At 46.8% G+C, this 144179-nt stretch overlaps 3 protein-coding genes and 1 long non-coding RNA gene across 11 annotated transcripts; 1 reads left to right on the forward strand and 3 right to left on the reverse strand.

Annotated features, from left to right (window-relative positions):
* Window positions 1–2728: 2728 nt before the first annotated feature.
* Window positions 2729–73966, reverse strand: nvl (nuclear VCP like). 4 transcript variants are annotated; one of them, XM_087984533.1, is made up of 24 exons: window positions 73930–73966; window positions 56621–56709; window positions 56217–56287; window positions 51679–51731; window positions 49773–49857; window positions 49485–49536; window positions 48776–49036; window positions 48343–48472; window positions 46668–46741; window positions 45672–45806; window positions 42903–43004; window positions 41400–41517; window positions 40357–40501; window positions 38107–38308; window positions 33759–33977; window positions 31993–32097; window positions 25689–25751; window positions 24368–24487; window positions 22987–23086; window positions 14570–14676; window positions 10636–10712; window positions 6962–7050; window positions 6660–6739; window positions 2729–3192 (listed from the first exon to the last, which is right to left on the reverse strand). In XM_087984533.1, exons 2-24 carry the CDS (start codon window positions 56675–56677, stop codon window positions 3142–3144), a joined length of 2496 nt encoding a protein of 831 aa, XP_087840659.1. In that variant the 5' UTR covers window positions 56678–56709; window positions 73930–73966; the 3' UTR covers window positions 2729–3141. The 4 variants fall into 4 exon arrangements, 3 of the variants coding, with proteins under 3 accessions (XP_087840659.1, XP_087840663.1, XP_087840656.1); XM_087984537.1 differs by lacking the exon at window positions 73930–73966 and adding an exon at window positions 73798–73834; XM_087984530.1 differs by lacking the exon at window positions 73930–73966 and adding an exon at window positions 56976–57106.
* Window positions 73967–80658: 6692 nt separating this feature from the next.
* Window positions 80659–112616, reverse strand: LOC122548566 (epoxide hydrolase 1-like). 3 transcript variants are annotated; one of them, XM_043687395.2, is made up of 9 exons: window positions 112557–112616; window positions 92791–92978; window positions 91695–91875; window positions 91286–91513; window positions 87022–87151; window positions 86191–86405; window positions 85766–85874; window positions 81941–82066; window positions 80659–80995 (listed from the first exon to the last, which is right to left on the reverse strand). In XM_043687395.2, the coding sequence occupies exons 2-9, from the start codon at window positions 92968–92970 to the stop codon at window positions 80791–80793; spliced, it is 1374 nt and encodes a 457-aa protein (XP_043543330.1). In that variant the 5' UTR covers window positions 92971–92978; window positions 112557–112616; the 3' UTR covers window positions 80659–80790. The 3 variants fall into 3 exon arrangements, with proteins under 3 accessions (XP_043543330.1, XP_043543331.1, XP_043543328.2); XM_043687396.2 differs by having other exon boundaries at window positions 112464–112597; XM_043687393.2 differs by lacking the exon at window positions 112557–112616 and adding an exon at window positions 106113–106132.
* Window positions 112617–121730: 9114 nt separating this feature from the next.
* On the reverse strand, window positions 121731–128835 carry LOC148151792 (uncharacterized). 3 transcript variants are annotated; one of them, XR_015755066.1, is made up of 3 exons: window positions 128341–128835; window positions 126334–127097; window positions 121731–124031 (listed from the first exon to the last, which is right to left on the reverse strand). It is a non-coding gene; the product is annotated as an uncharacterized LOC148151792 (long non-coding RNA). The 3 variants fall into 3 exon arrangements; XR_015755067.1 differs by having other exon boundaries at window positions 126862–127097; window positions 128279–128833; XR_015755065.1 differs by having other exon boundaries at window positions 126862–127097; window positions 128341–128831.
* Window positions 128836–136467: 7632 nt separating this feature from the next.
* srp9 (signal recognition particle 9) lies at window positions 136468–141642 on the forward strand. Its single transcript, XM_043687392.2, has 3 exons — window positions 136468–136585; window positions 140446–140514; window positions 141130–141642. The coding sequence occupies exons 1-3, from the start codon at window positions 136514–136516 to the stop codon at window positions 141247–141249; spliced, it is 261 nt and encodes an 86-aa protein (XP_043543327.1). The 5' UTR covers window positions 136468–136513; the 3' UTR covers window positions 141250–141642.
* Window positions 141643–144179: the final 2537 nt, after the last annotated feature.

The raw sequence follows: 144179 nt of genomic DNA on the forward strand, positions 1-144179 counted from the left end.
AATGTGGGTTTTTCCTTAAATTCCTTTGCCTTTATGCCTCAGGCACTAACTCATACACAGCCAATACAGGTTTTTTTTTAGAGAAGAGTCATAATCCTCAGAAACCTTCTTTGACAGTAAAGTATAAATTTCCTGCCAACTTACTCTGCACAAGCAGTGTCCAGTCTTATTTTTGTCCAATTACGTGAAGATTGCATTTATATGCTTTCCCTCAAATGTTGAGAATGTCTGTGCAATTTTAAACCTTTCATTACTGGACTGTAAATTGATTCCAATTCGCCACATAGAGCCTGCATTAGCATCAGACATTTCCTGGTTCACTGCAGCATTATAAACTTAAACTTTATATTCTCATATCTCTCTTTCAATTCTCTTTCTAGTCTTCTCATTTCCATTCTTTCCATTTCCATTTTCTGTCCTCTTAATTCCACTGCCCTTTCCTTATCATTTTCTTCCTTTGACATTTCACCTCCCTTTCCTGCTTCCCCATCTCCAGCATTTTCATTTTCGACTCGTGATCAAGTTGCTTTAACTGTAATCCAATACTGATTGACTCCAAAGTACACCACCAGTACATCTCCGTCATTTCCGCCACCCCCAAACAGACCCACCACCAGGGATATATTCCCCTCCCCAACCCTATCAGTGTTCCGGAGAGACCACTCCGCGACTCCCTTGTCAGGTCCACACCCCCCACCAACCCAACCTCCACTCCTGGCACCTTCCCCTGCAACCGCGAGAAGTGCAAAACTTGCGCCCACACCTCCCCCCTCACTTCCCTCCAAGGCCCCAAGGGATCCTTCCATATCCGTCGCAAATTCACCTGCACCTCCACACACATCATTTACTGTATCCGTTGCACCCGATGTGGTCTCCTCTACATTGGGGAGACAGGCCGCCTACTTGCGGAACATTTCAGGGAACACCCCCACCAACCAACCCAACCGCCCCGTGGTTGAACACTTTAACTCCCCCTCCCACTCCGCCAAGGACATGCAGGTCCTTGGCCTCCTCCATCACCAGACCCTGACCACACGACACCTGGAGGAAGAGCGCCTCATCTTCCGCCTAGGAACCCTCCAACCACACGGGATGAATGCAGATTTCTCCAGCTTCCTCATTTCCCCTCCCCCAACCTTATCTCAGTCCCAACCCTCGGACTCAGCACTGCCTTCTTGACCTGCAATCTTCTTCCCGACCTCTCCGCCACCACCCCTCTCTGGCCTATCACCCTCACCTCCTTCCACCTATCGTATTCCCAGCGCCCCTTCCCCCTAGCTTTTATCTCAGCCCGCCTGGCACACCAGCCTCATTCCTGAAGAAGGGCTTATGCCTGAAACGTCGATTCTCCTGCTCCTCGGATGCTGCCTGACCTGCTGTGTTTTTCCAGCATCACAGTTTTCAACTAAACCACCAGAATACCAGGTTTCTCTTGTTTTTTCACTAAACCCAAGTGCCATGCTAATATCCCCATTATTTCCACCTTTCTAGCTCTTTCAGGCAATACTTTCCCTATATTAGCTTCCAATTAAATCAACCTGAGTTTTTGTAAGTTCCTTAAGACTGTCTGCAACTCGACCACATCCAGGACGTCTGTTGCTGTTTCCAATGATGTGTTAATTGCAGTATGGAACGTAGTGTTTTCCTTCACCTTTTCCTAATACTATACTCAATCAGAGAGAACCAAACGTGGTGACTCACTGCAGTGGTGTACTGGAAATCAAGCCCCACTATTCCTGGAGTCATCATGACACTTTAAGATTTAATTATTCAGAAGTTTTCAATTTTCTTGTCCAATGAAACCTTGTTAACAGAAAACACTGACCAGGTTTCTCTACTTAAAAAAGTATTATTAATTACAAAGAAATACATTCTAACCACAAACAAAACTAGGAATTATCAACCCCCATAAATAACAAGACAGACACAAAGATAGATGGATGCGTTTTGCTCGAGAGAAAAAAATACCTGGGAAACAGTAACACCAGTCCAACTGGATTCAATGAGGGCCCCTTTTGCTTTTCCAGGGAGGCCTCACTCTCTCTCATAAACTGGGGGTTATTAAAGGTTCATTTGCTATCGTATAACAGGGCACCCACTCGGTAGGTGGGTTCTGCTGAAGCCACAGCTAAATAATAAGAGACTGGATGGTTAATAAAGGGAACTGTAAATAGGATAACTGTAAATTCGATTAATTCAATCTGTTCTTTGCAATGTTAAGACATGCAATGTATATATCTATGAACGACATGACAAATTATACAAATACCAAAGATTTATTTCTATGAATAAAGTATATTTTGAAATAAAAAAAAGCAAATGCAGATCATGTCTCCTGTTGCTCTGCCTGCTCAAGAACTCCTGTGTGTTCTGGGTCCGTTTTACAGGTTAGTTGATGGAAATCTGGTACAATGGCTCATGCAAAGGCCTTCCCAGTGACACTGGGAAATTGTTACAGTTTCCTCGAATGTTCCTGTACAATGTGATATCTTGTGTCCAGCAGAGGAGGAGCTGGTGCTTTCCAGACATGAGGAGCTTGTCACAGTGTCCTTTCCTGTTGCTGTAGAGTCAATGACCATTTCCAGCTAAAGTGGTGGGAAATGTGTGGCAAGGTTAAGAGGTGACAGGTAGCTGCAGATCACCATCTCACACATTTCACTTCAAAGATGTCAGTGTTCCAGCATTCTCAACAAACCACTTCCTTTCCAAATGTAAGACAAACAGACTGCCCTTTTTAATACACCAGCTGCTTTATTTTTTCAGAAGCCTGTGTCTTAGAATAAAATACAAAGCAGCCATCAGTCAGCAAGAGGGAATATTACCAAGACAGACTGTAACCTAAGAGGAAATCCCACAAAAGGGTTCATTACCCCAGGGAAGAAGTTTCTTGGAGGCATTACAATTTGAAACACTATCATAGCCATGTTCGCCTCCTCAAAGTGACTGCCCAAGACTGATCCTGGTGACAGGAATTAAGTCAGGAAAGCTAAGTACTTCTAATAATACCCATGTACTCAGGAAGTGCAGCCCACTCAGTGAGATGTGCATGAAGTCATTCAAGTTCCTGTAAATGTTACAGCAAAATCCTGTGCAGAAAGACTCCAAACAGAAGCCAAGGGAAAGCAACAAGAACCACGTCCATCACAAAGACTGGCTGAGAGACTGTCGCAGCATTTCATACATCAACTGGTCCTGGAAAGGAGATCAGAAGAGAATGAGACAGTGGGTGAGGAAAGGCCAGAGAAGCCGGAAAAGAATGTGACATGAAAGGAGGCAAGGAAGCAACAACAGGAGGAGGTGGAGGCAGGTTGGAGACAGAGGTGGAGAGGAATTGACAAAACGAACATAAGTGTATTAACATCCAGCATTGACTGACTTAACTGAGAATCTATGATTAATAAACACACATGACTGCAAGAACTTGCTTTTCCAATAATGACCCAGTTCCCTTTGAAAGACAGGGCAAAAGTGAGGACTGCAGATGCTGGAAACCAGAGTCTAGATTAGAATGGTGCTGGAAAAGCACAGCAGGTCAGGCAGCATCCAAGGAGCAGGAAAATCAACGTTTTGGGCAAAAGCCCTTCATCAGGAATACAGCTCTATTCCTGATGAAGGGCTTTTGCCCGAAACGTTGATTTTCCGGCTCCTCGGATGCTGCCTGACCTGCTGTGCTTTTCCAGCCCCACTCTGATCTAAACTCCCTTTGAAAGACATCCTGGAGCATACCTCCAGCATACTGTTACACAATGCATTCCAGATCCAAACTCCTCACTGTCTTAATGTTGAAAACACATTGTGCTGAAGCTTTTTATCTCAAACTCAAAGACAAACTGAACAGATATCTCCGTTCACTAGAACAAGGGCAGTAAGAATAGGGAGGCCATTCAGGTCCATTTCATCATTCAATCCGATCCTGGCTGATCTTCTACTTCAGAGCCATTTTTCTGCAGCACTGACTCAGAACCCCGGTTCCTCTTAATCTATAGAAACCTATCGGTCTCAAACTTGAATGTACATAATGGCTGAGCCTCCAAATCCTCTGGAACAGAGAATTTCAAAGATTCAGCAACTTCGGAGTGAAGCAATTCCACCACATCGTAGACTGACATGGCCTACCCTGATCCAGAGATTCTTCCTCCTGGCTCTAGTTTTAGGGGATCTGTGCACAAACACAGGTACCGCAGGTAATCAGGAACGTTCATGGAATGTTGGCCCTTACCTCAATGGGTTGGAGTATAAGAGTAGGGATGTCTTACTGCAACTGTAGAAGGTGCTGGGGAGACCACATCTGGAGCACTGCCTTATTTAAGCAAAGATACCATCTCATTGGAAGAAGCTCAGAGAAGGTTCACTCAGATAAAATAGGAGATTAATTTAACAGCAAAGGTGAAAAATGTTGGGACTCTACTCCCTGGAGTTTAGAAGAACGAGAGATGATCTCATTGAAACATAATCAGATTCTAAGGAGTCTGACCGGGTCAATACTGAGAGGATGTTTCCCCTCATGAGGGGGTCTAGGACCAAGGGGCACAGTCTCAGAATAAAGGGACACCAATTTAAGACTGAAATTAGGAGGGATTTCTTCTCTCAGAGGATTGAGAGTCTTTGCTCCCACAGTTCTCTATGACAAGGAGTTCCTTGGGTATAATTAAGGCTGAGGCAGATAGATAGATTCTTGATTATGAAGAGAATCAAGGCTTATGGAGAAAATGCAGAAAAGTGGATGCGAAGAACATCAGATCAGCCATGAGCCTATTGCATGGCAGAGCAAGCTCAAGTGGCCAAATGGCCTCCTCCTGTTCCTACTACTTATAGTCTTACAGTCGGGCAGGAAGGAGGAAGAGCGAGGGGGTGACTGGAGGATTGGGGGTTGGAGGGGGAAACGGAGGGGTACAGTGTATTTTGGGGATGGGGGAATGGGTTAAGGCAACTGTGGAGTGGGATTGATTAGCTGTACGCACTATTGTTGGGAATACACGTCCACATTTAAAGGCAATGAAAGAAGCTGGAAGAAACTGAATTACTTGGACATTTTCTGGTTGGTAAAAGAATCATAGAACTGCTTGGAGTGATGTTAAACAGTACATAGCTGTAACCCATTTGACAATAACTAAAGCCGTCTGCTTTGGACTTTGGAGAAACAGATTGGGTAAATTTTCAAGGACATAAATAAGAAAGAGGGTTTGTTGCTGTAATTAGTAGAGAAAATTAAATCTGGCTTTGAGAAGACAAGAGAGTGTATGCTAATGGTTGCCTAGCAACCCTCTGCAGTCTTAAAATGCTGTTTTGCAGAGCCAGAAGGCAGAGTTAGAGAAATATCCCAGAGGGTCTCTGAAATTGTCCCTGGAAATCTGGCAGAGGGTCTATGTTATAGTATTTAGACCAGAGGAGGAGAAGCAAGCCAGTTAGCACACTGAGTCCACTTCACCATTCAATGCAAGTTTGGCTGCTCTGATCATCTTCAGCTCTACTTTCTTACCTTTCCTCCATAACCTTTGATTCCCTGTACTGATCGAAAACCAGTCTATCTCAGCCTCGAGTGTAGTCAACAGCTCTACAGCTTTCTGAGGTAGAAAAATTCCACAAATTCACTACCTTCCGAGAGAAGAAATTCTTTCTAACTAAACAACCCTTTATACTGAGATGATGCCCTCTAGTGCGAGACTCTCTCTTTGGGCGAAGCAACCTCTCCATATCTGTCCCGTAAAATTCTTCAAGAACTTTCCATTCCTGATTAAGGAGAATGTTGCACTGAGAGGGAACATCTTGGAGAGCTCTTCCAGCGAGGCCTTATGGGTACAGCTCAGGATTAAGTAAAGTGCAATCTCTATGATGGGGTTATACCATAGGTCTCCCAACAGCTAGCAGGAGATTGAGGGACAGATACACAGGCAGATCATGCAAAGGTGTAAAACTAACTCCGTTGTTGTAGTAGGTGATTTTAACTTCTCCATTATTGCCCTGTATAGTTTTAGCAAAACCTCCCTATTTTTATAATCAATTCCCTTTGAAATAAAAGGTCAACAATCCGTTTGGCTGCCTTATCCTTTGCTGAAATTATCCATCAGCTTTTAGTGATGTCTCTCCACCTGCTGAAGCCTGACGTAGAAGACTGTGAACAATTCTCAACAACTTGGAACCAAGTTGATTGGAGTCAGAACTGGACGGAGACCATCAATCTGTGTAACTCGGCCAGGTGAAAGGAAATTTCAGCCAATATGAGAAATGAACGTATTTCACCCTTTAGTTCCAGACAACTGATCCATATCAGTTTTCCTCCTGTTTAAAAAAAAATCCCACAATCTCTGCAGAGAACTTGTTTTTGTCGTGAGAGTCTATGTTTGGGATAAAGGGAATATAGTTTCAATTCGAGATTATGGTGGAGGTATAGACTAGAGTTTGCCATTTTCTTTAAGAATAAATCTTGACCCTAATAAACAGAATCCTTTAAGTTCTTATCGGAGCTTGGTGAGTGTTTCTTTTATTCTGGTTAGCAGGCGAAGTGTGGGATTGGTCATTTGGTGTTTGAATCAACCAATTTGCCTGGATGGGCTGGACTGTGCAGTATTGAGACTTAATTATCATGTAATCCTGCAGTCACAGTCAGAACAGTAGTGTGTACACTCTGAATACCGCTGCTTATTATTCTATGATCTCACCTTTTTACTCACGGAAGGCTTCACTTTCTCAAAGGCTGCTTCGAAATGATGTCGTGCCACCCGTATTCCTGAGCTGGGAGCTGAAAGGTTATAATAAATATAAAGATAAATAGGAAGAAATGGACCAGAAACTCTGGGCAGCAGGAGCTGGGATTCAAAGACTTGGGTAGAGGTGGGAACTCTGTAAAGTGTGGGGGGGAGGAAAGCGGCGACAGAGGCTCATGGACTTGGGGTGGGAGATCCAATCACTGAAGGGGAAGACTGCAGAGACAGGCTACCTCACATTGGGTTAATACTCTTACCTGGGGCTTGTTCGGAGGGCTGGCCAGACAGATGCTGTCTCAGGGCATTAATGGAAGCTTCACGTACCAGTGCGGACAGGTCTGCACCCCTACAGAGAACAAAATTGCAAATCAGCACCTTCACTCTCAACTGTGGGGAACAGCAAACTGCACAGAACAGTTCTCAAAACGCTATGATGAGATTTGCAGGAATTAAGGAAGAGTGTGTCCCAGGAATGACAGTACAAACAGTATATTGTGTACGGAGCATTACACAGAAACATAGAAAACAGGAGGAAAGGCCATTCGGCCCTTCAAGCCTGCTCCACCATTCAATATGATCATCGTGGCTGATCATCCACCTCAGTACCATGTTCCTGCTTTTCAACCCCCACACTCTGATCCCTTTAGTGCCAAGTGCTGTTCTCCTCCTGCTGAACTAGTCTAAACTCCCTACAATATCATCAGCAAATCTTCCCACAAAGATACTGGTCCCATTCTGATTCAGGTGCAGACCATCCTGCTTGTAGAGATCCCACCTTCCCCAGACACAGTCCCAGAGATCCAGGAATCTAAACCCCTCCCTCCTGCACCAACTCCAAGTCACCAATTCATCTGTCCTACTCTCCTATTTCTCTACTCACTAGCATGAGGCACAAGGAGTAATCCAGAGATTATAACTTTGAGGACCAGCTATAGCATAGATCCATGATCTCTTGATGCAAGACCTCATTCCATCTATGAGGAGAAAGTGAGGACTGCAGATGCTGGAGATCAGAGCTGAAAATGTGTTGCTGGAAAAGCGCAGCAGGTCAGGCAGCATCCAGGGAACAGGAGAATCGATGTTTCGGGCATAAGCCCTCATTCCTCATTCCTGAAGAAGGGCTTATGCCCGAAACGTCGATTCTCCTGTTCCCTGGATGCTGCCTGACCTGCTGCGCTTTTCCAGCAACATATTTTCAGCTCATTCTATCTATATTGTGGCACCCTTCTGTACCATGCGTCTGACTAGTTACCCTCTCCTTTCAGGGTGCCCTGCAGCTGCTCAGTGATATCCCTGACTTTGGAACTGCGGAGGCTTCACAACATCTTGGAGTTGCAGAAACATCTCTCTGTTCCCCATTTAACAAATCCCCTAAGAGTACTGCTCTTGCTTTCTTCTTCCCCACCTCCTGTACACTCAGACTGCTTGTGATGCCAGAAGCTTGGCTCTGTCTGCATTCCCTTGAGGAACTAGTACCCTCATCAGCTTCCAAAGGGAAAAGCAATTTGTGAACAGGACCCAGGTGTCCCCTACACCACCTGCTGGTTTCTTCTTGACCGCCTGGTGGTCACCCATTCCCTTTGTTCCTGCAGTGCCTTGCTACCCATGTAACTCTCAGCCTCATGGATGTGCTATGGTTATCTCCAGCCACCACTCAAACTCTGAATCCCAGAGCTCAGGCTTCTGCAGCTGGGAGCACGTGCTGCACATGTGGCAGTTTTGGATGGCGGTAAGGTGTGTGATTTCCCAAATATGACAGGACACACAAGTTCCACTGGCTAACTTCACCTGCCATGATTTAAAATGTAAAATTTACATAGTCCCTTTACCTTTTGTCCATTATCACCTGTTTCTTATTCTGACTGTTAATTATCTCTAGTGCATCTCCTTTTCAGTTAATTTTCAGTAAATAATTTTTTTTTTAAAGTAAATACTATTTAGGTAATTAACCTCTAAAGATAGGCCCTTACAAGTTCAGTCAGTCAACTCACTGCTTTCTTACGACATCACTGATTTTTCATGTCTCCTATTTATCTTTAATCTGAAAGCATTTTACTACAGATAATCAAAATAGCAACGATGCTAACTAAATAACTTACTGTTTTTCCATAATGTCACTCCTGTTTTGTGCTGGCCTTCTCTTTAGCTGTTTAAAAAGACCTTACATACGATCAACCAAAAAAAAAGGAAAAAGCACCTCATCCCCTCTGCACCAAACTCCCAGAATTACACACTTGCTTTGGCTGTGCTCCTCTCTCCAACCGCTCATTTGAGGTTTATCTCGATGAAGAATTCTACGTTATTACAGTCGTTCATCCAAAAGGGATTTCACACAACAAGACTGCCAGTTTATTGCTTACAGATTTCTTTGTTCGACATGACTTTGGAGAAACAGCTAAGCAAAACTTTCAAGCAGATAAAAGATAGCCTCTACTGTCTTAATCATAGAAGAAAAAGTGAACTCTGTTGGTTGGATAGCTGCTCTGTGTTGCAGCTCGATGTCAATGGTGTAAGTTTAACTCTCATATCAGTTGAGGTCAATTTGGAAGTCCAACCTCGTCCCTTGCCTGGGACACGGTGAGCCCCAGGTTAGACCATCACCGTTCCCCTCCCTCCTCCCTCCCTCCCTCCCCCTGCTCACCCTGACAAGGCAGCCCTCTGGTCCTCACACGACAGGAATTACTTTTACAACTGTCAGCAATTCAACAACATCGACAGGAAAGAGTGGACGTTAGGTCACATTCTATCATTTGCTTCCAGACCTTTGGACACAGGAATTGTTTCATCCCTTTACAAAGAAACACACTACCACCTCAGCACAAATTGTATTTGTGCACACGTGTGCCTGTGGGTTGGAATGGAAAGTTTTAATATTCCATCATTATTTAGATCATAATTACAGTTTATTATTTATTTTAAGAATAAGTTTTTTTCTCCCTTTAAACAACTGATTTTGTTTTTAATTAAAGAAGTCTGGCAGACATTTCTTGTCCAACAAGGTGAGGAATTAAACACTAACAACACTCAGTAGCAGCAGTGAATGCTATCTAAAACATGCATGACAGAAATTCAGCAATCTGCTCAGACTGCATCATCCTAACCCGCAAAGGAGAAAGTGAGGACTGCAGATGCTGGAGATCAGAGCTAAAAATGTGTTGCTGGAAAAGCGCAGCAGGTCAGGCAGCATCCAAGGAACATGAGAGACGTCCTATCGCATTTCCAACACCCCTCCCCCAAGTCCCTCCTCCCTACCTTTTATCTTAGCCTGCTGGACACACTTTCCTCATTCCTGAAAAAGGGCTTATGCCCGAAACGTCGATTCTCCTGTTCCCTGGATGCTGCCTGACCTGCTGCGCTTTTCCAGAAACACATTTTCAGCAGCATCCTAACCCGCAACCCTTACACGGAGAAGGAAAAGAACAACAGATAATGAGAACACCCCTAAAGTGAGCTCCCCTGCACTGTTGACATTGCAAGAACCCCACCAAGCCACTCACCATCTTGACTTGGAAATATATCACTCTCTTTCACTGTCACTATGTCAAAAACCTGGCACTCCCTCCCATATGCCACCGACACCTAATGGACTGCACCACCACCTTTGAGACAATTAGGGACTAGCATTAAATGCCGGCCCAGCAAGCGAGACACACACTCACGAGTGAACTAAAATAGAGTTTGGGTTTTCTGTGATAACCGCTGCAGGCTCCCTTTATCCACAGATCACATCAATCCTTCATAAAGTAGTTGTACATGACCTCCCTTATACAAAAACACTCCTCCCAAAGCCATGAGAATTTCAAAAACTCAGACAAGGAATGGAGAGAGGTACCATTGATTTAAATGCACAATTCTAAACGGGCAGGGACAGAGGGACCTGGGGCTGCTTGAGAATTGATCAGTGAATTGTGGTGAAACACAATAAACTCACGAGAAGCTGTCACAGCGCTGGTCACTGGCAATCACAGACAGATCAACATCAGAGTTCAATAGGGGATGGGTCCCAAACTGGAACAGAAAACAAATCAACAATAAATACCTCAAAAGCCCTCCTACACTATGTATACCTCCTCAATAGCACCACACACCCCTCACCGTCACCATGTATACCTCAATAGCACCACACATCCCTCACCGTCACCATGTATACCTCAATAGCACCACACATCCCTCACCGTCACCATGTATACCTCAATAGCACTGCACACCCCCTACCACCATGTATACATCCTTAATAGCACCGCACACACCCCCACCACCATGTATACCTCCTCAATAACACCGCGCACACCCCCACCATGTATACCTCCTCAAAGCACCGCACACACCCCCACCACCATGTATACCTCCTCAATAGCACCGCGCACACCCCCACCATGTATACCTCCTCAAAGCACCGCACACACCCCCACCACCATGGATACCTCCTCAATAGCACTGCACCCCCACCACCACCATGGATACCTCCTCAATAATACCGCACCCCCACCACCACCATGGATACCTCCTCAATAACACCACACCCCCACCATCACCATGTACACCTCCTCAATATCACCGCACCCCCCCATCACCATGTATACCGCCTCAATATCACCACACCCCCCCACTACCATGTATACCTCCTCAATAGCACCGCATACCCACCACCACCATGGATACCTCCTCAATAGCACTGCACCCCCACCACCATGGATACCTCCTCAATAACACCGCACCCCCCCACCACGTATACCTCCTCAATAGCACCACACCCCACCATCACCATGTACACCTCCTCAATATCACCGCACCCCCCCATCACCATGTATACCGCCTCAATAGCACCGCACCCCCCCACTACCATGTATACCGCCTCAATAGCACCGCATACCCACCACCACCATGGATACCTCCTCAATAGCACCGCATACCCACCACCACCATGGATACCTCCTCAATAGTACCGCACCCCCCCACCACGTATACCTCCTCAATAGCACCGCACCCCTCCATCATGTATACCTCCTCAATAGCACCGCACACTCCCATGTATACCTCCTCAATAGCTTTGCACACTACCACCACCACGGTGTATACATCCTCAACAGCATCGCACACTCCCACCACCACCACCATGTATACCTCCCTCAATATCACCACACACCCCCACCACCATGAATACCTTCTCGATATCACCGCACACCCTTCACCATCACCATGTATATCTCAATAGCACCGCACACCCCCCCATCACCATGTATACCTCCTCAATATCACCGCACACCCCCCACCATGTATACCTCCTCAATATCACCGCACACCCTTCACCATCACCATGTATACCTCAATAGCACCGCACCCTCCCACCACCATGTATACCTCCTCCATATCACCGCACACCCCCACCACCATGTATACCTCCTCAATAGCAACGCACCCCCCCACCACCATGTATACCTCCTCCATATCACCACACACCTCCCCAACATGTCTACCTCAATAGCACTGCACCCCCCCACCACCATGTATACCTCCTCAACAGCACTGCACACCCCCTACCACCACCATGTATACCTCCTCAATAGCACCACACCTCCACTATGTATACCTCAATAGCACCGTGCACCTCCCCCACCATGTGTACCTCCTCAATAGCACCACGCACCCCCCACCACCACCATGTGTCCCTCCTCAATAGCACCACACCCCCCACCATGTGTCCCTCCTCAATAGCACCACACCCCCCACCATGTGTACCTCCTCAATAGCACCACGCACCCCCCACCACCACCATGTGTCCCTTCTCAATAGCACCACACCCCCCACCATGTATATCTCCTCAATAGCACCGCACAACCCCCCATGTATACCTCAATATCACCGTACCTCCCCACCATGTATACCTCCTCAATATCACCGCACCCCCCCACAATCATGTATACCTCAACAGCACCACACAACCCCCCCATCACCATGTATACCTCCTCAATAGCACTACGCCCACCCCAATCCCCCAGCATGTACATCTCCCACCCACTACCAAATAGTGATAGAGAGAGCCAGTTAAAGGTGAATAGGAAGGAACCTAGATTAATATGGGCCAAGGGCTGGCAAATGGGACTAGGTTGATTTAGGATATCTAGTCGGCGTGGACAAGTGGATCAAAGGGTCTGTTCCCATGCTGTACATCTCTACAACTCCAAGCACCAAATGGAGAGATGGGGACAGTAAGACAGACCAAAGGGGAAGGCAGAGAGGCAGAACAAGAGACACTGAGAAAGAGATACAGTGAGTATTAGAGAGAAAGCTGTAGAGATAGAGATAGGGGTGGTATAGGGGGAGAGGGGGATGGGAGAAAGTTGGGGGGGGGGGATGATCCGTTGGGGTGGGAAGCAAGCTGAGATGTGAGAGGATGACAGAAGGAGAGGAAACAATGGGAAGGGGGTGGGGAGACTGACAGAAGCAGGAGGCAGCTCTAGCCTCATGATCTGATGCTGCTTCACGTGATGAACTCAATCAGGAGCCAGTCCAGCTCAGTGGGATTTGTTTTTATTCACTTACAGGATGTGGGTGTCGCTGGCTGATCAATGTTTATTGCCTATCCCTAGTTGCCCTCACGGTGGTGGGTTGACCCACAATGTCCTAAGGGAGGGAATTACAGGAGTTTTACCCAGTGACAGTGAAGGAACAGGGATATATTTCCAAGTCAGGATAGTGAGTGGCTTGGAGGGGAACTTGCAGAGGGTGGTGTTCTCAAGTATCTGCTGCCTTTGGCCTACTAGACCCTAGAAGTGTTTGTGGGTTTGTCAAGACAAGAGTCAAAACAGAACAAAGAGGCTGACTCTGAATTGCCCCCTGCAGATATCGAGCAAGCCAATCAGTTGTATGACCCCGAAGGTGAATAGTGACAAGGCCTAGCACAGCAGGATGCATCAGGAAACAAGAACAGCTCCCATGTGATGGAAAAATTACACTTAATGGTAAAGTCCTAGGGAGTGTTGCTGAACAACGAGACCTTGGAGTGCAGGTTCATAGTTCCTACAAAGTGGAATCGCAGGTAGATAGGATAGTGAAGGAGGCATTTGGTATGCTTTCCTTTATTGGACAGAGCATCGAGTACAGGAGTTGGGAGGTCATGTTGCACCTGTACATGACATTGGTTAGGCCACTTTTGGAATATTGTGTGCAGTTCTGTTCTCCCACCTATTGGAAGGATGTTATGAAATGTGAAAGGATTCAGAAAAGATTTACAAGGATGTTGCCAGGGTTGGAAGATTTGAGCAATAGGGAGAAGCTGAATAGGTTGGGGCTGTTTTCTCTGGAGCGTAGGAGGCTGAGGGGTGACCTTATAGAGGTTTATAACATCATGAGGGGCATGGATAGGGTAAATAGACATGGTCTTTTCCCTGGGGTCGAGGAGTCCAGAACTAGCGGGCATAGATTTAGGGTGAAATGGGGAAAGATATGAGAGAGACCTAAGGGGTAACTTTTTCACGCAGAGGATGGTGCGTGTATGGAATGAGTTGCCAGAGGGAGTGGTGGAGGCTGGTATAATTACAACATTTAAAAGGCATCTGGATGGGTGTCTGAATAGGAAGGGTTTGGAGGGATATTGTCCAAGTGCTGAGAAATGGGACTAGGTAAGGTTAGGATATCTGATCGACATGGACGGGTTGGACTGAAACGTTTGTTTCCGTGCTGTACGTCTCTATGACTACGAAATAGTGGCAGACGAGTGAGCATGTGCTGACATGGGGGCCACAACTGTGGAGGGGGAGGGAGATCATACTGAGCAGCTGAATCCTGTGGACTGGGCAGAAAAAGCAATTGTGACAAACGGAAGAGGAAACGACCCTGGGAGTATCAGAATTCCCCTCTTTTACCTTTGTCAAAGTTTGCAAGATAGCAAATCGGTCTGAGGCCTTCGGTAATCCAATATATAACGTCTTATCCAGTCGGCCAGGTCGCAGCACAGCAGGATCAATAATATCTGATCAGAAATTACAGCAAACTGTCAACATGGACTGCTTGCACCAAACAGTCTGTTTCCTGCTGGATGACTCTGTCACAACATAACCGCCATTAATCAGACACCCGTCACCATAACCGCTGTTCACCCAAGCCTCATTACTGTAACTGCCATTACCCCAGACCAGTCATTATAAACACCATTAACCCAAGCCCCTGGAACCCCATCACTATAACCACCATTAACCAGGCATGTGTCATCACAAGTAACATGAAATCATTCCATCACCAATCAAACCTCAGACGTGACCTTCCTTGACAAAGCCCTGCTGCTTAACCTTGATTAATCCTTGCCTCTTTAAGTGGAGATTAATTCTGTCCCTCAAATGTCTCCAGTAGATTTTTGGCAACAGATGTTAGACTCACCAGCTTGAAGTTCCCTAGTTTATTCCTAGCACTCTTCTTGAATAGTGGTACATTTGCTGTCTACAAGTCCTCTAGCACCCTCCCTGTGGCCAGAGAGGATTTGAAAATTAATGTCAGGACTCCTACAATCTCCTACGTTGTTTCCCTGATGTGCCTGAGGCACATCTCAAACGGTTCTGGGGATTTACTTGTTTTAAGATAGTAAAACCACTGATACCTCCACCCTCTCATCTGTAATTTGTTCAATAATATTACAGTTCTCTTCCCTGACTTCTATACCGACTGCATCTTTATCCATTATAGAAAAGGACGCTAAGTACTCATTTAAAACCTCACCTGCACCTTCGAGCTGCCACCTTGGGGCCCATAAGGGACTTCTCTTTCCCTGGTTATTCTCTTGTCCCTAATATCCTTTGAAATTGCCTTTGGATTATCCTTTATTTTACCCACCAGGGTTTCCCCTTCACTTTGATAATTTCATTTTAAGCAATCCTCTGCCCTTTTTTCTGCCTTTAAAGTTTCTGAGGTTTTAAGCACTCATTAGCCACCCTTTATCCTTCCTGAATTGGCAACATTTCTCGATATCTAGGGTTCAGCCACGCTTCACCTTTACAGAAACACATCAATCCTGCATGTTTTGAAAGATTCCCACTGCTCCGATGAAGATTTTCCAGCAAGTAGCTGAACCCAGTCCATTTTGGCCAGCCCCTGTTTTATTACATTAGAATCCATTCATCTCCCCTTTATTCTCAGCTTACTCGTGTTCCTTTCCAAATTTACCTTCACCATTACTGAGTTACCTTCATTATTACTGAGTTACCTTCACCATTACTGAGTTACGGCCACAATCACCAGGGGCTCTCCCATTGATACTCCTCCCACTTGCTTGGCTTCTTTCCCTAAAATTAAGTCCCGCACAGTCCCTCTGTTGTAGGACTTTCTATATGTTGGCTTAAAACGATCTCCTGTGTGGACGAAGAATTCTGCCCACTCTAAGTCTTTAATATTTTTTGCCTAATATTTAAAACCACTATTAGGAGATATATAAATTTCTGAGACTTGCTGATACATCTTTGTTTCTGGATTGTTTGAGGGTCTATAGTGCACTCCCAGCAATGTGATTGACCTCTTTTTTTATTATTATGAAGTTCAACCCAAATGGCCTCAACAGAGCAGCCACCATTCCACCATTCCTCCTAAGACAGTACAAACTGAGTGCAGATGCTGGAAACCAGATTCTGGATTAGAGTGGTGCTGGAAAAGCACAGCAGTTCAGGCAGCATCCGAGAAGCAGGAACATTGACATTTCGGGCAAAAGCCCTTCATCAGCAATACAGGCAGAGTGCCTGAAGGGTGGAGAGATAAATGAGAGGAGGGTGGGGGGGGTGGGGAGAAAGTAGCATAGAGTACAATAGGTGAATGGGGTGGGGGTGAAGGTGATAGGTCAGGGAGGAGGGTGGAGTGGATAGGTGGAAAAGAAGATAGGCAGGTAGGACAGGTCATGGAGACAGTGCTGAGCTGGAAGTTTGGAACTGGGGGGAGGTGGGGGAAGGGGAAGTGAGGAAACTGGTGAAGTCCACATTGATGCCCTGGGGTTGAAGTGTTCCGAGGCGGAAGATGAGGCGTTCTTCCTCTAGGCTTTGGGTGGTGAGGGAGTAGCGGTAAAGGAAGCCCAGGACCTTCATGTCCTCAGCTGAGTGGGAGGGGGGAGTTGAAATGTTGGGCCACGGGGCAGTGCGGTTGATTGGTCCGGGTGTCCCAGAGATGTTCCCTAAAGCGCTCTGCTAGGAGGCGCCCAGTCTCCCCAATGTAGAGGAAACCACATCGGGAGCAACAGATACAATAAATGATATTGCTGGATGTGCAGGTAAAACTTTGATGGATGCGGAAGGCTCCTTTAGGGCCTTGGATGGAGGCGAGGGAGGAGGTGTGGGCGCAGGTTTTGCAATTCCTGCGGTGACAGGAGAAGGTGCCACGATGGGAGGGTGGGTTGTTGGGGGGGGCGTGGACCTGACCAGGTAGTCACGGAGGGAACGGTCTTTGCGGAAAGCGGAAAGTGGTGGGGAGGGAAATATATCCCTGGTGGTGGGGTCTGTTTGGAGGTGGCGGAAATGTCGGCAGATGATTGGGTTTATGCGAAGATTAGTAGGGTGGAAGGTGAGTACCAGGGGGTTCTGTCCTTGTTATGGTTGGAGGAGTGGGGCCTGAGGGCGGAGGTGCGGGATGTAGACGAGATGTGTTGGAGGGCATCGTTAACCATGTGGGAGGGGAAATTGCGGTGTCTAAAGAAGGAGGCCATCTGGTGTGTTCTGTGGTGGAACTGCTCCTCCTGGGAGCAGGCGGAGGAATTGGGAATACGGGATGGCATTTTTGCACGAGGTAGGGTGGGAAGAGGTGTAATCTAGGTAGCTGTGGGAGTCGGTGGGTTTGTAAAAAATGTCAGTGTCAAGTCGGTCGTCATTAATGGAGATGGAGAGGTCCAGGAAGGGGAGGGAGGTGTCAGAGATGGTCCAGGTAAATTTAAGGTCAGGGTGGAATGTGTTGGTGAAGTTGATGAATTGCTCAACCTCCTCGCAGGAGCACGAGGTGGCGCCAATGCAGTCATCACTGTAGCGGAGGAAGAGGTGGGGAGTGGTGCCGGTGTATGGACTGTTCTACGTAGCCAACAAAGAGACAGGCGTAGCTGGGGCCCATACGGGTGACCATGGCTACCCCTTTGGTCTGGGTGAAGTGGGAGGATTCGAAGGAGAAATTGTTAAGGGCGAGGACCAGTTCGGCCAAACGAATGAGTGTGGGTGGAAAGGTACTGTTGGAAATGTCGGGAGAGGAAGAAACGGAGGGCTTGGAGACCCTGGGTCATGGCGGATGGAGGTGTAGAGGGATTGGATGTCCATGGTGAAGATGAGGCATTGGAAGCCGGGGAAACAGAAGTCTTGGAGGAGGTGAAGGGTGTGGGTGGTGTCTCGAACATACGTGGGGAGTTCCTGGACTAGGAGGGATAGGACAGTGTCGAGGTAGGTAGAGATGAGTTCAGTGGGGCAGGAGCATGCTGAGTCAATGGGTCAGCCAGGGTGGTCAGGCTTGTGGATCTCGGGAAGGAGGTAGAACCGGACAGTGCGGGGTTCCTGGACTATGAGGTTGGAAGCTGTGGGTGGGAGATCTCCTGAGGTGATGAGGCCCCACCCCCACCCTACCCTCATTTATCTCTCCACTCTTCAGGCGCACTGCCTGTACTCCTGATGAAGGGCCTTTGCCCAAAACGTCGATTTTCCTGCTCATCGGATGCTGCCTGAACTGCTGTGCTTTTCCAGCACCACTCTACTCCTAAGACAATAATTAGCTCCTTGATTAATACTACGACACTATCGCTTGTACACCCCCTCCCTGTCTCGCCTGTTGATTTTATACACCAGAATATTGAGCTGCCAGTTGTGTTCCCACCTCACCCATGCTTCTGTAATAACAATAGCATATCCCCATTAATACCATACCAAACCTGTCTGCCTTAATAACAAGGCTCTCTGAATTAAAATAAATGCCACCTTGCACTGCCATGCTCCCTTGACTGTTTGGTCCCACATTACAGACTTGCTTGTTTTTATCTTCTGTATTTGTCTGTGCATAATTCCCTAATGGATGCAAGGATGTAATTATATTGGAGACAGTTCAGAGGAGACACACGAGATTAACACCAGAGATGAAAGGCTTGTCTGAGCAGAGACGGTGCAATTTAGGAACTCTCCAGAGTTTTGCAGCATGAAAGGAGATCTAATTGAGGGATACAGGATGCTAAGAGAGTCTTACAATGGAGATGGAGACAAGATATTTCCTCTTGTGAGTGAACTTGAATAAGTGGTCACAGCTTTAAGGTAAAGGGGGGGGGGGGGGAGATTTCAATCAGAGACGAAAGATTACTTCTCTCAAATGAGTGTGACTCTGTGGAATTCACTCCCCCAGAGTGCCATGTATACCAGGACAGTGAATCAATTTCAGGAGGAGATTGGCACAGATTTAATTAGTAATCGGCTTAAAGGGTTGTGGAGAGCAGGCAGGAAAGTGGCGCGAGGCTGAGACAAGATCATCCACTATAGTATCAAATAAAAGAGCAGACTGAAAGGGCTGATAGGGGAGAAAGTGAAGACTGCAGATGCTGGAGATCAGAGTAGACCTGAAAAAGCACAGGTCAGGAGCAGGAGAATCGACGGTTCGGGCAAGAGCCCTTCATCAGGAGTGAGGCTTGTGAACCGATGGGGTGGAGAAATAAATGGGATGGGGGAAGTAGCTGAGAATGCGATAGGTTGACAGAGTTGAGGGCAATGGTGACAGGTCAGAGAGGAGGGTGGAGCAGATAGGTGGAAGGAAAATGGATAGATCAGACAGGTCATGAGGACGGTGCCGAGTTGGAAGATTGGATCTGGGATAAGGTGGGGGGAAGAAATGAGGAAACTGGTGAAATCCACATTGATGCTGTGTGGTTGGAGGGTCCCAAGGTGGAAGATGAGGCGTTCTTCCTCCAGGCATCGGTGGTTAGGGCGTGGCAATGGAAGAGGCCCAGGACCTGTGTGTCCTTGGCAGAGTGGGAGGGGGAGTTGAAATGTTCAGCCACGGGGCAGTGGGGTTGATTGGTACAGGTGTCCCAGAGATGTTCTCCGAAGCGGTCTGCAAGTAGGCATTCTGTTTCCCTAATGTCGAGGAGACCGCATCGGGAGCAACAGATACAGTAAATGACATATGTGGAAGTGCAGGTGAAACTTTGATGGATGTGGAAGGCTCCTTTGGGGCCTTGGACGAAGGTAAGGGAAGAGGTGTGGGCACAGGTTTTGAAAATTCCTGTGGTGGCAAGGGAAGGTGCCAGGAGGGGAGAGTGGGTTTGTGAGGGGGCATGGACCCGATAAGAGAGTTATGGAGGGAATGGTAATTACGGAAAACAGATAGGGGAGGGGAGGAAAATATATCTCTGGTGGTGGGGTCCGTTGGTAGGTGGCGGAAATTGCAGAAGATGATGCAATGAAAATGGAGGTTGGGGTAGAAGGCGAGGACCAGGGGGGTTCTGTCCTTGTTGCAGTTGGAGGGGTGAAGTTCAAGGACGGAGGTGCAGGAAGTGGATGAGACGCTGGAGGGCATCATTGACCACAAGGGAGGGGAAAGTATGGTCTTTGAATGAGGCTGCCATCTGGTGTGTTCTGTGGTGGAATTGGTCCTCCTGGGAGCAGATGCGGTGGAGGCAGAGGAATTGGGAATAAGAGGTAGAGGTTTTACAGGAGGCAGGGTGGGAGGTGGTGCAGTTCAGATAGCTGTGGGAGCCGGTGGATTTGTTGAAGATGTCAGTGTTGAGTTGGTCACCACTGATGGAGATGGAGAGGCCCAGCAAGGGGAGGGAGGTGTCTGAGATGGTCCGGGTGAACTTAAGTTCGGGGTGAAACATATTGATGAAGCTGATGAACTGCTCAACCTCCTCGCGGGAGCACAAGGTGGCGCTGATACAGTCATCAATATGAAAAGGTGAGGAATGGTGTCAGTGTAACTGCGGAAGGTGGACTGTTCCATGTAACCAACACAGACAGGCATAGCTGGGGCTCATGCAGGTGCCCATGGCTACCCCTTTGGTCTGAAGGAAGTGGGAGGATTCAAAGAAGACATTATTGAGGATGAGGACCAGTTTAGCCAAACGAATGAGTGTGTCAGTGGAGGGGTACTGGTGGGGACATCAGGAGAGGAAGAAGAGGAGGACTTGGAGGCCCTGGTCTTGACGGATAGAGGTGTTTAGGGACTGAATGTCTGTGGTGAAGATGAGGCATTGGGGGCCAGAGAAATGAAAATCTTGGAGGAGGTGGAGGGCATGGGTGGCGTCCCGAATGTATGTGATGAGTCCCTGGACCGGGGGGATAGGACAGTATCAAGCTATGTGGAGAGGAGTTCGGTGGGGCAGGAGCAGGCCGAGACGATGGGTCGGCTGGGGTGGTCAGGCTTGTGAATCTTGGGTAGGAGATAGAACCTGACGGTGTGAGGAACCCAAACTAGGAGGTTGGAAGCTGTGGGTGGGAGATCCCCCGAGGTGATGAGGTCATGTATGATCTGGAAGATGATGGATTGGTGAGGGGGGTGAGGTTATGGTCAAGCAGTAGAGGAGTTGTCTTTGAGTTGGCACCTGGCTTCAGCAGTGTAGAGGTCAGTGCGCCAAACTACTACTGTGCCCCCCCCCTTTGTCTGCTGGTTTGATGGTGAGGTTGGGGTTGGAGTCAAGGGAGTGGAGGGCTGCACGTTGAGAGGGCGAGAGGTTGGAGTGCGGGAGGGGGTTGGACAGTTGAGACGGTCGATGTCCCGGCAGCAGTTGGAAATAAAGAGATAGAGGTTGAGTAACAGACCAGCATGGGACATCTAGTTGGATGGGGTGTGTTGGAGGTGGGAAAAAGGGGTCCTCAGAAGGTGGGCGGGAGTTTTGGTGGAAAAAGACTGGAGACGGAGGAGGAAGTGTTCGATGTCACAACATGTTGAATTCATTGATCCGGGAGCAGAGGGTGATGAAGGTAAGGCCTTTGCTGAGGACTGATCATTCGTGCTCAGTGAGGGGGAGGTCTGGGGGGGTAGTGAAAACTTGGCAGGGCTGGGAGCTGGGATCTGGTCTACAGCTGGAGCTGGGAGTGGGGTTGGAGACTGTAACTGGAGTGGGTGTGGTAGTAGAGAGACCAAGGGTGAAGTCATTTATGGAAGTGACACTCACCCGGGCCTCAGGGGGTCAGAGATGGTGACTGTGGGATCCACAGGGGCGGACGTGGCACAACGCATTCCATAGGTGATTCTGTCAGCAGTGTTCAGGTGGATGGCGTCAGTGGGGGTTGAAGTGGTTGTGGCGTAGGTGATGTCAGTCGGGGCAGAAGTGATTGCGGCAGCGGCAACACCCGGGGCGGAAGCGATGTTCTGGTTAAGCCTTGCGTTGGTTTTGGTGGCGGTGGATCTTACAGCGGTCACGGCAGATCTTGTCATGGCCTCAGCAGCAGTTGTCTGGCGATCATGGAGTGGCATGGTCAGCTGTGGCTGCGCGCTGTCGAGTGGCGGGGACGGAAGTGACGTCATCGTTCGCCACCATGGTGATGGCTGGAGGAATCCCGAATATCGAGGTAGGTACATGAAAGTTTGCTACACTTCCAATTTTAGATGTCAGATATTGTGTTGAAAAGGTGTTTGTTAAGTGTGTGAATTCTGCTGAGGATGTAAAACAGCAGAGGTGCTTTGCAATTCTGGGAGAGTGTGGCCCTCAGCTGAAGTAGGACTGACTGTGGTGGCGGCGCATGGCTGCGAGTGTGGAGCAGAGGATCCGGAAGGAGAACAGTTTCTGGGGGCTTTGAATTTGAAGTAGTCAAGGGGCTGAATGGCCTACTCCTAGTTCTCATGTTCTTCTTTTCTACTGCACCTCCACTCTCTACCACAACCCCCTGCCAAATGAGTTTAGACTAATCAAACTAAATTCAATATTTAACTAAATTCAGCCAGATTCCCCAACCTTTCATTCGAGCCTGGCTGGTGATGTCCTTGTGATTGAATGACCTTCAACACTAACCTGAGGGGGAGCTTCCACACACTGTTTCCCAACACAATCACCCCACAGCGACACACCACCCTGAGAGAGGGCTTCCACACACCCTCTCCCAACACAACCACACACCACCCTGAGAGAGAGCTTCCACACACCCTCTCCCAACACAACCACCCTGAGGGAGAGCTTCCACACACCGTCCCCCCAACACAACCACCCCCTAAGTCCCACACCACCCTGAGGGAGGATTTCCACACACCGTCTCCCAACACGATCACCCAACAGCTACATTCCACCCTGAGGGGGAGCTTCTGCAAACACAACCACCATACAGCTGCACTCCAACCCACTCTGCCTCAGCCTGACATTTACCTGGTCTGTTTGTGGCTGCCATGATAAAAACCTGCTTCCGAGTCTCCAGGCCATCCATCTCTGTCAGCAACTGGTTCACCACACGCACACTGGCACCTGACTGGGGAAGGTGAGCCAAGCGAGAAGGGAGGGAGAGGGGTATGTGTGTGAAAGTGCAAGAGTGAGAAAGGAGGACAGTGAACAAGGAGAAAGAGAAAGGAGAGAGAAAGAAAGGACAAGGAAGGAACAAGTGATTGGACGGGGGGAAACACGTGGGAACAAAATATTGAGGACTGTGAGAAACATGAGAAATAAAAACCACACCAAACTAAATAAGGTTAATACTAGTCTACAGGACACAAACAGCAAACAAACAACCCAGTAATTTATGATACTAAACCACAGAATCATTGACATTGGATAATAAACAACCCGCCAGGTTCACTGGCCTTGCCTTGCCTTAAGATAACGTAGGACATTCCACATTGACCCAGAACTCGCCATGGCTACCTTCTGTTCCAATCCCACAAGCAGCATCGAGTGATGGAGTTAAAACTCACCTTATGCTCTCATCCCTAAGGACAGAGTCTAATGATAGAGTTAAATCTCACCTTGTGCTCCTATTCCCAAGGAAGAGTCAATGTTGGAGTTACAGCAAGCACTGTTTTAACTGATACCCTCGATAAACTGGCAAAAACGGTGTACAAGGCGACCTCCGTATCAGCAGGTCCAGGTTCCTTGGTTTCAGTTTCCTGTGGCCTAAACATATTAGAGGGGACTTTCCAGAACCAGGGACTGGGGGCTGCCAAGAAGGTAAATTACCATTTAAATGGATGGGGTCACTCCTATCCATGGTTTTGGGCTTCTGCGGTGAGTCTTGGAACGTAACCAGTGTGGGTACGGGGGAAACTACTGTATCTGAAATACTGTAAACTTACTGTATTATCGCAGTGTTCGAGTAGTCAGTCAGTGACTGAGAAAGTTCTCTGTTGGTAAGTTTTATTTAAGGCAAAGTTGCATTATTATTTAAGTGATTTATGCTGTAAATAAAGTGTAACACTCTGCATACTCCCTGTATAGCATTTCTACTACTGCGTGTTTTTACGTGGATCTCTTGATCAACTTGAATATTCCTGCTCCGATAGGTGCCAGTTAATAAAACGTTTGCTGTCTAACTGACTTCTTGCTCTTATCCCTGAGGGGAGAGTGTAACAATGGAGTTCAAACTCATGAGATCTGACCCTCTAAGACATAAAAATAAAAGATACAGGAACAGTATTAGGCCGTTCAGCCCATCCAGTGTGCTCTGCTATTTGACTGTGGCTGATATATTTCTCAACCCCACGTTCCTGGCATCTCCTCATACCCTGGATAGAGTCTAAAAGATGGAGTGAAAACTCACCTCATGTTCTGATCTCCGAGGGCAGAGTGAGTCCAATTCATCAAAAAAAATGACACAAGGTGCTGAATTCCTAGCTCGCTGGAACACTTGTCGTACTGCCCGTTCACTCTCACCAACGTACTGCAGTTAAACAAACATCAGGACACCGTAACACGGTTAGAAAAAACAGACATAACCTTGGTAATACTCTGGGTCTCAGGGCCCCATTACTTCCCATAACACAGAGACAACGATGGGAAAATGAAGACTATGGGTCCCACCTCACATTTACCACTGGTAGCTCAGTCCCAAAATACATCCTGCTTCATGGTGCTCTTACACTTGAGATCAAGGGTTCATTTCGTCATCCTTTAGCATAGAGCACAGGATGACAGTGAACTGCAGGACTGAGAGAGCCTGACACAGTCCAAGGTGGCTCTCTGGGTCACAGGAAGATGTGATCTGATGAATGTGCCGTGTGGAACTGAGGGAGCCAGGCCCTGTCAGCAAGGGAGAGGGTGTGTTCCAATCAAGGACACCTTGCACTGTGGGGGCATGGTCAGGATATTCTGCAAAGTCACTAGCGCAGCTGTATGCTGTTATAAAGGTGTAGCTGATACTGTAACTTCGAGAGAGAGTGAAAGCTGGCAAGGACTGACTGAAAACACAGTATGCTGAACAATTTAAAAATGTAACATTTGGCCGCGGAACAAATAGTTGGAGTTGCATTGCCATGGTACTCAACAAATTCAAATTCGGCCAATCAGTTTAAATTATGCCCCAAGATACCAACATCCAATCGAATTTGAATTTTAATGTTTTCATGACATCAAACCAAAGAGACATATTAAAATCTGGTATTTTTAACATTTGTGGAGAACAGTGGAGATTGACAAAAAGCAGCCAACCACCAAACGACTGCGAACTGAATAGCTCTCTGAAAGGTACCTGTATGGAAGAAATTTGTGCACAAGACCAAAGACAACGCAGGAAAATCTACAAAGGAGAATTGACACAGCTGGCTGGTTTTGAAAAGTGATTTTCTTTTTGCAAAACAATTTTTAAAAAAAATCAGACCACTATTGTGGAGTGGGAGATAAAAGATAGGTTTAAGAGGAAGGAATTGTAAATAGATATTGTGTAATGTTCTCATTTGGACTTAAATAATAAAATTTGGGGTCAAGAGTATAGTACTGAAAAAGCACAGCAGGTCAGGCAGCATCCGAGGAACAGGAAAATCGACATTTTGGGTATAAACCCTTCATCGGATGAGCTTTTCTATATGCCTGGTTTAAATTAGCAGAGGGGTTTACCCTGTGTCGTAACAATCCTCATGACTCACCATGTTTAACAGCTCAGGTCCTTTCACAGAGATGAAATTCAGTCCAGACTCATTCGCAACAGCCTAGAGACAGAAGTAAATTATTGATCAACCTGAAATTAAAGTACATTTTTAATCACAATCAAACTTACTTCTCAGTGAGATTGCCCAGTGTCACTGTTCCCAAAAAGAGTATGAGATACTCACCACCCAGTGACGACAGTCTTCTGACCCCACACACATCAGCCACTGACTACAGCCTCCCACCAATGACTGCACTCACTGCCGAGTGAGTGCAGTCTCCCACTATTGACAGCACTCACATCACCCACTGACTACAGTCTCCCACTACTGACAGCACACACACCACCTGACTACAGTCTCCCACTACTGACAGCACACACACCACCTACTGACTACAGTCTCCCACTACTGACAGCACTCACACCACCCACTGACTACAGTCTCCCACTACTGACAGCACACACACCACCTACTGACTACAGTCTCCCACTACTGACAGCACACACACCACCTACTGACTACAGTCTCCCACTACTGACAGCACTCACACCACCCACTGACTACAGTCTCCCACTACTGACAGCACTCACACCACCCACTGACTACAGTCTCCCACTACTGACAGCACACACACCACCTACTGACTACAGTCTCCCACTACTGACAGCACACACACCACCCACTGACTACAGTCTCCCACTACTGACAGCACACACACCACCTACTGACTACAGCCTCCCACACTGACAGCACTCACTCTCTAGTGACTACAGTCTCCCACTACTGACAGCGCACACACACCACCCAGTGACTACAATCTGCCACCACTGAAAGCACACAAACTGCCCAGTGACTACAGTCTCCTGACAGTGACCCCACACACACACACCACCTAGTGACTACACTCTTGGACCACAGAGCACACAAACCACCGAGTCACTACAATCTCCCACCACTGACAGCACACACACTGCCCAGTGACTAGCCTCCCAACATTGACAGAACCCCCCCAGTGGCTAGTCTCCCAATGACAGCGCACACACACCAACCAGTGACTACAGTCTCCCACCACTGACAGCACACACACACCAACCAGTGACTACAGTCTCCCACCACTGACCCCACACACACCTAGTGATTGGTCTCGCACCACAGCACACACACCACCTAGTGACTATAGTTTCCCACCAGTGACCCCACACACGCCACCTATTGACTACAGTCTCCCACCACTGACAGCATACACACCACCAGTGACTACAGTCTCCCAGTGACAGCACCCATACCTCCCAGTGAATACAGTCTCCTATCAATGACAGCACCCATACCACCCAGTGACTACAGTCTCCCACCACTGACATCACACACTACCCAGTGACTAGCCTCCCAATGACAACACACACATTGCCCAATGAGTAGTCTCCCATCACTGATAGTATGCACACCACCCAGTGACTACAGTCTCCCAGTGACAGCACCCATACCACCCAGTGACTACAGTCTCCCACCACTGACAGCGCACACACCATCCAGTGACTACAGTTTCCCACTACTGACAGTACACACACCACCAGTGACTACAGTCTCCCACCACTGACCCCACACACATCACCCCAGTAACTAGTGTTCCACCACTGACCCCACACACACTACCCAGTGACTACAGTCTCCCACCACTGACAGCGCACACACCATCCAGTGACTACAGTTTCCCACTACTGACAGTACACACACCACCAGTGACTACAGTCTCCCACCACTGACCCCACACACATCACCCCAGTAACTAGTGTTCCACCACTGACCCCACACACACTACCCAGTGACTACAGTCTCCCACCACTGACAGCGCACACACCATCCAGTGACTACAGTTTCCCACCACTGACAGCACACACACCATCCAGTGACTACAGTTTCCCACTACTGACAGCACACACACCACCAGTGACTACAGTCTCCCACCACTGACCCCACACACATCACCCCATAACTACAGTGTTCCACCACTGACCCCACACACACCACCCAGTGACTACAGTCTCTCACCACTGACAGCACGCATACTACCCAGTGACTAGTCTCACACAGACTGCACACACCACCAGTGACTACAGTCTCCCACCACAAAGCACGCCCACCTAGTGACTACAGTCTCGCACCACTGACCCCACACACACCACCTAGTGACTAATCTCCCGCCACTGACAGCACACACACCACCTAGTGACTAGTCTCCCAAAGACAGCACATACACCATCCAGTGACTACAGTCTCCCACCATTGACCCCACACACACCACCCAGTGACTACAATCGCCCAGTAACCCCACACAAACCAATGAGTACAGTCTCTTGGCACTGACACTTGCCAGTGACTACAGTCTCCCAACACTGACCACACTCATTGGACCCTCCTTGCGCACTGTCCCATCATACAGCAGAAACCAGATGTCTTGCTGATGATTTTACTTGGATCATTTTCTTCCTGTTGACTTTCTCACATCCCTCATTAAGTTTTTTAGATTAACTAACAATGATTGGAGGTGTGAAGAAGGGTTAGAAACAGGAAGTTCCAGGTTGGAGTTCCACCAGGAAAGCAACCAAGTGACTGGCTCAAAGTCAGAGCAAATTACTGAAAATGCTGGAATCTGTACTGAAAACAACCAATGCTGGAGATCACAGTGGCTCAGACAGCATCCATGGTGAGACAGCAAGTTAACACAAGACTCCAAACATTAGCTTGTTCTTTCCCCCGGATGCTGTCTAAGCCACTGTGATCTCCAGCATTTATTGTTTCCAAATGACTAGCCTACTCCAGTGTCATTTGTTGCTTGTGGTGAGGGTGGACAGCAGGAGCAGAGGAACTGGAGAAGCCCTTGGAATCAATGAGAATGCTGACAATCTGCAACACAGTTCCACAAACCCACTCTTGTCCCATGCATCTTCATACTTGAATAGACATGAATACATTAATCTCAGGTTTATAGTCCCAATTAACCCCACATCAAACATCATCTGTGGCAGAGAGCTCCAAATGTTTGCTGTTCTTTATGCAGAAGTTATGAGAGATGTAGTAAAGCAGTGGGTAAGCCACTGTATCCAGTTCTGGACACCACATTTTAGGAAGAACGTGAAAGCTTTTGAGAGAGTGAAGCAAAGATTGACAAGAATGGTTCCAGTGAAGACAGTCTTCAATGCCCCAGACAAACTGGAGAAGCTGGAATTGTTCTCCTTGTTGGGATCTGAGAGAAGATTTGATCAAAGTGTTTAAAATCAGGAGGAATTGGGAGTTCCCATTGGTGGGAGGGAGCTAGAACCTGAGACCACGGAGGAGTAAGAATTTCTGCCAGTGAGTGGAATGTACTGCCCGAGAGTGGAGGAAGAGAATGTTCAAAACAGGAATGGATAAGCAGCTGAACAGCAAAGGATTGTCGGATTACAGGGAAGAGGCAGAGGTTTGCGGAAATAACCTCCCTTTCCACCCGATCAATTTCCCTTAATATTTCAAAGCTTCATTCAAATCCTGTGTGTAATCAATCCTTCGAATGTAATCCATCAGGTTCAGGTATCACTGTAGTAAATTAAGCAGTTCCAAGCCAGCTGCAGTATTCAGTTACTCCAGCCTTCAAACAGCCCGAGGACAGATCACAAACTGTGCAGGCCCATGACAGACACAGAACAAAGGGACGTGTTCCAGACCCACATGCCTGGAATCCTGCCAGACTGAACATCCAGTCCCTTGAACAATTGCTAAATAAACAATCTGCTCATGTAAACAGTTGGAACTCACCTCCAGCCATAGGATTGTACTCTGTCCATCAAAATACTCCCTGTACCTCGGAGTACTTTACAGAAAAACACTGAAGTCTATAAATGATTCTGCCTGTGCTGGAAAACCCATTTTCATCGCTGGTACCTAAAATCACTGACCATTAAACTATAAGCTATAGGAGCAGAATTTGGCCACTCTGCCCATCAAGTCCCTTCTGCCATTAAGTCATGGCTGATATCTTTCTCAACCCCATTAGACTTGATCGCCTTCTCAATCAAGAACCTAGCTATAATCTGTCTGAAAGAAACTCAATGACTTGGCCTCCACAGCCCTCTGCGACAATGCATTCAACAGATTCACCACCCTCTAGCTGAAGAAACTCCACCTTATCTCTATTCAACAGGGTCCTCCCCTCACTCTGTGGCAATGGCTATCCTGGTATTAGGAGCAGTCCCTCATGGTCCCTGGCCAATCAAACTCAAGACTTGTAACTGACACGGTATAGGTTGCCAGTCTCCACTTATCAACAGGGGGGGTGGTGGGAGGGAGAGAGAGTACATACACGAGAGAGGGGAGACAGGACGGCAGGAGAGGATAGGCAAGGAGAGGAGACAGACAGACGGGGGGGGGGAAGAGACAGACAGGTGGGGAGGGGGGGTTGGGGAGGCGGGGGGGAAGTAGGGGTAAGGGAGATCGAAGGAAATGACTCACCATGTACTTGGGATAAGACCAGGAGTTTGCGACATCAGCTCAAGGAAAGAAAGAAAACCGTTCCCACCAAAGACTGTGAAACATCAACTCTATCACTGCTGTCCCTGCTCTGCCATTCTATACAACAGCCCCAGGATCAGTAAACCATCTGTCACAGGTCATATATTGGATCGGGTATCTAACTAAACAGCTACTGTTTAACAAACTGAATAAACATGCTGAAAATTGTTTACAAATGGTCGACTATCTATACACAGTAACTGTCATCATGATTCCACCAAAATCAATGACATCTTCTTATCCACTCTTCTACAGGCCCCTGCACCTCACCCTCTCCCAGGATAGCACTGGCACCTTTACTTTCTCCCACCTCATTCTCCTAGGCTCCTAACACTTGGCCCATCTGTAGTAACTGTTTTGTACCTCTTTCAATTTAGCCTGCTCTGCTCGCTCCACACAACCTCCTGTACATTGGGAAGGGCAGGCTCAGTGATCACATTGTGCGTAAGTATGGCCTCTGGTGGACTGTCATGTTAATCATGACCTTGCTCTCCTACTCACGTCTGTCCATGTTCTGCTGCCACATCCCAGCAAAGCCACAGTAAGCTGCAGGAGCAGCATCCCGTCTCCAAGAACAAGGTTTATATCCTGCACACAACATCACGTTCCACAACTTCAGAGCAATTTCAAGGCTAGAGTTGAACCAGAGCCCAAGGTACGAGGGAACCAGGGGAGAATAAGGGTCTGGGGTCAGAGAGACAGGGTAAGGGTTAACTCTAATCCAGAGGAGAATGAGGGACGAAAAATATCACTTCATTCAGGCAGCTCAGTGAAGGTTCACCAGACTGACCCCTGGTATGGAGAGACTGTGTTATGATTTGGACTCATTGGAGTTTAGAAGAATGAGATGACCTCATTAAATGTAAAGGACTGGATCGAAGTTTGCTCACGGAGCTGGAAGGTTTGTTTTCAGATGTTTCATCACCATACTAGGTATCATCAGTGAGTCTCTGGTGAAGCACTGGTGGTACAGCCCACTTTTTATTGGTGTGTTTAGGTTTCCTTGGGTTGGTGATGCCATTTCCTGTGGTGATGCCACTTACTGTCCTTTTCTTCAGGAGTGTACGAAACAGAATCCAAGTCAATGTGTTTGTTGATAGAGTTCTGGTTGGAGTGCCATGATTCTAGGTAGAGGACTCTTAAAGGGGCTTGACAGAGTAAATGCTGAGAGAATGCCTCCCCTCATGGGAGAGTTGAGGACTACAGACAATTTCAGAATAAAAGGAGCGCCAATTTAAAACTGAGATGAGGAGGAATTTCTTCTGAGGGTTTAGAATTCCTTGTCACAGAGAGCTGTGGGGTCAGAGAGTCCTTGTCTATATTTAAGACTGAGATTGATATCTTGACCTAGTCACGGGGAATTTGCCGTGGGGAAAAGGCAGAAAAGTCAGCGCAAGCAGCGTCAGATCAGCCGTGATCCTAATGAACAGGCTCAAGGGGCTAAATGGCCTACTCCTATTTCCAATGATCTGATGCATCAGAGAGGCCTGGTATAGAATGAGGGACAAGGATCAGAGAGACCTGGTATAGAATGAGGGACAAGGATCAGAGAGACCTGGAGATGAACAACAGTCACACATCTGAGAGAAACTGAAAGGATTTGCCCCCACATGAGCAGATGGTTCTGAATTTATTTCACAAGTTTCCATTGAAAGAATGTGAATTCCTGACCTACAGGTCACTGTGTCACTGCACAACAGTGGTAGGGGAACACAGCTAACTGGGGTGAGGGATGGGGGGTTTACAGGGCACTCACCTTGGCCAACAGTGTCTTCCCACAGCCTGGAGGTCCAGCCAATAGCAGACCAGCTGGGCTGGACAGTCCCAGAAGCTGGAAATGCTCTGGGTATCGGATCGGAGCCTAAAGAAACAGAGAAAAGGAGGGAGGGTCAGCAACAAGAGACACTCATGGTGATCCCAGCCGTGCCAGGTCCTGACCCACAAAAAAAAGGAGGCAGTCAGAGGAATATCCACATTAGTGACATTTTCTCATTTTGTTGCTGGGATGTGGTCACCACTGCGGGCCCATAGTCAATTACATCAGTGTGAGGCTGGAGTCACCTGTGGGTCAGACCAGGTAAGGACAGCAGGATTCCTTCCCGAAATGACATCAGTGAGCCAGATGGGCTTTATGCCAACCGGCAGTGGTTCCAATGGTCTCCATTAGAGGAGGCTTTTAATTCCAAATGAATTCAAATTTCATCAGCTGCCACAGTAGGATTCAAACCCATGACCCAGAATGTTACCTGGGGTTCAAGATTACAACTTAAAGTGAGATTATCACCATATCAGCAGAATGGAATGACACACCAGCTCCAATCAGAGGTGCACACCTGTTTTGTGTAATGTTAAATATATAAATGAGAAGATAAAGGTTCATAATATACTGCACACGGAGGGACTAACAGAGATCTCACATCGGGTTCAAAAATTGCTGGAAAATCTCAGCAGGTCTGGCAGCATTTGTGGGAAGAAATCAGATGCTGAAACGTTTCAGAGCTGAAGAAGGGTCACCTGACCCAAAACATTAATTCTCTCTCCTCGGATGCTGCCAGACCTGCTGAGCTTTTCCAGCAATTTGTTTTTGTTTTCAATGTCCAGCAGCCGCAATTATTTCTGTGTTTTTGCACACTGAGATGTAAGGAATGCAAAAGAGACAGAGAAAGCTGACAACATCAGCAGAACACACAGTACCTGTCAGGTTTTGACCTCATTGTTATGGACTCCAAAATTTACCTGCGCTTGAGAGGTAGGACAGGTAATCTCCTGAGTCAGTGTTTCGAGGGGACGGGTTAGGACAGTTGGTGATCTCCTGAGTCTGTCTCTTTAGGTGACTGTCTAGATCAGAGTGGTGCTGGAAAAGCAAAGCAGGTTAGGCAGCATCGGAGAAGCAGGAAAATTTACTTTTGGGGCAAAAGCCCTAAATCAGGAACACATTCCTGACGAAGGGCTTATGCCCGAAACGTCAATTTTTCTGCTCCTTGGATGCTGCCTGATCTGCTGTGCTTTTCCAGCACCACTCTAATCTAGACTCTGATCTCCAGCATCTGCAGTCCTCACTTTCCCCTCTTTAGGGGACAGATTAGGACAGGTGGTGATCTCCTGAGTCGGTGTATTTAGGGGAATGGGTTAGGACAGGTGGTGATCTCCTGAGTCGGTGTATTTAGGGGAATGGGTTAGGGCGGGTGGTGATCTCCTGAGTCGGTGTGTTTAGGGGAACGAGTTAGGGCGGGTGGGTGATCTCCTGAGTCGGTGTGTTTAGGGGAATGGGTTAGGGCGGGCGGGTGATCTCCTGAGTCAGTGTATTTAGGGGAACGGGTTAAGGCGGGTGGTGATCTCCTGAGTCAGTGTATTTAGGGGAACGGGTTAGGGACTGTGGTGATCTCCTGAGTTATTGTTTGGGGCAGTGTATGGAATGTATTCTCTGAGGTGATGGCTATAAACAGCACTATGTACTAGTAAAGGATAAATCAGAATGAACATTGCCAAGGTTCTAGCCAGATTCAAGCTGGGTCTGCATACCAGAATAGCCATGGAGAGCTCCTCACGGATTTCTTGTAGAGCTCCTATATCAGCCCAAGTCACATCAGGCACAGTGGCAAATCCTTCCCGCTTGGCTGAGGGCTGGACCACCGACAGTGAATCAGTGAAATCAGTCATCTCTATGTGGAGTTTCTGCAGCTCCTTCTCAGAGAGAGGCGATGGATCTTTCAGCAATGTACACAGCCTCTCAAACTCAGCCTGAAAGAGATGGACTTTTGTTATTTTTTATAGAACATAGAAGAATACAGCGCACTACATGCCGTTTGGCCCTCGATGTTGTGCCGATGCAAGCCCACCTAACCTACACTAGCCCACTATCCTCCATATGCCTATCCAATGCCCACTTAAATGCCCATAAAGAGGGAGTGTCCACCACTGCTACTGGCAGGGCATTCCATGAACTCACGACTCGCTGAGTAAAGAACCTACCCCTAACATCTGTCCTATACCTACCCCTCCTTAATTTAAAGCTATGCCCCCTTGTAATAGCTGACTCCATACGTGGAAAAAGGTTCTCACGGTCAACCCTATCTAAACCCCTAATCATCTTGTACACCTCTATCAAGTCACCCCTAAACCTTCTTTTCTCCAATGAAAACAACCCCAAGTGCCTCAGCCTTTCCTCATACATCTTCCGACCATACCAGGCAACATCCTGGTAAATCTCCTCTGCACCCGTTCCAGTGCCTCCACATCCTTCCTATAGTATGGCGATCAAAACTGCACACAATACTCCAGATGCGGCCGCACCAGAGTCTTATACAACTGCAATATGATCTCAGGACTCCGGAACTCAATTCCTCTACCAATAAAAGCCAGTACGCCATATGCCTTCTTCACCGCACTATTTACCTGGGTGGCAACTTTCAGAGATCTGTGTACATGGACACCAAGATCCCTCTGCTCATCCACACTACCAAGTATCTGACCATTAGCCCAGTACCCCGTCTTTTTGTTACTCTTACCAAAGTGAATCACCTCACACTTAGCTACATTGAACTCCATTTGCCACCTTTCTGCCCAGTCCTGCAGCTTATCTATATCCCGCTGTAACCTGCTACATCCTTCCTCACTGTCAACAGCTCCTCCGACTTTCGTATCATCCGCAAACTTGCTCACCCAACCTTCTAGCCCCTCCTCCAGGTCATTTATAAAAATGACAAACAGCAATGGTCCCAAAACAGATCCTTGCGGAACACCGCTAGTAACGGCACTCCAAGATGAACCTTTACCATCAACTACTACCCTCTGTCTTCTTCCAGCCAGCCAATTCCTAATCCAAACCTCCAACTCACCCTCAATGCCATACCTCCGTATGTTTTGAAGTAGCCTACCATGGGGAACCTTATCAAACGCCTTACTAAAATCCATATACACCACATCTACCGCTTTCCCCTCGTGCACCTCCTTAGTCACCTTCTCAAAGAATTCAATAAGCTTTGTGAGGCACGACCTGCCCTTCACAAAACCATGCTGACTATCCTTGATCACATTATTCCTATCCAGATGTTCATAAATCCTATCCCTTACAATTCTCTCTAAGACTTTGCCCACAACAGAAGTGAGACTCACCGGCCTATAGTTACTAGGGTTATCCCTACTCCCCTTCTTGAACAAGGGAACCACATTTGCTAGCCTCCAGTCTTCTGGCACTACTCCTGTAGACAACGAGGACATAAAAATCAAGGCCAATGGCTCTGCAATCTCCTCCCTTGCTTCCCAGAGAATCCTAGGATAAATGCCATCAGGCCCAGGGGACTTATCTATTTTCACCCTTTCCAGAATTTCAACACCTCTTCCCTACATAACTCAAAGCCATTCATTCTACTTAATTGTGACTCAGTATTTTCCTTTTCTCATTTATCCCTTAATTGTCTGTGTGAATGCGGCAGAAAACAAAAGTCATTTGGTTTAAATAAACATTAATTATTTTTTGTTAAAGTTACTTCATTGTTAATAAATGTCTTTACTTAAGACATAAGCAGGACGTCTGATATCGATTATTCACAAAGTTTTTTTAAAATAACCAGTTCCAAAAAGTGTTAAAAACCACACAACACCAGGTTATAGTCCAACAGGTTTAATTGGAAAGATGGTTGAAGGAGCAGCGCTCCAAAAGCTTGTGCTTCCAATTAAACCTGTTGGACTATAACCTGAGGTTGTGATTTTTAACATTGTACAGCCCAGTCCAACTCCAGCATCTCCAAATCATGACTATCATCAACACCACTAACTGCCGGTTTAAGAAGTGTGGTTAGGAACCACTGGTGTTTGTGAGGACTTTAATTTTACTGTGTTGCCATGACATACACAGGGAGAGTGATTTCATTTGGCAGATAGGAATACAATTACTCACTTCCTTCAATTCTGCACTCTCATTAGACCCTTGGTTCACTTATTTCTGGGAGGTTACTGGTGCCTTCTTTTGTGAGAACTGAACCAAAGTAAATGTTCAATTCCTCTGCCATTTCTTCGGTTCCAATATAATTACAGGGGGCTGTCACAGAAACCAGTAAAATTGTAACAAGACAGGGTAAACACGGGAAGGTACTTGATGAATGGGGAGTCCAGAACCAGGAGTCACAGTTTAAGGTTGGCCATTTAGAACGGAGACGAGATGAAAGGTCTTCACTCAGAGTTGGTGGGGGGTGCCTGTGGAATTCTCTGCCACAGAAAGCAGTTGAGACCATAACATTTCAAAAGGGAGTTAGATATAGTTCTTATGGCTAAAGGAATCAAAGGGTTGGGGACAAAGTGGTAACAGCGCACAGAGATGTATGATCAGCCATGATCACATCGAATGGTGTCGCAGACTCAAAAAGGGCCAAATGGTCCAACCCCGCTCTTATTTTCAATGTTTCGATAATCTCCCCCATTTCTGACACAAAGGAACCTGCACTTGTTCTTACTCTTTTTCTCTTCACACATTTATAGAAATGTTGAGGGGGGTGTTAATTTTACTCCCATACTTTATTACCCCCCTGTTGATTAACCATTTGGTTCTCTAATGCTGAACTCTGAAATGCTCCCAATTCTCAGGCTTGTTGCTTTTTCTGGCAATTTTATGTCTCTTGTTTGGAATGAATTCTAAACGCAATTTCACTTTTTATCATTGTATTCCATTTGTGAGACCTTTGTCCAGTCACTTCACCTATCAATACCCTTCTAAAGCAACCTTAAGTCCTGCTCAATTTCCGTTCCTACCTACATTTCTGTCAGTAGAATATTTGGCAATAATACCTCCCATTCTTTAACGCTTCGATACATTTAAGCAGCGGTCCCAGCACCAAACACTGCAGCTTACTGTTCATTACATCTCCCATCCCTTCATCTATCTAGTCACCTGCCACCCCTTCACTCCCTCCCTCTACCCACTCTCCTTCCACCTTGCTCTTAATTCCATACCTGACTCTGTGTTATACTTGGTCTGGGAATATTTGATGGAGAAGGGGAGAGAGAACTTTCTCTGTATCTAATCCCACGCTATACTAGTCCGGAGAGTGTTTGATTGGGACAGATTAGAGATAGCTATACTCTGTATCTAACCTTTCTTGGACTCACCTGGTAGTATTTGATGGGCAAAGTTGGGAGGGAGCTTTATTTTCAGTTTAAGAGTACAAGGAGCTTTACTCTCTATCTAACCCCATGTTGACACTGTCCTGAGAACATTTGAAGGGGACAGTGCAAAGGAATCTTTACTTTGTAACTCACCCTCTGCTGTACTTTGAAATGTTTGAAGTGGACAGTGTCGAAGGAGCTTTATTTTCAGGTTAAAAGAGTAGAATGAGCTTTACTCTGTATCTAACCCTGTGCTGTTCCTATCCTGGTGGTGTACAATGGGGATAGTGTAGAATGAGCTTTACTCTGTATCTAACCCCGTGCTGTTCCTTTCCTGGTGGTGTAAGATGGGGATAATGTAGAATGAGCTTTACTCTGTATCTAACCCCGTGCTGTTCCTATCCTGGTGGTGTATGATGGGGATAGTGTAGAGAGAGCTTTACTCTGTATTTAACCCCGTGCTGTTCCTATCCTGGGAGTGTTTGATGGGGATAGCGTAGAGGGAGCTTTAACCCCGCGCTGTTCCTATCCTGGTGGTGTACAATGGGGATAGTGTAGAGGGGGTTTACTCTGTATCCAACCCCGTGCTGTTCCTATCCTGGGAGTGTTTGATGGGGATAGTGTAGAGGGAGCTTTAACCCCATGCTATTCCTATCCTGGTGGTGTACAATGGGGAGAGTGTAGAGGGAGTTTTACACTGTTATCTAACCCCATGCTGCCCCTGTCCTGGCAGTGTTGGACAGGCTAGGGGAGAATCAAGGTTCCTCACCAGTTCTGTTTGTTGCTGTGAAGTATCTGCTTGTCTGCTGTCTTCGCGTTGCTGGATCAGAACACGGTTAACCGTGTGCATGGCTGCTTCCCGACACAGAGCCATCAAGTCAGCACCCACATAGCCAGGGGTCAGGCGGGCAAGCTGGCGAAAATCAAACAATTCCGGAAGTTTCAGTCTTCGACACAAAGTCCTCAAAATCCTGACAGGAATCAGGGAAATGATCAGATAATTACAGGGAGAATGTACATACCAGCCACAGAATGTCAGCAAAAGGGATATACAAATTATCTGTCTTAATCTGCAGACACCAGCATTTATGGAGAGATGGTGCTTTCGTGGTAATGTTGATGGACTAGTAATCCGTAACCACAAGTTAGAGAAATAGGCTCAAATACTGCCATGGTCAAACTTAAAGGAGGTGTCTGTTACGTAGGTATTTAGGTATGTGCTGTCCCTTTAAGAGAACAGGTCAGGTGACCCAGAGGCAGGAGCTGGAGCAGGCAGTCTAAAACCCAACTGTGGAGCTGAGAGGACACACAATAAAAGTATTCCCTGTTCAAGTTTACCCTCTCTCTACCTCATTTTCTACTTCTGGCTCTCGTGAACCCACAACCATAATGTTGAAGCAGTCACGGGGGGGGGGGGTGGGAACGGTCTGCAATTGATGCCAGTTAAGAACGGTACACACCAGGGAGGGGGCCATGAGTGGTAGCTACAAGGGGACTCCGGCCACAGCCACTGGCTGAAGAGGGGAGTACTCACCCTTCCAGAGTTTACCGGAACTGTTGTGAGGGCACATGGACTGCGGTCAATACCAGGGAAGAACAGTACACTAGCTCAGTTAGTGAGGGAGTAGAGGACATCTGCAGCTTTCACTGAGTGCACATGGGCTGCGAACGCCGACGAGACTAGAGTGTGGGAAAAATTCCCACCGTCAGTTTGTGGCTTCCGACACAAAGCCATCCAGTGGAAGCAACAAGCAATAAAGACACACCTGGATTTCCAGACAGCTTCTGAAATTGCAATGATGGGGTTGGCCACCAGCGAAGCAACACAGCCAAGTGAAGACGCCCAGGTGCACCAAGTAGCAGAACCTCAGCAGACTGTGTTGAATGCCACTGATATATGATTAGTGACCACAAAGGAGGCAACGTGCTGGACTCGAGAAGCCCAGGGCTACAGGTGTAAGCATGTGGGCCATACTACCTGAAATCGCCAGGTCCAACTCAAGCAAGAGAAGGGATTAATTCAGAGAACAAGGCACAAGGTACACACCACCAGCCAGGAAATAGACCAGGAGCCAGCCTGGTTTACAGGAAAAGCAAAAGCCCAGAGTCAGCAGAGCTTCGGTTAAACATACTGTCGGTATAGGTGGAAGCTGAACATTTCTGGGTTCTTCCCAAATTCAAGGGGAAGCCAGTAAAGATGGAAGTGGATACAGGTGCAGCAGTGTCTCTGATTCAATAGATGGGAAAGGTTAAAGGCCCTGCCACTGGAGCCTGCCAAGATTACACCACTGATATACACTGAACAAGTGGCACATACACACACAGCCAACACTCAAGAAGCTTGACACCACCATCCAGGACAAAGCAGACTGCTTGATTGGCACCACATTCACTTACATCCTCTCCACTCAGTGTGTACTGACTAAAAGATGTACTGAAAAAGTTTACCAAAGATCCTTAGACAGCATTTTCCAAACTTATGACCACTTCCATCTAGAAGGACAAGGGCAGCAGATACATGGGACCACCAGCCCCTGCAGGTTCACCTCCAAACCAATCACCATCCTGCCTTGCTGTTCCTTCACTGTTACTGGGTCAAAATCCTGGAATTCCCTCCCTAAGGGCATTTACCAACAGCACACAGACTGCAGCAGCTCAAGAAGGCAGCTCACCACCACTTTCTCAAGACCAGCTAATGACGGACAATAAATGCTAGTCAACCAGCGACGCCCATGTCCCATGCATGAAGCTTTTTAAATCTTCTTCAATGGTGGACCATGCACAAGTGGCCTACCCTGGTCCTAATTGGTACATTCTATCAAAGATGAATAAGATGGAAATAATCAATCAAGATCCTCCCCTTGGGTGGGGAGGCAAAAGGAAAATCCTCTGTCACACGAAGAGTCCATTGACTGAAAAGGGAGGCAGGGACTTGTCACAGGAAGAGTCCATTCACTGCAGAAGGCTGAATGGTCATTAACATGTCTTCACTGCACAGCAACAGACTGATCAGACTCACTGTTCACGGGCACCCTCACTTGGAATTCCCAGACAAATCTCCCGGTCAAAGCGTCCAGCTCTTCGCAGTGCAGGGTCCAATGAGTCTGGCCGGTTGGTCGCACCGATAACCAGGACTTGTGTGGTGCTGGCCAGATTATTCAGATCTGTAACAACAAAGTATGGGACACTCATCAAATCTCACCCACAATTCAACAGTGCTCATTGCAACCACACCCACAGCTTTACAGAGTCCCAGCTAAACACCGGTCCAGTTTCACAATCCCGACTGAGACAGCGAGCAGCACACAGAATAAACAGCAGAGTAGAAAGGACAAGAGAGATTAACAAAAGGTGCTGCATGATGAGGTGCTTTTTAAAATCAAATTCTAATTATTGCCCAGTCTTCAATAATCTGTCAGAACTACTACATAAAACAAGAGTCTTTAAAATTCCAACTGCTGCTTTGTAAAGCCCATATTACACCTGACACTAATGGCCAAAAAATGACAGTTCAGCATAAGAAACACTGGGAGTAGGACAGGGTGAGTCACAGTTACTCAGACAGTGGGCAGAATAAAACCAATTAAATAAACGGAAGCCGCTTGAAGCTTATGGAGGAATTAGGAATGTAAGGGCAGTCTGTCTACGTGTGCCATAATGTATCTGCTGTATAACATTGTATATTGTAATTGGGTGCTTACTGAGGAAACATGGATGTATTGAACTAACTCTAAACACCGTTAGCATTGTTTGTTAAAGCAAAGAACTTTTTTTTAAAAATCATAAACTGGACCAGGATTTGGGGCTGGGGGGTAGAGGACAGTAACAGAGAGAAGGTAACAACGCCAAACAAAGAAACAACTCAGTGACAATTGCTGAGCTGAGATTGCTGTGCAGGTGAGTAGAGATGTTGGGCAGCTCGGAGATGCTGAAGGGACCTTCCCCAGTGTCGAGCTCTGAGACCCTGTTCCCCAGTTCCGGGCTCCGAGACCCCGCTCCCCAAACCCACAATGAGTCTCCATGTCCCAGCAGCACCCCTTCTCTGCACACAGCGGGACTCACCGTCCATGCAGGTCAGCAGCTGAGCCACAATCCGACGTTCCATATCTTTTGAAGCCACTTCCCGTTTGGGAGAAATGGCATCAATCTCATCAATGAAAACGATGCAGGGAGCCTGCAGCTGGTGTAAAAGGAACAGGATCACATCTGTGCGTACTGACATCGAAATCAATAACTACATCAGGAAGCAGCAGCTAACGTTCCTGACAACGGCTTCAGGCACAGGCAACAAGACAATCCCACGGTGATTGGTTACACCTTTCAGGGAACAGAAGATCACCCCCATCCTCAGGGTACCAGGAGAACACCCCCTCACCCACCCTGCCCCACCAAGCACGGGGAACTAATGAGGCGAGAGGTGGAGGCAATAGACAATAGGTGCAGGAGTAGGCCATTCTGTCCTTAGAGCCTGCACCACTATTTATTATGATCATGGCTGATCATCCTTAATCAGTATCCTGTTCCTGCTTTATCTCCATAACCCTTGATTCCACTATCCTTGAGAGATCTATCCAACTCTTTCTTAAATGAATCCAGAGACTGGGCCTCCACTGCCCTCTGGGGCAGAGCATTCCACACAGCCACCACTCTCTGGGTGAAGAAGTTTCTCCTCATCTCTGTCCTAAATGGTCTACCCCGTATTTTTAAGCTGGGTCCTCTGGTTCGGCACTCACCCATCAGCGGAAACATTTTTCCTGCCTCCAGAGTGTCCAATTCTTTAATAATCTTATATGTCTCAATCAGATCCCCTCTCAGTCTTCGTAACTCAAGGGTTACAAGCCCAGTCGCTCCAGTCTTTCAGTGTAAGATAGTCCCGCCATTCCAGGAATTGACCTCGTGAACCTACGCTGCACTCCCTCAATAGCCAGAATGTCTTTCCTCAAATTTGGAGACCAGAACTGCACACAGTACTCCAGGGTGTGGTCTCACCAGGGCCCTGTACAGCTGCAGAAGCACCTCTTTGCTTCTATACTCAATTCCTCTTGTTAGGAAGGCCAGCATGCTATTAGCCTTCTTCACTACCTGCTGTACCTGCATGCTTGCCTTCATTGACTGGTGTACAAGAACACCCAGATCTCTCTGTACTGCCCCTTTACCTAAATTGATTCCATTTAGGTAGTAATCTGCCTTCCTGTTCTTGCCACCAAAGTGGATAACCATACATTTATCCACATTAAACTGCATCTGCCATGCATCTGACCACTCCCCTAACTTGTCCAGGTCACCCTGTAATCTCCTAACGTCCTCATCACATTTCACCCTGCCACCCAGCTTAGTATCATCAGCAAATTTGCTAATATTATTACTAATACCATCTTCTATATCATTAACATATATTGTAAAAAGCTGCGGTCCCAGTACTGATCCCTGCGGTACTCCACTGGTCACTGCCTGCCATTCCGAAATGGAGCCATGGGGAGGTGAGAAGAGGAGCTGATAAGCTAAGTTCCTGGAATCAGAGTGATTACCAAGTCAGATTGATCTCCTTTCCCACTGGCTACTCACCACAGCTTCTTCAAAAAGTTCTCGTAGTTTCTGCTCAGAGTCTCCAGAAACCCCAGATACAATCTCAGTCGCAGCAACTTTCAACATCGGCAGCTCCAGCTCCTGTACGACAGGAAAACCATAGGCAACAGCGTACAGCAAGTATTAACCTGAAACTCATTCCCAGTCAGACCAGTCTCCGTCTACCCTCAAAACCAGAGCAGTCCCCTACACCAGAGACCGGACCCCAACCCCAGAGCAGTCCCTTACACCCGAGACCAGACATTCCCCGCCCCCACCAACCCCAGAGCAGTCCCTTCCACCCGAGACCAGACCCCAACACTCCAACCCCACAGCAGTCCCTTACACCCGAGACCAGACACCCCCCCACCCCCAGAGCAGTCCCCTACACCCGAGACCAGACACCCCCCTACACCCGAGACCAGACACACCCCCAACATCCCCAGAGCAGCCCCCTACACCCGAGACCAGACATCCCCCCCCACCCCCAGTGCAGCCCCTTACACCCGAGACCAGACATCCCCCCCACCCCCACAGCAGTCCCTTACACCCGAGACCAGACATCCCCCCCCCCACCCCCAGTGCAGCCCCTTACACCCGAGACCAGACATCCCCCCCAACCCCCAGAGCTGCCCCCTACACCAGAGACCAGTCCCCAACGCCCCACCCCCAGAGCAGTCCCCTACACCCGAGACCAGACACCCACCCACCCCCAGAGCAGCCCCCTACACCCGAGACCAGACACCCACCCACCCCCAGAGCAGTCCCCTACACCCGAGACCAGACACCCACCCACCCCCAGAGCAGCCCCCTACACCCGAGACCAGACATCCCCCTCCCCCCCCACCCCCAGAGCAGCCCCCTACACCCGAGACCAGACATCCCCCCCCTACCCCCAGTGCAGCCCCCTACACCCGAGACCAGACATGCCCCCCCACCCCCAGTGCAGTCCCCTACACCCGAGACCAGACAGACATCGCCCCCCCCGCCCCCAGTGCAGTCCCCAACACCCGAGACCAGACATCCCCCCCAACCCCCAGAGCAGCCCCCTACACCAGAGACCAGTCCCCAACGCCCAACCCCCAGAGCAGTCCCTTACACCCGAGACCAGACATTCCCCCCCCCACCAACCCTATTGCAGTCCCTTACACCCGAGACCAGACATCCCCCCCCCCACCAACCCTAGTGCAGTCCCTTACACCCAAGACCAGACATTCACCCACCCCACCAACCCCAGAGCAGTCCCTTACACCCGAGACCAGACCCCAACACCCCAACCCCAGAGCAGCCCCTTACACCCGAGACCAGACCCCAACACCCCAACCCCACAGCAGTCCCTTACACCCGAGACCAGACACACCCCCCTAACCCCAGAGCAGCCCCTTACACCCGAGACCAGACACCCCCCACTAACCCCAGTGCAGTCCCCTACACCCGAGACCAGACATCCCCCCCCACCCCCAGTGCAGTCCCCTACACCAGAGACCAGACACCCCCCCCACCCCCAGTGCAGTCCCCTACACCCGAGACCAGACATCCCCCCCACCCCCAATGCAGTCCCCTACACCCGAGACCAGACATCCCCCCCCCACCCCCAGTGCAGTCCCCTACACCCGAGACCAGATAGACATCGCCCCCCCCACCCCCAGTGCAGTCCCCTACACCCGAGACCAGACATCCCCCCAACCCCCAGAGCAGCCCCCTACACCAGAGACCAGTCCCCAACGCCCCACCCCCAGAGCAGTCCCTTACACCCGAGACCAGACATTCCCCCCCATCAACCCTATTGCAGTCCCTTACACCCGAGACCAGACATTCCCCCCCATCAACCCTAGTGCAGTCCCTTACACCCAAGACCAGACATTCAACCCCCCCACCAACCCCAGAGCAGTCCCTTACACCCGAGACCAGACCCCAACACCCCAACCCCACAGCAGTCCCCTACACCCGAGACCAGACATCCCCCCCCCCCACCCCCAGTGCAGCCCCCTACACCAGAGACCAGTCCCCAACGCCCCACCCCCAGAGCAGTCCCCTACACCCGAGACCAGACACCCCCCCACCCCCAGAGCAGCCCCCTACACCCGAGACCAGACATCCCCCCCCACCCCCAGTGCAGCCCCTTACACCAGAGACCAGACATCCCCCTCCCCCCCCACCCCCAGAGCAGCCCCCTACACCCAAGACCAGACATCCCCCTCCCCACCAACACCAGTGCAGTCCCCTATACCCGAGACCAGACACCCCCCTCACCCCAGAGCAGTCCCCTATACCCGAGACCAGACATTCCCCCCCCCCCACCAACACCAGTGCAGTCCCCTATACCCGAGACCAGACACCCCCCCCACCCCAGAGCAGTCCCCTATACCCGAGACCAGACATTCCCCCCCCCACCCCCAGAGCAGTCCCCTATACCCGAGACCAGACATACCCCCCACCCCCAGAGCAGTCCCCTACACCCGAGACCAGACCTTCCCCTGCGGCAGCCCCCTATAGTAGAGACCAGACTTTCTCCCAGATCAGTCCCTTATATTCTAGATCGGAACTTTGGAGTTGGTCCCACATCAAGACTGGACTGTCCAATAGGGATGGTATTCCAGAAGTGGACGTTCTCAGGCCACATCCCAAACTTGGTAATTCGGACTGGGATATTCCCAGACCTTTCTCTCAGACCGGAACCCTGCCACTGAGACCGGAACCTGGAATGGGACAATCCCAGGCGAGGTCACATCCCTGTGATGAGAGTTTCTGACTGCAGATGGGTCTTACCCCAGCAATAGCTTGTGCCAACAGTGTCTTCCCACAGCCTGGGGGTCCATGTAACAGGAATCCTCGGGGTGGTACCACACCCAGCTGCTGGTATACCTCAGGATGTCTCATGTGAATCAGTAGCTGGCACACAGCCTGCAACAGCAAGGCAGAAAACCATTTGTGGATCACGTTAGCTTCTCCTCTTTATGAGCAGCACCCCCTAAAGCCCACAAGGCGAATCCCCTGCCTGCTGCTCTCTCCTGCCCCATCCTCCCTATCTCTAACTCCTTGCTCTCTGTCCTCCCTCTCTCAACCCCTCCTTACCTGTACTCCCTCTCACCTTCCCCACCCCACCACATCCTCTCTCCCCTGGTCTTTTCTCCCCACCTCTCTCACCCACAACTCCCTTTTCTCTCTCTCCCTCCCATTCCTCCCTCCTCTCTCCCTAAGGGAGGGAGTGGATGCTTGTCAATGTGTTCTGTTCTGGATAGTGTCAAGCTTCTTGCCTGACTTGTGCCTTAAGGATGGTAGACAGGCTTTGGAGTGTCTGGAGGGGAGTTCTTTGCTGCAGTATTCCCAGCCTGTTATTCCCTCACCACCTGCTGCAGACCCAGTTTACCAGCGATGTTCGTTACCATCTCAATCGGGAATGCTGCTGCAGAGCCACTGTTGGTGATGGACACTGAAATCCCTCACCCAGGGCACCTTCTGCACCACTGCCACCCTCAGTGCTTCCTCCAAGTGTTCTCTATCATGGAGGATTACTGACTCATCAGCTGAGGGAGGTTGGTACGTGGTAATCAAGACGTTTCCTTGCCCATGTTTCACCCGAAGACATGAGACCTCATTATATCTGCAGTCAATGTTGGGGGCTCCCAGTGCACTCCCTCCTGACTGTCTCCCACCGTGCCTGAAAGGGCCCTCTTATGGCACAGTGGTAATGTCCTTACCCCTGGATTGGGTGGCACAGACTGCTATAGACCATCATGACCAGTCTAGCCAGCTGCCCTTTACCTTTAAGGTTCCTTCACAGCCACCGACATCCTCAAACGTCACTGTCGAATGATGCAGTTCAAATCCTTTCTTTGCTGTTAAAGAGAAAGAGAAAGATACAACGTGAGTGCAATGGCTCAATGCAGAGGGTAAGGGTAAGGGTCACAGCTGGTACAAACTCCTGCAGACCATGCCAATCTGTCTAGGTCAGGGTATGGAGTCAGGCCAGGGCTGGGAAGGGAGGTGGCGCAGAGAAGTAAAATCAGTCCGGGAGTGATGTGTAGGAATAGAGTCAATACTGGCAAGTGGGAGGGGCGAGGTCAGGGGTGTTTGGCCTGAGAAGGCATAGAGTGGTCTTTTCTGGTTGGTTTGGGGACTAGTTATTGAGTGGCCAGTGAGGGATATTTCTGGGGGTCGGGGAAGAGATGGAAAACAGTCTTGCCCTGACACACAGAAGTGGGGAGGAGGGTGCCATTTGAGTTTAAAGGAAAATGTGGGGGGGAGAAGCGTGCACGAGAGCCACGCAGAGAGAGAGAGAGCGCGCGCAAGAGACAGAGACACAGAGAGAGAGAGAAAAAATGAGAGGGGGTGACAGAGAGAGGACGACAGACAAGAGAAAGAGAGCGTGTGAGCGCGACATACAGAGAGAGAGAGACACACAAGGGAAGAGGCGCGGACAGAGACACGGAGAGAGAGACACACGGAGAGAGAGAGAGAGAGCCAGAGAGAGAGAGCCAGAGAGAGAGAGCCAGAGAGAGAGAGAAAGAGCCAGAGACAGAGAGAGAAAGAGCCAGAGACAGAGAGAGAGAGAGCCAGAGACAGAGAGAGAGAGAGCCAGAGACAGAGAGAGAGAGAGCCAGAGACAGAGAGAGAGAGCCAGAGACAGAGAGAGAGAGAGCCAGAGACAGAGAGAGAGAGAGCCAGAGACAGAGAGAGAGAGAGCCAGAGAGAGAGAGAGCCAGACACAGAGAGAGAGAGAGAGAGCCAGACACAGAGAGAGAGAGAGAGCGCCAGACACAGAGAGAGAGAGAGAGACACACACAGAGAGAGAGAGAGACACACACAGAGAGAGAGAGAGACACACACAGAGAGAGAGAGAGACACACACAGAGAGAGAGAGAGACACAGAGAGAGAGAGAGAGAGACACAGAGAGAGAGCGCCGGAGAGAGAGCGCCGGAGAGAGAGCGCCGGAGAGAGAGCGCCGGAGAGAGAGCGCCGGAGAGAGAGCGCCGGAGAGAGAGCGCCGGAGAGAAACAGAGAGACGGAGAGAAACAGAGAGAGAGAGAGAGAAAGAGAAACAGAGAGAGAGAGAGAGAAAGAGAAACAGAGAGAGAGAGAGAGAGAAAGAGAAACAGAGAGAGAGAGAGAAACAGAAACAGAGAGAGAGAGAAACAGAAACAGAGAGAGAGAGAAACAGAAAGAGAGAGAGAAACAGAAACAGAGAGAGAGAGAAACAGAAACAGAGAGAGAGACAGAGAGAGAGACAGAGAGAGAGACAGAGAGAGAGACAGAGAGAGAGAGAGAGAGAGAGAGAGAGAGAGACAGAGAGAGAGACAGAGAGAGAGACAGAGAGAGAGAGACAGAGACAGAGACAGAGACAGAGACAGAGACAGAGACAGAGACAGAGACAGAGACAGAGACAGAGAATCCCTTCACCCAGTCCCAGGAAGGATTTAAAGTTCCTCTGTAACATACCTTTTCTGTTCAGTACAGATGACTCTATCTGAGCATCCACATCCTTTGACTCCTCTCTATCTTGCCGTTTCCTTTTACTCAGTCTCCTTTGCTTCCTCGTGCCTTGATCCACTGGCAACGCTTCCAATCTCTGGAACAGAGTGAAACTAGACCTCAATAACATGCAGCTAGGAGCAAATCAACAAGCCCTGGGTGGCCCAGGACTTTGGGGAGGGGGGCTAGTGGGTGGTTTCCAGGGTTGAAGGGGGACTGGGGCCTGGTGCCATGAGGGGCGGGGCACTAGGAGGATAAAGGTGCCCAGGACAAAGAGGGACTGTGGGCAAAGACATGTCTGGGGTGGGGGTGTTTTCATTTCCCGATTGTTACATTTTGTAAAAAGAAAAACGAAGCCACAGGTTTGGGAAGTTGGGAAAGGTGTGGTGTTGGTTGTTACCTCAGGATTTTGTTTTGATTCTTTCTCATCAAGCAGATGAGCTTCTGAACGGGGAGCTCCTGGTATCTTGTCAATGAACCAATTGTCCTCAGATAGCTCTGTACCTTGCAGGGATCCTTGTGACTGACCCAGTGTTTGAGAAGCTTCATGCCCATGATTGCTGCCATCCTCTGACACCTTCTTGGCAGCTGGAGTGGCGGGAGGGTCCGGGTTGGTTTTCCGATATAGGCTCAGCAGCGAAGTGTTCATGTGATTGGTCAGCTATGCAGGAAATAAAAATAATGAAGATGATCACTCAGAGCTAACAAACACGTGGTCACAGGGAGCCCGGGGGTGGGGGGCCATCACAGGAATCCTGCTTCAGATTCCAACACAGCCCATTGGCCATCCCCTCAACCTCCTCACCCTAAACCCCAAGCCACTGCTGTCAGCTGTGCATAGCAAGCTCCCACAACATTGATTGCTGCTGTGTGAATACGGAGAGAAAATCTCCAACAAGCCCTGGAGCAAACAGATGAGACTTCAATTTTGAGTCTCACTGATGTTCACAATCTCCATTCCGCACTGGTGCATCAGCCTACTGCCTCAGCCTACTGCAACACCCTATACCATAGCTTCTCCTTCAGACAGGAAGGTCTCACTGAGCAAAGTCCGAGACAGACACTGATCTGGAACTCGGGTCAAACAAGTCTGCACAAAACCAACCTACCGGGTATTCGGGGTAATCCTCACTGTCAGACGAATCAGAGGTCAGGCCCCTCCTGCAAAACACAAGTTGCCATAGATTCAATAGCAATAAGTGTGCAAGTATAGCACATGGGTAAGTTCCCTTATTCTATTAAACTGAAACTAAAGCTCCTTGATGCTCACCCTATCAAACACTGCCAGGTCAGGGCAGCACAGGGTTAGACATGGAGTCAAGCTCCTCTACCCTGTCCCTCACCTGTGCTTTTCCAGTATTAATCCACAAGCACCTCGACATTCCCAGATACCTTACCCATCCTGTGTCCGGCTCTGTCGAGCCCGTTTGACCAGATGCTCCTCCTCCAAATATGCCATTTCATTTCTGATGGATTGAAACACTGTAGAAACAAGTGATGACATGTCAGAAAAACACACAGCCGTTGGCTGGGATCGCAAGGTTACGCACCAAACTACCAGTTAAAGTTAATTTGACAATGATAGATTTCAGACAAGACAGTTTCTGATGGAACACAGCACATTTGTATATCCATGTTTTAATAGTTGCCTGGGATGTTTTCAAATGCTTCATGTGTCTCTTGACAAGTATGGACACATAACTCTATAATTAGGTTTCGTCCTCCTGTCTTAAAAATTTCCTTAATCCAGTTTCATGGCCATAGATGACGTCAAATGAACTAAATCCAGTAGATTTGTTTGGAGATTCTCTTATAACAGGAAATCCAAACCTTTATCCTAAAGCCAAGGATATCCATGACAATATACTTTCATTTTACTTTCATTAAAATGGGCAGTGACTGGGAGGTCTGGTTGGTCCCTGCGACCTGGTGCCCACCTCATCACCACCCAGGGTCCTTGAACAATCCTTCCAGGTGAGACAGAGGTTTACCTGCCTCTCCTCCAACTTAGTTTACTGTATCAGGTGCTCCCAATGTTGTCTTCTCTACATCGGGAAGACCAAACGTAAACTTAAAAGAACAGTTCAGCATAACATCTCAGCCAGGTCCACAGGGGCTGACCTGACCTCCCAGTCACAACCCATTTTAATTTCCCTTCCCACTCCCTTTCTGCTATGACCATCCTTGGTCTCCTCTATTGCCACACAGGATCAAACCGTAAATTGGAGGAACAACACCTCATCTTCCGCCTGGGCAGCCCACAGCCCAGAAGGCTCAGCATTGAGTTGAGTTCTCCACTTTCAAATAATCTCCCTTTACATTCTCCAACTCCCTTCCCAGTCCTTCTCCCTCCCTCCCAGCCACCTGTCCGATTCATTCTTCCCATTGGCCAACCAGTTTGTACCCTCCACCCGTCTTCATCTATTCTCATCTCACCACCCTGTCCCCGCCGCCCCCTTTATCTGCAGCTCCCCTTACACCCACCCCCCAGTCCTGAAGGGTTACACCTGTAACGTCAACTTCTCCACCTCCTGATGCTGGCTGGCTTGCTGTGTTCTTCCAGCTTGTCTACCTTGGATTCCAGCATCTGCAGTTTAGTTGTTTCTAACCAAATAAATGTGAGCAGTATAGAGACAGGTTTTTAGTAAGTAACAGGTTAAATGGTTGTGGGGAGCAAGAGGAGTGGAGGCCAAGATGACATCAGCCATGATGGTATTTAGTGACAGAGCAGGCTCAACTCCTTTTCCTTTCATTATGTTCTTATATCTCTTCAGATTTGTTTGTCAAGCCATTAAGGTGATTAAAATAATCTTATCCTCTTAAAAAGGTTGCTTTATTCTCTTCTCCAAAGCGTATTTGCTTTTCTCATAAAACAACAAATAAATCAGTGCTCCTTTGCACATGACATTTTCCAAAAACATCTCATGATACGTCCCTCTCTAACCCAGCAATATCCAAACAATTTTCCAATTCTCATACTTTATAAATATTTGTGTTTGTAACAGACTGAGCCAATTGCCCCTCCGTTCTCCAATCACTCCTCAAGTAAACCACCGGAGCAATTTCACAACATGGATCCACATTCGTGTTCTCCATCCAGACACACTATTGGAGAAGGGCATGAGGGATGGCATCAGCACCATTGGGGAACTGGCCAATTCAAATCAACCCAGAGGGAACCAGAGGGAATCAGGAGGATTCCCCCCCCCCCCGGCCAAAGATCTCGCTGTTACCAAGAAGTTCCAATGTGCCCTGTCCAACAGCAAAGTCCCTCCTGATCCTTCATCAAGGCAACTCACTCACCTTTATCCACCTGGATCCTGAAGGCATTCCTCTTCCTGCGGCCATAATCAGAGCTATTGGGGGGTAGGAAGAAATGGGGAGGGGTGGGGCCGGGTAGAGAGAAAGGGGTGAAGACAAGTGTTTAGACTGTCCAAATTCTCACTTCAGAAGTAAAGGTCAAATAATATACAAATAACAATGCACATTGTATGTCAGCAATATACAGATATCTGAAAGCAAACAGCAGAAGCAGTCAGCTGTGCAGATTCACAGCTGGGTCAGACAGCAGTGCATGTTTATTTCTCAGTTTGATTCACTTGCCACATGGTCACTACCTTTGTCTCTCTTCCTCCTTTTCAAAGTGCCATCGTTTTGATCTTTTTTTCCAAAAAGTTCCAAAACAATGCACCAGCTTATAAAACAGTAACAGGAACAAAGCAGAGAACGAGGTAGGACCTGATGAATTAAAATACATTTATTTCAAAGCAGAGCAAGAGGTCTAACCGAGAAGGCAGATGAACTCAGGGCATGGTTAGGAACATGGGACTGGGATATCATAGCACTTACAGAAACGTGGTTCAGGGATGGACAGGACTGGCAGCATATTGTTACCGTAGGAAAGATAGAAAGGGAGATTCAAGAGAGTAGGGGAATGGTGTTTATGATTAGAGATAACATTACGTCTGTACTTAGGGAGGATATTCCTGTGAATACATCCAGGGAAATGATTTGGGTAGAACTGAAAATAAGAAAGGGATGATCACTTTATTAGGATTGTATTGTAGACCTCCTAATTATCAGAGGGAAATTGAGAAACAAATTTGTAATGAGATCTGTTATCTGCAAGAACAATAGGGTGGTTATGGTAGGGAATTTTAACTTTCCAAAAATAGATTGTCTTCAAAAATAAGATAACGAGAATCCAGGGAGTTGCCATAATATTAAGGGCTTGGATGGACAGGAATTTGTTAAGTGTGCACAAGAAAATTTTCTGATTCAGAATGCAGATGTACCTACTAGAGCTGATGCAAAATTTCACCTACTCTTGGGAAATAAAACAGGGCAGGTAACATAGAAAAGTACAGCACAGAAGAGACCCTTTGGCCCACGATGTTGTGCCGAGATTTAATCCTAATGTAAAATATAGTAACAACCTATGCATTCCTCAACTCACTGCTATCCATGTGCAAGGCCAGCATTCGCTTAAATGTCCCAATGACTCTGCTTCCACCACCACCGCTAGCAACCCATTCCATACATTCACAACTCTCTGTGCAAAAAAAACCTACCTCTGACATCTCCTTTGTACCTTCCTCCTAATATTTTCAAACTAAGACTTCTCGTACCAGTCAATCCTGCCCTGGGGAAAAGTCTCTGGCTATTGACTCTATCTATTCCTCTCATTATTTTGTACACCTTTATCAGGTCTCCTCTCATTCTCCTTCTCTCCAGAGAGAAAAGTCCGAGCCTATTCAACCTTTCTTCATAAGGCAAGCCCTCCAGTCCAGGCAGCATCCTGGTAAACCTTCTTTGCACCCTTTCCAAAGCCTCTGTATCTTTCCTATAGTAGGGCGACCAGAACTGGACACAATATTCCAAGTGTGGTCTCACCAGGGACTTGTCGAGCTGCAGCAAAACCTCGTGGCTCTTAAACTCTATTCCCCTGTTGATGAAAGCCAAAACACTATATGCTTTCTTAACAATCCTATCCACTTGGGTGGCAACTTTGAGGGATCTATGTACTTGCACTCCCAGATCCTTCTGTTCCTCCACACTGCAACTGAGGTGTCAGTAGGGAAGCATTTTGGGACCACTGACAGTAATTCTATTAGTTTCAAAGTAGTGATGGAAAAGAATAGACTGAATCTAAAAATTAAATTTCTAAATTGGAGGAAGGCCAATTTTGAAGGTATTAGGCAAGAACTTTCAAGTTAACTGGGGGCAGATGTTTGCAGGTAAAAGGATATCTGGAAACTAGGAAGTCTTCAAAAATAAGATAACGAGAATCCAGGGACACTATGTTCTTGTTAGGGTGAAGGACAAGACTGGTAGGTGTAGGGAATGCTGGATGACTAGGGAAATTGAGATTTTGGTCAAAAAAAAAGGAAGCATATGTCAGGTATAGACAACAGAGATAGAGTGAATCCCTAGAAGAGTTTAAAGGCAGTAGGAGTATACAAGAGGGAAATTGGGAGGACAAAAAGAGACATGAGATAGCTTTGATTAATAAGGGATAAGGAGAATCCATAGGGATTCTACAAATATATTTAAGGATAAAAGGGCAACTAAGGCAAGAATAGGGCCCCTTAAGGATCAGCACAGCCACCTCTGTGTGAAACCACATGAAATGGGGGAGATATTAAATGAGTATTTTGCATCAGTGTTTATTGTGGAGAAGGATATGGGAGACATAGAAATGGGGAAAAATTATAGCAATATCTTATGAAATGCTCATATAAATGCTGGATGGCTTAAAATGCGTAAAGGTGGATAAATCCCCGGGACCTGATCAGGTGTACCTTAGAACTCTGTGGGAAACTAGGGAAGTGATTGTTGGGCCCTTTGCGGAGATATTTGGATCACAGGCGAGGTGCCAGAAGACTGGAGATTGGCTAATATGGTGCCATTTAAGGGAGGTGGTCAAGAAAAGCCAGGAGACTACAGGCCAGTGAGCCTGACATCAGTGATGGGCGAGTTGTTGGGGGGACTCCTAAGGGACACAATTTATATTTATTTGGAAAGGCTAATTAGGGATAGTCAACATGGCTTTGTGAATGGGAAACTGTGTCTCACTAACTTAATTGAGTTTTTTTTGTAAGTAACAAAGAGGATTATTGAGCACAGAATGGTGGACATGATCTATATAGACTTCAGTAAGGCGTTCAACAGGGTTTCTCAAGGTAGACTGGTTAGCAAGGTTAGATCAGGGAGAACTAGCCATTTGGAAACAGACCTGGCTCAAAGGTAGAAGGCAGTGGGTGGTGGTGGTGAAGGTTTGTTTTTCAGACTGGGGCCCTGTGAGCAGTGATGTGCCACAAGGATTGGTGCTGGGTTCACTATTTTTCGTCATTTATTTAAGTGATTTGGAATGTGAACATAGAAGGTATAGTTAGTAAGTTTGCAGATGACACCAAAATTGGGAGGCGCAGTGGACAGCAAAGATGATTACCTCAGAGTACAGCAGGATCTTGATCAGATGGGCCAATAGCCCAAGCACTGGTAAGTGGAGTTTAATTTAGAGAAATGCGAGGTGCTGCATTTTGGGAAAGCAAACCTTAGCAGGACTTCTACAGTTAATGGTAAGGTCCTAGGGAGTGTTGCTGAACAAAGGGACCTTGGAGTGCAGGTTCATAGCTCCTTGAAAGTGGAGTCGCAGGTAGATAGGATAGTGAAGGCGGCGTTTGGTATGCTTTCCTTTATTGCTCAGAGCACAGAGTATAGAAGTTGGGAGGTTATGTTGCTGCTATTCAGAACAGCAGCAACATAGTACTGGTTAGACCACTTTGGAATACTGCGTTCAATTTCTGCTCTCCCTCCTATCAAAGGATGTTGTCAAACTTGGAAGGGTTCAGGAAAGATTTACAAGGGTGTTGCTAGGGTTGGAAGGCTTGAGCTATAGGGGGAGGCTGAATAGACTGGGGCTATTTTCCCTGGAGCATCAGAGGCTGAGGGGTGATCGTATAGAGGTTTATTAAATCATGATGGGCATTGATAGGGTAAATAAACAAGGTCTTTTCCCTGGACTGGGGGAGTCCAGAACTAGAGGGCATAGGTTTAATGTGAGGGGAAAAACAACTTTTTCACACAGAGGGTGGTGAGTGTGTGGAACGAGTTGCCAGAGGAAGTGGTGGAGGCTGGTACAGTTGCGACATTTAAAAGGCATCTGGGTGGGTATTGGAATAGCAAGTGTTTCAAGGGATATGGGCCAACTGCTCGCAAACGGGACTAGATATCAGGTCAGCGTGGACCAAAGAGTCTGTTTCTGTGCTATACAACTCTGTGTGTATGAATCTAATATCTTACTGGTGGAGGAAAATCACAAGGAATAAGATCCAGGAATGACATTCAGTGCCTTCAGCCTATTCTGTCATTCACCATGATCAGGGCTGATCTTCAGCTGTCATTTCACTTTACTCCACTATCCAGAGATCACTTAATTGCATAAGATATACAGAATTAATTTTGAAAAGCTCAATAATTGAGTGTCTCTGGTAAAGGCAATGTAAAAGATTCAGAGCCACGAGTGAAGTTCCTCAGCTCAGTCCCAAAAGGCAAAAGGGTAACACAGAGAGAGAATAAAAAGAACCAAGGTATGGGGGGAAGATTGATCCTGAATGACACAAAAATCAACCAAGAACTGCAGAGTATCTTCATCACTTGCCCACCAACATGTCTGAGAATCACTGGGAAAGGCAGGATGCAGGAAGAACTAGCACTGACAGCCAGACCAGGTTTCCTCTTCCCAGAGAAAGAGACTCGCGTATTCAGAATCTCCACAGCCACACAGAGAAAATAGCCTCCAGTAAACTTCAGGGGAATCGGATGGGGACAGGCCTCACCTATACAACCGCTGGAGATCTGCAGCCAGAATTCCAATATCCACATACCGATCCCTGCTATTTCGGAGATACTGAGAGAGAGAGAGTCCCAAAAGAGGGATAGTGGGGTGGGGAAGAGAGAATGGGGGAATATTAAATTACTAACACAGAAAATAGTCATCACCCTCAATCCAGGCCCGCAGCATCTTCCCAGCCTTCCCTTGGTCCTGCCGCCCGACTTCCCCTCCGCCAGCCGCCCCCAATGACCCAGCTTTCCCCCATCCCCCAGCAATGCAGCTCCCTCAGCCCAGCCTCCCCATACGCCCCTGACCCAACCTGTGTCATTGACCTTTGACCCCAGTTGCCTCTCAGGCTCAATCTCCTCCTCCTCCCGGGCTGTCAGTCTCCCTATCCTCTCCATGTACCTGTTTAACTCTGTGCTTCAGTCGAGGATCTCCCAGATGTTCACCTCTGTTCCTCATCCCTCCACACTCTCACCACATCTGACGCTTCCCTGAAATTGAGGACTTTCATCAATTTTTTTTGCATTGATACTGTCAATCCTGGAATTAGTTGCATATCTCTGCCATTGAATTGAGTCGTTTGCTCGGCTAATTCAGACAGTGACTAAGAGCGGACATGGGAATTGCCAGTGGTCTGTATTACCTGGACATTACAGACTTGTGGTAAGGACAACAAATTTTGTTCCTTGTCAGACATTAGTGAACCAGAGGTGTTTTCATAAAAACACCAAAAATTCCAAAATTTTCATCAACTTACTTGTTATTCCACCAGCTGCTATGAAGTGCTGCAAATCCAGGAGCCCACAGTGTTGGGATGTCTTGCCCAGCGACCAGCACCTCTTCAACATAATGACCACATTCCCTGCAGACTGACATTGTCGCAGACACACAAGTACATCCCAGTAAACATTCGCATCTTCATCAAACATTACATTTTGGAATATAAATCTATACAAATATTCATCCTGGGGAAGGCATTGGTACAATGGTAATATCATTAATCCACAGGCCCAGGCTATGAAGAAATGGGTTTGAATCTCACTGTGGCAGATGGCAAAATTTGAATTGTGCTCTACTGCAGTCTGGCCTGGTTGACTCTTAACTACCCACTGAAACATCCTGGCAAGCTGCTCAATTTAAGGGCAATTAGGGTTGGGAAAAAAACAAAAAATAAAAAAAACTGCACATGTTGGAAATCAAAAACCAAAACAGAAACCACCGGAAAAGCTCAGCAGATCTGGCAGAAAGACAAAGGAAGAAACACTAGCCCGACCACATTCCACGAAAATGAAAAACAAGTCAGAATCAATCTGCAAAGCGTAAGGCCACCTTGGCAGAGAAACCTTTTTTTCTGTCCCTGGAAATATCAGTCTCCTCTCAGTTCAGATATCCCAAAGTTGGTCTGGTTACGTCCTGTGTGTGCTTCCTCAGGTGGGTTTAGAAAGAGTCAAGTGAGGAATGCGACTTCAACTGCAGGGCTGACCAACCGGATATCTGAACTCAAACAGATGACTGACAATATAAAAGTACCAACTCTGTGAATTTTACTGTTTACAAGCCCTTATCAAGCAGCAGGGCTCTCATATCAGAAAGTAGTGCACATTAGCAGACAGATCAGAGCAGATAGAGAAGGCCCAGGAGGATGTAGGATGCTGCCTTCACAAGCTTCCAAAAGGGACACAAACTGTCCATTGATTTGATCATCTTCTGGCGTCCATGACCAGACCTCAACTATCACTGGCTGTATACTTCCCTGTCTGTTTATGATTAAATCCAATCTAAACTGCTGCGTCTTTGAAATACTTATCTATCGTTGACTGTCTATTTTAAGCCATTCCCAACCCTAAATATTACACTTTCAGTTTTTGCAATTACAAATGCTGGGGCCACATTTCAAATTCAAATTTTCCAAACTGTCAGGGAACATTCTGTCGCACATGTAACAGGGACACCCAACTCATCTGGAATCAGTTACCAGGGTATTGTTTTGGATGTCTATACACATTCAGACGGTTTCCTCCGGGTGCTCCGGTTTCCTCCCACAATCCAAAGGTGTGCAGGTCTGGTGAATTGGCCATGCTAAATTGCCCAGTGTTAGTTGCGTTAGTCAGGGGTAAACATAGGGTAGGGGAATGGGTTTGGGTGGGTTTCTCTTCGGAGGGGCAGTGTGGACTTGTTGAGCCGAAGGGTCTGTTTCCACACTGTAGAGAATCTAATAATCTTGCCCTGCATGTGCCGTGATACCCTCTGTGCTGACCAGAAGAGGTTACTCCTTATAAAGCAATTCAATCACATTGACTACAATTTTCTATTGCCCGGCAAATACCAGTTCAGTCCTATCCCAGACCTCTGACAGGGCAGAAAGACACCATTCAGCACTGGCTCTCAAAATTAACAAAGGTAAAAGTGAGGACTACAGATACTGGAGATCAGAGTCTAGATTGGAGTGGTGCTGGAAAAGCACAGCAGGTCAGGCAGCATCCAAGGAGCAGGCTGACTCTCAAAATTAACAGCTCATTTCCTGCCAGTCCCCCAGTCTTCTCTTGGTAACCTTACACATTGTCCTCTGGAAAGGAACAAATCAAATTCACTCTTGAAGGTTCAAATGAGACACCATCCACCTGACCTGCCCCCTCCAACCACTCACTGAACATAAACTTTGCTCTCACGTCGCCATTGCTTAAATTGCCAATTACTTTAAATTGGTGCTCTCTCGTTCTCAATTCTTCTATGAGTGGGAGCAGTTTGTCCTCATTTGCTATGTCATAGAACATAGAACAATATAGCACAAAACAGGCCCTTCGGCCCTTGATGTTGCGCCGACCTGTGAACTATTCTCAGCTCATCTCTCTACACTATCCCAAAATCATCCATGTGCTTATCCAAGGATTGTTTAAATCTCCCTGATGTGGCTGAGTTAACTACATTGGCAGGCAAGGCATTCCATGCCCTTACCACTCAGTGAAGAACCTGCCTCTGACATCTGCCTTAAATCTATCACCCCTCAGTTTGTAGTTATGCCCCCTCGTACAAGCTGACGTCATCATCCTAGGAAAAAGACTTTCACTGTCGACCCTATCTAATCCTCTGATCATTTTGTATGTCTCTATCAAATCCCCTCTTCGCCTTCTTCTTTGCAATGAGAACAGACCCAAGTCTCTCAGCCTTTCCTCATAAGACCTTCTCTCCAGACCAGGCAACATCCTGGTAAATCTCCTCTGCACATCCTTCCCAAAATATGGCGACCAGAATGTACACAATATTCCAAGTGTGGCCACACTAGCGTTTTGTATAGTTGCAGCATAATATTGCAGCTCCAATTCTGGTCTCCTTGAAAAGGTTCAGAAAAGATTTACAAGGATGTTGCCAGGGTTGGAGGATTTGAACTACAGGGAGAGGCTGAACAGGCTGGGGCTGTTTTCCCTGGAGCGTCAGAGGTTGAGGGGTGATCTTAAAGAGGTTTACAAAATCAGGAGAGGCATGTATAGGATAAATAGACAAAGTCTTTTCTCTGGGGTCGGGGTGTCCAGAACTCGAGGGCATAAGTTTAGGGTGAGGGGGGAAAGATTTAGATTAGATTCCCTACAGATTGGATTCCCTACAGTGTGGAAACAGGCCCTTCAGCCCAACCAGTCCACACCGACCCTCCGAAGAGTAACCCACCCAGGCCCATTTCCCTCTGACTAATTGACCTAACACTATGGGCAATTTAGCATGGCCAATTCACCTAACCTGCACATCTTTGGACTGTGGGAGGAAACCCACACAGACACGGGGAGAATGTGCAAACTCCACACAGAGAGTCACCAGAGGCTGGAATTGAACCTGGGACCCTGGTGCTGCGAGGCAGCAGTGCTAACCACCTATGGGGCAACGTTTTCACACAGAGGGTGGCACGTGTATGGAATGAGCTGCCAGTGGTGGAGTCTGGTACAACTGCAATATTTAAAAGGCATTCGGATGAGTATATAAATAGGAAGGGTTTGGAAGGATATGGGCCAGTTGCTGGCAGGTAGGACTAGATTGGGTTGGGATATCTGGTCGGCATGGACAGGTTGGACCAAAGGGTCTGTTTCCATGCTGTACATCTCTATGACTCTACCAATGAAACCTAACACACTGTATGCCTTCTTAACAGCACTATCAACCTGGGTGGTTTATAAGATGTGAAGGTCCTTTTATAATCATTTCGCAACCTCCTGCTCAGAAACGCGTCCCAATTTCAGCAATCTACGTCCAAGATCCTCACATTTGGAACCATTCTCATGAATGAATTCTGCATCCAGATGTGTTTGAATTAGTAGCTTCAGAATTAGGCATAATCCTTAGAAATGACAGCAAATCCAAAATATGAAATATACTACACATGCCAAACGCCATCCAGAAAAGGTGTGCCCTCTACAGGTTAAATATAAACTATACATTAAGTGCATTACCACTACTTCATCCCATGCAGCATATATATTACCAGTTCAATATCTCCAAAGTCATACATAACCCGTAGAAATCTGCTTTCAGTCTAAAGTTTTATATATTTAACCAGACCATCTTTGCTTTGTGGCCCAGTCCATATATCCTATAAAAACACATGTGCCCTATGTACATATATCCTGTAAATTCATAATACATCACAAGTCTACATATCCAATAGACACATCACACGGTCTACAGCTCAGCCCTATGTTAATGATCACTACAGATCACACAGCATGTGATCTTTGCACCAATCCTACATCTCCTTTAGATACATAGTTTAAGACCCAGTCCTATACATCCTATAGGAATGTATCACTTGTGCTCTATGGACAATTCCTATATATTCATCAAGATACAGTATGTGCACTATATAGCCCCATCCTAAATATTCTGGAGATATATCCACTGAGGTTTAACTCCCAGACTTACATGAGACATTACCCATACGATACAGCCTTTTTGTGTATATGTGAGGATCTGAAATCTGAATATAGGCTGAAATAACTAATTGTTGTCAGAAACAGCCATTTAATATATGCTTTTACTAACATAGCAATAAAATGGCTTCTTAATGCAAACATCGTAACAAAATAGCTTCGAGGCTACAAATTGACAACCCTGTTAAAGCTGAACTAACCACAGACGGTCTCAGAGATTAGCAGACAATACTTCCTTTACAACGTAGAAATTACTAGGTAAGATATTACTGGCCATCCTAACTGACCTTCAAGTGCAGGTGCAGAGATTAGGTTCATGTAATAGGAGTACTTGGATGTTGGAAAACAAATTTGTTTCCCAGGAAATATCACTGGGCTAAGTTGCTTTCAGTAAAACCATTTCATTAAAATTGATTAGTAATTGTTTGAATGTGCTATATGATTATGGCCTGTACCTCTCTGAGGAGAAAGTGAGGTCTGCAGATGCTGGAGATCAAAGTTGAAACTTTATTGCTGGAACAGCACAGCAGGTCAGGCAGCATCCAGGGAACAGGAGATTCGACGTTTCGGGCACAGGCCCTTCTTCAGGAATGACTCACCTGCCTGACCTGCTGTGCTGTTCCAGCAATAAAGTTTCAACCCTGTACCTCTCTGAGAAAAGTATAAAAATGTCTTTGTTTTAAGCCACGTGTGCAGTTTCTCCAAGGAACATAGAAATGTTTAACCTCTGTGTTACTGGACAATCTGTGCCTAGCCAAGATGGAATGAAGTGTGAAATCTTACAGAACCAGACCAAATTGCTAGTGTTTATTGACCAATCGCGGAACCAAGAGACCCTTCCTGTGGGTCGAGATCTTCATCTGGTGCCGTGGCTTGGATTCGGTACGGAGAGATTGTGGACAGGGGTATAAGAGCTTGGAGTCCTCCACTATTGAGTGTTGAGGAATTGGCCAGACAGACGTGAGTATTTTAGAACAGTTTGGTTTTCTCTCATTCAAGTAGTGGTTGACTCAGCCCCATGGTGTCTATCATCTAAGACCAGCCCGACAAGGATCGGTCCTGGTAAGAATTCACAAAAGAAAGGGGTTGGGGACCCGAAGGAGTTAGGGATTCCTGGGAGCCAGAGTCTCCCATTAACAGGTCAGGAACCTGTAATTAGAGTCGGGGACTCTGACTCAGTCAAATTGGCACTGTCTAAATTGATTCCTAAATTGTTCTGTGAAAGATGAAATAAGGAAGTATCGCGATACATTATAACGAGACTATCAAGGGTTTTGGAAAGTTGAGAAGGGTTTGCGGAATTCAGTAGATTGTTGTGTGTTGACGGGCTATTAGACAGTGAAGGTTTTGAGTCAGGATCATAAAAGAAAAGTTGTTTAAGATGGACAGTAATATAGACAAGACGGAAGATCTGTCTTCATTATTGGTGAAATGATGTGAGAAGTATCCGGTGAAGTCGGAAAGCCTGCGGAAACTTTCTGGCGCCTTAAATAAGACATTGGGTGATGAGCAGGGGCCACTAGGTGGCCCTAAAAGTATTCAATGGGTTACATTAGCCCAGCAATTGATTTGGCAACAAAACTTGGCCTCTAAAACAAAAGAATTGATTGGACTGTGGCGGCAATTCTGTGATTAAAGCCACAAAGAATCAGTTTTGCTGTCAGAGCAGGATAGTGCCACCAAATTGCGAACTGCATTAACTATTGATGGTACCATGAACTCTATTGAGGTCCTCAAAAATGAATGTGCTTGAGTCAAACATCAACAGAAACAAAAGGAATAATCAACGGTGACTGGTAAACAAACCAAACTGTGCAATTCAATGGTTGGCTTTGGTTTGGGCGCAGGAGACAGCAAAAATTCAGACTTAGATGATTGGTGTTCCTACCTGCAACTTGCATCGTCACCACCTCCCCCACCCCATTCCACAAGTGAATCTTAATGTGCCATTATTCCAGCCCCTGCCGGATCGGCAAGTCTAGAGCCCCTGCCCTAACCCTTTCCCCATGGACTGTCCATCTCCTCCTTAACAAACTGTTGTTCCACCTAATCCTCAAATCCCCCTTGTTTCCCTGCCGCTGACCCCTATATTTTTCCCATCTGGACTTACCCCTGCTAATGCCACTCTTGCCCCCATTCCTCAGGTTCCTGTTAGGTTGGCAACTGCAGCTCACCCTCAGACATATGCTGCTGCTGTAGCCACGCCTGCTCCCCCACCCCCTCCTCAGTTTACTAACCCTATTGCTTGGAACACTCGCAGTTGACAGAAATCAAAATCTCGCCAATCTACTGAAAAAAATTTGTTCAATGATCAGAAATACCACTGAGTTCCTCTTCAGAGGACTCGGGAGACAAAATACCTGCATCTGGCAAGTTCCCTATGTCAGAACTGTCAAACCCATGGGCTGGTGCTCCAGGTCAAAATGCCACTATCAGTGTCTACTGTCCCTAGAAGCCCCATGAAATTCTGTCTATTCTCAGTAATGCGCCAGACTGCCACCAAACTCCTCAACAGTTCATTGATTTCCTAAACATCACAATTAAAGTTTATGACGGCATTGCCCAGGAACCTTTGGGCCTTTATTCAACAAATCCTTACCCTTACAAATCCTCATCCATACTGGTAAAACCTATTGATCTTACTCGTATTCTTGAACTTCGCTCTAAAAGTAAGGAGTCTGTTAAAGATTTCCTTGAACGCTTCTGAGAGTGCTAGGAGTCTTCCTCTGGAGATTGAGCTTTGAATTTCCATGCTGTCAATGCTCAATATAACTCCATGTTATTAAACTGTCTGCCACCCTCTGTCGCCACAGTGGTCAAGACAAACACCCTGGACTGGGTCGACACTAATCTGAATCAACTCCAGCGTCCTGTTAAGGCTTTGTGGAAAATCAGAGCGAAGACAAAGCTCTAAACCGCATAAAATCAGAATTTGTTGTCCAGGAAGAGACCTGTATGTTAAGAGTAGCGGCCCGCACCCTTTGAAGGCCACAGTCATGGGCATGGCAGAGGTGTCCCTCTCAGGCAGCCCCTCAGAGGTGTTTTAATTGTGGCAGCCCATATCACTGGGCTTGTGACTGCCCAACCCAAGGCTGCTTTATTCGTGGCCACCCTCTTCATTGGGCCTCGAATTGCCCTAAGGAGCAACGGGGAGGGACCAAGGAAGCACTTATGGAAATTACCCTCAGGACCCCTATGACAACTGGGGGAATCTCTCCAATAATAATCATCCTCTGCCACAAGCAAGAGGCAGAGGACAACTCACTTATATTTTGCAAAACAGCCCCTTTTCTCAATGACGAGGTAACTTTCCTTTACAGGTAAAAACAATGACTGCAGATGCTGGAAACCAGATTCTGGATTAGTGGTGCTGGAAGAGCACAGCAATTCAGGCAGCATCCAAGGAGCTTTGAAATCGACGTTTCGGGCAAAAGCTTTTCATCAGGAATAAAGGCAGAGAGCCTGAAGCGTGGAGAGATAAGCTAGAGGAGGGTGGGGGTGGGGAGAAAGTAGCATGGAGCACAATGGGTGTGTGGGGGAGAGGATGAAGGTGATAGGTCAGGGAGGAGAGGGTGGAGTGGATAGGTGGAAAAGGAGATAGGCAGGTAGGACAAGTCCGGACAGGTCATGGGGACAGTGCTGAGCTGGAAGTTTAGAACTAGGGTGAGGTGGGGGAAGGGGAAATGAGGAAACTCTTGAAGTCCACATTAATGCCCTGGGGTTGAAGTGTTCCGAGGCGGAAGATGAGGCGTTCTTCCTCCAAGCGTATGGTGGTGAGGGAGCGGCGGTGAAGGAGGCCCAGGACCTCCATGTCCTCGGCAGAGTGGGAGGGGGAGTTGAAATGTTGGGCCACGGGGCGGTGTGGTTGATTAGTGCGGGTGTGTCGGAGATGTTCCCTAAAGCGCTCTGCTAGGAGGCGCCCAGTCTCCCCAATGTAGAGGAGACCACATCGGGAGCAACGGATACAATAGATGATATTAGTGGATGTGCAAGTAAAACTTTGATGGATGTGGAAGGCTCCTTTAGGGCCTTGGATAGAGGTGAGGGAGGAGGTGTGGGCGAAGGTTTTACAGTTCACTGCCCGGTTCTACCTCCATCCCAAGATCCACAAGCCTGACCACCCCGGCCGACCCATTGACTCAGCATGCTCCTGCCCCACTGAACTCATCTCTACCTACCTCGACACTGTCCTATCCCCCTAGTCCAGGAACTCCCCACATACGTTCGAGACACCACCCACACCCTCCACCTCCTCCAAGACTTCCATTTCCCCGGCCCCCAACGCCTCATCTTCATCATGAATATCCAATCCCTCTACACCTCCATCCGCCATGACCAGGGCCTCCAAGCCCTCCGTTTTTTCCTCTCCAGACGTCCCCAACAGTACCCCTCCACCGACACACTCATTCGTTTGGCCGAACTGGTCCTCACCTTTAACAATTTCTCCTTTGAATCCTCCCACTTCCTCCAGACCAAAGGGGTAGCCATGGGCACACGCATGGGCCCCAGCTATGCCTGTCTCTTTGTTGGCTACATAGAGCAGTTGATCTTCCGTAATTACACTGGCATCACTCCCCACCTCTTCCTCCGCTACATTGAGGACTGCATTGGCGCCACCTCGTGCTCCCGCGAGGAGGTTGAGCAATTCATCAACTTCACCAACACATTCCACCCTGACCTTAAATTTACACATTCCATCTCTGACACTTCCCTCCCCTTCCTGGACCTCTCCATCTCCATTAATGACGACCAACTTGACACTGACATTTTTTACAAACCCACCGACTCCCACAGCTACCTGGATTACACCTCTTCCCACCCTACCTCTTGCAAAAATGGCATCCCGTATTCCCAATTCCTCCGCCTCATCTGCTCTGAGGAGGACCAGTTCCACCACAGAACACACCAGATAGCCTCCTTCTTTAGAGACCGCAATTTCCCTTCCTACGTGGTTAAAGATGCCCTCCAACGCATCTCGTCCACATCCCACACCTCCACCCTCAGACCCCACCCCTTCAACCGTAACAAGGACAGAACGCCCCTGGTGCTCACCTTCCACCCTACCAACCTTCGCATAAACCAAATCATCCGCCGACATTTCTGCCACCTCCAAACAGACCCCACCACCAGGGATATATTTCCCTCCCCACCCCTCTCCGCCTTCCGCAAAGACCGTTCCCTCCGTGACTACCTGGTCAGGTCCACGCCCCCCTACAACCCACCCTCCCATCCTGGCACTTTCCCCTGCCACCGCAGGAACTGTAAAACCTGTGCCCACACCTCCTCCCTCACCTCCATCCAAGGCCCTAAAGGAGCCTTCCACAGCCAAAGTTTTACTTGCACATCCACTGATATCATTTATTGTATCCGTTGCTCCCGATGTGGTCTCCTCTATATTGGGGAGACTGGGCGCCTCCTAGCAGAGCGCTTTAGGGAACATCTCCGACACACCCGCACCAATCAACCACACCGCCCCGTGGCCCAACATTTCAACTCCCCCTCCCACTCTGCCAAGGACATGGAGGTCCTGGGCCTCCTTCACCGCCGCTCCCTCACCATCATACGCTTGGAGGAAGAACGCCTCATCTTCCGCCTCGGAACACTTCAACCCCAGGGCATCAATGTGGACTTCAACAGTTTCCTCATTTCCCCTTCCCCCACCTCACCTTAGTTCTAAACTTCCAGCTCAGCACTGTCCCCATGACTTGTCCGGACTTGTCCGACCTGCCTAGCTCCTTTTCCAACTATCCACTCCACCCTCTCCTCCCTGACCTATCACCTTCATCCCCTCCCCCACTCACCTATTGTACTCTATGCTACTCTCTCCCCACCCCCACCCTCCTCTAGCTTATCTCTCCATGCTTCAAGCTCACTGCCTTTATTCCTGATGAAGGGCTTTTGCCCAAAACGTCGATTTCGATGCTCCTTGGATGCTGCCTGAACTGCTGTGCTCTTCCAGCACCACTAATCCAGAACTTTCCCTTACAGTCTGTGTCTTCCAAGCAGAAACCCACAGTCTTTCTTAAAGTTGACAACAGTTGGTATCCCTTTCTGACTGACACAGGGGCCTCAATGTCCTCGGTAAAATCCGACATGAACCTCTAGTCACTAAAGAGACAAAGAAATTATCTAGCTTTCAAGGAGAAACTCACAAATATTCACTTTCTGATCTAGTTCCTGTCCATTTCCAAGACTATTCCCTGGAGCACCACTTTGTGATCACTACCACATTATCCTGCAATTTAATGGGACAAGATCTTAAGTGTGTCTTCCAAGTTAAACTCGCTTGTTCCCCTGATGGCGTCCAACTTGATTCTGACTCAGTTGAATGCCAATTGTACATGTCCACTAAACCCCAATGGTGGTAACTTGACCTTGACCCCCAAGGATCTGAAAGTCACATCACCCTTGCTAATGATCAGACATCCAAGACAAATCCCTTGAAGACTTCTTTAGAGACTTGATGGGTACTGAATGGTCTTTACAGATCTTGACTCGGGTCACCAGCCCAGAAGACAATGCAGATTTTGTTCAAATACCCTTTCACCTGTGGAAACAAGCAGACACCTCAGCCGCTCACATCACCTGGAAGGTTAATCCACCTCATCATGTTAAGGACCTTGGCCCCTTGGTCCACCATGTCGTCACCAGGGCTGACCCACTGCTACCTACTGCAAACCTTCCAAGGAGGGATGATTATCCTCTACTATCTAACTCCTACCTCTCACAATGCTACACTCTGGCAACAGGAAAGTTGAGACATCCTTGATTTAGTCTGCCCTGATGTATGGGCCAAAACATTCTCCCATGTTGGAGTCACGGATTGCGAACCCATTCAGATTGCTCTAAAACCAAATGTGACTCTACCATCCATCCGGCAATACTGCCTGAAACAACAAGCGATACGAAGCCTTACTGTTTTAATTGATAACTTTCTTCATCAAGACATTTTGGTCCCTTGCTAATAACCCAATAACATTTCAATTATGGCTGTCCGAAAATCTGGCAAGCCAGACCAGTATAGACTGGTTCAAGATTTAAGAGCTATCAACTTCATGCCCTGGTCCCAAATCCAGCTCATATTCTAGCCTCGGTACCATCAGATGCTAAATTTTTCGCTGTTGTTGACCTGCAACATGCTTTTTTCTCTCTGCCTCTTCATGAAGACAGTCAGTACCTACTCGCCTTTACCGTTCATGGAGACCAGCTGATGTCAACTTGACTACCTCAAGGCTTCATACACTCTCCAACTCTTTTCTCTCCGGTCTTGCAGAGACAATTGTGGACTCTAAACCTCGCAGGTGGGTCTGCACGGATTCAATATGTATACGACCTCCTTATTGCTAGTGCGGATGAAGAATCCAACTGCTCTGATGTTGTCCTTCTCCTCCTCAACTATCTGAAACACCTTGGGCTATGTAACCTCCCCAAAAACGGTTTCCATTGCACAACGTCAAGTAAAGTTTCTAGGTTTCATCCTGTCTGCTGACTCGCGCTCTCTTGAACAGAGCCGCATCACTCCCATTGTCAATTTCCCAGTCCTAACAAATGTGAAACAGGTACACGAGTGGCTGAGCATGGTCAACTTCTGCTGACAATGGATCCGCAACGCTGCCCTCCTCGATAAAGTGTTGATCCCATGTACCTCCTATGAAGGTACCTATGACCTCTCCTCAGAGGCAAAGCAAATCTTGTCACAAGCTCCAGCTTTGGGACGACCACTCTATGGCAGACCCTTCCAACTGTACTGCACTATTCTGGATGACTGGGCTTCCTCAATTCTCACTCAACTGGAGATTGACACTGCCCAGTTGTTTATTTCTCTATTAAACTTGAAGACATCCCGGTTGCACCCAAATCCTAACCTCTATTTATCTTAGTTTGCATGTTCACAGAAAATCTCATACTTCAGCAGGACATCATCTTCTACAGTTCTCAAGCAGTAATCGCCCTGTTGGGACAATTGCAAACTCAACATTTGGCTGCTGCTCGCCAAAACCGTTGAGGTTTATCTCCTCAATAAACTCCAACTGACCTTTAAGTACCGTACCACCATTTATCCTGCCGATTTCCTTGCACACCCCCATCACCCTTATCTGCTCCTGATCATGATTATTTTCTCTTCATCAATGAGAATATCCAAATTTGTCCGGATCTTTCTGATGTCCCTGTCTCAGACCCCAATATCAATATGTTCACTGATGTTCCACTCCTCTTCACTACCCTGACTGGTGTTAAGGTCACCAGGCGCTCCGCGTAGGTTCATCTCCATCATTGCAAGGTCATCATACAAGCCCCTTCCAAGAGGGGAGATGATGGAGATGGAGACAACAGGGAACAGAGGGGAACCGGAATCAAACCAGACTAAGATATGGCTGCATGTTTTGAATCATGATTCTTCCTCTGTTTTAGCTATTCAGAGAACACCTCTGGGACATCCGGACCAACCAACCCAACCACCCTGTGGCTCAACACTTCAACTCCCCCCTCCCACTCCACCAAGGATATGCAGGTCTTTGGACTCCTCCATCACCAGACCACAACAAAACGACGGTTGGAGGAAGAGCGCCTCATCTTCCGCCTAGGAACCCTCCAACCACAAGGGATGAACTCTGATTTCACCAGTTTCCTCATTTCCCCTCCCCCCACCTTGTCTCGGTCAAATCCATCAAACTCAGCACCGCCTTCCTAACCTGCAATCTTCTTCCTGACCTCTCCACCCTCACCCCAGTCTGACCTATCACCCTCACCTTGACCTCTTCCCACTTATCGCATTTCCGACGCCCCTCCACCAAGTCCCTCCTCCCTACCTTTTATCTTAGCCTGCTGGACACACTTTCCTCATTCCTGAAGAAGGGCTTATGCCCGAAACGTCGATTCTCCTGTTCCCTGGATGCTGCCTGACCTGCTGCGCTTTTCCAGCATTTTCAGCTTTAGCTATTCTAACCCTTGCTCCAGAAATGACCATTATGAAGGTGGTCAAACTTACCCTGTAACCATGGACTCGCCATCACCAGCATTGGTTCTCAAGAAGGCACTGTTTACCGTGTGATCCTGAGCAACCAGAGACTGTGTACCATTTTTGCCAGAAAAGTGGCCTTGTGTGCCAAGGGACTGATTCCTTCGATGCATGGAATGTTACCAAGAATGACTGTCGCAATGGTCAACTGCATCAAGAGGATTGGACAGTTCAGTTACAGAACAAGTCCAGCTGGTCTTTACCCTCTCAGAGTGTTGTGCGCCAGTTTGATTCCAGTTGTGCTATGGGCAGCCCTGGTAAGCCTTGCCCCTATTCAAATAGGACTAAATCTGCATGCCGCAAAAGATGAAAGGGTGAATGTTATCTTTCACTAACAACCCGTTTCTTCAGAGTCTTAATAAAATATTCGGCCAGGATGAAGTGGTCTGTTATGCTCTTACATCAGCAAAAGACTCTTTGACCCCTTTCTCCCTCCCGAATCCCAACGAAGGAGTATGGAATACTTCTAAGGCATTTACTGGACATAATATTTCTTTTGACTATTACTCATCCACATCTGCTAGTTGCTTGTGGACTTCCTTTAATAAGTCCAGGGTAGCCTATCCCAATTGTTACAATGCTAAGGGATGGGGGTGCACTTACATTAATGCAACTAAGACTATTCCCTGCACTATGATTACATGTACCAATTGCCACTGCTCCTCTGTAGGGCCTTGCATATCATGCACATGCCTAGTGGAGGAGTGTCTCTCTGTTATCACTGGTATTCAGGCCCTTTGTGGAATGGGCAATGGCACCGACCTCCACGAGACCCCTAACGGCACATCCATCTTCCCAATTGTGGGATGGAAGGAACCATTCTGGGACAATAACCACATCTCTTACCGAAAATTGCACCTCTTTTTATTGAGCAGCTTTCACCCTAAGCACTCAGGACAACCATACTTTATAGGAGAAAGTGAGGACTGCAGATGCTGGAGATCAGAGCTGAAACTGTGTTGCTGGAAAAGCGCAGCAGGTCTGGCAGCATCCAAGGAACAGGAGAATCGACATTTCGGGCATAAGCCCTTCTTCAGGAATGAAGAAAGTGTGTCCAGCAGGCTAAGATAAAAGGTAGGGAGGAGGGACTTGGGGGAGGGGTGTTGGAATTGCGATAGGTGGAGGGAGGTCAAGGTGAGGGTGATAGGCCGGAGTGGGGTGGGGGCGGAGAGGTCAGGAAGAAGATTGCAGGTTAGGAAGGCGGTGCTGAGTTCGAGGGATTTGACTGAGACAAGGTGGGGGGAGGGGAAATGAGGTAACTGGAGAAATCGGAGTTCATCCCTTGTGGTTGGAGGGTTCCCAGGCAGAAGATGAGGCGCACTTCCTCCAACCGTCGTGTTGCCATGGTCTGGCGATGGAGGAGTCCAAGGACCTGCATGTCCTTGGTGGAATGGGAGGGGGAGTTGAAGTGTTGGGCTACGGGGTGGTTGGGTTGGTTGGTCCGGGTGTCCCAGAGGTGGTCTCTGAAACGTTCTGCAAGTAGGCGGCCTGTCTCCCCAATATAGAGGAGGCCACATCGGGTGCAGCGGATGCAATAGATGATGTGTGTGGAGGTGCAGGTGAATTTGTGGCGGATATGGAAGTGTCCCTTGGGGCCTTGGAGGGAAGTAAGGGGGGAGGTGTGGGCGCAAGTTTTGCATTTCTTGCGGTTACAACGTATCATCCGCCGTCATTTCCACCACCTCCAAACGGACCCCACCACCAGGGATCTATTTCCCTCCCCACCCCTATCAGCGTTCCGAAAAGACCACTACCTCCGTGACTCCCTCGTCAGGTCCACACCCCCCACCAACCCAACCTCCACTCCCAGCACCTTCCCCTGCAACCGCAAGAAATGCAAAACCGGCCTATCACCCTCACCTTGACCTCCCTCCACCTATTGCAATTCCAACACCCCTCCCCCAAGTCCCTCCTCCCTACCTTTTATCTTAGCCTGCTGGACACACTTTCCTCATTCCTGAAGAAGGGCTTATGCCCGAAACGTTGATTCTCCTGTTCCTTGGATGCTGCCTGACCTGCTGCGCTTTTCCAGCAACACATTTTCAAGCATACTTTATAGCCATGGACTACCCATGTGTTCAAGGAAGTCACAAAGACAGGTCTGCTTCTTATTGGGAAGCTCCCTCCATCATCTATACTAAACATGGTTACTATTCTTCCAGCCAAGGCAAAGCAACCAACATCCTTGTCCTTGATGAAATAGGTACTCCCCATGCTGTAGCTGTAGGAACACTTTTCACTACTACTGTTTCCTGTCCAATTACCAGGGAATGTGATTGGGGTTCTCTGTCAAATGTTCAATCTCACCTGAATTCTGTGTACATTGGAGAAATGCTAAGGCTTTGGAACCACTAAAGCTCAGTCTGAGGGCTACGCATTTCTTAGTACCCTTTCCTCAGAAGGATCTCCAGGAATTATTAGCTATCAAAACTGAAATTACCTTATTTGCAGTCTCACCCTCTTGGGCAATGAGACAGCCATGGCCTTAGCAGAAGTCAAGGCCATGCTCTCAGAATTATGCCTATTTTCCCAACAAAACCCGTACGCCCTCAACTACCTACTCGACAAAGAGGGTTGGGTTTGCACCATAATTAAAGGCAAATGCACGATGGGGGTTATTGACAGCATCAGGAATATTACCAGGCATGTAGATAACATCCACACCTTCGTCAGTCAAATGACAGAAGGCACGAGATGGGGGGATTGGGGGTTTTGGCTCATGATACAACTGGATGATAAATCTGGCCACATATATTGATATTGTTTTATTTTGTCTCTTTGCTGGCATTGCTATTGCAAAATGTATTATTGTTAAGCTAATAACTTCTGTTGACAACATCAGTTCCCCCCAGAAAATGCTTCTTCTCCATCTGAATGAAGACAAGGAGGTGCGATTGCCTACCCCAACTTCTTCCTCGGAGGAGAAGGAAGCATGGCAGTCTCTAGCATCCATTCAATTGGTCTGATCTAATCTATGCCCTCCCATCCTATGGTGTGGTCATGGAATGACTAAGGTGGGGGATGAGGATCTGAAATCTAAATACAGGCTGAAGTAACAAGCTGTTGTCAGGAACAGCCATTTAATACATGCTCTTACTAACATAGGTAGCAATAAAATGACTCCTTAATGCAAATAACATGACAAAATGACTTCTAGGCTGCAAACTGACAATTCTGCTAAAAGCTGCATAAATTGGCTTTTCACCCTGCTAAAGCTGCATAATTGAAAGCTGTGAAATCCTTCCGAACCAGACCAAATTGCAAGTGTTTACTGACCGATCGCAGAACCAAGAGACCCCTGCTGAGGGTTGAGGTCTTCATATGTATTTCACCCATGTTATATCTGCCAGTTGTATATATTCTATGGTTTAAAATAAAATCACAACACCAGGTTATAGTCCAATAGTTTTAATGCTAAGTACTAGCTTTCAGAGCACTGCTCCTTCAATAGGTGGTTGGCAACCTGAAGGAGCATCACTCCGAAAGCTTGTGCTTCCAATTAAACCTGTCGGACTATAACCTGGTGTTGTGTGACTTTTAACTTTGTACACCCCAGTCCAACGCCAGCATCTCCAAATTATATTCTATGGTTATTCAGAATTTCGGCTCAATGCCACAGTCCTATACACTCTACAGAGATATAATACCTGAGCGAAACGGTGAGCTCTTAGATAAATCTATAAGGGTGCACAAAATGTGCTATTCGGCACCGTCCAACATATTGACATAAATAGTAGTGTCCCTGAGGCTCCCTCCCCAGTGTCTCTCTGAGAACGTACCTGAGACGTTCGCTTTTCTTCACGTGAAAGGGGTCCTTCTTGGGGTCCTCACTTGAAGTGACCGCGGCAGCTGCTACGGACAATGCCCGCATGATTTAAGCATTTTTTTTAAATTATCTCCGATTAACGAAGGCGGATGACTGGAGTCAACCAACAGCAAAGTCGTTTCAGGCTTGGGTTTGAATGTTGGATATGTTAACAGGCACATTCCTAGACACATTTTCGGACAATCTGATGAGACTTTTGTCACTGCCGGAAGTGCGTATCAGCGCTCAGAACAGTTTCCGTTGCCTGGCCGTCATTTTGTAAAGGCTTTCCCCATCTTTGTAAAGGTGAGATTTTCCGGTGTGTCGCTTTTGTCTCCCCATTTTAGTAAAGGTGAAGGTTTCCGGATTATCTTTGCTGTGTCGCCATTTTAGTAAAGGTGAGATTTTTCTGGAGTGGCTCTCAGCCTCATCCTGTTTCAATTTCTCCACCTGATCAATTTAACCTTAGTTTAGTCACAGAAAGTAGTCAGAGTTCTGTAATTCACTGAGGTTATGACTGTTTCTCTATGTGGGATGTGGGAAAAATAGTGTTACTTCTGCAATTCCATTTACAAAGTAAATGAATTCACACCAGTGTGTAATTGTTTTAGCCAAGAGCTGAGTCAACAAGAATGGAAACTATGTGGAGGAAATCCATAATTGTTTTTGTATTAGCTAAAATTGTATGCCAGAATGTTTTGTTGTCACGTTCCAATGGTAGATATTACGGGCGAATGGATAAGATGCTGTGCGGGGAGGAAGTTAAGCTAAATATGCCTGTACAAACAGTAGGTATAAACATCTGTTTCCCACTTTTACAGAGACACAGGAACAAACCCCAATTACAAGGGTCATAAGGATCAGTATGGTAGGAGAAGGCACAGATGGAGGGGGTAGATAAAGATGAAGAAAGAATATGTTTAACAATGATCTACAGCGGGATGAGGTCAAATGGCCTTGTGAGGCCAGAAATAAGCATTTTGTCATAGACAAGGCCAGATAAGGCAAGAGATAAACAGGAGTAATGGGTGCCGGTCTTAGGGAAGTGGAAGATGTAAACAGGGGAGGAGCAATGTAAAACAAAAGAAACCAAATTATATAAATGTTGTGTATTAATTGAATTTGGGGTGTGTATGTCTCTGGACATCACACCCTCTTGCAAGTGTAAAATACAGGACACTACTGATTCAGATTTTGTCTCGGACTGCAATTATTGAAGTGTGTGAGCTTTGTTTCTCACACTCTACCCTGACTATCCCTATATTCCTGATGTCTTTAATATCTCCTCTGTGATGTAGTGGTAATGTCATTTATTGGAGCAGTAATCCTGAGCATCACGTTAATGTTCTGGGAACTTGTGTTTGAATAACCTGTGGTAAATGGTGAAATTTGAATTCAGTTAAATCTGGAATTAAAAACAAGATTAATGATGCCATGTAATGACTGCTGTTTAAAAACCTATCTGCTTCACTAATGTGCTTTAGAGAAGGAAATCTGTTGTCCTGACTTGATCTGGCCAGCGATATGGTTAGGATCTGACACCAAACCCACAGCAGTATGATTGACTTAACCATGCAATTTTGGACAAAAGTACTAAACAGGAACAGCAGTTGGCTTTTTGAACATAAGCCCTTCATGTGACAATAGACAATAGGTGCAGGAGTAGGCCATTCAGCCCTTCGAGCCTGCACCGCAATTCAATATGATCATGGCTGATCATTCCTAATCAGTATCCTCTTCCTGCTTTATCTCCATAACCCTTGATTCCACTATCTTTGAGAGCTCTATCCAACTCTTTCTTAAATGAATCCAGAGAATGGGCCTCCACTGCCCTCTGGGGCAGAGCATTCCACACAGCCACCACTCTCTGGGTGAAGAAGTTTCTCCTCATCTCTGTCCAAAATGGTCTACCCCGTATTTTTAAGCTGTGTCCTCTGGTTCGGCACTCACCCATCAGTGGAAACATGTTTCCTGCTGCCAGAGTGTCCAATCCTTTCATAATTTTATATTTCTCAATCAGATCCCCTCTCAGTCTTCTAAACTCAAGGGTATACAAGCCCAGTCGCTTCAGTCTTTCAGTGTAAGGTAATCCCGCCATTCCAGGAATTGACCTCGTGAACCTACGCTGCACTCCCTCAATAGCCAGAATGTCTTTCCTCAAATTTGGAGACCAGAACTGCACACAGTACTCCAGGTGTGGTCTCACCAGGGCCCTGTACAGCTGCAGAAGCATCTCTTTGCTTCTATACTCAATTCCTCTTGTTATGAAGGCCAGCATGCTATTAGCCTTCTTCACTACCTGCTGTACCTGCATGCTTGCCTTCATTGACTGGTGTACAAGAACACCCAGATCTCTTTGTACTGCCCCTTTACCTAAATTGATTCCATTGAGATAGTAATCTGCCTTCCTGTTCTTGCCACCAAAGTGGATAACCATACATTTATCCACATTAAACTGCATCTGCCGTGCATCTGCCCACTCACCTAACTTGTCCAGGTCACCCTGTAATCTCCTAACGTCCTCATCACATTTCACCCTGCCACCCAGCTTTGTATCATCAGCAAATTTGCTAATGTTATTGCTGATACCATCTTCTATATCATTAACATATATTGTAAAAAGCTGCGGTCCCAGCATGGATCCCTGCGGTACCCCACTGGTCACTGCCTGCCATTCTGAAATGGAGCCGTTTATCACTACCTTTTGTTTCCTATCAGCCAACCAATTTTAAATCCAATCTAGTACTTTGCCCCCAATACCATGCGCCCTAATTTTACTCACTAACCTCCCGTGTGGGATTTTATCAAAAGCTTTCTGAAAGTCCAGGTACACTACATGTACTGGATCTCCCTCGTCCATCTTCACAGTGACATCCTCAAAAAATTCAAGAAGATTAGTCAAGCATGATTCCCCCTTCATAAATCCATGCTGACTCTGTCCTATCCTGTTACTTCTATCCAGATGTGCCGTAATTTCATCCTTTATAATAGACTCCAGCATCTTTCCCACCACTGAGGTCAGACTAACTGGTCTATAATTTCCTGCTTTCTCTCTCTCACCTTTCTTAAAAAGTGGTATAACATTAGCCACCCTCCAATCCTCAGGAAACCGACCCCGAATCTATCGAACTCTGGAAAATAATGACCAACGCATCCACGATTTCCCAAGCCACCTCCTTCAGTACCCTGGGATGTAGACCATCAGGCCCCGGAGACTTATCAACCTTCAGACCTAACAGTCTCTCCAACACCAAATCCTGGCAAATATAAATTCCCTTAAGTTCAGGTCCTTCAGCCACTGTTACCTCAGGGAGATTGCTTGTGTCTTCCCCAGTGAACACAGATCTGAAGTACCCATTTAATTCTTCTGCCATTTCTTTGTTCCCCATAATATATTCCCCTGTTTCTGTCTTCAAGGGCCCAATTTTAGTCCTAACCATTTTTTTGCCTTGCACATACTTAAAAAAGCTTTTACTATCCTCCTTTATATTATTGGCCAGTTTACCTTTGTACCTCATTTTTGCTCTGCGTATTTCCTTCTTAGTAATCCTCTGTTGCTCTTTAAAAGCTTCCCAGTCCTCAGTTTTCCCACTTATCTTTGCTATGTTATACATTTTCTCTTTTAACTTTATATGTTTCTTAACTTCCCTCATCAGGCACAGTCGCCCATGCCTCCTCCTGGGATCTTTCTTCTTTTTAGGAATGAACTGATCCTGCAACCTCTGCATTATACACAGAAATATCCGCCATTGTTCCTCCACAGTCATCCCTGCTAAGGTATTGCACCATTGAATTTTGGCCAGCTCCTCCCTCATAGCTCCATAGTTCCCTTTATTCAACAGAAGTGCTGTCACTTCCGACTGTACCCTCTCCCTCTCGAATTGCAGATTGAAGCTTAATGTATTATGGTCACTACTTCCCAATGGCTCCTTCACTTCGAGGTCTCTGACCAATTCTGGTTCGTTACGCAATACCAGATCCAGAATTGCCTTCTCCTTGGTCGGCTCAAGCACCAGCTACTCTAAGAATCCATCTCTGAGGCACTCCACAAAGTCTCTTTCTTGAGGTCCAATACCATCCTGATTCTCCCAGTCTACCTGCATGTTAAAATCCCCCGTAAGAACTGTAGTAACATCTTTGCGACAGGCCAATTTCAGCTCCTGATTCAACTTGCATCCGACATCCAGACTACTGTATGGGGACCTGTAGATGACTCCCATGAGGGTCTTTTTACCCATAGTATTTCGCAGCTCTATCCACACTGACACTACATCCCCTGACTCTAGGTCGCCCCGCGCAAGGGACTGAATATCCTCCCTTACCAACAAGGCCATCCCACCCCCTCTGCCCATCAGTCTGTCCTTACGATAGCACGTGTAGCCTTGAATATTCATTTCCCAGGCCCTGTCCACTTGAAGCCATGTCTCAGTTATCCCCACAATATCGTATCTGCCAATTTCCAAAACAGCCTCAAGCTCATCCATCTTATGTCTAATGCTTTGTGCATTCATGTATAGTATTTTTAATTTGTTACTGCTCTCACCCTTCCCATCAACCCCTATTTCACTCAACTGTACAGCATGATCCCTTTTTGTATTTCTCATTTTCTCCTAGGAGTACAAAAGAACAGTATAGTATTTAAAACTGGAAAAAAACTGCAACACAAAGGGACTTGGGGATACTTGTGCAAGAAACACAAAAAGCTAGCACACATGCATAGTAGGTAATTAAAAAGGCTAATGGAATGTAGTTCCTTATTTGAAGAGGGTTAAAGTATAACAGTAAGCAAAACTCATTGCAACCGTATAAGATTGTAGAAAGGCCACATCTGGAATACTGTGAGCAATTTTGGTCCCCTTAATTAAGATATTGTTTCATTCGAGGCTGTTCAGAGAAGGTTCTCTACAATTACCCTGGTGTGGAGGGATTGTCTTTTAAGCAAAAGTTAATACTGTGCTTTCTGGAGTTTGGAAGAATGAGAGGTGATCTTATTGAAACAAATAGGATTTTTAAGGGGTTTAGAAGGGTAATTGCAGAGAGGTCATGCAGAAAGAATATAAAGAATTAGGTCAGAGATTAAAGACGAAGACCACTAACGTTGTAATCTCTGGATTACTTCCAGTGCCCACATACTACTGAGTATATGAATAAGAAAATAGATGAATGTGTGGCTTAAGGGATGATGCAGAAGGGAGGACTTTAGATTTTTGGATCACTGGGGAAAGTGAGACTTGTACAAGCTAGATGGGTTGTCCTGAACCAGAATGTGTTCAATATCTTCGCTGGGAGGTTTGTTCATGTTATTGGGGAGACTTTGGCAGGGGGTTGGAGCACAGAATGGATGTGAAGTCTGGACAATCCAGCAAGTGGCAGGATAGGAGGATTGGAAAGCTAAATTTTATATATTTAAATGCAAGGAGCCTGCCTGAGAAGGCAGATGAACTTACAGAGCCATGATCAGCATATGAGAATATGATCTTACAATCATTGAGACATGGTTGAAGAAAGGGCAGACTGACAGCTCAACATTCAGTCATGACAGGAGGCTGTAAGAGAGGTGGGAGCATTACGAGCTACCTGACAAAGGAGCAGCACTCCAAAAGCTGGTCCTTCCAAATACACCTGTTGGACTATAACCAAGTGTTGTGTGATTTTTAACTGTGTCCACCCCAGTCCAACACTGGCACCTCCTCATCACAACATTAACTGGGATTATCTTCGTAGATGGCATGGAATTTTTAAAGTGTTTCCGGAAGAGGTTTTGTTGCCAGTTCATAGATAGTCCCAGTAGAGATGGGAACGAGTGCTAGACCTAATCGAAGGGAATGAAACTGGTCAAGTGGGACAGTGACCATAACTCTATAACAATGTTATTATGAAAAGGGATAAAGATATTCCACAAATTAAATGTCTAAATTGGGGGAAGAATAATGTCAATGTAATGAGACCGGACTGGTAAAGATGGACTGGGAGCACCTACTTGCAGGTATATTTACATTTGGAAAGTGGGTGTCTTTAAAAAGTAGTAAAGTGAGCATTGCGGGATTGTGTATTCCTCTAAGAATGTAGCCAAGGACAGCAAATTCTGGGAACGCTGGATTTCAAGGGATATCGGGAGTTTGATTAAGAAAAAGAAGGAAGCATATGTCAGGTACATACCAGGTAGTCATCAGCCATGTTACTCAGTACGGCTCCTCTGGTGATTTTCCAGAGTTCTTCCCTCCCTTCCATTTCCTGACTTATTGCTGCTTTTGGGATGTTACTTGTAACCTCAATAGTGAAGGCTATTGCAAAATACATGTTCAGTTCATCTGTCATTTCCTTCTTTTCCATTATTAATTCTTCAGTCTATCAAAAAGACCAACACTATTCTCCTTTAAATATTTAAGAAACATCTCTTACTTTTTTTCTAATATTTTTGGCTAACCTTCTCTCGTACCTTAACTTCTTTTCTTTTTATTAATCTTTTGGTCATTCTTTGCTGTTTTAATATTCTGTCCAATTTTATGGTGTACCACACAGATAGCTCTCTGTGGTGATTATGCTTTTGGTACAGTAGAGCTTATTTTTCCGCCCTCTCCTCTCACAATCATAACATCAGGAATATTTTTTTTTTAATTTGTTATTGAATCAAGAAATAGAATCTCTCAATTGAAACAGATTCCAGATTCATTAATTGAACAGAATGTGATAAATTCTCCAATAACACTGATTCAATTTTTATTAGCTTGCAAATATCCCAGACATTACCAACATTACTTATCAGACAGAGCTTGGAATCTGAAGAGCTATCGTATGGGAACTAGATTCTCAAACACCCAAGGAACTGGAAGTCTCAGCCATTCTTTTTCACAGTTTGCACAAAATTCCAGAGATCCTCAGCCAATAGATGCGGCTCCTCAAAGGCTGCAAAGTGTCCCCCACGGGACATGTACGAGAAGGTCACAATCTTCTTGTATTTCTGCCTGGCCCAGACCAATGGGACATGCACCAACTCATTGGGAAATGCAGCCAATCCAGTGGGAACATAAACTCCAATCCTGGAAGAGGGAAAGGGAAAAGACAAGAGTAAGACAATCAGCTTTCCATTTGATCCTGGCCTCATCGCAGCCACAGGGACAGGGAGACAAGCTGAAAGAAACCAACAACAACTCCCTTTTAAATAGCACCTTGAACATCCCAATGCATCTCAAAGGAGCAACGTTGCAGAGAATTTGACAGTGAGCATCACAGGAGGAAATCACAGCAGCTGACCAAACCTTGTCCAAGAGAGAGCGGTCTTAAGGACATTTTAGAGAAAGAACATTGTGTAAAGAGATGCATCGAGTTATTGACAAAATTACAGCAGCCTCTACACTATCCCATCAAACACTCCCAGGACAGTGTCAACAAGGGGTGAGATACAGAGTAAAGCTCCTTCTACACTATCCCATCAAACACTCCCAGGACAGTGTCAGTAAGGAGTGAGATACAGAGTAAAGCTCCCTCTACACTATCCCAGCAAACACTCCCAGGACAGGTACAACATGGAGTGCGATACAGAGTAAAGCCTCCTCTGTACTATCCCATCAAATATTCCCAGGATAGTGTCAGCAAGGGGTGATATACAGACTAAAGCTTCCTCCACATTATCCCATCAAACATTCCCAGGACAGGTGCAGCATGGGGTGAGATACACGGTAAAACTCCCTGCGCTCTATCCTATCAAACACTCCCAGGACAATGTCAGCAAGGGGTGAGATATAGAGTAAAGCTCCCTCCACGCTATGCCAAACTCCCGAAATGCACCAGTAAAACATAGTGCTTTGCCAGATCTCCAGGTGTTTCCTGCTTTTCAGCAGATATGTTTCCCTGAATCTTCAATGATTGGTCACTGTATGAAATGGTGTGTTGGCTGCAAGGTTGTCATTAGCCTATTACTTTATGATCCTGCAGCAGTGATGGTGTCATACAGTTATGTCCAGGTAGCTGGTCTCAACACTCACTTGGCATCAATCCGATTCCTGAAGTTAATTCCTAGGTTCTCTTTATACAGGCGCATGGAGGAGGTAATGGAGCCTGACACCCAGTAGATCATCACATTGGTCAGAAGTTCATCCAGGGAGAATTTCCTACAATTGGGATGGGTGAGGAGTGAAAGATCCAAAAGACAAAAATAAAAGTTAATACATACCAATGGACTTTCCCTACCAAACACTCTGAGAGATCATTACTGGGGAAAATTACACTTTTCTGAGTTGAATTCCATTTACCATTACTCTCCCCACATAACCAGTCCATTGATATCCCCCATTTACCATCTGAACAACGTTTGTATTAACTTCCTGAGCATACTCCTCCATTTCAATCTAAGTCATTAATGTTCACCACAAACAGCAAAGAACCAGCACTGGGCCCTGCAGAACCTCCTGGAAGCAAACTGTCAATTACAGAAACATCCCTCTACCCTCACCCTCTGCTTTCTGTCTCTCAGCCAACTTTGGATCAGTGTGCCACTTTCCCTTGGATCCCTTGGACTCTTACTTTCTTGACCAGGCTGCTGTAAGGGACCTTGTCAAAAGCCCTGCTAAAGTCCTTGTAGACCACATCATGGCAGGACAGAATTGATTAGCTAAAGGGCCTCCTCCATACGAGAACAAAGAACAAAGAGAATTTACAGCCCAGGAACAGGCCCTTTGGCACTCCAAGCCTGAGCCGATCCAAATCTACTGTCTAAACATGTCGCCCAATTCCTAAGCATCTGTATTCCTCTGCTCCCCACCTACTCATGCATCTTTCCAGGTGCTTCTTAAATGAATCTACCATGCCTGCCTCTACCACCTCTGCTGGTAACGTGTTCTAGACATCCACCACCCTCTGTGTGAAGTACTTGCCACGTGTATCTCTCTTAAACTTTTAACCTTTCATCTTGAAAGCATGACCTCACGTTATTGAATCCTTCACCCTGGGGAAAAGCTTATCTCTATCTACTCACTCTATACCCTTCATGATTTTGTAAACTTCAATCAGGTCCTCCCTCAATCTCCTTTTTTAAAATGAAAACAAACCTAACCTACTCAACCTCTCTTCATAGCTAGCACCTTCCATATCAGGCAACATCCTTGTAAACCTTCTCTGCACCCTCTCCAAAGCATCCACATCCTTTTGGTAATGTAGCGACCAGAACTGTACACAGTATTCTAAATGCAGCCGAATCAATGTCTTGTACAACTTTAACGTGACCTGCCAGCTCTTATACTTAATACCCCGTCCAATGAAGGCAAGCATACCATATGCCTTCTTGAGCACTCTATCCATCTGTGCAGCCACTTTCAGGGTGCAATGGACCTGCACTCCCAGATCTCTCTGCTCATCAACTTTTCCCAAAGCTCTTCCTTTTCCAGTATAATTCACTCTATAATTAGACTTCCTAAATGCATCACCTCACATTTGTCTGGATTGAACTCCATCTGCCACTTTTCCGCCCAACTCTCCAGTCTAACTATATACTCCTCTATTCTTTGACAGTCCCGTATGTTTTCTGCTACTCCACCAATCTTCGTGTCATCTGCAAACTTGCTGATCATACAAACAGTGCCTTTTTCTAGATCATTTATGTATATCACAAACAACAGTGGCCCCAGCACTGATCCCTGTGGAATACCACTGGTCACCTTTCTCCATTTTGAGAAACTCCCTTCAACTACTACTCTCTGTCTCCTGTTGGTCAACCAGTTCTTTATCCACCTAGCTAGAATCCCGTGGGAAACCTTATCAAACGCCTTCCTAAAGTTCATGTATATGACATCAACAGTCCTTCCTTCATCTATCAACTTGGTCACTTCCTCAAAGCACTCTATTAAGTTGGTAAGGCACAATCTCCCCCCGCACAAAACCATGTTGTCTATCACTGATAAACCCATTCTTTTTTAAATATAAATAGATCCTATCCTCAGTACCTTCTCCAGCAACTTTCCCACTACCGAGGTCAGGCTCACTGGTCTGCAGTTACCCGGAATATCCCTACTACCCTTCTTGTACAGGGGGACAACATGAGCAACCTTCCAGTCCTCCAACACCTCACCTGTATTTAAGGATGCCACAAAGATATCTGTCAGGGCCCCAACTATTTCCTCTCTCACCTCCCTCAGCAACCTGGGATAGATCCCATCCGGTCCTGGGGATTTGTCCAACTTAATAACCCCCAACCCAACCAACACATCTTCCCTACTTATGTCAGCGTGATCCAAATTAATCAAACTTCTATCTCTAATCTCAACATTCATCATGTCCCTCTCCTCAGTGAATACTGATCCAAAGTAATCATTCAGAATCTCACCATTCTCTCCAGTTTGACACACAGCCTTCCTTCATTATCCTTTAGTGGACCAATCCTTTCTCTAGTTACCCTTTTGCTTCTTATAAAAGAATAAAATGCTTTGGGATTCTCCTTAATTCTGCTTGCTAAACGTTCCCTCAAGAAATCCATTCTGACAGATCTGGTGATGGCCAGGGCTGCTGTTTCCCTCTGACCCTGTCATTCACCCTCTGTGTGGCTATTCAGATTAGACCCCTCTGACAGTATCCAACAACACCATGTCTTGCCATCGTTTGAGGTTTTGGGTCATGACAGGACACCTGTTTCCTGCTTTCTGTCTGCCTACAATTTAACTAAAGGAGCTAGATTCACTGTTTTCCAAACTAATGGAACCTCCTCATATCTATGGAATTTTGGGAAATTCAAACCAAAGCATGAACTATCTCACTGGGCACTTCTTTTAAGACCCTGGTATAAGGTTGATCAAGATTGGGCAGTTATCAGCCCACAGCTCCATGTTACTCCTCTGGTGGTTTTCCATAATTCCTCCCTCCCTTCCATTTCCTGATTTTATCGCTGATTCTGAGATGTTACTTGTATCCTCAATAGTGAAGCAAAATACCTTTTCAATTCATCTGTCATTTCCTTCTTTCCCATCATTAATTCTCCAATCTTTCATAAAAATCCTAAAAGCGTTTTCCACCTGCTTTTTATTTTTTGGCTATCTTTCTCTTGTACTCTAATCGTTCCTTTTAATTAAGAGAAAACATTCTGGATCTTAATGAGTCCACACCCTCTCTGTAGCTGCCTGGTTCACAACTCACCTGCAATATAGACTCACACACCCTCTCTCACTCACACTCTCTCTCTTACACACACACTCCCATCCACTCTAGGAATTAATTGCATACAACTACAGAAGGACACCATTTTTTTCACTGCTTCACCTGTAACACAGTATCTCTGTGTATCTAATCCTGAGTCTCAATCATCGCTTGTAACAATGTGTTCCAATTCTCCAACATCACTCAAGCAAAGACAGTTCTCCTCACTCAGAAATCAAGTAGGAGAGACGGCTGTGTATGAAATGAGCAGGATTAACAGAAGTTCAGTTCATGTTCAATATTGAAGGTAAGTAAATTGCAGTGTTTTGCAAGTCAAGAGTGCTTTAGCTCTTTTAACATTGACACCTCCCTTAACCTTCATGACTTCCCAATCTCTCGCCATCACCTTGGTGTGCTACAAATGAAATGACTTGAGAAGTTAGCTGTGAAGATTGTCCCTCCCTTGTTACTTGGTCCTGGCTGTTGAGAGCTGGGATCTTGCTGCTCTGTGTGACTCAATACCACACCAACAGAGCAAACGGCCACTGGGGAGGTCAGTGCTGTGTCAGTCAGGTATTCTGTTAGTTATCACTTACCATTGTTAGTGTAAATATGTAGATTTGAGAACACTGCCTGACCAAGAACCTGTGGAGGGAGAAATAAGAGCTGAGAAGGTTTGAACATCCCACCTCGTCAGTCCTCCATCTTCAAGTTCCCGGAAATCCTTGTTGGTCCATGTTGAAAATTTCTCCAGTATATAAGCAGCCAAGCCCACAGGGGAGTCATTCAGAGCACAACCTGGTAAATGTCAACACTGAGAGGTTTACATTGGCAAATCTCCTGAGAATCTGTTATCCTAGATAAATAACTGCTGAATCCTTCAATTATAATACAATCTGTAACTTGCTCCCGGGTATCAGCTTTCCTGGATATAACTTCGGAAATCCTTAATTAGCTTCCAGTCTGTAACTCAATTCCAGATCCTACATCTATTATTCTAGATGTTAAAAACTCTGAACCTCTTGATTAGACTCCTGTCTGTTACTCACTCCTGGCCCACTCGATTCGATGCTGCCTGAGTAATCCTTGGGTCCTGTCAGTTTTGGACACCTACCTGGGGAGTCAGGTTTTGTGCCCTGAATGTGCATGTAGCCAGATTCCTTCAGCAGATCATAGACAGTCTTTTCAACAAACGGGTACATCCGCTCAATGTCAGTCTGGGTGAATCCAACCAGGGATGGAGCATACTGCCCAAGTAAGAGGGAGGGAAGTGTCTTCAGTCCCATCCTGGAAATGGGGAAGAAATTCAAGTGGATTCCTTTCACATTCCTGTAGTGAGAGGGAGCAAATAGATTGGTAAGGACAGCAACAGGAGGACCATCCACTGCAGGAGAATCTTAATCCATTGGGGAGGGGTTGGGGAGGAACCTCTACCCACTGGGGGACCTTCTACTCATCCCAGGAGCACCCTGTAACTACGCAGTCTACCCTACTGTACCCATGGCTGTAGCAATACTCCATTACACCTAAAGTAGAGCAGCAAGACAGAGCTCAAAAGTGACCCTTCTTCACCACTCTCCACTCATTCACCACCTTCCCTCCCTCCCTCCCAACCTTCCCCAACTCCCACCTTACACTTTCCCTTCCTCCATCTGCTTCCCATCCTCTTCTGCCCCCCAATTCCCACATCCAACCCTTTTCCCTCGTAGTCATACTCTCTCCAATGCCCATGAGACCTTCCCCCAGCTCACCCTATATTCTCCTCCCAAACACTCATTCCCAGCTATCCCCCACCCTGAATCTTCTCCTCCTCCCATTTCTTTGTGCACATTCCTCTCCCACCACAAACCCGATTCCCCCCATCTTGCCCACCACAGCTCAGCCACTTCCTCCGCCCACTAAGTAGGAGATGAGATATGTCTTTTCCGTTAACTGGGACACTTACTCTGGCTTCATTTGGGCCATGTTAGTGGCAATCAGAGACCCCCAGTCTCCTCCCTGCACATAGAACCGATCAAACCCCAGGCGCCGCATTAACTTGCAAAACACACGAGCTGCAGCGATGCTGTTAAAACCTGGAAAGAGCAAATATGTCGAGAATTAACATCCCTCCAATCCTGCCAAAGTCAGTGCTGTTTCAGAAATGCTAACACATTCAACTCCAACTCACTGCATTCAACTCAGCATTCCATCCAAACCAAAGCACCCAACTGTTTTTATTCCTACATGGGATAGGGGCATTGCTGGTAAGGATGTTTTTTTTTAATTGCACATCCCTAATTTTCTTTCAACTGTTTAGCTTTCTAAGCCATTTCAGTGGACAGATACAGTCATTTTACTGTAGATCCAGAATCACAATTATCCAGACTGGGTAAGGATGGCAGATTTCCTTCCCTGAAGCACATTGCTGGGTGAGTTGTTATGACAATGGTTGCCATTAAACTAGCAGACTGCCATGATTCAAGAACAGAACTCACTGTCACCTTCCCCAAGGGAAACTAGGGATGGACATTCCTGATGAAGGGCTTTTGCCCGAAACATCGATTTTCCTGCTCCTCAGATGCTGCCTGACTTGCTGTGGTTTTCCAGCACCACTCTAATCTAGACATGGACAAGAAATGCTGGCATCCAATGAATAATTAAAAGTAGTCAGAAAGAAATCCTAAGAATTAGAAGCATGTTAAATTCTGGACTCAGCACTCCGAAGCCTTAGGGGGTTCAGAAAATGAAAAGGTTTTGTAATGAGGAAAGTTGTAGTTTGATTACAACATGTACAACCTTGTGGTGTCATAACAAGCTGTGTGTGTGGAGAGAAAACCTAGAACTAGGAATCACTGTTTGAAAATAAGGGATCACCCACTTAAGACTAAGATGAGATGAAATCTTCTCTCTAAGGGTGGTGAGGGCTAGCCCTAAGTTGTACACATATTATCAATTTAGTTTCTGTTCTAACACTGCAGAGTTATATTTAATGTTGTTTGTTTGAAACTTGTTGATTGAGTCTTGATGATTTATTTTCTTGGTAAGTCTCCTGGATCTCATGTTCTGTCTAATTTTTGAAAAAAAAAACCTACTGGTGCCTACTAGCTAAACTACTGGCCAAATTGGAACAGAAATTTGGCAGCTTCAGCTGGGATCTTAATACAGTAAATTTTTCATCAAGAAAAGAAGGAGACAGAAAACATGAGATGCTACAGGCCAGTCTAGAATCTGTTATAGGGAATCAACACGATCCATTATTAAGGAGGTAAAAGCGGGACATTTTGTAATTCAGAGTCAACATGGCTTTGTGAAAGGGAAACTGTACTTGACAGATTTATTAGAGATCTTTAAGCATATAACAAGCAGGGTGAATCAAAGGAAGCAAGTAGATCCGTGCTTCCCAAACCTTTTGCCAATGTGTCTTCATTTTAATGCTGTGAACTTTGTGAGATCCCAAAAAGAAGATTTGGGAAGAGAGAGCTGTTGATTGTGACAAGGATGATTTAAGTTGAGTCAGGTGTGGGAGATGTTCAACAGCACACCTACTTACAGTCATAAAGTCAGAGAGATCTACAGGCAGAAACGGACCACGTGATCCAACTCCTCTGCGCTGCCCAGATATCCTACATTAATGTAGTCCCATTTACCAGCATTTGGCTCATATGCCTCTAAACCTTTCCTGTTCATGTACCCATCCAGATGTTTTTTAAATGTAGTAACTTTACCAGCCTCCACCACTTCCTCTGGTAGCTCATTCCATACATGCACCAGCCTCTGCATGAAAAAGTTACCCCTGAAATCCCTTTTAAATCTTTCCCCTCTCACCTTAAACCTATGCCCCCTTGTTTTGGACTCCCCCATCCCAGGGAAAAGACCTTGGCTATTTACGCTACCCATACTCCTCATGACTTTATAGACATTATAAGGTCACCCCTCAGCCTCCAATGCTCCAGGGAAAACAGCCCCAGCCTATTCAGCCTCTCCCTATAGCTCAAACCCTCCAACCCTGGCAACATCCTTGTAAATCTTTTCTGAACCCTTCTATGTTTCACAACATCTTTCCTATTGCAGTGGGATCAGAACTGAGTGCAGTATTCCAAAAATAACCTCATCATGTCCTGCATAGCCACAACATGATGTTCTAACTCCTTTAATCAATACACTGACCAATGAAGGCAAGCATACCAAATGCCATCTTCATTAACCTGTCTACTGCGACTCCACTTTCAAGGAGCTATGAATCTGCACTCCAAGGTCTCTTTGTTCAGCAACACTCCTTAGACCTTACCATTAAGTGTATTAGTCCTATCCTGGTTTGCCTGCCAAAATGCAGCACCTCACATTTATCTAAATTAAAATTCTTCACAGCCTTTCTCTTACTGCAGGAACCTGCCTCAAGGGTTCATTAGACCATGGTTAACGTAAGGATAAAAAGTGAGGAATTAAAGGAGCCTTTCAGCTGTTAGTATTCGTTCCATGATCCATGGCAGCTATCGCTACCTCAGGCTTTACAACCGCAAACATCTAGTCACATGACCCCACTGCAATTGAAGCTCACTGTTTGAAAAGCACTGCAGTAAATGTTGTGTATTTGGATTTCCAAAAGGTATTTGATAAATTATATACAACAGGTTACTGCTCAAGAATTCAGTGTGACATATTCACATGAAGAATGGTCTCTCTCTGTTATATAAGACACTGCTTCTCAACTGTCCTCCCACACTGGACAAACTCACAATCTCCCAGACTATACTCCTGCTGCCACATTTTTATACACTTAACCTCTCCATGACTTATTATGAGTATTCTGCTGACAACTCATATTCTTACCCCATCTTCGTATCATCAGCAAATTTGGCCGACAATACAGTCTGTCCCTTCATTCAAGTCAGGAATATAAGGGTGGGATGAGTTAGAAAAAAGGTCAGTGGACTCAAAATGTTAACTCTGTTTTCTTTTCGCAGATGCTGCCAGAACTGCAGAGTTTCTCCAGCTAGTTCTGTTTTTGTTTGGAGTGAGTTGGATTGGATCAAATCAGATTGATTGGTTTGTTTGGCTGAAGTGGATGTATTTGGCTGGAATGGCCTGGTTTGCCTCGTTTGGATGAGTTTAGCTGCGTTGGGTAGTTTGGTTGGTTTAGGTGAGTTTGGTTAGTTTAGGTGAGTTTGCAAGAGTTTGGCCGGTTTAGCTAGTTTCAAGAGTGTGGTGCTGGAAAAGTACAGCAGATCAGGCAGCATCCAAGGAGCAGGCGAATCAACATTTCAGGCATAGGCCTTTCGTCAGAAATTAGGCTTGTGGGCCGCGGGTGGGGGAGGGTCTGTGAGATAAATGGGAGGGAGGAGGGGCTGGGGGGGTGGGGGGGAGCTAGCTGAGAATGCAATAAGTAGATAAAGGTGGGGAAGAAGGTGAAAGGTCGGAGAGGAAGCTGGAGCGGATAGCTGGGAGAGATGATGGACAGGTCAAGAGGGCGGTGCCAAGTTGAAGGCTTGGGTCTGAGATAAGGTGGAGGGAGGGCAAATGAGGAAACTGGTGAAATCCACCTTAATCCTGTATGGTTGCAGGTTCTCAAGTCAGAATATGAGGCGTTCTCCCTCCAGACGTTGGACGATTAGGCGATGGAGGATGCCCAGGACCTGCACGGTCTTGGCAAGTTGGAGAGAGAGTTGAAGTGTTTAGCCATGGGGCGATGTGGTTGGTTGGTGCGGATGTCCCAGAGATGTTCTCTGAAATGATCCGCAAGTTGGCATCCTGTATCCCCAATATAGAGGAAACCACATCAGATGCAACGGATACAGTAGATGACATTAGTGGAGGTACAGATCCTTCCACATCTAATAGAAAGTTACCTGTACCACACTCTCGATTCTGATCTCCAGCAACTGCAGTCCTTACTTCCTCCTGTTTTAGGCAGTTTGGTTGGTTTGGGTGAGTTTAGCTGGTTTGGATAGTTTGGCGAGTTATAGGTGAGTTTGGTTATTTAGGGTACTGCCCTGAAATCCATTACACACTGTACCAATGAGGAGACTGTGGGTTTCTTGAGCAGGAAATATTCAGATCTTCTTGGTGAAAATGACCAGGAGCTCCTAAATCTGATTGGCGGCCCGTGGTGAGTGGGGTCCTGCAGGGGCCTTAGTGTTTTACAATTCCCATCAATGACTTTAGTGAGAGAAGCAGTTAGGTCCCACGACATCTTACTGGCCAGAAAGCAGACCCAGAAGGAGACTCACCTTTCTTGCATGGAGCCTCTGAGAAGCCGTAACCTGGGATGGATGGACAGATGACTTCAAAGGTTTCCTGCTGACTCCGACCATGATTGGCTGGATTAATCAGCTGAGGGATGATCTTGTAGAACTCATAGAAAGACCCTGGCCAGCCGTGGATCATCATCAGTGGAATGGCAGTCTGACCTTGAGGCAGGTGAGGGGGCTTCACGTGGACAAAGTGGATATCAATTCCTGGGAAAGGGAGGTTAAAGGTCAATACACACTGCTTCCTGTTTGTTATTATTATGGGATTTGATTAGTTTTTTAAAACAAGACACAATCAGTGAAGCTGACCTCTCAGCAAACCCTCCCCCATAACCAGGAATTGCCCACCACAATTCCTGCACCACCACAGCATGTGGCTAGAATGCACCTTCAATCCTGGTTCTGAAATGTGGGAACTGGTTTAGGAATTCCAGCTGTTTCTTCCAGTTGTAGTCCTTCCTCCAATAAGACACGACCTTCCTCAGGTAGCTGGAATTAAAACCGTAGTGAAACCTACTGTCCTCTAATGGTGGCGTGAAGCGAGTATGGTCCAGGCGATAGTGCAGGTCCTGAAAAATACCAACATTCAACAGTGAGACATCCCATCCAACACAGGCACGTCACGTGGGCGGCACGGTGGCACAGTGGTTAGCACTGCTGCCTCACAGCGCCAGAGACCCGGGTTCAATTCCCACCTCAGGCATCTGTCTGTGTGGAGTTTGCACATTCTCCCGTGTCTGCGTGGGTTTCCTCCGGGTGCTCCGGTTTCCTCCCACAGTCCAAAAATGTGCAGGTTAGGTGAATTGGCCATGCTAAATTGCCCATAGTCTTAGGTGAAGGGGTAAATGTAGGGGAATGGGTCTGGGTGCGTTGCTCTTCGGAGGGTCGGTGTGGACTTGTTGGGCCGAAGGGCCTGTTTCCACACTGTAAGTAATCTAATCTAAATTTACATAAGCACTACCTACCACATCAACTTTCAGCACCGAAAATCAGTCTATGGTCAACTCATTTGAAATCCAAGCTAAATGCTGATACGCGAGAAAGATGACCAGACTCACACCTATGTTCCCAGCCTTATTAGGAGCATTAATACAAATGTGGTCGTCGCCCTATTACCATTACTTTTTACTGAAGCCTATCATCAGCAATATTGTCTACATGTAGCACTATTACCAGTTCTGTCACTTGTTCTAGAGGGATTCATTCTCAGTTGTTAGCCATTTTGTTGCTCGCTCAATTATGAGATACTGTTTGGTAACTATTTCTTTTTCTGGTCTGAAGCTGGCTCTATTATAAACTCAATGAACAGTTCAATTGCTGGATCCATCAGTGATTCTAATACTTGTCAGCAACCGATTTTATTACTTGCCAGTTACTGGTTTAATAACTGTTCCTTTTACCAGTTTTATCACTGATCTGTTGTCAGTCTGTGCTGGTTCTGTTACCAATTTCTAAGCTCCTGTTGCTCATTGGTCAATGATTACCTGGATCATCTCCTCAGATGTTTCGATGGTGAATGGGCGGATAGTTTCATCATCCTGGATATCCTGTCGCTCTCCAGCTCCCCACCAGCCATCTCCTTCTGGGATAGTCTTGGAATTCTCATGGAAAAAGAAATAATACAGGAGAATTCCAACTGCAACAGTGAAAATGAGGAGGAGCATGATGGAATCTGAAAGAAACATAAATTAATAAGTGAACACACACTTTGAATTTTATTTTACACACCAGCTCAGAAATTCTTTCAGGATTGTCAATACGCAATGAGAATTATTTTCCATTCAGTCTGAGGGAAAGAAGAGTTGGTCCAGGGCGAACATTTCAAACTTAAATACAGACAATGATGAGAGCAGGCAAACTGCACTTGGGAACTGCCAGATTAGGTTATGGCATAGGTAAATAGAGATACATTTAAGGGATGTCCCAAACAAAAGGAAAAATCCAAGTGGAGGACCCGCCATCCAAGATTAACGCAAAATGTTAAAGATAGTATCAGACTTAAAGAAAAAGCATATAACTGCACAATGATAGGTGACAGGTCAGAAGAAAAGTTAACAAAAGATGAATCAGGATGAAGAAAACGGGTTTTTGAGGATGTGGGCGTAGCTGGCTAAGCCAGCATTTATTGTCCATCTCTAATTACCCAGAGGGCAGTTAAAAATCTACCACATTGCTGAAGTCCAGACAGATTAGGATGGCAGTTTCCTTTCCTAAAGGACATTAGTGACCCAGATGGCTTTTTCTGACAAAAGACAACTGTTTCATGGTCATCATGAGACTTCCAGCTTTACCGCCCCATGGCCCAACATTTCAACTCCCCCTCCCACTCTGCCGAGGACATGGAGGTCCTGGGCCTCCTTCACCGCCGCTCCCTCACCACCAGATGCCTGGAGGAAGAATGCCTCATCTTCTGCCTCGGAACACTTCAACCCCAGGGCATCAATGTGGACTTCAACAGTTTCCTCATTTCCCCTTCCCCCACCTCACCCTAGTTCCAAACTTCCAGCTCAGCACTGTCCCCATGACTTGTCCAGACCTGTCCTACCTGCCTATCTCCTTTTCCACCTATCCAGTCCACCCTCTCCTCCCTGACCTATCACCTTCATCCCCTCCCCTACTCACCCATTGTACTCTATGCTACTTTCTCCCCACCCCCACCCTCCTCTAGCTCATCTCTCCACGCTTCAGGCTCACTGCCTTTATTCCTGATGAAAGGCTTTTGCCCGAAACGTCAATTTCGAAGCTCCTTGAATGCTGCCTGAACTGCTGTGCTCTTCCAGCACCACTAATCCAGAATCTGGTTTCCAGCATCTGCAGTCATTGTTTTTACCTTCCAGCTTTTTGTTGAATTCAATTACACCAATCTGCCATGGTGGAATTGAGCCCAGGTCCCCAGAATATTACCTGAATTCCTGGATTAATAGTCAAGCAGTAATACAAAGTATGAGAGAAAAGTGGCTAAGAAGATTATAACAGGATGTAAGAATTTCATTTAAGAGTAGAGAAGAATTGACAACATGAGTGTCAGTATTACAGAAAGGAAGTCTGGAGAATTAATACAATGCAATTCATATAAATTATTTGAGTGAAGGGACCAATGTTGTAGTGCTAAATTTGTCAATGATACAAAGATAAGTAAGAAAGTGAGTTATGAAGAGGCCATTAGGAAGGCAAAAAGCCAGATAGACAGGAAAAAGAGTGAGCACAGATTTGGAATATGCGCTATAATGTGGGAGAATGTGAAATTGTTCATTTTTAACAGGAAGAACAAAATAGAAGCATATTATTTAAATGGAAAGTGATGCGAAGCTCTCAGATGCAGAGGAATCTGGGTGTCCTCATGCACGAATGACAAAAGGTTAGTATGCAGAAACAGCAAGTGATTAGGAAAGCTAATAGAATGTCATCATTCATCCCGAGGGAAACTGAATACAAAAGTAGGGAGTTCATGTTCTAGTTATACAGGATTGGTGAGATTACAACTCGAATACTGCATGCAGTACCTTTCATCTTATTTAAGGAAGGGTATAAATATGTTGGAAGCAGTTCCAAGAAGGTGTCACTGCAGCACAGAATCACTGAATTGTAAAGGTGCAGAAGGAGGCCATGCCTGCACCAGCTCTTCAAACAAGCATCATTACCTAGTGCCAGTCTCCTGCCTCTTCCCCATTCCCTTGCATACTATTTCAGGACAAATGGTCATCCAATGCCCATCTTCTTTCATCAAAATACAGTAGATCCTATTGGATCCTGTGTTGGGAGAGCTGTATCAAACAGCCAACTCAGAAACTGAGTAAGAACCAAAGGGCCCCTTTGTGATGAGGTGGTAGTGTCCCTACCCTTGGATCAGGAGACTCTGGTTGAAGACCCACTAGCTCCAGAGCTGTGTAATAACATCTCTGAACAAGGTGATTAGAAAAATAGGTTAAATAAAACAAAATGGGTGTTATTATTTAAAAGATAATGTGCTAATGAGGAACTGGAGACAACATAAAATGTCAGACCACGTGGAATGGGATGTAGTCTGTTAGGTGGTAGTTCCATCTGAGTATTGTAATGAAAGTTCATAAGTGGGTCATGAAATTCCAATGGGTCACTTAGGGATTAGGAAAACACAGGCTCGTACATAAAAATATTATTATTGGCCTGACTTAGACAAAGATGAAATTTTGACAAGCATCATTGGTGAGGAAATGCCAACCATCAATTAAATGTGCATCCTTTGATTCCAATACCAGCTTTTGAAGAACTGTTTAACAGGGTCTTAATAAATTGTTCAGGAGCCTTACCTGAATTGGGAATCAGTATCTCTTAGAAATGATGAATATTTTGATGAGATTTCCTGAGGCAGAACTTAGGAGGAAAATTGGAGCAAAAATAGTTTTGGAAAAGTTAGTTTAATTTTATTTCTAGTTACCCAAAGAAATAGGAACTGAATCTTTGGCTAAATCTAAGTCATGTTGAATTTGTTAGATTAATCCTTGCTGTGAGGCTCAGTAAGTTTTCTCGCTGTATCTTACCAAAGTTACGAAATTAATTGTCGTCTGAACCCTCACATTTGGAATATTCTGTGTAATTCTGATCTCCCATCCTATGAGAAGGATGCTATGAAACTTGAAAGGATTCAGAAAAGTTTTACGTGGATGTTGCCAGAGTTGGAGGGTTTGAGCTATAGGGTGATGATAAATAGGCTGGGGCTGTTTTCCCTGGAGTATTGGAGGCTGAGGGTTGACATTATTGAGGTTTATATAATCATGAGGAGCATGGATAGAATAAATAGACAAGGTCTTTTCCCTGGTGTGGGGGAGTCCAGAAATAAAGGATACAGGTTTAGGGTGAGAGGTGAAAGATTTAAAAGGGATCTAAGGGGCAACGTTTTCACATTGAGGGTAGTGCATGTATGGAATGAGCTGCCAGAGAAAGTGGTGGAGGCTGGTACACTTACAACATTTAAAAGGCATCTGATGGATACGTGTACATGAAGGGTTCAGAGCGATATGGGCCATGTGCTGGCAAATGGGACTAAATTTACTCAGGATATCTGATCAGCATAGACGAGTTAGACTGAAGGATCAGGCAGCACAGTGGCTCAGTGGTTAGCGCTGTCTCACAGAGCCAAGGACCCAGGTTTGATTCCCGCCTCAGGCAACTGTCTGTGTGGAGTTTGCACATTCTCCCCATGTCTGCATGGGTTTCCTCCCACAATCCAAAGATGTGCACGTCAGGTGAATTGGCTGTACTAAATTGTTCAGAGTGTTAAGTGCATTAGTCAGGGGTAAACGTAGGGGAATGGGTCTGGGTGGGCCGAAGGGCCTGTTTCTATACTGAAGGGAATCTAAGCTAATCTAATGATCTGTTTCCATGCTGTACATCTCTATGACTGTATATCATGTTTGATTTCCACTCCACCTTATCATGTGCTGTTCCTGGAACAACTCGACATTCATCAGATATCTCAGAACTCATCTTGTAGCTGAACTTTCTTTTATTTTTAGGATGAGGATGTTGCTGGCTCATCTAGCATTTATTGCCGATCCTGAATTGACACATGGTGGTTTAAGAGTCAAACACATTCCTGTGGGTCTGGAGTCAGATGATGTAAGGATGGCAATATCCTTCCCTAAAGGGCACTACCTAGTTCCCTGGATTAGTAGGGTGGTGATACCAGGAGGATCTGCTCCAGGGATTGTGGCACAGGCCACACATCCTCTTCCCCCAGGAGCACCAGACCATGCCAGCCTGGTCTTAAGATGGCGCTGGGGTTAGACGTCTGAAGGAATGCACAGCCCCATCAGAGGTTAATTACCTTTTTCAGTTTGTCAGGATAAGTGCCACCATCTTCACATTCACTCGATCTCTGTTACTGTACCCACCTACCCCCCAAGGCTCATGCTGTACTGCTCTCACTATTGTCCGCAGCATCTTCCCCTCACTCAGCCCTGATAGCACTAACTCTACATGCCCTTTACACTACCAACTCACTCATAAGGGAGATTTCCTCACCTGTGTGACCCACTTTCACCTCCCGTAATACCCATCTCTCTCACACTATAAGAAAACAACCCCAGAAAAGGGCAGAAAGAGTCAAGATGGATTTTGTTTTTCCTGAAATTTGGTTCCTCACCACAATCCTGAGGAGAGACGCTTGACTCTGACTGTGCCCAGCAGGCCCTGGACTGGGATGGGAGGCTGCCCTTGACTGACTATCCTGGGACTCCATGAGCAAAGGCTCTTCCCCTTTTCCTGACTGAAGCCTGATAATAACCACAACAACCTGGTTTCCCCAGGCCTGAATTTATCAGATGTTTGTTCTGAACTTTAGCAATGCAGTGGTTCCTTTGAGGAATTTTTTAAAGGGGGCAATCAATTTGAGTGGACAATGAAATCCCAGGATTTTGACAGCTTGAAAGCTGTACTGGTGGCTGCACCAGCTTTTGTAGCAATGAATCATTATAACCATTTAAACTCGCTGTTAATGTCAGTAGTATCTATGTTGGTGCAGTAATGTTACAGGCGGATGAGAGAGGATCAAATGTTATTTTTAACACAAACTGATTTTGTGGCAACAGAAATATTCAATTGTTGAGAGACACTGGGAGGCTCCAAGGTTGGTATTATTCCTACAACATTTTAAAATTGATAATTCTGCAGAAACTGTTGTTTGTATGATGAATCATAATCCTTTAATATTTTCAGTGAGATGCCATATTAAGAGATTATGACTGTTTTGTTGAAGTTTAATACTACAACTGTCTAGTTTGAAAATGATTTGTGACAGGAAGAGACAATAGTTTAGTAGGTGCTATTTACCTCTACCTTAGAATCCAGGTTCCCAAACAACCATACATTATTAGTACTCATTACAAATTGAAATGTACGCCCTGTTGTATGAGAGTCATGGACATGTATCGCAGATGAACACAACTGCAGAAGATTGAGCTCCAGATTTCCAAACTCAACCTGTGCTTGGAGTCACTTATGTATCAGTGAGAGAGAACAGCATGGAGAGCACAGTTAGGAGATGGTCACATTGAAAGTTAGGAATGTAGAGACAGAAGGGAATAAGTAACAGCCAGGTAGTCTAAATGAAGCAGGCCGGCAGAGCTAGAGTTCCGAGTTTGTCATGCTTGCTAATCAGTTTTTCTTTTGGAAACTAGTGAGGACAATGGTGCCTGTGGCCCACCCTGTGACCAACATGGTCAGACAGCCCCGACTGATGACTGACTGGACCTCTAACTGATCCGTGTGCAGCTCCTCAACCGACTAATCACAAATCCCCTGACTACTTGCACTGGATCTACAGGACACACTGTGACCCACTGTCTGGACTGTGCTGAAATGGAGCCCTTAAACTTGACCCACCCTTGACTTGAATGAGGGCTACTCTCCTTAAACTTTAAGAGCTGGCCATTTGCTAGTAAGTAAATTTGCACATGACACTAAGGTAGGCAGAGTTATGGATAGTGCTGAAGGATGTTGTGGGTTACAGAGCAACATTGATAAGATGCAAAGCTGGGCTGAGAAGTGGCAAATGGAGTTTAATTCAGAAAAGTGTGAGGAAGTTCACTTTGGAAGAAGTAACAGGGCCTGTGCCCGAAACATCGAATCTCCTGTTCCCTGGATGCTGCCTGACCTGCTGTGCTGTTCCAGCAATAAAGTTTCAACTTTGATCTCCAGCATCTGCAGACCTCACTTTCTCCAAGAAGTAACAGGAGGACTGGGCTCATGGTAAATTCTTGGCAGTGTAAATGAACAGAGATATCTCGGTGTCCAGGTGCATAAATCCCTGAAAGTTGCCACCCAGATTGATAAGGTTGTTAAGAAGACATATGGTATGTTGGCGTTTATTGGTCAGGAGATTGAGTTTCAGAGCCACAAGGTCATGCTTCGGTTGTACAAGACACTGGTAAGGCCGCACCTGGAGTACTGCATACAGTTCTGGACACCGCATTATAGAAAGGATGTGGAAGCTTTGGAAAGGGTTCAGTTGACATTTATTAAGATGTTGCCTGGCATGGAAGGAAGGTCTTGCGTGGAAAAGCTGAGGGAACTGAGGCTGGAGAGAAGAAGGTTGAGAGGTGACTTAATCGAGACATATAAGATAATCAGAGGGTTAGAAAGGACAGTGAACAGTGAGAACCTTTTTCCTCAGATGGTGAAGACTAACATGAGGGGACATAGCTTTAAATTGAGGGGTGATAAATTGCCGACAGATATCAAGAGTAAGTTTCTTTACTCAGAGTATAGTAGGGCTGTGAAACGGTCTGCCTGCAACAGTAGTAGACTCGCTGACAATAAGGGCATTTAAATGGGCATTGGGCATACATGTGGATAATAATGGAATGGTGTAGTTTAGATGGGCATCAGATTAATTTCACAGGTTGGCGCAACATTGAGGGCTGAAGGGCCTGTACTGCACTGTAACATATTATGTTCTATGTTCTATTTGGTTGAAGCATTTGTAGTGTTTGCTGTGTAGGCTGCTGGTGCATGCTGTACGTATGAGATTCACAGAGCACGGGCCTTACAGCGACGTGTCCATCCCCTTGAATGAGGATTCCTAACAACCATCTCATTGTCTGTGTTCAGCAGCAAGATAGCACAGGCGCAGTGTGATGCTTTAAAGTCTGACCGAGAAGTCAAATTGCTAAAAGGCAAGTCAAGACCTAGATGCCACAAGCATTGAAGTTGACACAAAGTGAAGGAACACTAAAAAGTTGAGCAAGCAGCACCGAAACACATCCCACTCCAACCCTTGTGCTGGGTGCCTGTCCCTGCACATACAGCAGCGTTACAATGAAAATCCTGAAGTACAGAACTGTGCAGTAAGTGCATTGGGGATGAGCCATGAGGGTGCAGAGAGGCTGGTATATGTCTGATGAAAATGTCCTTGGAGGGAGTATGCCCATCGGAACATGCCCTGAGATTTTAGGGGCTGCTGTCCAAGATGGAGATCCACAGGTGAGCTATATACTGACTGCTCATGTTGGGAATTGTCACTGTCTCGATTCAATCTGACAGAGGGGAGGTTGTGAAACTGTATACTAACGAGGTGAGATGAGGCATTAATTAGGTGTTAATCCCTGCGACCTCATGCTATCGGCCTCTTGCTGTCATAAGTGAGAGTCTCATCTCTCCATCAGCTCTTGGTCAGAAAATGGGATTTTTTTGTTTTTGACATTGAGAAGCTCCTCATTGGCCATTTCATGTTATTTTTCCAACTATCTTGCCATTCAGAGGCTGGAAAGATTTGGCCATTTGTGTCTATCTTCACTGTCTTCACACACAAGAAATCTCCCGGAAGTAAAGATCCAGTGGAGAATCAGGGGTTGAAATAGACAAGTATTAGTCAATTAAAAGTCACACAACACCAGGTTATAGTCCAACAGGTTTACTTGGAAGCACTAGCTTTCAAAGCGCTGCTCCTTCATCAGGTGGTTGTGGAGTGTAAGATCGTAAGACACAGAATTTATAGCAAAAGTTTACAGTGTGATGTAACTGAAATTATATATTGAAAAAAACCTGGATTGTTTGTTAAGTCTCTCCTCTTTTAGAATGGGCATGTTGGTTTCAGTGAGCACCACCCCTGCTCATGACTCTATCCCCATTCCCCCACCATCACACCCACTCCAGTTACTGGCTCCGCCCCCACTCCCACACCAGATCCCAGCTCCCAGCCCTGCCGAGTTTTCACCATCCCTCCAGACCTTCCCCTCACTGAGGACGAACGATCAGTCCTCAGCAAAGGACTCCCCTTCATCCCCCCTCCGTCCACGCATCAATGAATTTATTACACGCCGTGACGTCGAACGTTTCTTCTGCCGCCTCCGAGCTTACTTTCACAATTGGGACTCCCGCCCACCTTCCAAAGGCCCCTTCGCCCACCTCCAACACACTGCATCCACCTGGATACCCCGCGCTGGCCTATTACCCGCCCTCGACCTCTTCATTTCCAACTGCCGCCGGGACATTAACCACTTCAACCTGTCTACCCCCTCCCCCACTCCAACCTCTCACCCTCACAACGTGCAGCCCTCCAATCCCTCTGCTCCAATCCCAACCTCACCATCAAGCCAGCAGATAAAGGGGGCGCAGTGGTAGTCTGGCACACTGACCTCGACACCGCTGAAGCCAAACGCCAACTCGAGGACACCTCTTCCTACCGCCCCCTCGACCATGACCCCACCCCCCATCACCAAACCATCATCTCCCAGACCATACAGAACCTCATCACCTCAGGAGATCTCCCACCCACAGCTTCCAACCTCATAGTCCGGGAACCCCGCACTGCCCGGTTCTACCTCCTTCCCAAGATCCACAAACCTGACCACCCTGGCCGACCCATTGTCTCAGCATACCCCTGCCCCACTGAACTCATCTCTACCTACCTCGACACTGTCCTATCCCCCCAGTCCAGGAACTCCCCACATACATTCGAGACACCACCCACGCCCTCCACCTCCTCCAAGACTTCTGTTTCCCCAGCCCCCAATGTCTCATCTTCACCATGGATATCCAATCCCTCTACACCTCCATCCGCCATGACCATGTCCTCCAAGCCCTCCCTTTCTTCCTCTCTCGATGTCCCCAACAGTACCCTTCCACCGACACTCTCGTTTGGCTGAACTGGTCCTCACCCTTAACAATTTCTCCTTCGAATCCTCCCACTTCCTCCAGACCAAAGGGGTAGCCATGGGCACACGTATGGGCCCCAGCTATGCCTGTCTCTTTGTTGGCTACATAGAGCAGTTGATCTTCCGTAATTACACCGGCACCACTCCCCACCTCTTCCTCTGCTACATTGATGACTGCATTGGTGCCACCTCATGCTCCCGCGAGGAGGTAGAGCAATTCATCAACTTCACCAACACATTCCACCCTGACCTTAAATTTACCTGGACCATCTCTGACACCTCCCTCCCCTTCCTGGACCTCTTCATCTCCATTAATGATGACCAACTTGACACTGACATTTTTTACAAACCCACCGACTCCCACAGCTACCTGGATTACACCTCTTCCCACCCTACCTCTTGCAAAAATGCCATCCCGTATTCCCAATTCCTCCGCCTCTGCCGTATCTGCTCCCAGGATGACCAGTTCCACCACAGGACACACCAGATGGCCTCCTTCTTTAGAGACCGCAATTTCCCTTCCCACGTGGTTAAAGATGCCCTCCAACACATCTCATCCACATCCCGCACCTCCGCCCTCAGACCCCACCCCTCCAACTGTAACAAGGACAGAACGCCCCTGGTGCTCACCTTCCACCCTACCAACCTTCGCATAAACCAAATCATCCGCCAACATTTCCACCACCTCCAAAAAGACCCCACCACCAGGGACATATTTCCCTCCCCACCCCTTTCGGCCTTCCGCAAAGACCGTTTACTCTGTGACTACCTGGTCAGGTCCACGCCCTCCTACAGCCCACCCTCCCATCCTGGCACCTTCCCCTGCCACCGCAGGAACTGTAAAACCTGCGCCCACACCTCCTCCCTCACCTCCATCCAAGGCCCTAAAGGAGCCTTCCACATCCATCAAAGTTTTACCTGCACATCCACAAATATCATTTATTGCATCCATTGCTCCCGATGTGGTCTCCTGGGGACTGGATGCCTCCTAGCAGAGTGCTTTAGGGAACATCTCCGGGACACCTGCACCAATCAACCCCACTGCCCTGTGGCCCAACATTTCAACTCCCCCTCCCACTCTGCCGAGGACATGGAGGTCCTGGGCCTCCTTCACCGTCGCTCCCTCACCACCAGACGCCTGTAGGCAGAACACCTCATCTTCCGCCTCGGAACACTTCAACCCCAGGGCATCAATGTGGACTTCAACAGTTTCCTCATTTCCCCTTCCCCCACCTCACCCTAGTTCCAAACTTCCAGCTCAGCACTGTCCCCATGATTTGTCCTACCTGCCTATCTTCTTTCCACCTATCCACTCCACCCTCCTCCCTGACCTATCACCTTCATCCCCTCCCCCACTCATCTATTGTACTCTATGCTACTCTCTCCCCACCCCCACCCTCCTCTAGCTTATCTCTCCAGCTTCAGGCTCTCTGCCTTTATTCCTGATGAAGGGCTTTTGCCCGAAATATTGATTTTGCTGCTCCTCGGATGCTGCCTGAACTGCTGTGCTCTTCCAGCACCACTAATCCAAAATCTGGTTTCCAGCATCTGCAGTCATTTTTACCCTCTTTAATATGTAAGTTCCAGAACTTTCTTAAAGTTGCGTTCTCAAGTGAACTTAAACAATAGGTGCCATGTTGGTTCAGATAATGCATTGAAGATGTGAGGTGCCCTGTGAGAGACTGTCTGTGCCCCAATGTTCAGATTAATTCTAATCTAAAAATACAAATTCACCCCACAAATATGTGTGTGTTGTGTGTGTTGTGTGTGTTGTGTGTGTGTGTGACATGAACCCAAGGTCCCAGTTGAGGCTATCCCCATGGGTACCAAACTTGTCTATCAGCCTCTGCTCGGCCACTTTGCGTTGTTGCCTGTCCCAAAGTCTATCTTGGAGGATGGTCACCCGAAGGTCCAAGGTTTAATGTCCTGTACCACTGAAGTGTTCTCCGACTGGGAGGGAACACTCCTGTCAGTTGATTATTGTACAGTGTCCATTCATCCATTGCTGTAGCCTCAGCTCGGTCTCACCAATGCCTTGGGGCATCCTCCCCTGCAGCATATGAGATAGACAACGTTGGCCGAGTCACAAGAGTACCTGCCACATACATGGTGGGGGGTGGTGTCCCCACATGTAATGGTGATCTCCATATCAACACTCTGACACGTCTTGCAGAGTCTACCGTGACAGGGTTGTATGGTGTTGTCCTGAAAGCCGGGCAGTTTGCTGCGAACAATGATCTATTCGAGGTTTGGTGGTTGTTTAAAGGCGAGAAATGGAGGCATGGGGAAGGTCACAGTTTCCTTCCCCATCCTCTGCATCCTAAGTCTTGCCTAATCACATCGTAATTGCCTTTCACTCATCTATAATTTTTGCCCTGCGGTATATACCTATCCCTTTCCATCGCTAAAGTAAACATAACCGAATTGTGGTCACTATCACCAGGGTGCTCACCAACCTCCAAATCTAACACTTGGCCAGGTTTGTACTCAATACCAAATCCAATGTGGCCTCGTCCCTTATTGGCTTGTCTACGTACTGTGTCAAGAAACCATACTGCACACAGTGGACAAAAACTGACCCATCTTATGTTGGAGAAATTAGTGAAACTGATGTGTTTGGGATTCAATATTCCAAATCCCAAAGTCATGGAGTCAAAGAGTTTTAATAGTATGGAAAGTGTCTGTGACGAGTGGGAAAATGCAAGCATCAGTACTAGTGCCCCATATATGCAAGTGTGAACTAAATGTTTTTTTCACACATCAGTCAGAGAAAACTAGGTTGGAATGATGCATAGAGCATTTGTCCAGAGTTAGTGAGTGAGCAAGAACATATTTAACAGATTGGAAAAATGAAAAATTTGACATGAGGAACATTTCATAAATCATAACAGATTAGAAATGTTCTCATTAACAAACCAACAAAGGTTAACATGCAGACACAGCATCAATTAGGAAGGCTAACCGAATGATAGCATTTGTCACAAGAGAAGCAAAGCCTTGTTTCAGTTATATATGGGTGAGACCTCACCTGCAGTGCATTATTGGGTCCCTTGCTCAAGGAAGAATATTATTGTCATCGAGGAGTTCAAGAAAATGCGAGAAAGAGAATTGTGGAAGCTGGGACTATATTTTCTAGAATTGCAAAGAACAAATGATCTAATTGAAACTTACAAAATACTAAATGGATAGACAGGGTCGATGAAGATAAGAATGTTTCACCTGGCTGGGGAGTCAAGAACCAAGGAGCAGAACTTAAATTTAGGACCAAGATGAGGAGAATTTTATTTTTATAAATATTTTTATAAAAAATCTTTTTTAAATCTTTTACAAAGCATTTATATATAAAGAAAAAGAATAACGCCATCAAAACAGGAAAAAAAAGTACAAAGAACAAGGCCATAGCATAGTACCATTGTTAATAAATAACCCACTATTCTACCAAAACAAACATATTACTTAACTAAAACTGAACTATAAACATTTAAATAAAGACTAACTTAAACTACATTCAAATAACTTAAATTAAATAATATCTCACTCCTTAATTCTATCTTACTCATCACACCTCCACTGAGGCTCCCATCCCTGGGAGTACCCCCTACAGTACCCATACTCTTTTCCTTCCAGTCTCCTCCCGGGGCCCCATGAAGATTCCCACAGTTATACCATGGCCCTGACTAGTATTGCCGACAAGTCAGCTTCAATATAATTTTAAAAGGACCACCACATCCTATAAAACTGTACCGTTTTATGGTGCACCATATTTGTGAGGTAATCTCGGGGGAGATGCTTATGCCACCCCATAAGACCTGATGGTTTCTCTGACATCCAATTCAGTAGAATGTTCTTCCTCACACAATGGGCAAGAATATTACAGTCTCTTCCCCCACAGAGGGCAAATATGGCAACCCCAAAAGAAGAATTACTGGATCCACGTTAATTTCAATCCCCAGAATGTCCTTTAGCTCCCTTGCTATAGCACTCCGATATCTTTGGATCTTGCAACATGACCAATAACAATGTGTGAGAGTGTCTATATTAATTTTACATTTGAGACATTCTGGTGACACTCCTCTCTTAAACTTAGCTAGCTTCTCTGGTGTCATATGATCCCTGTGTAAGATTTTCAATTGCATAGCCTGTGCTCTGTTACATACTGAAATTTTCCTTACATTCCCCCAGATGTCTTCCCATATCTCCGGTGAAATGTCCTCTCCTAACTCTCAGCTCCACATCTTACAGAGTCCTGCATATCCCCCAGAGCACGGCCTTTCTGTAAATGATATAAAGTACTAAGTGAAAGAGTACCCGTACACTGGAGTATTCTTTTCTCCGCATCTGATTTATAACATTGGGCCAGGAGTGTGGTCTTCCTCTGTATAATCCCTTATCTGGAAGTATTGTAAAAGTAACCTTATTGGACAATCCATATTTCTGACTTAACTGACTAAATGACATCTCCCTCAAATAAATCTCCCAAACATAGAATGCCTTTGTTCTCCCATGTCTTAAAGCCGGAGTCCATTGCCTCAGGTTTAAATCCTTGGGCTCCAACCAAAGGGGTAAATGGCAAAGTCTTAAACCAATTGCCCTTGTCTTGCCTCATTATCCTCCAGGCTTTCACCATATTCAAGATCATTGGACTATTGCATTGCTGGGTCATGGATTTCATCTTGTCCATAAATAATAAATTAATTAGAGGACATTTCGACTGTGAGGCTTCAATATCAAGCCAGATAGGAGAAATATTTTGACCCAAATGGTTATGAATCCCAGTACCCCAGAGGGTTGTGGAAGCTCAGTAATTGATTTGTGAGATTGAGAGATTTCTCAATACCAATTACATAAAGGGATTGGGGGGGGGGGGGTATCAATTACCTCCACACGAAACAGGACAAAGCAGCCCATTGAATAGCACCACATCCACAATATTCAACATGCAGTCCACCCACCACTAATGCACAGTCACAAGATGCAATGCAGAAATTCACCAAAGCTCCTTTGTCAGTACCACACTGACTGCAGTCAGGAAGGAAAGGGAAATTAGGTTTCAGTTTATTTCTCTTCCCTAATCTGTTCCATATCCAAACTCAGTACCATTAATCATGTCCAGGAAGACTTTTCATGCATTTAACAGACAACACAAATGTTAATTATGGGAAGCACAATAGTGCTTGTAAAAAACTGAAACATGTTTAAAAGGATATTGTTGCAGTCAACTGTCTGGCTCATACTTTGTTCAATGCAACATGGTATACTGTCAGAAACTGTGATATTGAAGCAAAAGGCATCACTCTCAAGGACCAGGCTCACTCTTTTCTGCTAACAGAACATAGTAATTGAGGGAGTTCAAAGGAACAATGAGAAATACATCCATTTTTATTACTTGAATTTACCACTTGACCTACAAGGATGTTTTTCTTTCCCTTTTTTTTGCCATTTTTTCCCCTTCACCCAAATAAGTCTGCAGCAGTGAATGGTTTTGTCTTGCCTGTGAATGAATGTGTGCACGCATGGGATTATAGGGCATACGTAGTGGCATGGTTGGTTAACAGTTTACCACTTGCTTGAAGGATACATTTGCCTGTAATAAATGTGTTCATTTTCAGTTTATTGAAAAGTCTGGTGAAAATCCCTTTTATTCTAGTCAAAAGAGAAACAAATTCACCATTCTTGATGATTCAACAAGACATTTCCACTTTTGGTACATGGTGTGGCCTTGATTCCAGTGCACTCTTAGATTAGATCCCCTACAGTGTGGAAACAGGCCTTTTGGCACAATAAGTCCACACCAACCCTCCGAAGAGTAACCCACCCCCCTCTGACTAATGCACCTAACAACTATAGACAATTTAGCATGGCCAATTCACCTGGCTTACACATCTTTGGAATGTGGGAGGAAACCAGAATATCCAGAGGAAGCCCACACAGACACCGGGAGAATGTGCAAATTCCACACAGTCACCCAAGGCTGGAATCGAACCTGGGACCCTGGGGCAGCTATGCTAACCACTGAGCCACCATGCTGCTACAATCTGAACAGTTTCTCTTCTGCCAGGTATTGAAATGTTGAAAATCTATGACCAGTTTCTTTCAGGGTGAGGAAGAGTGCTGAAAAATATTATAGAACTGATTTGGTGATTGTCAGTAAAATGGCCGAACATGACTTTCTCAGTAATGCTCTGAAATGGTTCATAGACAATCTTGAAGTTTCAGAGATCAAATTAATCAGTGTCCTTCCTCTGAGCATATAAGCTGATGAGTTTCAGATCGAATTCTTTTGGTTTTAATAAATATCAGGCTAAACAATAACACCAGATGTACCAGGAAAATGTCAGAGAAACACGTTTTAAGCTTTCTCTGAAGGAGTCAAGGAATACTTGCAAAGAGATCTGACTTTGAAACAGAATATCTGAATGTCAATGCAAGTCCTTTCAGGGACCTTGAGCCAGTGTTCATGCATGCAATCTTAAAGAGATTGACATTGACACACAGTGGGAAAAGGCTAGCAAAATGAAAATTGTTAACTCTTCCTCTGCAATGAAGCATTGCTAGACGAGTGTGTGGAAAGATATCTGAAACTTGCCGCAAAACCTCTCAAAAATATTCACAATCATTAAGTCAGTTATTTCCTGACAGTGCTCCATATCATTCAGTAATGCTCCATGTTTTCGTGTTTACTCCATGACAGCCAGGTCAAGGTGGATACATTGACTTTAAGTTGTTGACATTGTCATTAGACATTATGAGTGTTAGTTGTTCTGCAACATATCAATTGTTGGTATGATTATTATTGTGTGATGTAAGGTGTTTGATTTGTACATATTTTGATAACATTTATTTTTGAGATCGGATTTTTGAATTTTGAACTTGTAGCATATGGGTGTTCTGTCTGCCTGAAGGGGTTGAATGATTAATTTAAAGGTATTAATGCAGCTATGGGGATTTTCTTAATACAGTTTAGGAGAAGTAGTCTCCAGGAACTAATGGGCTTTGTTTACAATGGGAGAGTTTACAAGCAAACCAAGCATATAATGTAGTACTTCAGACTTCCTGATGGAAGATTCTGGACTCGTTTCTGGTTTGAGTTGGGAGAAACACCCACAAATTAGAAAGAAACATTTCAGTTTTATTTTCAATTTGGGGAGTTCTGCAGGGCTGCTATCAGAAGCTCAATATGTAAAACATTTGCTTGAGATGGGAGAAATTGGTTCAGATTTGTTTAAAAAAAATTACCTCATGGTGAAAGGTTTAATAATAGCTCCAGACCAGAGGTGTTTTGGGTAAAATCTTGAAGGGATTATTTGAAATAGAGAAAGTTTAAGCTCAGGTGTATGACGGTTCCAGGCAGAGGCTATCAGATTCTCCAGACTAGGAGTTGAAGTCACAGTTAAATTAAGCCCTATAGGGCTGATAGAGAAGGAGATTCCCTCTGGTATGAGCACTCGAAGTGAGTGTTTTTGGGATCTGTGAATGAAAATGTTTGATTTTAATAAGTCAATATTTTTACACTGTTTCAAAATCTTCAAGTCTGTGTTATGTGTGCATAGTTTGGTTTACTGTATCTGTTATTCATTCCTTTTGTGAAATAAACTTCTGTTTTGTTGTTAAAACTAAACATTTAAATACTTTAATCGTGTGGGCTTATGCCACAAGCAAAGGTTGAGGAAGGTCTGGGTGTTCTGTACTCCACCATTAACATCCTGGAGACTGAACACCTCAAGGCCCTGTTTATTGTGACTGGTGACTTCAATCAAGCCAATCTAACGAAGGTGTGGCCAAGTACCACCAGAACATTACCTGCCCCACGAGAGACCCAAACATTTTAGACCACTGTTACATCACTGTGAAGGATGCCTACCGCTCCATGCCCCACCCTCATTTTGGGAACTCCGACCACAATGCCGTGTTTCTTCTCCCAGCTTACAGGCAAAAGCTCAAGCAGGAGACACTGTCCGGATACAGGTCCAGTACTGGTTGGAGGAGGCAGAGGATCAACTCTGGTGTTGTCTAGAATCGGCCGATTAGGCCATGTTCAAACAGTCCGCAGGTACCTTGGACGCCACCATCGTCACAGACTTTATCAGCAAGTGTGTGGAGGATTGTATACTGAGGAAGTCAATCCGGGTGTTCCCCATCAGGAAACCCTGGATGAATCAAGACCTTTAGAACCTGCCAAAAACCAGGTGTGAGGCCTTCAGATCAGGAGACCCATTGAAATATAAGGAATCCAAGTATGACCTTCGCAGAGCCATGAAGACAGCCAAGGATCAATACCGATCCAAACAAGAGACCCAGACAGACACCTGGCGACTAGGGCAAGGACTGAATGACTTCATAGGTTCTAAAAACAGACAGTGCAAGATAGCAGACAATGACATATCCCTTCCAGATCATCTCAACACCTTCTATGCTCCTTTGAGCAGAATTTTGGCGGAGAGGTAACACCAATTCCGACAAATCTTGACAAACCTATCCCAACAGTCACTGCATCAGAGGTCAGATCAGTTTTCCTTCATGTGAATCCAAGGAAAGTGATGGGACCAGACAGAGTTCCAGGCCATGCACTCAGAGCACGCGCAGATCAACTGGCAGAGGTCTTCTCAGACATCTTCACCCTTTCCCTGCAGCAGGCCACTGTCCCTGCCTGTTTCAAAATGGCTAACATCATCCCTGTGTCTAAGGAGGCTCATGCAGCATGTCTCAATGACCGTGCCCCTAACTTCGGTGGTCATGAAGTGCTTTGAAAGGCTGGTCATGGCATTAATCAACTCCAGCTTCCCCACTACTCTTGACTGACTCCAATTTACCTATCGGAGCAACAAATCCACATCAGATGCCATATCACTTTCCCTTCACTCCTCCCTAGAACATCTTGACACCGAGAACAGCGATGTAAGAATCCTACTCATTGACGACAGTTCAGCCTTCAACACTATTATGCCCTTGAGATTGATTACTAAACTTAGTGATCTCAGATTAAGCCCTACTCTCTGCAACTGGATCCTCAGTTTCCTGACCCACAGGCCACAATCAGTGAAGAGTGCGGACAATATTTAATCCTCAGTAACACTTAAAACTGGAGCCCCCCAGGGGTGCATACTCAGCCCCCTAATGTACTCACTGTATACCAATGACTGCGTCGCCAAATACTAGGCTAATGCCATTTACAAGTTCGCTGATGACACCACCACAGTTGGTCAAATCTCAGAGGTGACAAAACAGACTACAGACGGGAGGTGGAAGATCTGGAAACACGGTGGGCTGAGAACAACCTAGCTCTCAATGCCGGCAAAACCAAGGAATTCATTATTGAGTTTCGGCGGACTGTTACTCATGCCACCTACACATTAACAGCACAGAGATGGACGAGTGGAGAGTGTCAAGCCCCTGGGATTGGTCATCCACAGCCAGCTTTCTTGGACTCTTTGTGTGAATGCACTAGTTACAAAGGCCCAACAATGTCTCTTCTTTCTTAAGCAGCTGACGAAATCTGGTATGATGGCGAATACCCTTGCCAACTTTTATAGGTGCACCATCGAGAGCATCCTGTCTGGATATACTACCTGGTATCACTACCTCATTCCTGATGAAAGGCTTTTGCCCGAAACGTCGATTTTGCTGCTCCATGGATGCTGTCTGACCTGCTGTGCTTTTCCAGCATTACTCCCGGGGAGAAGGTAGAGAAGCCTGAACACGTGCACCAACCGGTTCTGTAATAGCTTCTACCTGACTGTTGTTAGAATACTGAATGGATTCACAAACTCTATACTAGTGTTTTTGTCGCTGTTTACCTATTATTTACTTATCTGTGCTACATAACTCTGTGATCTGCCTGTATTGCTTGCTTTTCATTGTACCTCGGTACACGTGACAATAAATTCAATTCTATTCGATGTTTCAATGAGAGACCACCTCAATAAAACCAAGTAAAAAGATCTATCAAACCAGGTTTCCATCTGGGATCTGACCTGTCCCATATTAACATTAGCTGGGACCAGAACAATGGTGAAGAAAATTACAGCAGTAGTAGTTTTGCATGTTTATTTTAGTCAAAATAAACCCTGAAGAAGTTTCCAAAGAAGGGTCACTGGACACGAAATATTAACTCTGCTTTGTCTCCACAGAGTGCCAGAGTTTCTCCAGCAATTTATGCTTTTGTTTCTTGTTTTAGTTCATTGTGTTGGCAGGGAATTTGTACAGCAGCGTGCAGGTCAGTGACCAGTATTTCAGGCCTCTGCCACTGGCAATTCTATTCATAGCCAACAGGCAAGAAGACTGAGTTGAGGCCACGATCAGAGTCGATCGAGGGACTGCATGATCCACCCTTTCTTATAACTGTTGTGTTAAATGGTGGATTTTGACAATTCAAACTGTCATCAAACATTGTGAAAAACTTACTGCGCCTGAGCCCTGAACTCATGCTAAACTGATCCACAGAAATCAATCATCCCGCAGCCACAAAATCCAAAGTTCAGTAATTAGAAAGAAACATTATCTAGCGATTTCCTGCATATACTAACCTCACTTTTAGCTCTCCAAAGTTTACAGACAGAATTAGGAATATCTCGTTTAAACTGGAATCACAACAAAAAAAATCAGTATCTGATACGAACCACAGCCTTTTTGTCAGCAACTTGGACTTGTTTGTTCCAACTGCAGCGCAGAGTTCATCACAATGAATCCTGGGATTTGTAGTCCTGGTACAGAATAGAAAAGATACATTCACAGTGCCTCAACAGGCCAGAGGAAACATTACCATATAGCTTTGAGAAAGCAGTGTCTAAACATCCCAGGAAAACAGTATACAAAAAAGGCTGGAAAACGAGAGTTCAAAAATCCTAGGAAAAGAACATACACATGTCTCAGGAATATTGTGTCCAAATGCCTCTCAGGTGTCTTTTAAATCTTTCTCCTCTCACCTTCAAAATATGCCTCTAGTCTTGAAATCCCCAACCCTAAGGGTAAAGACCTTGGCTATTCGCATTATCAAAATCCGTCATGATTTTATAAACCTCCTATGCTCCAGTGAAAAATGTCCCAGCCTATCCAGCCTCTGATTATAACTGAAACTCTCCATTCCTGACATCATTCTGGTAAATCTCTTGAACTGAATTGAATTGAATTTATTGTCACGTGTACCAAGGCACTGTGAAAAGCTTTGTCTTACCAGCAATACAGGCAGATCACAGAGTTAAGTCGCACAGATAGTGAATAATAGGTAAACAGCAGCACAAACAAAAACACAGGTACAGGTGAGTGTTAAGAGTTTGTGAGTCTATTCAGTATTTTAACAACAGTAGGGTAGAAACTGTTACAAAACAGGCTGGTGCATGTGTTCAGGCTTCTGTACCTTCTCCAAGATGGTAGAGGTTGTATAAAAATATTGCCAGGGTGGGATAGATCTTGAGAATGCTGGTGGCCTTTCCTTGACACCGGGCCTGGTAGATGATTCTATAGATGGGAGGTTGGCCTTTGTGATTGTCTGGGCCGAGTTCACCACTCTCTGTAACTGTCTCTGATCTTGACTAGTACAGTTGCCATACCAGGTAGTGATACATCCAGACAGAATGGTCTCGATGGTGCATCTATAAAAGTTGGCAAGGATATTTGCCGTCATGCCAAATTTCCTCAGCTGCCTGAGAAAGAAGAGACGTTGTTGGGCCTTTGAAACCAGTGCATTCACACGAAGAGTCCAAGAAAGCTTGTTGTGGATGACCACTCCCAAGAGCTTGACACTCTCCACTCGTTCCACCTCTGTGCTGTTAATGTGTAGGGGGGCATGAGTAACATCCTGCTGAAAGTCAATAATGAGTTCCTTGGTTTTGCCGGCATTGAGAGCTAAGTTATTCTCAGTGCACCGTTTTTCCAAGTCTTCCACCTCCCGTCTGTAGTCTGTTTCATCACCATCTGTTATTCGACTGACTGTGGTGGTGTCATCAGCGAACTTGTAAATAGCATTAGTCTTATATTTGGCAACGCACTCATGGGTATACAGTGAGTACATTAGGGGGCTGAGTATGCAACCCTGGGGGGGTTCCAGTTTTGAGTGTTAGTGAGGATGAAATATTGTCCGCACTCTTCACTGATTGTGGCCTGTGGGTCAGGAAACTGAGGATCCAGTTGCAGAGTAGGGCTCGGTCCGAGATCACTAAGTTTAGTAAAAGGTCTCGAGGGGATAATAATGTTGAACGTTTGAGCTGTCATCAATGAGTGGGATTCTTACATAGCTGTTCCTGGTGTCGAGATGTTCTAGGGAGGAATGATGGGCAAATAATATGGCATCTGGCATGGATCTATTGGTCCGAGAGGCAAATTGGAGTGGGTCAAGAGTAGTGGGGCGGCTGGAGTTGATTAATGCCATGACCTGCATTTCATGACCACCGAAGTTAGGGCCACTGGACGGTAGTCATTGAGACATGCTGTATGAGCCTTCTTCGGCACAGGGATGATGTTGACCCTCTTGAGTAAGCAGGGACAGTGGCCTGCTGCAGGGTGAGGTTGAAGATGTCTGAGAAGACCTCTGCCAGTTGATCTGTGCATGCTCTGAGTGCACGGCCTGGTATTCCGTCTGGTCCCATTGCTCTCCTTGGATTCGCACAAAGGAAAACTGATCTGACCTCTGAAGCAGTGACTGCTGGGATAGGTTCATCAGGACTTGTCAGAATAGGTGTTACCTTTCCGCCTAAATTCTGCTCAAAGCGAGCAGAGAAGGCGTTGAGACAATGTGGGAGGGGTATGTTATCATCTGCTATCTTGCACTGTCTGTTTTTAGAACCTGTGATGTCTCTTCTGAACCCTCTATAGCTTAATAATATCCTTCCTAAAACCGGGCAATCAGAACTTTTCTAGCACTCCAGAAGAGGCCTCACTAGTGTCTTGTACAAACACAACATATCATCACAACTCCTATACTCAAAGGTCTTAGCAATGAAAGGCAAGCTTTCTTAACCACCCTATCTATATGTAATGCAAACTTCAAATAATTTTGTTGAACACATCCCATTAATAAGTAACATGAGCTGAGGGTTCAAAATGTGTCTTCAAAGCTGATAACGTTTCTCCAGTCTCCTTGGTAAGGCCTGAGCTCCAATACAGCTTATAGCAGTTACAACCCATTTTTGATAAGACTTGTGATTCATATTTATTCTGGACTCTTATTTAATTCTGTAGCTAATTCATAATTTTCCATTGAGACTGAAATAAGTTCCAATTCAATCTCTTATGACCTTTTTCCAAATCATCAGGCATGTGTGGTGACCCACTTGGGCAGAAAAACAAGCTAATACGTATCGAACGGTGAGACCCAGGGAAGCACCAAAGATCAGAAGCACATTGGTGTGGATGTACTGTGGTCCATGAGGTATCAGGACGAGTGGATAAAGTGGTTAAGAAGGCACATGGTATTCCTGCTTTTATTCGTCAAGGCACAGGGTTTAACAGCTGGGAGATTATGCTGGAATTGTACAAAATATTGGTTTGTCCACAGCTGGAGTATTGTGTGCAGTTTGAAATCCACATTATAGGAGGGATTTATAACACTGGAAACGGTGCAGAGGAGATTCACCAGGATGCTGCCTGCGCTGGAGAGTTTCAGTTACCAAGAGAGAATGGATAAACTGAGTTGTTTTCCTCAAAGCAGAGGAGATTGAGAGGGGACACAATTGAGATGAATGAAATTAATGTTACAGCCCTGTTCACATCCATCAATCTGGCCAAGGAAACATTGACTACACTATTAGAAGAACCAAAGACATGTACACCAAACACCACCAATTTCATCAGCAAGGACAGTATTGTCAAGCTAGTGGACCTACGCCTTACCACACACATCATCTTCAACAACAAAACGTTCAGACAAACAAATGGAACACCCATGGGATCCCCGATATTAGGGTTCTTAGCTGAGGCAGTAATGCAGAGACTCAAACAAACAGCTCTGCCAACCATCCAACCCAAACTTTAGGTCCGCTACATGGATGACATCACTAAATGAAGCAAATTAGAGGAAACCCTCAAGACCATCAATAATACACTTACTGGCAAAAAAAATCACTAAAGTGGAGGAAAAAAACAACAAACTGCCATTTGGCAGAAATGGAAACTCTCATAACACTTAAGAAGCATTTGGATGTACATTTCTGCAGGCAAGGCATACAAGGCTGCAAAATGTGTTGCTGGAAAAGCGCAGCAGGTCAGGCAGCATCCAAGGAGCAGGAGAATCGACATTTCGGGCATAAGCCCTTCTTCAGGAATGAGGAAGGTGTGCCAAGCAGGCTAAGATAAAAGGTAGGGAGGAGAGACTTGGGGGAGGGGCGTTGGGAATGCAATAGCTGGAAGGAGGTTAAGGTGAGGGTGATAGACCGGAGAGGGGGTGAGGGCGGAGAGGTTGGGAAGAAGATTGCAGGTCAAGAAGGCGGTGCTGAGCCCGAGGGTTGGGACTGAGATAAGGTGGGGGGAGGGGAAATGAGGAAGCTGGAGAAATCTGCATTCATCCCTTGTGGTGGAGGGTTCCTAGGCGGAAGATGAGGCGCTCTTCCTCCAGGCGTCGTGTTGCCAAGGTCTGGCGATGGAGGAGGCCAAGGACCTGCATGTCCTTGGTGGAGTGGGAGGGGGAATTAAAGTGTTCAGCCACGGGGCGGTTGGGTTGGTTGGTGCGGGTGAACCAGAGGTGTTCTCTGAAACGTTCCGCAAGTAGGCGGCCTGTCTCCCCAATGTAGAGGAGGCCACATCAGGTGCAGCGGATGCAGTAAATGATGTGTGTGAAGGTACAGGTGAATTTGTGACGGATATGGAAGGATCCGTTGGCGTCTTGGAGGGAAGTGAGGGAGGAGGTGTGGGCGCAAGTTTTGCAATTCTTGCGGTTGCAGGGGAAGGTACCGGGAGTGGAGGTTGGGTTAGTGGGGGGTGTGAACCTGACGAGGGGGTCGCGGAGGGAGTGGTCTTTCCGGAATGCTGATAGGGGAGGGGAGGGAAATATATCCTTGGTGGTGGGGTCTGTTTGGAGGTGGCGGAAATGACGAAGGATGATACGATGTATCTGGAGGTTGGTGGGGTGGTAGGTGAGGACCAGTGGGGTTCTGTCCTGGTGGCGATTGGAGGGGCGGGGTTCAAGGACGGAGGAGCGGGAAGTGGAGGAGATGCGGTGGAGAGCATCGTCAACCACGTCAGGGGGGAAATTGCGGTCTTTGAAGAAGGAGGCCATCTGGCTTGTTCGGTATTGGAATTGGTCCTCCTGGGAGCAGATGCAGCAGAGGCGAAGGAATTGGGAATATGGGATGGGGGCAGGGTGGGAGGAGGTGTAATCTAGGTAGCTGTGGGAGTCGATCGGTTTATAGTAAATGTCCGTGTTGAGTCGATCGCCCGAGATAGAAATGGAGAGGTCTAGGAAGGGGAGGGAGGAGTCTGAGATGGTCCAGGTAAATTTGAGGTCAGGGAGGAAGGTGTTAGTAAAGTGGATGAACTGGTCAACCTCCTCATGGGAGCACGAGGTAGCGCCAATACAGTCATCGATGTAGCGGAGGAAAAGGTGGAATTGCAAAACTTGCGCCCACACCTCCTCCCTCACTTCCCTCCAAGACGCCAACGGATCCTTCCATATCCGTCACAAATTCACCTGTACCTTCACACACATCATTTTCTGGTGGTGCCAGTGTAGCTGCGGAAGATGGACTGTTCCACATATCTGACAAAGAGACAGGCATAGCTGGGGCCCATGCGGGTGCCCATGGCTACTTCTTTGGTTTGGAGGAAGTGGGAGGACTGGAAAGAGAAGTTGTTCAGAGTGAGTCATGGGTGATTTCAACTTCCCAAACATTGATTGGAAGCTCTTTAGATCAAGTAGATTGGATGGGGCAGTGTTTGTGCAGTGTGTACAGGAAGCTTTTCTAACTCAGTATGTAGATTGCCCGACCAGAGGGGAGGCCATTTTGGATTTGATACTTGGTAACGAACCGGGACAAGTGATGGGCTTGTTAGTGGGTGAGCATTTTGGTGATGGTGACCACAATTCTGTGACTTTCACCTTGGTTATGGAGAGATATAGGTACGTGCAACAGGGTAGGTTTTACAATTGGGGGAAGGGTAAATACGATGCTGTAAGATAGGATCTGAGGAGCATAAGTTGGGAGCATAGGCTGTCGGGGAAGGATGTCGTGGAAATGTGGAACTTTTTCAAGGAACAGATACGACGTGTCCTTGATCTGTATGTACCTGTAAGGCAGGAAAGAAATGGTCGAGTGAGGGAACCTTGGTTGACGAGGGAGGTTGAATGTCTTTAAAAGGGGAAGAAGGAGGCTTACATAAGGTTGAGGAAACAGGGTTCAGACAGAGCAGTGGAGGGATACAGGATAGCCAGAAGGGACCTGAAGAAAGGGATTAGGAGAGCTAAGAGAGGGCATGAAAAATCTTTGGTGGATAGGATCAAGGGTAACCCCAAGGCATTTTATGCGTATGTGAGAAACATGAGAATGACGAGAACGAGGGTAGGTCTGATCAAGGACAGTAGTGGGAGACTGTGTATTGAGTCGGAAGAGATAAGTGAGGTCTTGAATGAGTACTTTTCTTCAGTATTTACAAACGAGAGGGACCGTATTGTTGAAGAGGAGAGTGTGAAATGGACTGGTAAGCTAGAGGAGATACTTGTTAGGAAGGAAGATGTGTTGGACATTTTGAATAACTTGAGGATAGACAAGTCCCCCGGGCCTGACGGGATATATCCAGGATCATGTGGGAAGCAAGACAGGAAATTGCAGAGCCGTTGGCAATGATCTTTTCGTCTTCACTGTCAACAGGGGTGGTACCAGGGGACTGGAGAGTGGCGAATGTTGTGCCCCTGTTCAAAAAAGGGAATAGGGATAACCCCGGGAATTACAGGCCAGTTAGTCTTACTTCGGTGGTAGGCAAAGTAATGGAAAGGGTACTGAGGGATAGGATTTATGAGTATCTGGAAAGACACTGCTTGATTAGGGACAGCCAGCACGGATTTGTGAAGGGTAGGTCTTGCCTTACAAGTCTTATTGAATTCTTTGAGGAGGTGACCAAGCATGTGGATGAGGGTAGAGCAGTGGATGTAGTATACATGGATTTTAGTAAGGCATTTGATAAGGTTCCCCATGGTAGGCTTATGCGGAAAGTCAGGAGGCATGGGATAGAGGGAAATTTGGCCAGTTGGATAGAAAACTGGCTAACCGGTCAAAGTCAGAGAGTGGTGGGAGATGGTAAATATTCAGCCTGGAGCCCAGTTACAAGTGGAGTTCCGCAGGGATCAGTTCTGGGTCCTCTGCTGTTTGTAATTTTTATTAATGACTTGGAAGAGGGAGTCGAAGGGTGGGTCAGTAAATTTGCAGATTGTACGAAGATTGGTGGAGTTGTGGATAGTGAGGAGGGCTGTTGTCGGCTGCAAAGGGACTTAGATATGATCTGGAAATGTGTTGCTGGAAAAGCACAGCAGGTCAGGCAGCATCCAGGGAACAGGAGAATCGACGTTTCGGGCATAAGCCCTTCTTCAGGAATGAGGAAGGTTTGTCCAGCAGGCTAAGATAAAAGGTAGGGAGGAGGGACTTGGGGGAGGGGCGTCGGAAATGTGATAGGTGGAAAGAGGTCAAGGTGAGGGTGATAGGTCAGACTGGGTCTTCCGACTCAATACACAGTCTCCCACTACTGTCCTTGATCAGACCTACCCTCGTTCTCGTCATTCTCATGTTTCTCACATACGCATAAAATGCCTTGGGGTTATCCTTGATCCTATCCACCAAAGATTTTTCATGCCCTCTCTTAGCTCTCCTAATCCCTTTCTTCAGCTCCCTTCTGGCTATCCTGTATCCCTCCAATGCTCTGTCTGAACATTGTTTCCTCAACCTTATGTAAGCCTCCTTCTTCCTCTTTACAAGACATTCAACCTCCCTCGTCAACCAAGGTCCCCACCCCAGTCTGACCTAACACCCTCACCTTGACCTCTTTCCACCTATCACATTTCCGACGCCCCTCCCCCAAGTCCCTCCTCCCTACCTTTTATCTTAGCCTGCTGGACAAACTTTCCTCATTCCTGAAGAAGGGCTTATGCCCGAAACGTCGATTCTCCTGTTCCCTGGATGCTGCCTGACCTGCTGTGCTTTTCCAGCAACACATTTCCAGCTCTGATCTCCAGCATCTGCAGACCTCACTTTCTCCGACTTAGATATGATGCAGAGCTGGGCTGAGGAGTGGCAGATGGAGTTCAACTCTGCCAAGTGTGAGGTTGTCCATTTTGGAAGGACAAATAAGAATGCGGAATACAGGGTTAACGGTAGGGTTCTTAGTAAAGTGGAGGAACAGAGGGATCTTGGGGTCTATGTTCATAGATCTTTGAAAGTTGCCACTCAGGTGGATAGAGCTTGTAAGAAGGCCTATGGTGTATTAGGGTTCATTAGCAGAGGGATTGAATTCAAGAGTCGTGAAGTGATGTTACAGCTGTACAGGACTTTGGTTAGGCCACATTTGGAGTACTGTGTGCAGTTCTGGTCGCCTTACTTTAGGAAAGATGTGGAAGCTTTGGAGAGGGTGCAGAGAAGATTTACCAGGATGTTGCCTGGAATGGAGAATAGGTCGTACGAGGATAGGTTGAGCGTGCTAGGCCTTTTCTCATTGGAACGGCGAAGGATGAGGGGTGACTTGATAGAGGTGTATAAGATGATCAGGGGAATAGATAGAGTAGACAATCAGAAACTTTTTCCCCGGGTGCAACAGAGTGTTACAAGGGGACATAAATTTAAGGTGAAGGGTGGAAGGTATAGGGGAGATATCAGGGGTAGGTTCTTTACCCAGAGAGTGGTGGGGGCATGGAATGCGCTGCCTGTGGGAGTGGCAGAGTCAGAATCATTGGCGAACCTTAAGTGGCAATTGGATAGGTACATGGATGGGTGCTTAAGCTAGGACAAATGTTCGGCACAACATCGTGGGCTGAAGGGCCTGTTCTGTGCTGTATTGTTCTATGTTCTATGTTCTATGTACAAGTGTTTTTGTTAACTTAAAAGCCTTTTGCTTGAGGCAGTATCTGTTAGCTATACACAAATTGGCCCTAAAACCCTTCAACTTAGATTTTTCGGAGTGTGCCTTTTACGACCTCTCTGAAAAAAGTCAAAGGACAACAGAAACTTGTTAAAGGAGCTGCATTGTCACACCATGCGTCCTTACTTTCTGACTGAGCCAACCATGGGGAGCCTTATCAAATGCCTTGCTAAAATCCATATCCACTGCTCTACCTTCATCAGTGTATTGTCACATCCTCAAAGAATTCAATACGGCTTGTGAGGCATGATCTGCCCTTCACAAAGCCAAGCCGTGCTATCTCTAATCAAGCTATGCTTTTCCAAGTAATCATAAATCCTGTCTCTCAGAATCATCTCCAAAAATTTGCCCACCACCGACATAAGACTAACTGGTCAGTAATTCCAAGGATTATCCCTATTCCCTTTCCTGAACAAGGGAATAACATTTGCCACCCTGGTACTGATCCAGTGGACAGTGAGGATGTAAAGAATATTGCCAAAGGCACAGTAATCTCTTCCCTCACTTCCCATTGAAACCTTGGGTATATCCCATCTGGCCCAGGAGACTTATCTATCCTCATATTTTTCAAAGTTTCCAGCACAACCTTCTTAACATCAACGTGTGTGAGCATATCAACTTGTTTCACGCTGTCCTCACAAACAACAAGGTTCCTCTCACTAGTGAATACTGAAGCAAAGTATTCATTAAGGATAGCGGAGAAATTTGCCCAATGGAGACCACACACACCAGATTGGGTGAAATTGACATGCCGTTTATTACAAGCGGTGTTGCTGGAAGAGAAACTGACTAGGCTGACACAGAACTGACCGTCTGTACAGGTAGATCAGAATTTCTCTTCCCAGAGCTGACGATAAGACCAATTTTTATAATAATGCTGTACAATAAAGCTAATTAGAAATGGGGAAAATACAATGTGTCTGAAAATGGAGTAATCTAGTTAGAATGATACTAATTGGAAAATAGTTATCGAAGGAATGTCATGATTCTCTACACAAAGCAACATTCTGACAGTATTGGTGGTTCTGGAGGTTCCATTCCTCTTTGCTAGTAGGTGTTAATGTCTCCTCTGAAGTGGCGAGGTGCTTCCATTGTCCTGTCCTGGGAGCGATGCTTTGCTGGTGCCTTTCTGTCTGACCTGTGCTTTGTGTGGCTTTGGTATTGCTGGGTTGTGAAACTGCCCTTGGGGCTTTGGGATAGCTGTGGTGCTCTGTAATTGTTAGTGGGAGCTTGAAGTGTAGTGTATTCCTTTGTCTGTGAGTGCTGTCTAGTTTTGCTTGTCAGCCTGCTTGGTCCCTTGCTGAGGTATTCTGAGTGTTTTAGTACATTTTGGCCAATTTTGCTTTTGTGGGCCTATTATGAGTTGGCAGGTTGGCAGATCTTTTCCCATGATTCCCTCTCCTTTTTTCCATTAGGGGCAGGACGAGAAGGAGGCAATGTAGCTGGAGCCAGGGGCATTGTCGGGTGGGGGAGCTTGGCAACAGACAGGTAGCCCTCAGTGTCCAAGTCTGGCCCACGAGAGGCTATCCCAGGGGCAGGTATGTTCTGCCAGTGGTTCTGTGCTAGCTGAGTGGTGAGGGGGGCAGAGGGTAGCAGAATTGCACATAGGTGTGAGCAGCACAGTCAGATGGCCATGGCCATGGCCAGTGCTACAAGCCCGGCAATGATAGTAATGAGGGCTATCAGTCCCTGCAGTAGGGCTGTGCCCCATGACCTCAGCCATGAGGCTGCCCAGTCCCATAAGTCCCAGTGAGAGTTGTGGTCATGCAGGACAGAAGCTGTCTGCCGAATATGTTGGGCCAGGTCTGTGATGTTTTCACTGGGGTCAGGAACGTAAGTGCAGCAGTCAGCACCAATGAGGACGCATCTGCCCCCTTTCACAGTGAGTAGGTAGTCCATGGCCATCCTGTTCTGCAAAGCCACAGTTTGGATGGTAACAGCCTCCGCCTTCAGCTGAGCGAGTGCGTCTGCTGTGGAGTTTGCCACCTCCGCTAGTGTGGCAGCGAGTTTATGGGCTTCTACCTGTAACTGCAGGGTTACAAAGGAGGGGTACCATGAGGTAGGGAGCTGCTTCAATGGCAGCGAGGGCTCGTCTGCTGCGGGTCATGGGCTTTGGGAATGGAAGCGACTGGAAGTGATAGATGAACAGTACAGCATACCCAACATGGCAACTCCCAGTCCAGGATAATGGCAGCCGGGGTAGGCTTTGTGGCCACAGATAAAGTAGGTGCCTTTGTAGGTCCAGAGATGGGTCTGGGTCCCTGTCCTGATGGTGAGGAAGGTGGTGTTCTGGCTGGTCTTATTGAGGACCTATAGGTTTAAAATGCTGCCTTCTGCACTGGATTGGCTTGCTGCAGGAGTTAGGAGCAGGGAGTCAGTGCACCGGCTCCAGCCAGCTTCCCATCCCGATGGCTGTGTGCTTTTTTAAACAGATGGATCCCACAGGTGGCACTTGTGTATTAGTTTAGCAATGGTCAGGGCTGGGTGTTCATGGGAGAGATTGTAGGCTGAGTGAAACCATCCTTTAAACTTGTCCAGGTGGTAACCCGCAGAACCCCAATGGGCTGGGCTGTTGTCCCTGTAAGTGGTCATGGCTAGTGTGGTAACCTCAGGGGACTTGTCTGGGTCTAGCCACCACTCTGCCATGTCAGAGATATTTAAGGGGATTGAGGCTAAGGGAATGCCAACATGAGAGTGGACAGGGACCCTAGTGCAGACTCAGCAGCAGATCTGAGTAAATCTCTGGGCATACCATTGGGCCATTCTCAGGAAGGTGTTGGCCCACAAGTCATGGCAGGTTATGAAATTTGCTGCCCTTTGTCCCTGTTTACCAGCAAGTCACAGTGTAATGGTCAGACAGATCAGGCCGAGGGTGCTGATGGTGATGGCTGCTGTGAGTGATCGGAGTGATGTCTTCCTCTGTGTGGTCCCTGTTCATTGGTTGTGGAGCCCTCTTGCAGTGGGTGCCATGTGTCCATTCAGACCATCCTTCCAGTTTCACAGCTGTTCGGCCTGTCATCAGGATCAGGTACGGGCCTTTCCATCTAGGGGAGAGAGAATCTTTTTCTAATGATTTTATCATGACATAGTCCCCGGGTCGCAACGGATGAATGGGCACTGATTGGGGTGTGGGCTTGACTGAGGGGCGCGAAGTGGAGGGGGGGGGGCGCTCCCTTGGGTGCACCATCACGTGACCTAAATCCTTAGGAACCCATGGACTCTTAACAATGAGGGGAATGTATAGAACAGCCGTCTGGCTGTTGCAGAACAGTGCAGTGTGTTCCTTGCCAAGCTGTAGCTCTGCTGTCACTCCCTGTGGTCCCACAAAGTACAGGCCAGTGAGTGCTAGCAGCAGGTGAGGGCGAGATGAGGGTCTGCGAGTGCAGCACATCCGGTAGCCAGTTCTGTGGGCCGGAAGCTGCCAACAGACAAAGCGACCTGTCAGTATCACCCAGCAGAGGAAAGATAAACTGGGGGATGTAGGGGCCCTTGATAACAGGTAAAGCAGGGGGTCGAGAAGAGCGCGGGTAGGGATGGTGGGGCAGGACCATGTGTAGCAGGAGCTTGTCTGGTTAGGGGGTTCTGGGCTGCGGGTGATTGCCACCAGTAACATAGAATAATGGGTATCTGGGATCTCCAGTGTGAGACCCTCCGGGGAACAGTGAATGCTGGCATTTAGTTTGTATAAGGTCTGTCAGCCCAGGAGGGCGACTGGGCAGGTAGTGGAAATGATGATTAGATTAGATTACTTACAGTGTGGAAACAGGTCCTTCGGCCCAACAAATCCACACTGACCCGCCGAAGCGCAACCCACCCACACCCATTCCCCTACATTTACCCCTTCGCCTAACACTATGGGCAATTTAGCATGGCCAATTCACCTAACCTGTACATTTTTGGACTCTAGGAGGAAACCGGAGCACCTGGAAGAAACCCACACAGACACGGGGAGAATGTGCAAACTCGACACAGTCGCCTGAGGCGGGAATTGAACCCAGCACCACTGTGCCAATGTGCCAGGGACAGTGGCTGGTCTGATACTAAAGTTCATGGGTTGGGAGAGTGGCTCTGTCATGGGCACTCCCGAAAGCCCTACTGTACAGACAGTCTTGGAACTCAGGGAGAGTTCCGCAGAGGGTGGCGCAGATGGGTGGGTGGCCCCGGAATCCACCAGAAAGGAGATGAGCTCCCCACCCCCCTTCCACATTCATCATCGGGTTTTCTGATGGGGAGTTGGAGAGGTGTATTGAGACCGCCTGCAAAACCTCCCTCTCACGGCAGCCCCAGTTAGTTTCAGGGGCACAGGGTGAAGGGATCAGCCATAATGTGGGCAGCTTGGCGAGGCTGCCACTGTGGGGTGGGGGGCTGCGGCTGCTGTGCCTGTGAGGAGTGGGGAGGCCTGCCTTCCCTGCTTGGGTGGTAACCCAAGCTGCGTTTAGCCAAGTGTCCTGTTTGCCACAGTGCAAGCGCAGTCCTTTAAAAAAAACCGCAGAGGTCTCTGTACTGGTCTAGCTGTGTTCCTCGGGCGGGCCAGTTGTGCAATTCGGGGGAATGCCCCTGCCTCTTTTGGCCTGGTGAACAGTCCATTCCTATCCAGGTTAGTGAGTGTGGTTAGGGTGTGTCCCCCCGCCCCCAGGCCGTTGTTTGTCAAGTTAAGATACGTAGTTTGTATGCATGGACATATGCCGGGAGTAGGAGAAAGTGAGGACTGCAGATGCTGGAGATCAGAGCTGAAAATGTGTTGCTGGAAAAGCGCAGCAGGTCAGGCAGCATCCAAGGAGCAGGAGAATCGACATTTCGGGCATGAGCCCTTCTTCAGGAATGTATGTAGGGAGTATGCAATTAACGAGAGTCTGTACAGCCAGCTTCTCATTCTCTGTTAAGGGGATGCCTGCTGGGCAGACCTCCCTAAAGCGGGCAATGAAGCCTGGCAAGGGCTCGTCTGTTTTCTGCAGACACTGGGTAATAGCACCAAAGTCTGCATGCTGTCTTGCACTAGTTTTTTTATCGCCTCTCTCACACTGCTGTCCAGCCATCTGTTCCGGTCTGCAGCAGTGCCCCAGGGTTGGGTGGGGAAGAAAATAGTAGAGCGAATGGTCGCCCAGTGGGTACCATAGGTGGGTGGTAACAGGGTCTCCAAATCTTGTGGCAGATAACTGTAAATGGTAGAAATTTGTATCAGCCAATTATAAAATGCGAGTGGTCTTTTCAATGGGTCTGGGGCATCTGCGTGGGTCCAGGGCTTATCAAGGGGAGTAGAACCAATCATAATACGAGGAAATTGGCATTCAGTGCCCTGGTTTTTCAGGGCAGCTGCCGCGCTACATGCGAGCCTGAGGTTTTTACCTGAGGTTATTGTCTGGATTGGGTAGCAGTCCTGAGTCAGGCTGCCCAGCGGCTGCTGTATCCTCGTGGGCTGTGTGGTGGTAACAAAGGCAGCGGGTCCGGCTCTGGGGCCAGTCGGGGAGGTTTCCGATATTGAGGGGCGGAGGGCTGCTGTGCTGTACTCGGTGATAGGGGTCTCCACTGTCGGGGTTTTATTAACTTTAGGGGGCTGATGGTGTTCGGCAATGTCACGAAATTTTGCGAGACACTGCAACACGTAGACAGTGTTCCATGAGGGATCCCCGTGCCCCTCCCCCCTGTAATGGCCGTGGTCCAGTAGTCAATTTTATCAATTTGTAGCCAATTCTCTTGGGACCAGGTCCCCTGTGAAGGGAATAACGTAATGGCTGTCCCCTGTGTCTTTTCGCACGGTGTCTGCCGGTGACTCAGGTGCAACAAGAGCATCTTCTACCTTGTTCTTGCAGTTTACGTGTTTACCATGCCTTTTCTGGGTACCCTTGTTCATTTTCGGCCTTGGGCCATTCTCACCATGTGGTTGGGGGTTGCCCAGCTCCCACGGCTGCTATCTCCCAGCAAAGGGTGGATGTCCGTGCCCCCGTAGCGTCCTGAACGTCTTGGGTCAATTTGTAACTGCTGTAGTTGACTTTTTGAGGGGGAAAAAAGTGCACACAGAACACAAATGATTGACAGGTGAGGCAATAAAGGAAACCAAGCGTGTAATCGCTGACATTTCAGCGCTGAACAAACACAGCCAGACGGGACACCTGAAATTGAAAAAAAACAAGCCATCAGTAACTGCAGAACAAGTAGAAAAGGGTGGGAGTGTTAACACCTCATGAATAAAACTTATGCAGAACTTTGATTACATAAAGCACCAATGGTTCCTTAAAAACCCCATCATAGATCACCAAATGCAAAATAAATCAAGTCATCCCTGGATGTTGAGCTGCAGGGATTCAAACAGACATTTTTTTTCCCTGCGGATGATCCCCTGTTTATTTTTATTTATTTTTTTAAATTTAACCCCCACACTACCACCTAAGTGCGGTAGTGCTTATTTTATCCCCAGCACCCATGGTGTGTGTGTGCAGGTGTGAGACACAGTGAAAGACACAAAGTGCACGAATCTTTATTCAATTTCCACCACCAGGAAGATAGGAAAACACCCGGGTGACCAGTGACAAACACTGCCCTTCACATCAGAGGGCAGTGCTGTGTGATCAAAACAGTGAAGGGGAGGGTAGGGACTAAATCAAAATAGAGTTGGAGGGAGAAATGATGCACTCCACTCCCTGCGGCGCCCACCTCTCCCTGAACAACTCCAGGGTGTTGGTCGACACCGCGTGCTCCTTCTCCAAGGACACCCGGGCCCTAACGTAACCGCGGAAGAGGGGCAGGCAGTCGGCCCTAACGACCCCCTCCACGGCCCATGCCTGGACCTGTTAATGGCCAGTTTGGCCAGGCCCAGGAGCAGGCCCACGAGGAGGTCTTCAGACCTGCCCTCCTTCCTCCGTACCGGGTGCCCAAAGATCAGGAGCGTGGGACTGAAGTGCAGCCAAAAACAGAGGAGAAGGTTTCAAACAAACATTTAATCACCAGCAAGCAATTTACTGACTAAGTGAATCTGGGCACTCGGACCCTGTTGAGTACTAACATGAATTCTGACAGACTGCCAGTCAGTCTCTCTCTTTGCTGCCCTGTGTAGTTGGGAAGCCAGTAAGTCAGCCACCTCATCCCACCCCACCCCCCCCCCCCCCCACCCCCAGGATCAAGTTCCTCAGCAACAAGGTAAGTGTGGGGTACTGAGGGGAGGGGTCCTTTGTTTTTCAGAGTTTTCGGCACTCCGTGATTTCAATTTAAGGCTGGGGGGGTGGGGGGGCTGCTGCTGCTGACCACTTCCCTAAACTTATTTACACTCAGGTCACCAAGGGTTGCCAAAACCTACCTTCCCTGTTCTGCTCCCAGACAATATTGGCTGGCGACCTGAATAAACAGGGTATTCCATACCTTACTGTCCGAGCGATTGTGGTTACCCCGGTGCTTGTTACTTCCTTGAGAGTCGGCGTCCGCGGACCGTTGCCTCAGCCGGACAAGTTAGACTTGTCCCCGGGGCGGTCCTACTCCCAAGGGTTAGGGTCCCACAATCTCACATACCTGTGGTTCGAGCTGGGAATAGAGAAGAGACTGCAGCACTGACAAACACAGCAACAAACAGGACAAAGAGACGAGACAACTACAGGATAAACAAGACAGCAGGGCCCCTGTCAATTTCTCACAATTTGAGGATTTTAAAGCGAAAATCGGATCGGCGAATCTCTCCTATCTTGCCACACTTTCCCGACCCGACCATTTTTCTCCTGGCTAGATCAGGTTCGTGACACAAGTCCTGGCTCAAGTTGGATCACGCATGGGCCAAATTGCTGTTTGTTGCAAAAATGTAGATAATATATTTAGCACAGCTGACTACCTCCCAGTCTACAGCCGCTCAAAACTGAATTACCGGCTGCCCGTTAACTCACCTGCTCGCCAGACTACCTCTACAGGCCAAGTCACTGCTCAACTTCCAAACTGCAGCAGCAGCCGACTGCCAGATAGTTAAATTTGGTGATGAATTTATTCATTTACCAGGCTACCTTCACAGCCAAGTCGCCACAGTCACTAGATCAGAATTGTGGCCACGCTCCGCAATCGTCCAGCCTTTCTGTGATCTGAGCCGCTGGGGCAGGGCTGACCGCCAGGTCCGAATTGGGCTAAAATTTAAAATGTCAGGTTCTCTTACCCTGTTGAGAGACAAAAAGGACCTGCCGACTAACGCCAAACTGTTGGGGAAATTTGCCCAATAGAGACCACACAAACCAGATCAGGTGAAATTGACATGCTGTTTATTACCAGCGATATTGCTGGAAGAGAAACTGACTAGGCTGACACCGAACCTTTTTTTTCAAAAATATACTTTATTCATGAAATAATTTGATGGTCTGTACAGTTGGTCATGCCATACATACGTAAACATTTACATACAGAGATCAGAATTTATCATTTGTATATACAGGTCTGTATGTTTATCAATCATATGTCCATATATTTAGCTGAGGTGTCAGCGGAGCCCAAATGACTGCGTGGACCCCCTGTTCTTCCTAGGCAGGCAGATGTTACACGGTGGTCTTTCCCCACCACGCCTTGGCAGCAGCTGCCCCAAGCTTCAGCGCGCCCCTCAACACGTAGTCCTGGACCTTGGAATGTGCCAGTCTGCAACACTCAGTCGGGGTCAACTCCTTCAGCTGGAAGATCAGGTTTCGGACCACCCAGAGACCGAGTTGATGATCCTCCAGGCACAGTTGATGTTCGTATCGGTGTGCGTCCCGGGGAACAGACCGTACAGCACGGAGTCCCGTGTCACGGCCCTGCTCGGGACGAACCTCGACAAACACCACTGCATTCCTCTCCAGACTTCTTCTGCTTAGGCACATTCCAGAAGGAGGTATGTGACAGTCTCGTACCCTCCCCAGCCGCTTCGAGGGCAGCGTGCGGTGTGGCTGAGAGTCCGGGCGTGCATAAAGGATCTCACAGGTAGAGCCCTTCTCACCACCAGCCAAGCCATGTCTTGGTGCTTGTTGGAAAGTTCTGGCGATGAGGCATTCTGCCAAATGGCTTTGACAGTCTGCTCAGGGAACTGCTCAATAGGATCCGCCCTCTCCTTTTCCCGAAGGGTCTCAAGGACACTACGTGCTGACCACTTCCTGATGGACTTGTGGTCAAAGGTGTTTTTCTTCATAAACTTCTCCACGAAGGACAGGTGATACGGAACAGTCCAACTACTCGGAGCGTTCCGCGGCAGTGAGGCCAGGCCCATCCTTCGCAACACCGGGGACAGGTAGAACCTCAGTACGTAGTGACACTTGGTGTTTGCGTACCGGGGATCCACGCACAGCTTGATGCAGCCACACACAAAGGTGGCCATCAGGGTGAGGGTGGCATTGGGTGTATTTTTTCCCCCGTTGCCCAGATCTTTGTACAGCGAGTCCCTTCGGACCCGGTCCATCTTTGACCTCCATATAAACTGGAAGATGGCCCGGGTGACTGCAGCGACACAGGTTCTGGGAATAGGCCAGACCTGTGCCACGTTTAACAGCAATGACAGTGCCTCACACCTGATGACCAGGTTTTTTCCCCGCGATGGAGAGCGACCGTAGCTTCCATCTGCCCAGTTTCTGCCTCACTTTGCTGATACGCTCCTCCCAAGACTTGACACACGCCCCAGCCCCCCCCCGAACCAAATACCCAGCACCTTCAGGTGGTCGGTCCTGACGGTGAAGGGGATCGAGGATTGGTCGGCCCAGTTCCCGAAGAGCATGGCCTTGCTCTTGCCTCGGTTTACCTTGACCCCCAAGGCCCGTTCGAACTGGTCACATATGCACATGAGTCTGTGCACGGACAGTGGATCCGAGCAGAAAACGGCGACGTCATCCATGTACAGGGAGGCCTTAACCTGCAGACCCCCGCTGCCAGGAATAGTCACCCCTCTCAGGCTCGCATCCTTCCTGATGGACTCGGCAAATGGCTCTATGCAGCACACAAACAAGGCAGGAGAGAGAGGGCAGCCCTGCCTGACTCCAGATCTGACTGGGAAGCTATCTGATTCCCACCCATTGATTGAGACTGCACTGACAATGTTGGTGTAGAGCAGTCTGATCCAATTTCAGATTCCTTCCCCAAAGCCCATTTTGGAGAGAACGTCTCTCATATACCTGTGTGATATCCTGTCAAAGGCTTTCTCCTGGTCCAGGCTGATCAGACAGGTGTCCAACCCTCTGTCCTGCACGTAGGCGATCATATCCCTGAGACTCTCGGCGATCTTCCTGCCCGGTACAGCACAGGTTTGGTCAGGGTGAATCACCGACCCCAGAGCAGTCCTGACCCGGTTGGCGATTACCTTTGACAGAATTTTATAATCCGCATTCAACAGTGAGATTGGTCTCCAATTTTTGAGTTCCTCCCTCTCCCCCTTCCGCTTGTAGATGAGGGTGATGATGCCTTTCCTCATGGATTCACTCATGGTACCTGCCCGAAGCATAAAGACATCCACCTCCAGCAGGTCCTGGCCAATCAAGTCCCACAGAGCGGAATAGAGCTCGACCGGTAAGCTGTCGCTTCCAGGAGTTTTATTCTTTTCGAAGAACTCGAGGGCCTTGGTCAGCTCGTCCAGAGATAGCGGCTGGTCCAGCCTCTCCCGTGTTCTGTCGTCTCAGACCTCTGTGATAGAGGACAGGAACGACTGGGAGGCCACGCTGTCGGTCGGCTTCGCGTCATACAGACTGGCATAGAAGGATTTACTGATCCTCATGACGTCAGCCTGAGCTGACGTTATTGAGCCATCTTCTTCCTTCAGGCTGCTGAGCACGGAGCTCTCTTTGTGCACCTTCTGGAAGAAGAAACGTGAGCATGTCTCGTCCTGCTCCACCGAGCGGACCCTGGACCGGAAGATTATCTTGGAGGCCTCCAAGGCAAAGAGCGAGGCTTGCTGGCCCTTCACCTCCTTGAGGTCCTCCGTGACATCGACCCCCATTGTCTGCAGCAGGAGCAGGTTCTGCATACCTTCCTGGAGCTGGGACAGTTTTCCCCCACCTCTCTCTCAACTCCTGAACACCTTTGACGATGAAAAACCTCTTGATGTTCCTTTTACTGTTTCCCACCAGTACGCTGGGGACTCAAAGAGGGGCTTCACGGTTCTCCAACCTGCGTAGTCCCTCTTGAGCTCCTCAATGTTTCCCGGGGTCAGCAGCTTTGTGTTCAGCTTCCACATTCCCTTACCAGCCCGCTGCTCATCCTGTAGATGACAGTCGGCCAGCAGGAGGCAGTGGTCAGAGAAGAACACCGGCCTGACGTCGGTGGATCTGACCGAGAGCGTTCGGGACATAAACAGGTAATCTATCCTTGAGCGGATAGACCCGTCTGCCCATGACCAGGTGTATCTACGCTGCGCTCCATCTGCAGGGGTGCTGAAGACGTCGTGCAGCTTGGCATCTTTTATCGTGTCCATCAGGGCTCTGGACGTGGCGTCCAGTTTACTCTCCCCCCCCCCCCGCCGGATCGTCCATTTGCATCAATGATACAGTCGAAGTCTCCGGCCAGAATGACCAGCCTGGACGTAGCCAGCAACAGTGGAAGCCTGCTGCAGGACTGCCAACCGTTCCCTCTTACCCACTGGGGCATACACATTAATCAGTCTCAGGGGTGCATTCCTGTACATGACGTCAGTAATGAGGAGGCGCCCGCCCACCACCTCCTTAACCTCAGAGATGGTGAAGTTGCCTCCTCGCAACAGGATACCCAGGCTGGAGGCGCGGCTATCGTTGCCCCCCAAACTGACGGCCCATGGGCCCACAAGCTCGACCATCTCCTGTAGCTGCCGAGGTGCGGTATCCCACACTCCTGCAGAAATAGGACATCGGCTTTAACGTTGGCCAGGAAGGCCATCGTAGAAACACATCATGCAGCCGATTTGAGGCTATGCACATTGATGCTGGCAATTCATATCCCCATTTTAACAGTTTACGAGGTTACAAGTGTCCATTTGCTGCTGGTCTTGCCTCTCTGGGGTAGCTGTGTGCATCCCCGTGGTGACAGCAAACTGCTGGACCCTCCCAGAGCTGAGGTAGCTGTCCGGCTCCACGCTGGGGCCATTTCCCCGCTCTGGTGTTTTCGGGTCGGGCCCAGGGTCTGCACAATCCAGTTCTCTATCTGACAGCGGGGCTGTCATAGGACCGCTGCTCCCAGTTACCTGGAGCTGTGGGCCGGTGGGTACCTCTTGGTTCTCACCGGGTGGGGGGAGGCCTTTACCCATCCCCTCAGAGGGATCATCTTTCCCTGTTTGGGCGGTGCTGCCCTCCTTTTTCCCCCACGGCGCTCTGTCTCTTCCTCTGGTGACGACCCTCCTTGTGCCCGTCCTCACCGTTGGAAGAGTTGCCTGTATCCTCGTTGTGTAGGTATCGCTTCCCCCTTCGCTGGGTGGCTTTGGGAGGTTTCCTCTTCCTGCTTTTGACAGTAATCCAATTCACTGCCTCATTTGATCCCTCCTCTTCCATTTCCTCCGCCTGTCTTGAAAGAGCTTAGATCGGCTGCTGCACCTCCCCGCTGTCTGCCGTCTGCTCCGCCACAGCCTGCCCTTCCTTCTGGGTGCCTCCAGACACCGTTCCCGTGCTGTTTTGTGGTACCTTGCTGGTCTTAGGCGGTCCACGGCTCGTGTTGCCACCTCCGGCCATCTGTGCGTAGGTGGCGGCCCCTTGTCTTGGGCAGGCCTTGTACATGTGGCCCGCCTCTCCGCATAGATTACAGTTCTTGGTGGGGTGGCCTTGCAGTTTTGGCAGACGGTCACCTTACAATCCGCCGCCATGTGGCCTGATCTCCCACAGGTTCGGCACACTTTCGGCTGCTCTGCGTATGTCAGGTAACCTCTGCTTCCTCTGATGGCAAAGCTGGAGGGTGGGTGGAGGATGTTGCCACTGGCATCGACCCTCAGGGTTACCCGGACCTGTCGTTTGCTGGTCCAGATCCCAAAAGGATCAACCACATCGGCACCCTCTCCCTTGACCTGGACGTTTCTTCTCAAGAAGGTCAGGACATCTGCTGCTGGGACGTGAGAGGCTGACACCGAACTGACAAACTGTACAGGTAGATCAGAATTTCTCTTCCCAGAGCTGACGATGAGACCAGTTTTTATAATAATGCTGTACAATAAGGCTAATTAGAAATGGGGAAAATACAACGTGTCTCGAAATGGAGTAATCTAATTACAATGATACTAATTGGAAAATAGTTATCAGAGGAATGTCATGATTCTCTACACAAAGCAATATTCTGACAGTATTGGTGGTTCTGGAGGTTCCATTCCTCTTTGCAAGTAGGAGTTAATGTCTCCTCTGAAGTGGCGAGGTGCTTCCATTGTCCTGTCCTGGGAGCGATGCTTTGCTGGTGCCTTTCTGTCTGACCTGTGCTTTGTGTGGCTTTGGTATTGCTGGGTTGTGAAACTGCCCTTGGGGCTTTGGGATAGCTGTGGTGCTCTGTCATTGTTAGTGGGAGCTTGAAGTGTATTCCCTTGTCTGTGAGTGCTGTCTAGTTTTGCTGCTTGTCAGCCTGCTTGGTCCCTTGCTGAGGTATTCTGGGTGTTTTAGTACATTTTGGCCAATTTTGCTTTTGTGGGCCTATTATGAGTTGGCAGGGTGGCAGATCTTTTCCCACAAAGGACCTCCCCCTCCAACTCTGATTCTAGGCACAAGTTCCCTCTTCCATCCTTGTTTAGCCCTACCCTCACTTTGGCCATCCTCTTGTTCCTCACACCTTGGTGTTTTCTTTACTCCTATCTGCCAAGGCTTCATCATGCCCCCTTTGAGCTCTCCTAAATCCATACTTCAGTTCCATCCTGGCTACCTTGTAAACCTTTAGAGTCATGTCTGATCCTTCCTTCTTGTCCCAGCCTTAAGTTTTCACAAGGACTCTGCCCCACAGGTCTCAGTGGCATGGAGTTCCATAGACTCTCAACTCTCTGAGAAAAGAAATTCCTTCTCATCTCAGTATGAAATTGGTGCCCTTTCATTCTGAGACTATGCACTTTGGTCCTGGACTCTCCTTGAAGGGCACCATCCACTGAGTAGTTAACAGAGAAGCCTGTTAAGAATCCTACATGTTTCAATGAGATCACCTATCATTCTTCGAAACTTCAGTGAGTGGGAGTCCCAACCTTTACCTTTGCTCATAAAACAATTCCACAGCAGGGATCATCTTAGTGACCTTCTCTGAACTGCCTTCAATGAAATAATATCCTTCCTTGAACGGGCTTTGGATTGGTTTCACAGGTTGTGAAACATCAAGGGCTGAAGGGCCTGTACTGCACTGTAATGTAATGTTCTATGTTCTAAGGGGGGCAAAACTATTCTCAATGCTCCAGGTGTTGTCTTGCTAGTACCTTGTATAGTTGTAGTAAGCCTTCCCACTTCTTACACTCTGTGCCTTTGAAATAAGGATAGCAATTACATTTACTTTTCTGGTCACCTGCTTCAGCTGTGTGCCAGCTTTCTGTGTGCCAAGCACAAGTATCCCCAAGTTCTTTTGTGTTGCCTTCTGTGGTGCAACAATTCTCTAAATTCCATTTCCCTCTCAGTTCATATGGTTCTTAACAGGGTATCATTTCTTACTTGGCATTATATTTCATTTATTTGTGTCCTTCAATTTCATAAGTACATACTCTGTAGTCTGCAAAAATTCATCATTAATAACTGATTTCCAAATTTCATATCATCTGAACATTATGCCTTGCTCTCGTCTGTATTTGAGTGGACCTTTGACATGAGCAGTAAGGGGGTGTAGAGAAAGTTCATGAGGTTGCTTGTAAAAATTAGGAAATTCAGTTATACTTTGACAGGAAGGTTGAGAGATTTGTTAGAGATACTCAAAAATCATTAGGGCACTTAATAGAGTCGCTAGAGGAAAAAAAGTTTGCATTGGGAGGGGAAGGATCACGAAACATAGTGGACAGATTTAAAATAATTGGCAAAAGAAGCAAAGGCAACGTGAGGGGAAGAAAATTGCAATTTACACAATGTAGGCTTAGATCTGAAGGCAGATCTTGAGGATTGAAGGCAGGTTCAATTGACACATTCAAGAAGGGAATGGATTATTATCAGAAAAACAAGAATGTGTGGGGAAATAGGGAGAAGGCAATGGAATGGCACTGAGTAAAATGTTTCTCCAGGGAACAACACAGGCACAAGGGGCTAAAAGATTTCCCTCTTTACTGCAACAATTCCGTTGTTCTCCAGTAGCTATCCTATCTAAAGATGTTTCAACACCAATACTGGATAAAGTATTCCTGAGGAGCTAGTATTACACTCGATGGGCCGAATGTTATCCAGCCGTTTCCCCTAGTCACCCTCCCTCTGTCCTGCAATTGGCTGACTATCCTCGGCCACGTCGGCGTAATCTGTTCGCTAAATGGCTGGGCCCCAAGAAAGAGCCGTTGCGATTGGCTGGCGCTGGCACTGTACGGTGGAGTACTGCCGATGGTGATTGGTTGTCCGTCTGGGGCGGAACCTATATTGAGTAAGACGTTGTCTGATTGGCTGTTGTTGGAGCGGCTGGGGCTGACTCACCGAAACGGCCAGAGCCGGGAGCCTGGGCTGGGGCCATGACCTACATCCACAACTGGGAGGAATTTGTAAAAGCGGCCGAAAAGCTGTGCCTGACGGAGCCAATGAAGGTACCGGCGGCGGGAGAAGACGCTTCCCCCCCCCCCCCCCCCGCGCATTCCATACGTCCCCTTACAGACGGGAGGATAACTCGGGAGGAGGTAGGACCACTCCAGGATAAAGGAGGGAACTAGTGCTTGGAGCCAGAGGATGTGGGTGAGATGCTAAATGAATACTTTGCGTCAATATTCACCCAGAAGAAGGATATGGAGGATGGTGAGATTTGTGTGGAGCATGCTAACATGCTTGGGCATTTTGAGGTCACGGAAGAAATGGTGTTGGGTTTCGTGAAGAGCGTTCAGGGGGATAAGTCTGCAGGGACTGAGGCTATCCACTCCGGGTTATTGAGAGGAGATTGCTGAGGCCTTGACCAAGATCTTCATATCCTCATGAGCCACTGAGCAGGTCCCAGAAAATTTGACGAGTAGCTACTGTTGTTCATCTGTTCAGCAAGGGAAATGGGGAGTATCCAGGTAACTATAGACCGGTGAGTCTCACATCAGTGGTTGGGATGCTATCAGATAGAATTCCTAGGGATAGGATTTGGAAAAGCATGGCCTAATTAGGGACAGTCAGCGTGGCTTTGTGCGGGGCAGGTTATGTCTTACAAACTTGATTGCTCACCTTCGTCACCTCAAATTCAATGAGAGTACAGCAGTGGATGTTGTCTACATGGATTTTAGTAAGGCTTTCGACAAGGTAGTTGGGAGTGTGGTGATAGAAAAGCACAGCAGGTCAGGCAGCATCCGAGGAGCAGGAGAATCGACGGTTCTGGCAAAAGCCCATAGAACATAGAACAATACAGTGCAGAACAGGCCTTTCAGTCCTCATTGTTGTGCCGACCTGTGAACAATTCTCAGCTGGTCCCCCTACACTATCCCATCATCATCCATGTGCTTATCCTTCCCCAGGAATGAGGCTTGTGGGCAGGGGGCGTAGTGTCGAGAGATAAATAGGAGAGGGGTGGGGTTGGGGAGAGGTAGCTGGGAAAGCGATAGGTAGTTGAAGGTGATAGGTCCGAGGGGGCAGGGATGGACTGGTCTGGCAGGCATTGCTGAGTTGGAGGCTTGGGACTGGGATAACGTGGGGGGAAGGGAAATGAGGAAGTTGTTGAAATCCACATTTATCCCATGTGGATTACATGGTCCCAAGGCAGAATATGTGGTGTTCCTCCTCCAGGCGTTGGGTGCGGGTGTCCCAGAGATGTTCGTTTCAGAGAACATCTCTGGGACACCTGCACCCACCAACCCAACAGCCCTGTGGCTGAACACTTCAACTCCGTCTCCCACTCTGTCAAGGACATGCAGGTCCTGGGTAGTCTCCACTGCCAAACCATTACCACCCGACACCTGGAAGAGGAACGCCTCATTTTCTGTCTTGAGTCCCTGCAACCACACGGGATAAATGTGGATTTCAACAGCTGCCCCTCTGACCTATTACCTTCTCCCTCACCTTCATCCACCTATCGCCTTCCCAGTTACCTTTCTCCCATTCCCCTGTTCCCCCCTCTCCAATTTATATCTCAGCCCTGACCCACAAGCCTCATTCCTGATGAAGAGCTTATGCCCAAAACGTCAATTCTCCTGTTCCTCAAATGCTGCCTAACCTGCTGTACTTTTCCAGCACCACACTCTTGACTCTGATCTCCAGCAACTGTAGTTACTTCCTTCTATTTGATTTTGAAAGGTACCTCATGGTAGGCTTATTCAGAAGATTAGGGTGCCACGATGACTTGGCTGTGTGGATTCACAATTGCCTTGCTCATAGAAGGCAGAGGGTAGTGGTGGAAGGGTGTTTTTCAGGCTGGAGGTCTGTGACTCGTGGTGTTCTGCAGGGATCTGTACTGGGACCTCTGCTGTTTTGTGATGTATATAAATGACTTGAATGATGGGTGGGTTAGTAAGTTTGCAGACAATACAAAGATCTGTGGAATCGAGGATAGTGTAGAAGATTGTCAAAGGATACAGTGGGATATAAATCGGTTGCAGATATGGGGGGAGAAATGGCGGATAGACTTTAATCTGGGTGAGTGTGAGGTGCTGCAGTTTTGAAGATCAGATGTTAAGGAAAAGTATACAGTTAATGGCAGGACCCTGAACAGCATTGACGTGCAGAGGGACCTTGGCGTTCGAGTCCATAGCTCCCTGAAAGTGGCCACACAAGTCGATAGGGTAGTAAAGAAGGTGCATGGTGTGTTTGTCTTTATTGGTCAGTGAATTGAGTACAAGACTCGGGATCAAGAGTGGTGCTGGAAAAGCACGGCAGGTCAGGCAGCATTCGAGGAGCAGGAAAATCGACGTTTCAGGCGAAAACCCTTCATCAGGAATGACTTGACTCTGATCTCCAGCATCTGCAGTCCTCATTTTCACTGACAAGAGTCAGGATGTCATGTGGCAGCTTCATAAGACTTTGGTTCGGCCACACTTAGTGTATTGTGTTCAATCCCAGTCACCACATTTACAGGAAGGACATGGAGGCTTAGGAGAGGGTGCAGAAGAGATTAATCAGGATGCTGCCTGAATTAGCGAGTATGAACCATAAGCAGAGTCCAGAAAAACTCTGGCATGGTGGAGACTTGATAGAAGTCTATCAAATTGAGATGCATAGATAAGGTTGATGATCTGCATCTTTTTTCCCAGAAATGAAATGTCTAAAACCAGGGGCCATGCATTTAAGGTGAGAGGGGGAAAGTTCAAAGGAGATGTGAGGGACAAGTCATTTTACATCGTGTGGTAGGAGTCTGGAATGTGCTGCCAGCGATGGTGGTGGAGGCAGATATGCTGGGGTTTTTAAGAGACTTTTAGAGAAGTACATGAATATGGAGGCATATGGACCAAGAGCAGACAGAAAGGATTAGTTTAATTTGGAGTCACGTTCGACACAACATCGTGGACTGAAGGGACCGTTCCTGTGCTGTACGGTTCTGTGTTCTAATAATGCTCCTGTTAAATCTTACCAATGATCAAGGTCAGGCCAAATGGCCTATAACTTCCTGTCTTCTGCCTCTTTGCTTTCTTAGACTGAGTGTTACATTAGGCTCTTTCCAGGTCTTTGGGATGTTCCCTGACTCCAGTGATTGCTGAAAATCGCCACCAATGCCTCCACAACCTCCTCGGCCTTCTCCTTCAGAACCCTTGTGTAGTCCATCCGGATTGGTGATTATCCACCTTCAGACCTTTTTCAGATTTCTCAGCACCACCATCTTGGTCATGGCCACTACACTCACTTTTTCTCTGACGGTCTTGAAGTTTTAGTATGTTGCTGGTGTCTTCTACTGTGAAAATTGACGCAAAGTACTTCTTCAGTTCCTCTGCCATTTCTTTGTTCCCCATTACTATTTTCTCCAGCCTCATTTTCCAAAAGTCCAGTGTCCGTTGATGGCTCTAAGATTCATTTAGTATCTTTAAAAAAAAACTTGTGCAATCTTCTTTTATATCACTAGCTAACTGACTGCTCCCCCATTGCTTTTTTTATAAGACTTCCCTTTGATATCCAGCCCTTCATCCTTGCCCCACTCCCTATTCTGCTGATTTCCATTCATCCACTCCCTCTAAACCTTTTCACTTCCCTATGTCCATGCCTCATGGATATCCTCACCCCTGGTCACCAGTTGACTGTTCTACCACCACTATTAACTCCTCTCTGTCCATAGCAGCATTGTCGGTATTTCTCTTGGGATTGACTTAAAAGTATCTGCTCCTACGCCCAATATCAATACCACTCTGTGGTATCCACCACAAACTTTCCTGGACATCCCTCTCCCAATATCCACCCACCCAATGCTCTTCTGCTTCATGTGCCCCCACCAAACTCCCAATATCCTTCACCCCCCCCCCGGGCTGGCAATTTACTGTGCCCTTTTGTGTTGCAGGTTCGTGTGGTCATTAAGTATCGACACTGCGCTGGGCTTCTCTCTATGAAAGTGACTGATGATGTTGTGGTGAGTGTGTACTTCACGTGTGATCCTGAACAAATATTTGTTGTCAGGACTAGCAGGGCCTGAAAGGAGAAAACTAACAGGGGACCCAGAAAAAGCTTAAATTTCTGAAAATTTTTCATGGAAAGGCAATAAATGAAGTTTCCTTTTGTGGAAATAGCATAACTTAAGGTCTTTTCAACATAGTCAGGAAGATGGGATCCAATGGACTATTTTGTGCTACACAAGTGACAAATCCTAGAATCCCAACTCTGGTTACGGAGGGAAAGGATGAACCCAGAAAGAAATTGAGCAATAAACGTCTATAATCAGTAGTGTAAATGTGGAATTTGTTACCACCAGAAGTGATTGTAACTTATTGTGAGTAATTGTAATTGCATTTTAAGGAGAGGCATGTTAAGTGTCTTTTAGAGAGGAGTAAGTGGATATGTTGCTGGAGTGGGAGGAAGCAGGTGGAGATCATTATAAACAGACTAGGAGGGGCAAATGGCTTGTTTCTTCACTCTGGGTCCTTGTGCATTGTTGACTGTAATAATGTTTTGAGGGGACACTCATCTCATACCATCTTCTTCTCCCTCCTCCTCCTCCCTTTTCCTCTTCCCTATGCACACTTTCTAGTGTCTGCAATACAAGACAGACCAAGCTCAGGATGTGAAGAAGTTCGAGAAGTTCCAGAACCAGTTGATGCGCCTCATGGTTTCCCGAGAATCTCGCAGCAACCTGATGGAGATGGACTAAGGAGCAGTGTTTGTTGCTGAGCCTACTTCAGGAAGGGCTAAAGAGAACTTGTGTGCAGAGGACCGATTAGAAATGCAAGTCTGAAAGGCTGATACAGGTTTTGAAGGGAGGTGTGAGTGTCTTTAGAGGATCGCGTCTGAGGATGGAGATTGAAGATGAAGATTACCCAAGGAGACTGCAATGAGAATGTGTTTATTGCAGCTGGCTAGAGCAGGGATGGTAAAGGTGGCAAGGTTGATGCCCCTGTGAATTCTGGTCAAGTTTGTGTTAATGTGTCTGCAGTCAAGGTAATCTTCTTTTCCTTTCCATAAATCCTCCTGAGTTTGAAATTCATGAGGGAATCTGTCAATTAGTGTCAGAGCCAGGTACTAAAATAAATGGTCCTTGGCGAAACCTGCCTCATCTTTTTATTCTGACTGTCTACACAAATACAGCCTTGCACTCTCTCTGAGAGGATTTGTAGACGTCCGTCAGTAGCTTTGCTCCCTCGTGAGAGGAGACTGGTTTCGTTCATTCATTGGGTAAAACTTCCTCTCATGGATGTGATGTAGCATTGGATTGCTACATTTTCTATCAATGGCGACTCAGCATTTTGTTTTTTTTTTGGAACCCTGTATTGGAATGAATTTGTTTTGTTGCTTTACTTGCTTAGTGCCTCATTTACTAACACATGGCTGATGTCTAACCCTCAATTAACAACACAAAACAGTTTATCTGGTCATAGTTATGATAACTGTATTAATAAAAAATATTAGCAGAGTATAGGTGTTAGTCTGTGAACTGACACAACCAAAGCAGAGTAGAATGGTGATGTCACCCAAATGTCAGACAGAAGTCGGCTATATATTTGGCTGGGTTTCTGCAGCACTTATGTTTCAGATTTCCAGCATCCATAGTTCTTTCTCTTTTTTTTTTCCCTTTCCTTTTCTCCTATTGGTCTAACTCAGCCACTTGTTTGTCATTTGAATGAATTCCCAGTCAGCTGAATCTAGCTAAGTTTCTCTCAGCAAGATTTCCACAGTTACTGTCAGTGGCAGAGCTAACTTCAGACCTTGACAGACCATTCCTCATGACTTCTGCTCACCCATTCCCAGTTCCTATCCCTCGGCTATGGAGCTTCAAATGCCGCACAGAGCCATAGTGACATTTTCTCCTGCACTGTGTGTAAAAGGAAGAATCAGCACTGAACGATGCTGTTTTTCTGGCCCTTTGTTGCCCCATTTTCCTGGATTTTTGTGTTCAGATGTTCCCAGATGTAAGGTGGATATCCAGGCACTTTTAAAAGATTCCAGGATTTCTACTTCCAGTAAGCTTTCAGGCAGTGTGTTTCACACCTAATGGTTGGAACCATTTTCCTCATCCTCTCTCTAATCTTCCCAATCCCTTTAAATCTAATCGCTGCTAAGGGAAATAAATGAGTTCTTCCTATTCCCCTCCATCCCAGCCCCTCTCGATCACTTACACAAATCTCTCCATAGCTGCCTCTGTTCTAAAGGAAACAGCCCAGGCCTGTCTGACCGTTCCTTGTTGCTGCAGTTTCCTAGAGCCGCACTCGTGCAATTACATCCTTTTTGTCATGAAGTGATCAGTATTGCACACTGCACTCGAGTGTGGCCTATCCAGTGTTATATTTATCACCAGCATAACCTCCTTGCTTTTATGTTCTGATACCTTGACTAATGAAGGAAAGGATTCCATATGCCACCTTAACCACTTCATTGACTTCTGCTCCGTTCAGGGATCAGTAAAAGTGACTTCGCCTACACCTCACAGTATCTTTCAATTTATTGTGGATTCCTTTGCCTTTTTTTTTGGTCTCCTCAAGTACATCACTTCACACTTCCCTTGGTTGAGTTCCATTTGCCCCTTTCTGCCCAACTGACTTTAGCATAACTTCAACTGTATTTTGTAATTTGACATGAAAGTGAAATGTGAAGTTTTAAAATTCTGTAATTGCAAGATTGAGTAGGTTTGTTTTCAAAGAGCATTGGAAGAGCAGCCTAATGAAGCACAGAATGAAACTGGATCCTCATTAACCAGCTCAGGCCCTTCGTGATCTGAGCAGCTGTAAGTAGCAAACTTAGTGCAACTACAATGAAGTGCTGGAGTTTAAAGTCTCTCATTTCAGCAGATGAGGAAAGAGGTGTTTTTGGTTGCTTTTGCCAAAACCAAGCAGCTCACTTGAGAGTATTTCTCATCTTTTAAAGTATATAAGGCTGGAAACTTGTGTTTAGGTCTCTCATCCTTTTTCTTAGAAGGATGATTTTAGTGTATAGGAGAAAAATTACAACAAAATGTTGAGTTGGTAGACTTCTTGTGTAAAGAACAAGGATTCCAGAGTAAATAGAATCAAAATGGCATGTTGTATGATGTATTACTACTTTATATGTGGTCACTGCTGGATATATCTTAAGTTGGTCCACAATGAATGGAACAAGTGTTTACAGTTTGAGCAGCTTTGGATATAGGGTTGAGGAAATGGACTCTGAGTTGCAGGCATTGTGTCACATCAAGGAGGATGAGTAGTAATTTGGATACTTTTCTCCAGGAGGTGATTACGTCCCTTAAATTAGGAAATCCATCTTGATCTGTGATCAAGGACAGCAGAGTGAGAATGGAGGTGAGGCAGATATTCAACAGGCAGCTGTGTAAGAGTCTGTCTCTGTCTCTACAATAGTCTAACAGTTACTAGGTTCTTTATAAGGCATATGGATGAGTGAGGTCCACAGTCAAACTGACAGTAGCATCATTATACAAGGAGCTGTGGAATAAGGGAAATGGGAATGTAGTAATGGTAGGGGAGAGGTCGATACTGTTCTCTGCGGTCAGCAGTGTGTTACCTGCCCATTGCTAGGGTTGAAGACAGGTTAATAGGATTGGAAAAAAGGTTCTGTTGAAAGATTTTGAACAGTTAGGAGCTAAACTAAAAG

This window comes from Chiloscyllium plagiosum, unplaced genomic scaffold (genome assembly GCF_037043375.1).
Source record: "Chiloscyllium plagiosum isolate Xiang-an unplaced genomic scaffold, Cpla_swu_hap1 HiC_scaffold_3, whole genome shotgun sequence".
NCBI classification, from domain to species: Eukaryota; Metazoa; Chordata; class Chondrichthyes; order Orectolobiformes; family Hemiscylliidae; genus Chiloscyllium; species Chiloscyllium plagiosum.

Excerpts from the sequence above, each read along its gene's own strand:
- nvl (XM_087984533.1), bottom strand. The coding sequence starts at position 56,677 with ATGAGGAACAGAGGTGAACATCTGGGAGATCCTCGACTGAAGCACAGA. Across the intron at positions 43,005-45,671 it reads TGGCACAAGCTATTGCTGGG|GAGCTGGAGCTGCCGATGTT; the intron begins GTAAGACCCATC and ends CCTGTCGTACAG. Across the intron at positions 38,309-40,356 it reads AGTGAGGGTGCCCGTGAACA|GATTTTGAGGACTTTGTGTC; the intron begins GTGAGTCTGATC and ends GATTCCTGTCAG.
- LOC122548566 (XM_043687395.2), bottom strand. The coding sequence starts at position 92,970 with ATGCTCCTCCTCATTTTCACTGTTGCAGTTGGAATTCTCCTGTATTAT. Across the intron at positions 91,514-91,694 it reads TTTCAGAACCAGGATTGAAG|GAATTGATATCCACTTTGTC; the intron begins GTGCATTCTAGC and ends TCCCTTTCCCAG. Across the intron at positions 80,996-81,940 it reads AGGAATCGGATTGATGCCAA|GATTGGAGTTTATGTTCCCA; the intron begins GTGAGTGTTGAG and ends TCCCTCTTCCAG.
- srp9 (XM_043687392.2), top strand. The coding sequence starts at position 136,514 with ATGACCTACATCCACAACTGGGAGGAATTTGTAAAAGCGGCCGAAAAG. Across the intron at positions 136,586-140,445 it reads GCCTGACGGAGCCAATGAAG|GTTCGTGTGGTCATTAAGTA; the intron begins GTACCGGCGGCG and ends TTTGTGTTGCAG. Across the intron at positions 140,515-141,129 it reads AAGTGACTGATGATGTTGTG|TGTCTGCAATACAAGACAGA; the intron begins GTGAGTGTGTAC and ends CACACTTTCTAG.